The 133,157-nt window shown below is 41.4% G+C and overlaps 1 protein-coding gene across 1 annotated transcript; it reads left to right on the top strand.

Annotated features, from left to right (window-relative positions):
* Positions 1–12,010: 12,010 nt before the first annotated feature.
* Positions 12,011–62,932, top strand: zbbx (zinc finger, B-box domain containing). The gene is made up of 21 exons (XM_085796667.1): positions 12,011–12,145; positions 13,603–13,748; positions 14,269–14,382; positions 21,641–21,743; positions 23,041–23,092; positions 23,633–23,748; positions 26,690–26,785; positions 34,654–34,854; positions 36,861–37,086; positions 38,538–38,697; positions 42,458–42,552; positions 46,116–46,237; positions 46,425–46,480; positions 47,691–47,866; positions 48,612–49,484; positions 51,463–51,692; positions 53,714–53,882; positions 56,860–57,024; positions 58,987–59,280; positions 59,459–59,537; positions 62,618–62,932. The coding sequence occupies exons 2-21, from the start codon at positions 13,684–13,686 to the stop codon at positions 62,694–62,696; spliced, it is 3,471 nt and encodes a 1,156-aa protein (XP_085652793.1). The 5' UTR covers positions 12,011–12,145; positions 13,603–13,683; the 3' UTR covers positions 62,697–62,932.
* The last annotated feature ends 70,225 nt before the right edge of the window (positions 62,933–133,157 follow it).

Raw genomic sequence — 133,157 nt, forward strand, 5'->3', positions numbered from 1 at the left:
ACGTCTGTGTTGAGATGAAAGAGCATGAAAGTATATTTAGACAACAATGATACCAATAATGTGAAATTTGAGTTGTTAACAATCCCTTGAGAAGACGGGACTCTTGTTCAGGAATATTATATAACAATATATTTCTGTCATCCAGTACAGTCATTCAATGCTCATAAAGTAGACTACACACTTGGCATTATGATTTTAAATTAAAATTAGACAATGATACATTTGATAAAGATGTTTGTATACAGGCATTTCCTGGCTTCCCTCCAAATCCTATTTTCGTTTGTTTTTAAAAAGTTCCACTTTAGCTGTCTCATCAGCAGTCAGTCTGTTAAACAAACTGCACAAGCTTAATAGTCTAATGCCATTTGTGATGATTCTGTTGTGTTTAAATGTTTTGAATTGCCTTCCAACCTTGAGGAAACAATGAGCTGAACTAATCACATAAACAAAGTGCCTATTAATAAAGCAAGCAATGAGACAATTCACTCATGTATCGATGGGAAAAGTTCAGCCACAGATACAAACTGATTACTCAGCGCTCAGCTGTGAAATTCTACATTTAGACAAAGCACGACTGATTTGAATACATCTGATGGGGAAAGGCCACTAACCCCAAAGCGCTGAATCCTTATCTCCAATCTTCCAGAAGAAATGTTGAGCACAGTGCAGAGGGACTGGCAACCGGCCACGAGCTGTGGTCGTTTGTTTAACTCCTTATCTCACCAAAATGAAATAATATTTCCAGACTCACAACATGTGACTTGGAAACAAATTATATTTCTAACTGCTTTTTCAAAGATAGTCAAGAAACCTTAATTATTTTCTTTTACTTTTGTGCTTTAATTGAATCTTTTTTTTTTTATGTTTTAGTTTGACTACTCTACTACTTTAACTACTTTTACTATTATAACTTATATTTTACTATTATAACTGTTTTACAGTGACTACAGTGACATTTGGCAAATGTTTTCTATTTTTCTATTGTGTTTCATCCATTGTTGTTGTGTTTTAAATGTTAGAGCCAATGCAGCTGACAGGGACCATTCATTGAGAAACATGCATCTGCATATTTTTCTTAATTTGTGGATGTATTTGAAGTTTAAGCATGTCCACATTACCTCTCTGATTCCTGCCTGTCTTTCTCTCTGCCCCATTTTTGTTTTTCTCATAACAGGGGATTCAGGAGGATGTTGCCTGAATGAGTTTTTAATTGCGTGATGATTACTGCTGCACTTGGAAAGATGGAAGTAAGCAGACATTATATTTGCTCATGAGTGAGGGAGGGAGAAGGGAATTGTGAGAGAAAGTACATGTTCACATGTTATATAAAATAACCACAGCATAACAAATGACCATCATTCACATCAGGCTTATATGCTGTGTCCCCTTGAGAGGAACTATGTGTGTGTCGGTGAATGTATTCATTCATGCACTCTGCTTAATATCATAAATTTGAGCTGGACAGCTTTTAAAAGAGAAGAAACCAAAACACAAGATATAGATGAAAACCATCCATCAGCTCACTATAAAACCATGTCCAAGGAAGCATGACTGGGTTTTTTTTTCTGTGTACACTTTTGTATCTGTGCATGTGCGTGTGTGTGTGTGTGTGTAAACCTGGATTGAATCCGTGCGGGAGGACCATTTAACTTAGAGCAGGAAGATGCATGCAATCAGAATGCTAAGCAGCAGTTTTAAACAGTCTTAATATTGAGAAGGTGTAGGGCAATAAATTCACTTTGACACTGTGTGCTGCTTCCCTGGGCTACGGCTGCTGCTGATCAGCAGGTACACACACTTTGGTTGTAAATACCGATGCCCTCACTAGTCAAAACAGGTTTCTTTTCCACTTTATCTACCCTAGTCTAGCCAACTGTGGAGGCGAGAGGGGGGAGGAGAGGAAAAGAGGAAGATGAGGGGAAGTGAGGTGAGGACGGTTGTGGACTGAGAAAAAAGGACTCGGAAATGGAAAAAAAAGAAATGGAAAGAAACAAGTAAAGGAATAGACGATGAGAGAGGAAACAAGAGGGCAAAGATGAGAGGAACAGAGAGAAGATGAAAAGAAGAGAGGGCAGAATCTGTATATGATGGAAGGCGGAGGACGAGAGGTGACTGGCGGATGGAAATGGAGGAAATGGAGAGGTAAAGGAGACGTGAACGTGCAGAGGTTAGACTGAGAGGGGCAAAAGAGAAAATGTAGATAAACAACAGCAAAGATAAAGGGAGTGAGGTGAGGAGAGGATGAAAAGAGGCATCAAGATGAAGACAGAGCAGAGTGTATGAACAGAATAGTAAAAGTGATGATGAGAGCCACTTCATGTCCACCGTTTCCACAAGTTCACCAGCAAACGTGTCTTTATAGGACATAACAAGCTCCCTCATAGTGATATGTGCATATTTTATTTCATGTTTCGGGTTTAATATTATCTGAATGACCTCTACACCAATCAAACTTCCGTTGCTTATATGATATTTTTGCCAGGTTTCCCTCTTTAAAAGCCTCCTCCGTTCCACATTTTCAATTTGCGAGATTGACAAATTGACCCTAACAGCTTGGGATGATCAAAAATATACAATATTAAAAGCTGCAAAAAAGTTGACACTTAGACAGACTGGAAGATATAGCGTTTGATGTTAATGTCAGATCACTGAAGCAACCATGCAATATTAATCCTGGCAACTCTCTGAATGTAAAGTTAAGGAGCTGTGTGCATGTACAGAAGCTCTGGTATCCATACTGTATGCTGAGGACACACATACATTAGGCTGATACACTCTAACATCCAGCAATAAAGGTCCCATGCCATCCATAGGTATCATAAGGGAGAATATGTCATTAATATTCATATATTATTACTATTCTGGTACCATAGCTAGCTATTACAGAGTTCTCCTCAAGGCCACAGCGAGCTCTTCAAAGAAAATGGATTTGTGAGTATTTTAACATAATACAAAGCCCTGTTTAAAAAAAAAAAAAGCCAGCGATGTATATGTGTATGCACACTTGCATAGGCCACATTGTCTTTTCTGAATGCTAAAAACCCCTTTGACTGAGCCACTGTGGTGTGGAAATCCATCCAATGGCACATCTGAAACTGAGGAAATGCTCCAACAAATACACACACATGCACTGAAACTGCATGCTGCCGGCTGGTGGCTTAACTCCTTTCATTTGCTATAGGCTCCTCTCACACACCTCCTAGCACACTCGTGTGACAGTTTGGCCCCGTGGTCATATCCCCATGGCTGATATCCCCTAATAATCTCCCTCCCCTTTCCATTCAACCGCTAACTGGAAGCACGCGTGTGTCATGAAAGTATTATAGGCTGTGTGTGAGTGTGTGTGTAGAGATAAAGATAAGAGGGGAGAGCTTGTTGTGTGACGGAACATAAGACAAATCGCAAATACGCAGTATTCACAGATTTTTTGCCTGGATTTAAATTTTTTATGTGGCTGAAATATTGAAGCTCTCCACCTGCCTGCAGCGTGTATCTTCTCCAACCTTTCCTCACCTCCTGTTCTAGGTTTTTTAAATTCTGGACAAGCCTTCAGATCTCTCTCTTTTTATGTATCTCACTTTCTTTCTCTCTTATCACCTTTTTCCTGTACCCTTGCACTCCCCCATGTCCTCTTTCTCTCCCCCTTATCCTGTCGATCATTGCTGCCTTCCTCAGCTTAACTCGTCTCTCTCTTTACTGTGTCCCACTCTTTCTCCCTCACCCTCTGTCCGTCCTTTCAATCTTCTCTCTGGCCGCTGTTTGTTTCATTCTCTCTGTTTCCCCAAACTCACCATACACCCTCCCTCGCTCTTTTTCTCTCCCCAATGTCTGTGCATCTGTAGCCCTCTTTCTCTCTCTCTCTCTCGCTCACATTTTCTTTCTCTCTCTGTCTCTCTGCATCGCTCCCTCGCTCGCTGTCTGTTCTTCCATGAAATTAAAGCGCTCTAAGCTGCTGTTTAATCAGAGCCTGTTTGGGAAAGTGCTGCGATGACAGAAACTGCCCATCCTACGTGTCAATGTATGCATGCATGTACTTTATGTGTGTGTGTGTGTGTGTGTGTTTGTGACCACGATAATATATGATAGAGGAGGCATAATGATGCATATCCCTGAATTTCTTCATGTGTTTGCATATGTATGTGATGAGAGATACGAGTTGAGATGGCCATTAATCCACAAATAATCAGTAGGCTATTAGCAGGTGGTGTGGCCTGATACAGGGATGATTAACTAAAGATCAGGATTTGTTTATTGTTGGGGACTGGATAAATGAGCACAGATCAACAAAGCTAATTAAATACCACAAAACAGTAGTTAATGCCCCAGTGTGTGACATGACGGAGGTGGACAAACGGAAAGCATGTGAGCTTTCACTCAGTGTAACGCATTCTGTATCGAACCATAACCCTAATCTAACCCTTTTCATAACAAGTGTGATTTTGTTCAAAGGAATAGTTTGACATTGTTAGATAAGAGGATTGACATCATCCACTAATGTGAAGCTGGAGCCCGGAGGTGCTTATAGCTTAGCTTAGCATAGAGACTAAGCTACTCGTGGAAAATATTTGTGTGGGTGTCAAGTGCTAAAAAAATACAAAAAATAAAACTCAATTAATTGTATTTTCATTGTGTAATCTATGCAAAAACAGAAATGCAAAAATGAGTTTACCAATAGTCACCTGCTACAATTATTTCTTGGTGAACAACAAGCCAGAATGATGAGTTTTGTGTCACCCCCTGTTTTCAGTTTGTGTGCTAAACTTGTGTTTTGGAGTTTCCTTCCAGAAAAACTTACATGGACCCACCACAGAAAGATTACAGTAAAGTAATGCTAATACTAGCTGAGGTTGTACCTGTTCATCCTCAACCTTGGGCTGTGAGCTGTCTACTGGGACATATGAGGGTATTTTCAAGTTTTGTTTCTGTTACAGTAGTTGGAGATTCTCCATTTTCACAAGCCTCACACATTCAAGCTCTTGTCAGAGTTATGAAAACAAAGAAGTAAATAGTTTCAACTTCTATATCCATGTAAAGCAAACTGACTAGTGGATGCAAATAAAGAAAATTTAGGCTTTAGTTGCGTTAACATACTGTAGAGCTTGCAGATTCCCAAATTACACAGTTATACTGCACGCACGCGCACGCGCGCGCACACACACACACACACACACACACACACACACACACACACACACACACACAGAACCATGGAGACATAATAGGGACAGACATGATTGATTTGTGTGATTTCGTGAAATTCCAGACACGCTCGCCACACTGCTGCACTTTAGTTGGTAAATTTGCAATTTATAAATGTTTGTGGCAATTGAGCAGGAAACATGTCATTTGTGATTTATGGTACAAATCACAATGCCAGAAGTGTCTGAGCATTTCCCGAGCGCGGTGGCCACTCTGCTCCCCAAACTGTAAGTAGGAAATCATAGTGATGGCGGCCAGGCAGCAGCAGACATTCTTCAGGCCATAGCTCTGGCCACGCTGCTGCTGCAATCAACTGAGGACCTGAACGTACAACCTCTAGATGGCAGTAGAGGTACCTAATAGACTACCTTGATTGTGGGTGTGTGTGTGTGTGTGCAGGTGTGTATGTGTTCCTGCAGAAATCTGTTTATGTTTGTGTGTGAGAGAGGGAGAAGGTGAGCAAGAGTGATCAAGCGGAAAAAAAAAAATCCAGCAGTGAAAGGTATTGAAGTTTTATTTTACCTGTGCTCCTACGCACATTGTTTTACAGACATTGGAGGGGAAATTGTGTATTCTAAATCTTGTTCATGCCACCATTTGTCTCTATAATCCATGGCAGAACAATAGGCTGATGTGATCAAACAGTATCATCTTGTTCCCTGGTTATTAAACGTCATGTCTGACCCAGATTCCTGTGCAGCAGTTACTGTCACACTCACTACCTTTCCTAGAGTTGAACATAATAGAATGGTGGTAAAATAAAAAACGAATGACACATAATTTTATTTCGACAGAGGATTAACAAGGCAGTCCGTGTTGCTGTCAAACCTTCCCCCCCAAGCCAAAAATTAGCAATTCATCATTGTCCAGTGCTGGTTTGCTGTTGTCTGTGTCCTCCTGCTGCACAGTACACACTCATTGTCCACCTTCCTTGCATGCTGTCACTTTTTGACTGTTTCCATCCAAATGCTAAGTTTTTTCTCTCTCTCTCTGTCTCTGTCTCTCTGTCTCTCTCCCAGCATGTTGCTTTCATTTCACCACCACCCTACAGTATTTTATTGGTTTACTCTACCATGTGAACATCAGGGTCACCAGCAGCATCACAGCCTGCCATCAACCACTCATAAGTGCCACTCACTGTCAGATACTTATCTGAGCTTTGACTGATGCGTGTGGTCTCCATGTATTTACTTTGTGTGAGTGTCTGGGGGGTGTGTGACATAGAGCCATCAGCTTAAGCTATAGGCTATACCCCACATGATGAAGAGCTGCTCACATACGTCTCTCACTGCTCCTCCCCCTCTTCCACCTTCATTGCTCACGCTCATCCATCTCTCCACACTCACCTTCTCAATTTCTCACTTGGCCTTTGCGTCCAGCCCTCTGGCCCCTCTCCCCTCCACCAGAGCTCTCATTACCTCTCTGTCTCTTTCTCGCTGACATCCACTGACTGGCTGACCATCAGCTCCTGACACTGTCATATCCTCCACGCTCTGTCGCTCTCTTCTTTCTCTCACTTCTGGTGCAATTCTCTTTATTGCCTATACTTTCTCTCACTCCACTTTTAATTTCCCCATTTCCTCTACTGTTCCCTCCCCACTTTATTACTGTTTTTCCTCCCATTTTTCCTGCTGCATTGTGCTTTATCTGTGTTTTATTCTTTACTCTGCCACTCATATATCCAATGTCATTCCTATTTATGGCTTTAAGATATGCAGCACATTAGTTACTCTATCGCAAATGGCGTATATTGTTCCAAATTCATATTTCTGAAAGTCAGCATCCATCTCTCTCCCAGCATTCTCCTCTCATGTCTTGTTTTATTTCTTTATGGGTCCTTTTTATTGAGTTCAATTTGTTTCTCTTGTTTCTTCTACTGTACTAAAAAGCAGAAAATACACAAAAAACAACCTCCACGTGCACAGCAGCAGATGCATACAGTATATCAGAATACACGACAGCCAATCACACACCCTGTGTCAGCAGGAAGTCAGAAGAGAATCATTAAGAGAGAAGATATACTGTCCTCATCATTTCAAGGGTCTGGACACATATGTATTCCTGTCAATGAACCCTTCACACTGTGGCCTATAGTGGAGGCACTGATCCTTATCCTCTGCTCTTGCCTCTTGACCTCCTCATCATTTAGCTCACACCTTTTGGACTGGCGCTGAGTACTTTCTTTTTACAGTCAGGGCCTGAGAGGGAGTATTCAGTGATGAGAACCTCAGTGAGAAGGAATCTCATTATTTTTCAGAGGATGGGACCTGCTACCTCTATAAGTGAGAGTAAATTATGATTGCAGCCCTTGATATATCCAAAAATGGAAATGAAGAATATCTTTGATTGGGTCATTCTGATGGAAGTGGGCATTTAGTGCAGACCAAAAAAAAAAGAATAAATAAAAATCAGCTTAAGCGCAGACGCAGTTTGCAATAAAAAACAATGAGAAGGACACGAGTGCTGCTGGCCTTTCTTCTTTTTCTTTAGTGCAACTTTTGGCCATGCACCTCTTCAGTTTGTTCCTGAAAGTTTTTTGGAGAGTGCGTGTTTTTCTTTGTTTTGGATCCCTTCACTCCCACTGTAAATCTGTGGAGGTATCTGGTTTCAGCAACAAAATACCTGGTCCTGTGATTTGTGTTCAAGGCACCTCATCCTCCCTGTCTCTTTCCAGAATCCTTGTCTCTATCACTCTAGATAATCCACACACACATCCACCAGCTCTCTTAGAGTATATGCGGTATTTGGTTTTGTCTTAAAGCAGAAGTAAGCGGAATGTTTGTGTTAATATAAGTAAAAAAATAGTTAAATAGTTATATCTTCCGACGGCAATCGCTTACATAGAGTGTTTGGTCCGAAACACAGGTCTGTCAGTCACTCTGCTTTGCTGTAAGCCGAGGAGAAAACTTTCCTTGTATCCTACATCCTTTATCCAATGAGGAGAGAGAACGGCATAAAGGGGCGGTCCTCTCTGTGTGTGCAGCCAAGGGATGCGTGAGCATGTGGTGACATAGGGACGAGGGCGGGGACTGCTAACTCCATCGGCTGACAGAAAGTTAGCCAAAACGACTGGATCGCTTACTTCTGCTTTAATGTAATTCTGCATGCTAATCATTCCTTTTCACTTCCGCAGACTTTTTTTTTTACCAGCAGACTTCTTGACTTGTCATAGCAGGTGGAACTGTTAATGATGGCCCTGCTCCTTCCAAGTGTCACAGTATATGTGATCGTGTATGTGCTCTACTTGGACCCTGGAAGTGAACAGGATACTAAATGATTCCTCTGCCATTAATTCTGTGAGTGAGGGGTAAAGCGGGAGCTCGGGGGTTTGCACTGCCAGTCAAAGCAAGAAGGTTTGTGGGTTCATGGGTCCGCTGCTCATCTGCTCGTCTTTGTTACAATCTTTGGTTTCCCCCCAACAGTCCAAAGACACGCAGATCAGGTGAACAGGGGGATTAAAATAGCCTGTATGAATGCATTTGCCTGGTGTTAATCCTGTGATGGACAGGTGCCCTGCTTTCTCACCATTTCTGCATGCAGGGATAGTCTCCAGCCCCCTGTGACTCTGAATAGAAATAAGTAGGTGTAGGAAGTGGATATATGAAAGCTCCCAACCACCTTTTTTCAAGGTTATTTAACAATTTCTCCATTATTTTGTCAATAATACTCCCAGGATTATCTACAGCTCCCCTGTGCATGTATACCAGGAGTCGCAAAATATGGTGTTGATTCTGGCTGGCTGACGACTTTCCCTCTCCTTTCTTTCTTTTGGCCTGTTGCTGCCACTCTGTCATCACTAAAAGGTTTCCAACCATTGCCAAACAGTCAATATATATCCAGCATGAGGCCGCCGAGGAAGGTTTAACCCAGCAGATGACATTCAGTACAGCGCCATAATCATTGCCTCCTAATGAATTAAATAGCCCTGACATTTCATAGTGCAACGCTTGTCCTTTTCCCACAACTGCTCTGCTGTTGTACCCGTCCTTTCATGCATTCTGTCGCTCTCTTGTTCTTGTTCTTCCTCTTGCTTTTTCTTTTTCCATGTGCCTTCTGGCCTCTTGCTATGCTGCCCCCCCCCCCCCTCCCCAACCTTCATTTCTATATCCCTCGCTTCCACTCTTACTCCTTCTCTCTCTTCTTCTTACTCGTCCACTCATCGGCATGCTACTGCACGCCCTGCTGTCTGTGCAGGCAGAGCTGGGAGAGAGAGAGAGAGGACGAGAGTCACTGTTTAGCAGCGGAGACAGAATCCAGCTGGAGGGTCATGACCCTAAAATGACCATCCACACTCACACACACACCGGCACGTTCAATAAGTCATACACCCACACTTCTCTGATGGCAGGAGCAATAGGTCATATGCCAACAGTGTAGGAAGAGAGAGGGAGAGAGAGACAGACAAAGGGGAAGAGAGAGGAAGAGTTTTAAAGCAGTATTCAGGAATGAAATGGAGGTGTGTGTACGGTACTTGCAGTGCTATAATTGTCCTGTGGTTTAGAAGGGAGGATGGCCAAGGAAAGATAGAGGCATTGAAAAAAAGCAGTAAAGGTAGGGGCATGGCCTGCAGAGGAGCAGTACTTTAGCAATAGCCTAATGTCAGTATTTCTTTTGTCCTGGAATACAGATGAGGGCTGGATGAGCTGCACTGTTATTGGACAGGACAGACACCTGCACACTATCGCTTTTTGATATCCCTTTTCAGTCATATACAAAAGCATTATGCAAAAAATTCAACAAAGACATCATGATGATAATCAATAAAGTACTTTCTGTTAACTTAAAATGTCCACTTTTTTTTAAAGGAGAATTAGCATTTCCCATAGTAAAAAGATTTTTGTAAATATCTAGAGCACCAAAACAGTGTTTTTGTGTTTGATTCAGTTCCCAAAGGTGTCTTGGTGGGATGAGCTTTGTTGTGATTTAAATTAATTTATTTCTATTTTTAGGGGTAATTAATTTGAAACTTAGACATTTGTTTCTCAACTATCAAAGCCCTTTTATTAACGAAACACAAACGCACAAAGCTGGGAAGACTTGCGTTAAAACTGCATTACTAAAAAAAAATCAATGAAGTGTCATGTAAAACACTGCATAGAATTGATCTGGTGAATAATGCAGCTGAAAGGAGTTCAAATAGATATAGATTTGTTGTTGTGATTTTTTTTTTTTGGAACGGTCAAGGAAAGCATTCCCCACTGTTTCTTTTCATTGTGTTTGGAATGAATATTTTGTAATGACACAGACACTTGTTTGTGCTATAGCTGAAGTGCTGAATCTGATTTTTTTTTCACATTACAGCAATATCCAACTGTATAAAATGCAATGACAAATACAATGACATTTAAGTTTGACATGGTTGTCACTGTGGCTTGTCTTCTTTCTTTGATTGTCAGATAGGTAAGATTCCCCTTTGTTAACACTTACTTTTATGTAATAAACAGATACATGGTGACGGTAAACATCTCTCTCTCTCTCTCTCTCTCTCTCTCTCTCTCTCTCTCTCTCTCTCTGGTCTTATCAAATTCATTCCAGGCAATTTCCAGCACATTTATCTTATGGGGCTAATGGGAAATTATTTTACTTCTGATCTCTAGTGCTTGTCAACATGAAAGATCTAAACAACATCATCTTGGATGACAAGACTACTCTAAAGTCTGTTGAAAAAAACTAACTAACGAGGGTTCAAAGCTCTAATCAGAGCTATAAAATTTATCTTGATGCTGTGATGATTTTAATTAGAAGGGAATTCCCGCTGCCCATGATTACTGAGGCAATAGGGGACTTGGTGTCTTTGAATCCAATGTTTATTCCCTGAGCAAACAAAGGCCAACTATAATGTATTTTTTCAGAAGTTGAAGGAAAATGTTCATGACAACAAACCACAACGACCAAACAAAGGGCCTGTCCCAATATGCACAACTCCATCACACTTATACGCTGGGCACTTGGTGTGCATGTTCATGGACTTAGTGTAGCCTGTCTCCAAGACTAAAGTGCAGCACGCTTGATTTGCATTTTAGCCAAGTTACTGTAATACCGCATCGGAGCGGTATTTGGCTAATAAATCCCACAATGCACCAGGTGGTGAAGTCTGCCATCACCAGGAGCCACAAGCCATGTTTGGGAAATGCCACTGAATAAATTTCAATAAACTGAATTTTGACTTTCTATCTCATAATTATGACTTTTTAATCTCATATTTTTATATTATTTTATCTCATATTTTTCAATTTCAGTTTTGTTGTCTTTAGGCTATTACATCTGTTTTATGACCTGTTATCACATAATTATGAATTCTCTCAATTGATAATAGCCTGAATATTTTGCATCATGCTCTGTTTAACCCCATGTGTTTTTCTTTCTTTCTTTTTTTTTTACTTAGCATTTCAATCTTGTGCATACTTTTGGAGTGGATGAGACTGTGATTCAGCAGCAAACTGTTGCTGTGTGTGTGTGTGTGTGTGTGTGTGTGTGTGTGTGTGTGTCTGACTTGTAGTGTGCACAATGGCACTCAGATGACAGACTGCACTTGTCAAGTATGTACTTAACACATGCTTCCACACCATATGAAAATGTACGTTCCACCAGCAAAACGTCACCAAAGTGTGTGTGCGTAACCAAGCGCACTCAGCCAAGTGTGCGTAACCAAATGGGACGGGGCCTTGCAGTCTCCAGTCAACTCGCCCCCCAGCTGCGGGGCTATCGCGAGAGAGGACGTCGGTTGTCCTGGTAACGATAACCCAACAAACACACAGCTCCTCCATTGAGCTCAGGTACTGGAGCATGCTGTCGGAGAAGAAAACAACAACAAACAAACTCCAAAAACAAGTCGTGAATAATTGAAATATTCCGTGACTGAACAGGACAGTGACAGGTTGTTTCTCCCGTTGTTTCACCACAGACTGCCTGGTAAACTAACGAGAGTGGACGGAGAGTTTTAAAGGTGAGTAACAATAACCATTGTGCAAGTTTACGGTTATGTTGCCGTTATGTCAGTTAGCTTCACGGTTACTAGCTTCACACAGGTACTTCCTGTGTGTCGAATTTACTGTATAATTCCTGAAAGCTTTAGATAATCAGTATCTCGTCTAGTCTTTACATATTTGACTCATTCCTACAGTAAATGCTCTGTGAAAAAATGGCCTCTTGCATTCGTAAATGTTGGCTAATGTTAGCTTAATGTGCGCTTGGTGTTAGCTCACAATTTAAAGAGCGCAAGCAGAAAATTTAGGGTCGCACATATTATTAAAAATAATAACAAATATTCACATTTTCCTTTGTACTCACATGATCCTCACACACATTGATCTGCCACCTGTAATGACAGATACCATATTCTTTGAGTTTCCCCTTACATGTTTCACCAGTGTTGCAAAAAACAAAACAAAACAAACAGAATAACGTCAAATTTACTGGTTGCACACGCTTAAGTAGATGAAAAATGTACATGCACTGTCTCAAATTTTAGGGGCAAAATGTCCCCATTTAAGAACAGTCTGGAGCCCTGTTTAGCCAAAGAAGCCCACGTTTATTCTAGCTAAGGGACAAAAATTGACTAATCTGAGCTGAGTTACAGGTGTAAATAGGAACAAAATAATGTATAATCATTCAATGTTGTTAAAAAATGTCAAATAAAAAGTGTATCCCCCTCTCCAGAAGTCACAGTGTTGAAGCTGTAGCTTTGATGAGCTGCTGCTGTCAGAGAACTAAAAGCTGTACTATGCCACCATTTGTCTGTCATGTCTACACTACAATTTCAGGTCATGGCAGGGAAATCAAAGGTGTGATTAATTATAATGACAATAATCAAGACTGTCCTGCTCAGTTTTCCCTGGTTTTATACATAATGCTTAACTGATGAAGGTTCAATGGGCATTTAAATGCTCTTACTTACACCTGTAATATTCCTGTTGTGACAAATCATAGAAGGTCATACAAGCTGACTTTTCATTTAAATTCAGCTACACTGAGGCGGTCTGGTGGTCAAGAGGTTCATATGGACTTCTTTAGCATATATCAGGGACTATGAGGTTACCCATCTTAAGTTAAACTGAATGGGCGCTAATCACCTCCATGTAATGTCATTTCACTGAGTTGCTAGCAGGTGTGGCTGTCTTGCTATTATAACAATATATTATATCTGCCTTGCTGGCTAATTTCCGTAATTGGGTTTTACTGCTTTAAAGAGTTGCCAGAAATTTGTCAAACGCATAAGTCTGCCAGATACAATTTAAACACACAGGACTGCTTGTTTTAACTGCCTCTTTTACATTTGAGTAAATCTGTCCCTGCTATTTTGCTCATTTCATTGCAGCAGTATTCATTTATGGTGTCGTGTGATTTAGCATTGGCCCAGCATGATAGCCAGTTTTATGCCATTACTGTTGTTTTTTATTGCAGGAGAGACTCTTTGTAAAAAAAAAAAAAAAAAGCACAGCAAAGGACGCTGGAGGAATACCTGAGCCCTCAGAAAGAAGAAGCATGAATTTAAATGACTTTGTGGTGCTTCCTAACAACAAGGCTAAATCCATCAAGCTCAATGCCAGGTAAGATGAGATGAGATCAATGATGTGATTTAAGGCATTTGGTAGAAGCCCATTAGGGTTACTTGGTTGCCATACTATTTCCATCCTGTGCCTATTTAAATTCTGACTGTAGAGTGTATGGGCATTTTACAAGACAGAGTTGCAGGCGAAATAAACCCTGTGACCTGGAATGTGATGGTTCTCTGTGCATTGTATTTGTTATCTTCATAATGTCCAATGCAAAACTCAGTCCAATCTCCGACTGTAGTTTCTCATTTGCCAGCAGGTAATTGACTGAATTGATGCCTAGCTTGGTGGTGCCCTGATCCAGTGACTAATTGATTAAAGTATTGATCAGTCATGGCAACAGGGATCTACTAGTGCAGCAGATGAATTGAACATATTGATGAGAGCTTGGCTGTCCAATTCGATGGAGTAGGTCATTTGTATGATGGATTGTTGATTGATTGATTATATGTGTGTGTGTGTGTGTGTGTGTGTGTGTGTGTGTGTGTGTGTGTGTGTGTGTATGTTGCCATAGAAACTTGCAAGAACTGCAGATGGAGACGATATCCCTCGCCCAGGAGAGCAAAGAGATGGAGGAGAAACTCCAACAGCTGAAACGGAGCATGAGTAAAGAGAAGGAGGAGAGAGGGTGAGTATCAGTATCACAGGTAGTGAACCAGAAAAGGAGGAAACAGAAAAGGAGGGAGGTGAAGAGCAGGAGACAGGGCAAACTTGAGTGGGAAGGGGGGACTGGAAGTACGGCAGTGGAAAGCAGTAGAAGAAGGAGACAGGTTGAGAAAAAATATAGAAGAGGGGATTTAAAATGTGCGGGGTGGGCAGCAGCAGCTGTAACAACACAGAAGGGTGAAATTTGTATTCCTGAATCAAGTTTCACCTTACTGCACTGGTAATTTTACTGCTCCTTGTGTTGTCTGCACTCCATCATGTGGTGTTAGTTTGTTGTGGTTTGACTTGTGTGGGATTTTATTTAGTAAATCCAGCCAGTGCCAGGGCTCTAAGGGTGGATCTGCCCATCTGTCAGTCTATCTGGCTGTCCAGCTCTTGCACCCAGAGCATGATTTTTCAAGAATTACATGATTGATTCCCATGAAAGTGCACTTCCCCTAAACAACATACATAATATTTGATTTAGATGTGCTTATGTTAATATTTTACCATTATTGTGGCCATAGCGACTGTCAGTGTTAGACAGTCAGTGTCACTGTCTGCTTAGAAATTAGTAAATCAGTATTTTCCCACAGAAAATAGAGGAGTGAAAAGTGAAGGATTACAGAAGGTAAAGGGAAGGATTAGACAATTGAAAGAAAAAGAAAACCATTGTCTATACAGCAGACTTACTTTTTTGTTTTGTTTTGCAAGTTTTGCATTTACGCATTTATTGAAGTGACAGTGTGATACAGTAGAAACAGGAAAGTTGGTTAGAGAATGAGGAGATGACAAACAGCAGGTCATGGGGTGGATTTCGAACCCGACCACTGCAGGAAGGACTAAACCTGGTGGTGCACACTCTACCAGGTGAACCACCAAGGCATCCTGTACAGCAAACTCTCTATGCAGTCCAGACTGTCACAGCTAAACAGTGAGGGAACAGATCAGGTGACTAATGGAGAGATTGGATATTGTCAGAGGGACAGAGAAGGTGAGAAAAGAAAAAAACAGTAATAGATAGAGAGAGATGGAGGAGGAGAATAAATGACAGAGAGAGTGAGGTCAATGACTTCTCTACCTGTAAAGGTCAAAGTAAGGAAAAAAGGGAGCAGTCGGAGAATTGAAAAAGCCACTCATAGATAAAGTATGTAGTTGACTATTCTAAAGGTCAGTGGAGCCCTATAGACACTTGGTCTGCGCAACTTGTACTCTACATTACTCTTATTTTCCATTCACCGGAATCAGTGGCCAACAATGTCACCAAGGAAATGAAAGACAACAATAGTAAGACTTTTTAAACACAGGTAGACGACATAAGAATAGGCAACAGCAAAATGAAGGAGTAAAAATCAGTGAACTGTAGAGATGGAAAGCATTTAACAAATACAAAAACATGAAAGGTATTGACCAAAGAATTAATTTTTAGTTTTAATTTCCTTTTTTCCCAATCATAATCACTCTGCAAATTGCATGTGCACACTGTATTCTTCTTGACATTATTTTGTTCAGCTCATGTAATACAATCTTTTTAAACAGTCTTACATTTCTTTGTCATGTGCAGGATATTTAATGTCACAGCTCTTCGGAGTAATTGCAGGAAGACTTTCCACTGATACTTTGAAAGTTACAGTTCAGCCCAGGTATCTGTGCTGTTCCAAAGAGTTTGTCTTTGCAACAGATGAACTGTATGTTATATCGAAGATGCAGTTCAATAAGAAAATCACAAGCAGCCGACCTTCACTTGTCTGTGATCTGAAAAAAGGAAGACAAAAACAGTAGCAAGAGGTGCCTTTGTGACTTGATCTGATCTTGGAAATTACAATTTCTGTGAGATTTTGCATTTTGATCCGATGTAGATCCACATTTATAATGAAATAATGAATTAAGATGAAATACAAATTCGTTCCCATCTGAGGAGAATTCCTATTCAAGTAAGTCTCGGCTGAACTTGATGAGATCGTAGGAACACGCCATGATCACATTAGTTTGGAGGTAGCTTTATTTTCCTCTTTTAAAAGTCAGATCTGCACATAATGAACTGCTTCACTGTGCAAATTGATTATATGCATCTGCTGAAACTTTTCTGGTAGTCCCAAACATTTCATTCTATTTCCCCTCTATCACTGTTTTGTCAATGTTTTGTCTCTTATCCAGGGTGATGATCAACAGTGGGCAGAATGCAAAAAGGCATTTATTTTAGTGATAAACACTGTTACAGAGTTTTGCAGATAGATGTAGATGTATATAAGTGATGAACTGGCTGTCAGAAGACCACATCTGTTGAAACTGCACACACTGTGGGCTGCACACACGAGCACAGACACACACACAGAAACACATGCTTTCACATATTTGTATTGGCCCATTACTGTGTGTACAAGACTATTAAAATGGTAAAAATCATATATGCACATCTTCACATTAATTTAAAATGGTTTGGATAGCTTACTCTCCCCCTCTCTCTGTCTCTGTCTCTCTCTCTCTCACACACACACACACACAAACACTAGCATTTATTTTCTCTCCCTATTTCATTACAGAGTACGTACCTTCCATTATCCAACAAATTCAGATTGAGGGGCATCCCAGCCTGTGCGAGCAGGAAATTAATTTGCAGAATGAAAACAAACACTGGTTATTAATGTGATTGTTTTATTCTCCATTCCCAGTTCACCTCATTTCATCTCATTTCATCTCATTTCATTAATAACTCAGAGATGTGTTACCCAATGTGAAGTTATGGAGAACAGTGTAATAGGGCCGTATATCACAATATATGACCACATAACTCAGAGACAGCTTTAGGGAGAAGCAGAGTACATATATTACACACAGACTTCAAGACTTCAAGTAGTAACAGCCAGAAAAGGGTACACACACACACGCACACACATGCACACAAACACACATTTACAGGCAGCACAGCTAATTACAGTATTGGTGATTTAGAGCTGAGGTATGATGAGAGGAACTCTTTCCACATGAGGCATTTGTACTGTACTGGATCAAACTCACACATTACCACAAACAAACACACTGTAGATTACAGTATATTTGTGCGTTAATGTATCTGATGTTTTGGAGATAGGTGTGTGTGTATAGATATCCTTGTATATGAACACTTTGTTTCTCAGTGGAGGCCAATCCCTGATTAAGAAGCCATACATAAGCACTGGTTGAGGGCTGTCTTGTTCAGGCTGCCGCTGCACAGACGATAAGCACATAAACACAGCATTACCTGTCACACTGAAATACGCTCCACCAGCCCCAAGATATGACAACATATGTGCCGCTGCCGGTGTGTGTATTTTTGATACAAGACCTCCATAAATAATGGCATTTGTGTTTGCACAAGTTCCTTGAACACCTTGCAGGCTACAATGGGGACTGAAGTTTTTTTTTTTTTAGTAATACAGTATAATCTTTGACAAGCTTGAGAAATATGTTACTTTTGTGTGTGAGCCAGCTTGAGACAATATACCAGGAATTTGTGTACATGCACAAGGGAGTATAGGAGAAAGATTTAGCTGGCTCAGCTACAAAGTCCAAACAGATGAAATTGTGAATTCTGTGTGATGTGGAGGGGCGGAAAATGATGATGGCAAAAAATATATACAGTATTTTTAATTTTCAAAATCTTGCTTTGCTTTGTAGAAGAGAAAATTAGTTGACATTTCTTTTCAGATCAGCCATTGTTGATTAGTAACGCTCTGGTGATGTGTTTTCATGTGCAGTGGTGTCACTCATCAGTCTTGACTGAGCAGAGCTGTTGTCAAGGAGAGCGTACTGTGGTAGGGCATCACCTATTTTCACTTCTAGTGCGACTACTGGGTGCAGATGAAAATGGGAACATCATTCACAGCAAGTCCTTTGAATCAGTTGACATGGATCAGGTAATTGGTAAAGCTACTGCTTTTCAGGTTTCGTACACTGCCGTATTTTTAATCAGTTTTTGTTGTATATTTGCTGTCTGTTAGAAGAGGATGGAAGGTAGAGGAAAAGTTTGTAGGAGATGTGGTGAAGCTGAAACACACAAACTTGGACTGAAGAGGAGCAGTCAAGGAGTAAATTACATTATTGGATACTAAGAATAAAGAGATACACATGTTCTGTCAGGCTGTTACGATTGGACCTCACATTAATGTAGCTGCACTTCCGTCCTGTCTTTTATCTGAAAGCTGTGTGTAGCGATGCAGCAGTCCTTTAGATGTGTATCCCAGCTCAACATTTTGAATCAATTAATTAGTACACCTCTAATGAAATAGGGGAAACACTTTCTCATCAGTTTCCTTCTCATTGACATGGGAAGAAGCAGACAGGGCTAGGGGGTTTGGTGGTTAATCAGGTGTTCTGGTGTATAATGTAACCTGGATTTTCTCAAAGCTTTCTTAGTTACCTGTCTCCAGCTCATAGGAACATGCGACTGTTATCTTTGGAAAAACCTTCCTGTAGCTCTTCAAGCTGTAGTTATGCCTGCCCGTCTCTTAGATTGCAGAGCTCCCACAGTAGATGAATTGTTCATCTTTGTCTCAGAGTTGCGATGCGCTCGCACCCTCTAATGTACGCACCCAAAGAATAGGCGAACAAATTCAGTTTGCTGAGAGGAGGTGCGGTATAATCAGTTTGTGAAGTGTGCACAGGCGATAATAAAGCCAGACCGGCAGCTTGGGGCAAACGCAGTACATCATTCTCTGTTTTGGCCCGCTGAGCCACAGATTTAATGTAGCTTTGTCTTTAGGCCTACATGGCTTACAGACACTAGCTCTAGCCTTATCTCAAAATACAGTTGAGGTTCTCGTTTTCTTGCTTCCTTTGCTTTTTCTTTTATTTCTTTATTCCTATTTTTGTCTTTACTGCATGTGTAGTTGTCTGATTTATCTACAATTTCTTTTGGCTCCTTCTGGCACCTGTTTCAGTCTGTGATCTGACACTGACACAGCTTACAGTACTGGACTGAAATGTGTGTTTCTAAACCTGTTTTCCTTTTGGTAAGTTTCTTTCCTATTTGAACCACTTTTTGACCAGATAGGCAATTGAAAGATGACAATTATTTTGGCATTTCGACTTTAAAGTGTGTGTGCACATGTATGTGCAGGACACATATGTTGTTAGTTCTCGCTTTGGGTGACAGTGGTGATACAGTAGTTGTGTGGGTGATTGAGTGACTGTCCTTGTGTTTGTTTGCCAGGTTTCATTGCAGTATATCTGTGCATCATTCAGAAGTGTAAGCTTGCACTAAGCTGATGTGAAACATTGCTCATCGTGTTTCTCCTGCTCTGAATTTGATGAAGAATGACGAGGTGACATTTGGTGTTGTGATGTTTGTTTCCAATATGCAAGTTGCGACACGGAAGTTGTCATCTGCTATCCATCCACTAGGCAGTGAAAGGTGCATAGCAATGTGCAAAAGTAGTGTGTGAATATGTATGTGTGTCTGTTTTTTTTCTGTGTAACAGGTGTAGTCAGGGCATTGTGTGTTATTCTCACCGCACTCTCTCTCTCTCTCTCTCTCTCTCTCTCTCTCTCTCTCTCTCACACACACACACACACACACACACACACACACATATACACACACACATCTACACACACACATGCAGGGTTAACCTTTAATGTTCATTATAAGTGTTAGAAAAGAGCTGGTTGAACTGATTAAAGTTTTCAGTACTCATCCAGTGCTATAGGTTTTGATATAAATGTGTGTGTGTGTGTGTGTGTGTGCGTGTGTGCGTGTGTGCGTGTGTGCGTGTGTGCGTGTGTGCGTGTGTGCGTGTGTGCGTGTGTGCGTGTGTGCGTGTGTGTGTGTGTGTGTGTGTGTATTTCTGTGATTGTAAATAGGAGAAAGAACGAATATGGAGTTTTTCTGTATTTCTACGTTTCTAAACTTTAAGCCATTATTATTGTGAAGTGTTTGTTTACTCACTCGTATACAGTGTGTGTTGATTAGATAATGGGATCTTTGCTAATGCAAAGTCCACAGAGACGGACAAACAGACACACGCGCTTTATCTCTCCAGGTTGCTTGTCCTGAGGGGACACCCTGTCATCCTGCACCGACAGGGGTTTGCCTCAACTGTCTCCCCTAGCGACAGTCCAGTTGCCAAGGTGATGTCGCCAGGGTGATTACCTGACGCCCACCCTCAGTGTCAGCACAGCACAGCAATGGTGTCAGGGGTGTTGGCAACACTTGGCATCACATATACACACACATACCCAGATACGCAGAGACACACTCACATGCACACATAGCGTCTGACTTCCTGCGCCTTGACAGGCTGCCAGCTCAATCCAAAATAAACTTCTTTCAAAGACAGCCAGACATCACAATAGCATAAATAGCATAAATAATTCAACAACATGAGCATGAATAACTCCTGTCTAAATGAGGATTCCTCTCCACTTCTTCATTTTCTGCAACTGACAGGCACATCCTCCATGATTGTATGTGTACATGCACACATTTGCGTGCACATTTGCATTATGTTCTTGTATTTGATTCTGCATCTATGTCTCTATGTATTCATGTTTGAGTAGGTATAATTCCTGTAACCTCTCACGTTCTGTTGTGTGACGCTCAATAGACCTCCATTATCTACAGTATACAGTTTAAGTTGGCCCAAGTCTTGTGTGTGTGCAAGGGTGAGTCGCAAAGTGCTTTCCCCTGCTTAACAACACAAGCACCATGTTGTGATAGATGAAACTTACTGCTTTCATGGACGTAGGCTGAGTAAGTTAGGATTTAGTCATGACATACTGTTACACCTTTCTCGTGCTGATCATTTTTTCCTTCCATTGACATTCCTTCCTTCTCTACTGGGATCTGTTATTCAACCTTCACCTTATGGGAAATGCAGGATGCTTGCATCTTAGTTGTTGGTCATTCTTCCAAGTTTAATACAGTTTGAGAATGATTTTGTTCTGGTTTTCACAATGTTGACATGTAAAAACAATTGTGTCTCCTCCATCCACTATGCTTTATATGCTGTATAAACTATGGTATGTGAACGGTAAGGCTGAAACTTTTGGGAACTCGTCTCAGAAAATGACAAAAAAATGTCTATATTTGGATGTATGTCATGCATGAAATAGAAAAACAAGGACTGAAACAGATCTGAACACATTTTATTCTATTTTAGAAACTGTAACTGATAATGTAGATGAGTTTCACAGGGATTGTATTTCATAACTGTTGAATTTCAATTACCAAAGCAAAACACCGTCTCCTTTTGTCTGCTTAGGCATTCAGGAGGGATTAGATGGAAGGCTGGACAATGTGGCTCTTTAACCAGCAATGCTCTAACAAACAGCGCCAAGAAGAGCAAAGAGAACAGACTCCAAAAGGTACAAGAGAAATGCAGAAATTATCCGTGTATAATGTGTTCACTTTGCCTGTGTATATAAGCCAACAACTCTGTTTGTGTGGTCAATTAAAATCTGTTTATTTAGGATGATGGTTATATTTTTAACTTTGCTTATATACATGTGCGTAGGTGCTCATTACCACTTGACACTCACTTTCAGTAATTGTTCTCAAACCTTTTCCATACACTTTGAGAAGTTTTTTCTAAGAATTACCTGCAGTGTAATAGATATCACCAAATTCTTGTTTTGATGAAGGTTGTAGATAGAAAACCTAAACATACATCACTCCTTCAGGGCACTGTGTATTACTTGAGATAAGATTGCACTTTGCACCTCAACATATGGAAGAACCCTATGAAGCAAGTTTTTATAACTCCTTGCTGGCGGTAGTCACGGCCAGAGGCACTGTGATTTTGGGTTATTCATATGCTCATCTGTCCCATTCTTGTGAACGCAATATCTCAATAATGGCTTGAGGAAGTTTATTAAAAATCTGATTAGATTTTGGAGGTCAAAGGTGAAAGACAAGGTCACGATGAGCTCCCAAAAAATGGTGTTGGACTTGTAATTGCAATATCTTGGGAACTCTTCAGGAGAACTGCTTCAATATTCGGCACAAATGTCCATTTGCACTCAAGAATGAACTGATTAGATTTTGGTGGTTAATGGTCAAAGGTCAAGGTCCTAACAGAACACGTTTTTGGCCTCATGGATGTGATAACCTAAAAAATGCCTTGAGGGTTTTTTTTTTTTATATTCTTCATTCATTTGGACTAGATGAAGTGATTAGAGTCTTGTGAATGCAATATCACGAATGCCCCGGGGGGAATTTCTTTATATGCAGCAAAAATACTCACTTAGAGGCAAGGATGAACCGATTAGAATGTCAAATGGTGAAGGTCACTGTGACCTCACAAGAAACCTTTTTAGCCATAACTTCAGAGCTGTTATTCAGGAAGGGAAGTTATGACCAAACTTCGTGAAATTTGCCTCGCTGGCAGAGGCAAACACATGAAACTGTAAATCTATGTGTATTCATGTTTATTCACATGTATTCATGTTGTTTGTTTTTATATTAAAAAAGGAAATAATATGTAAAAAAAAAAAAAAAAGGGAAAATAATATATTAGTGGGGCCCACAAATCTTATGGGCCAAGTTTTCTCACACCTGTGTACACAAAAAACAGAAACAAAAAAAGCCAGTGCAAGAGTTTTTGAAATGTGAGAGCTTACACAGCTGCCACCACTGATTTGTTTCTGCCTGTCTCCTCAACAGCTGTCAGCAGGAAAGATGAAGATCCGAGTGCTAAAGGATGAATCGCTGTCAGGTCAGTTGCTTACAATCACAACCAAAGCTTAAACTGTGGGTTACCTGTACCAGATAGACTGCACGTAGATGGCTGTTCAGACACTGTTTGTCCTCGATGCACGACTGTGAAATCCTCCCCTCCACATTGAATTTCAAGTTCCTCTACAGAGCACCACGCTGAGAACTAGTAGCAGTTCAGTGTCTTGCCCACAATAACTTCAGTAGGTAAAACACAACTTAATCACAACCAGTAGCACACCCTGGTATTGCCTTCATGTACTCTATGGCAATAAGCCAGCATGTTTCAAAATGTGATCGTACTATGTAAAGAACAACAGTTAAAGCATTTATAGTTATTTGATATACATACATTTGATAACAGTGGATGGAAATCCCATCTTGAGCTGCAAACATGTTAAATGGTAATGCTTTTCCACAAAAAAAGAGTGCTGCATTGCTACTGCATTTTTTGAGACATTATGATGACATTCAAATGCCTTTGGATGCCAGATATATGAAATAAAATCCCCTTTAACCACAGTGCACTTGCTCTTTTTAGCCTTGCCTCAGCCACCGCCTCCACCTCCACCCGCTGGCATTGGTGTCCGGACAACAAGGAAAAACAGGCTCAGGGGAGCGATCTGTGGACAGTGTGAAGTCAAGACTGCCGGACTAGTATGCACACAAACACACATAGACACACACACAAACAACACTTCATGGCTGAAATTCTTATAACTAATGTTGATGCTTTTCATCTGACAAAGTAATACCGTACACCTCAGCTGGTGCGTTCTTTTGCCGTATTTTCATCAGCTCAACTCAAAGATAAAATGTTTGAAGGGTGTTTGTAAATCATACCTCACACTGGTACTTGCGTGCACACACACACACACACACACACAAGCATTTGCACACATCACAAGTCAAATAACTTAACTTACACTCATTAACTAAAATGCTGAGTCTTTTACTTTGTGTTTTTCTCTCTTTCTCTCCCTTTTTTTTTTCTTCCTGTCCATCACTGTCCATCTGTTCATCTGTTCCTCTGCCCTATGTCTCTTCCTATATTTCCTATTCTTTCTAAACTTCCTCCTGCATCAGCTGTTATCTCCCTTTCTCATCGAGGTGCCTGCTGTCTCCCATCCTACTTGCCTCTTTCTCTTTGCATTATGTGCTTATCTGTCCTTTTCTCTATCTCACACTTTAACACCTTGCTGTCGCCCTGCCTACCTCTCTCTTTTCCCTCCTGCCATATCCCTGCCTGCCGGCCTCTTTTTACACCCTGTCCATCATGTTTGCCTGTCTTTTTCTCTCCCCTCCCCATCTCTGTCTCTCTGTGGCTCTGCTGTCCAATCTGTTGGCCTATCCGTGTGTTTGTGTTTGCACTGATAACAGTTTAGCTGGATCCATCCATCGATACTTGAGACCTCTGAGGGCACCATTGTTTATTGTTTCTCACTCTTCATCCACTACTGCTCAGGAGGAGGGAAAGTGGCCTGCAACTGTATGTGCGAACAAGAGGGAGAGAGACAGAAATGAAAAGCCTGAGTGTGTGTGTGAAGTGAACTATGGCATACTGAGCTGAGTAATGCATGCTTGATGACCAGTCACTCCCACATCCCTGCCTTCTAAATCCTCAGCTACTCGTGTGTAATTCCTATCCTATGTCCAACTGCGAAGCCAGCAGAGTTTAGTGTTGAATAGCTGATGCTTCTGAGAGACAGCGAGACAGAGAAAAAGAGAAATGGGTGAGAGACAGAGATTGATAGATATAATGAAGGACAGGGAGGAACTGAACTGATTCAGCTGACAGCCACCGTTTTCTGCCACTTTGTTTTGGTATAAGTTATTTTAAGTGCAACACACACACTGTGTTAAAATCTAACATGGCAGTTTGCTTGGAAATGCATTTGATTATGATTATGCTGAATTGTCCAGTGGAGTGCCCAGGGCCCTTGGCCACATATTGATGGGTTTAATGCCTATAGTTGTTCCAGGCAAACACATAGCTTAAGTTTGCACGCAAATACACACAAACCCTCACACTCACACATTTTGGATAGCCCTTGTGCCCTGTAATGAATGACTGTCTCTGCCATTATGTCTAGAACTGCACTTAACACACAAGCACACACACACACACAAACACACAATCAAATACACATCTGGGCTTGTTTTAAACCATGACTCTATCAAGACCACGTGTGCACAACATGCACTGCAAGCCTAGCTTTGTGCGTTGTTTCAGAGTCATCCAGGCAAAAAAAAGGACCTCATTTCTGTGCCACAGGAGAGCTCAGTGATGTGCCGCTTGCAGTCTGATAGGGATGCCTAGTCCCAGGGGTTTGGCTGTAATTTATCCTCTGGCCTGGGAGGGGAAATGAGGCCCTGCTTTATGGGACCATTAAAAGGCAATGTTGCAGCTGTACACTTGCACCCACACACACACACACACACACACACACACACACACACACACATGCATATATACAGTATATGAGGAAACAAATTGACGCATTGTTACTAATGTGCTAATTCATAATAAACAACCAAAAGGGGAAGAAGATGAGATGGCATGGTTAAAAAAACAATTAATTGGTGAATCAGCTGGTAGAAATGCACACTGTAAGACTTCTGTTGATCCATTATAAAGTCATCGATGCATAAACAGGTGAATACAGAGAGAATGAGAAACAGAGAAAAGGATCGACAGGGAAAGTTCCAAGTCATTAGAAGCAGAAATATATCATAGTGCTGCTAAAATAGACAAATAGCATTTCTACTGTTACTTCAAAGAGCAGACTAAACTATCCTTTCTGAATTTGACATGGTTCTGATGATGAAACCATTTGCCATAACAAAAATAAACCTGCATGCCAAATGAAGGGAACCAAACAAATAAATGACTGTTTATTTACGGTTTGTTGTTTTTTGAATTTTTCAGACGCCTCGGCCCCCCCACCCCCACCCCCACCATCCCTTCCCTGTATCCTGCCTCTCATTTGCTATTTCCACTCCTCCTAGCGTTGCCTGTGTTCTCCGTCCGGCCGGTCCAGGCCTGTCTCCCCAACCTGCTGATGCAAGGACTTTAATATAACTGGATTCTCACAGAAAGAAATGATAATGACCTCCCTTAAGATGCATACACTCACTCGCTCACCCACACAACATACACACACGTATATGTGCACACTGGCACTCCTCTTGCTCTCTCTGACACACACTCAAACGCACACTCAAGATGCACATACACACTCCTTGCAGCATCCTGCCAGAGAATCCATTTCAATATTCATCCGTCCTGTCAAACTTGTTTGGCAAAGTTGAGGTTAGAGGAGAGGAAGTGATACCCAGCTTTAGGTTTAAATCTTTAACAAGTCCGACTAAAGGCTGTGCTTGTCAGTACAGGGAGTTACATGCCTGGGGGACACGCACAAAGAGTGGCATCCAGAAGACTACAACCACTTTACCAGAATGGGAATAATGGGATAATGGGACAGCCGCTCCTTTAATGTCCTACTCGACACATTACCACACAAATCATTACGTCTATAGTACGCATTCACACACACACGCACAGACACACACTAACAGTGTGCTCTCTGTTTTCTAGATCTGTGCTGAATGCTCAGAAAACTACTGCATCGGCTGCTTTGCTAGATTCCACCAGAAGGGGGCACTGAAGCTCCACAGAATGATCACCATTCAGGTGAGCACGGTCCCATGAGCATCAAGTCTATCTCCTCTCCTCTCTGTGTCTTTGTCACTCTGTCTGTTTCTCTCTGTCTGTCTTTCTCTTTCACAGATACTTTTAATAATATCTCTTCTGATCCCATTCTGCTTCACTCATTCTTTCTTTTGCATTCCTTGCATCCCTGACTACAGTATCTACTTATCTCAACCTTTCGTTCCCCCCCCCCTTCTCTGCTTCTGAAGCCCATCTCCCTTGTGTGCACGCACATGCATGCGCACACACACACGCACGCACACACACACACACACACACACACACACACACACACACACACACAATGAAAAAAAGGAAAGGCTACGCTGTAAATGAATGTCTTTCATTAGCAAATGCCTCGATCACAAAAGATGACACAAACACATACACATACATAGGACCCAATCACATACTAAGACCCAATCACACACTCACATTGAGACTGAGAACAGGCCTCAGGCAACAGTCCACCCAAGACCAGCACCAGCAGTCTTCAGTCAAAGATAAGACAGAGAGGCAAGGCAGCAGGTCAATGGAAGAGAGTTTAATTAAGCAAGCGCACTTGTGTTGGAGCCACAACATGGAAAATAAAGATTCTGCTCAGAATATATCCAGTAATCTAACTGTTCATACTGTTCACACTGGTAAAAGATCTGCAAAACTCCACAAAACCATTTATTTATGTAGAGAATATGTACACATGGACGTGCACTGATCTATTTGCTGAAAATGCACGCAGTAGTAAATAGAATCCAGAACACAAGCAGCTATAACACAAACACACACACACACACTCAAACAATGTGTTGTATTTATGAGGTGGGGCATTAAGCATATTGCACAGTTTTTTTCTCCACTTTTCAGTTTCCACATCAAAATCTAAACAAAGATCAGAACTTTCTTTACCAGCATCGCCAGTTCTGTTGTCTAGCTGACGTCACAAACTCTCCTTTACATTTTAATGAAAAGCTCTTGTATTTTCTATAAAGTTCTGGAGAAACAAGGTCTTGCGCAAAACACTTCTCCTCACCTCTCAAGCATAAATTACTTATGACTGTGGTGATCCGTGATGGTTCTGATCCCTGTTGGTCTATCACTGATCTCCACAATTTCACAAGTTGCACCTACTGACTGTGGTCTTGCGGGTGATTTGGGAAAAAGACACCTGGCCGTGTTCAACCACAGCCCTTCAGTAGCTCATGTGAAATGAGTCCCTCGGGGCCTGGAGTTATTTTCCCACTCCTTTGATTTTTATTCTTGCTTTGTTCTTACTATATCCAATAGGCATGTTTTCATTTTCTTTCACAGCCTTACCTCATGGCTATTACTGACTTGTGCTCATGTACAGTATGTGTGTGTATGTGTGTGTGTGTGTGTTGGTGTCTGTTTTGTATTGTTACTCCACAGGCATGGTACTCTTACTGTAGCTTATGTGTATCTTCTGTTTTCCTGCTAGCTATACTGTTTTTCTCCTCCCAGGATGTGTGTAATTTTGCCAGCTTATTTCCATGTTATTGTTTTCTCGGGTGCTATTATTGTCATCTAAGTACTCACAAAGAGATTGACTGTGCTATGATGTGTGCTTTGTGAGTGTGCATGGGTATGGTTGTGTGTGAATATACATCGTGTGATTTACCTGTCAAAAGTGTTCTTTGTATATTTCGGTGTGCAATCGAGGACGACTGTATGTGTGCCTATACATTTGTTTATGGGGCTTCAGAAGCTGTTGCTGTGTGCGCTTATGAATAGAACAGCAGACTTTAATTCAGCCCTTATTCAGTGTAGCTCAGATTGTGTAGACAGACAGCTCTTTGTGCAGTGTTGATGTCCATGAGCTACCTGGCTTCTGCCTGGGTCAACACACTTGTATGTAGTGGGTAGTCACCATGGTGGAACAAAGGTGTACACACTGACAGAGACATTACACACAGCTCTGTGGAAACAGCTCTGTGGAAACACAGAGCAACACTGTCTCTGTATACCTCTTCAGTGTCCATCTCTGCTTCTCTCCTCACTGCAGTACTCGATAATGCATGGGTGGAAGTTCACTCACAGTTTCAAACACACATTCATACTCTTATTCAATCACACACACAAAACTGTGTATTTTGGCAGGACAGAAAGACTGGGGATTATACACATGCAGCTGACGCAGGCATCTCTCTCTCTCTCTCTCTCTCTCTCTCTCTCTCTCTCCCTCCCTCCTATGCTAATCCTGTTTCATTTGCCTTGGAAAGAATGAGGGAGGGAGGGACAGAGAATGAGAGACGGAAAGACAAAAAGAATATTAATTTCATCTGTGCACTTTGTTGAGGCTTTCATCAGGGCCTCATCAGCCCATGTGTCCAGCCTCATACACATTCCCACAAATTTAAATGGGGTGTCATAGGCTGCCCCTAAACAATTGCTCAACCTGACATTATATACTTAATTAAACCATACTTTCTGTGTCATAAAATCTCACTTTCCCCACCCATCTCTTCTTCTCTCTCTCTCTCTCTCTCTCTCTCTCTCTCTCTCTCTCTCTCTCTTTCTGTCTTTCTGTCACACACACACACACTTATATACACATAAATCACTACAACTATAAAGAAACTATATTGTATACAATACAAACCATTTTTACACAGTCTCTTAATTGTGTACTCTATTTTTAGTACTTGAAACCACACAAGCTCTAAAACACTTAAATAATAGACAGTGGGTTGTGTGATTGGATTAACTTTGTATTGCTGTGGCACAAAGCCTGATAGCATGAGAAACAAAAAGCCTGTGCTACAGTACATCACATGCATACATGCTGTGGAGTCCCAAAGGGTAATGTTATTATTTCTTTCCACCAAAAAAGGCAAGTCAGAGGTGTTGGCTCAACTACTGAACTGCATCCCAGAGCTGGTAAAAGAGAAGTTGCTTCTCTAAGTTTTGGTGCTAAAACACTAGATCTTCCAAAAGAGAAACAGAATACAGTACAAAAACAAAGCACTGGTCAAACGATCAGGTCTTTTGTGATGGAGCTGTGACAGTCCCTCCAGTGTGACTGACTGTTTATATTTCATACCCACCCCTTGGATCCCATCTCCTCCATTAGGTCACGGCCTCAGCACACCGTCTCCCACAAGAGCTCCCCCCAAAGGTTTCTCCTGTCATGTATACCCCTCTTTGATCACACACATTTTTCTGTTTCTGCTATTAGTCTGAAACCTCCCACTCCCATATGAATGGACATTTAAGCGAGAATCAGTGACAAATATACTGCATATCCTGCAGCAAAGCTAAAAATAACAATGTCATAAAACACTGTGCACAGCAGCATACAGTAAACCACAGAAACTGCAAATGGCATTTTTTAAATATTGGGTCCCTGTCAAAAAACACTTTCCTGGTAAATGACCTTACACTGATGACCTTGTGCTTCTAATACAAAAAAGTGTTGAAAAGTAGACTGTTAACAAACTTTAAAGAAACTGTCAAAAAGCCAAGGATAGATGGAGGAAAAGCAAAGTCCAATTCCACTATAATATTCTACGTGACCACCTCTCAGAGTATAATTTGGTGCTGAGAAATGCCAGACAGGCTCAATTCTCTGAACTCATAAATAAGAACCAAAACAATCCTGTGGTCCTTTTACAACCATTGACAGCTTGATAAATCCCACTTCTATGTACATGTCCCAGTGATTTTTTTTGTGTAGCAAATTTTCAGCCAACTGCAGAGATAAGATAACAACAATAAGAATTCTTATTAATCAGGCAAGGTCATATAATATTTCAGATAACACTAAGTGCTTTCAATATGCTTTGCCCTAGTTTACTCTGGTGGATATGAAGGTGATTATTAAGGTGGTCTCTGTGTTAAAACCGCTCTGTGCCTGGTTGACTCCACACCTGCGTTGTTTTTTAAAACAGGTTTTAACATTCTTTCAGAGGACTGAAGTATTGCTAACCACTCCTTTTTTCATTGCACCATCCCTGATGCTTTATACTAACATGGCAACCACTTTTCAAAAAAGTAATTTAGATTCCTCTGTTTTTAGTGACTACCAGTCAATATCAAAGTAACCTTTCTAAAGAAAGATTTAAGAAAACACAGATTTTGAACATTTAAACTTTTAATAACAATGGATTTGGGGCTTTGAGTAAGGTTTTAGATCTCACCACAGCACTTCATTCACAGAGACTTTGTTGGCTAAAGTGGTAGATATGATATAAGAGTGATTAACACCTTATATAAGCTTTCAGCACTAGTTCTCACAGACAAGCTGGGGCAACTCGGTTCATCCCTCAGTAATGGTTCATATTTGACTGGGTTGAACTTTGTTTCCCTGGGTCACTTCTCAGAGAAAACAAATGTCTATCAGTTAAAGTCTTGATTTTTTATATTTTCTACTTTGGACTATCTGTCAGACATATTTTTTAGACATAGGAGGTTCCTCAGATCCTGTGCAGCTGGCCTTTTAGTTGCTCAGTTTTGAGGTGAGTACAAGGGTTTCAATGCAAAAAAAAGAAAGAAAAAAGACAACCTCAAGACATTTCTTTTTAGTCTGGTTTTAATTAAAGGTACTTTATTGCCACTGCTTCATTGATTATGATATTTCCCTTGTATTTATTGATTTATTTCTCTTTCTTATGGTAAATTCTATTTATTTTTTAGTGCATGTAAACATTAAGTTGCATTTGAACAGAGTGTCTTGAAAAACATTCAGTGGGTTGCAATAGGTTGCTTTGTGAAAAGTGACAGAAGTTGTTCAAAGACCCAAAAAATAGAAAGCTTGCGACACATATTCAACGCGATACCTACTCATACACCTCCACACACCTGCTGTTGCCTGAAGTTGAAAATTACAAACATATGTTGGACTCAGCTCCATTAGTAAGACGATTTCAAATGCTGGAAATGTCTGTTTTTGCCAGATTGTGTGTGTAGAAATGTATCTATCCATAATAGCATTATTACCTTGTGCAACTGTCCAAGACCAGATGCAGAATCCATCACAGGCAAAAACACATGTCTTTCGACCAGGTGACATAATACTTCTGTGAAGAAAAATGTTTCTTGTTGCCAAAATAAGCAATTTGAAAAAATTTAAACGTGGCATACATAATGCATATAAACAGGTGTAAAAGAGTTTCAGTAAGTGAAATTACCAAGGTCACCACAAAGATCCCTGCTCCTCCCTACTCAGTAGTTGTGTTCTGCGACATCTTATCAGACCATGTGAATTACTATAAATGCACCACAGAAACTCATAATAGCTGCCATTAAAACACTGAGTTAACCAAAGCCACACACTGCAAAATATTGTCCCACGGTGCTCGGTTAAAAGTAATATTCCCCTTCTTCCAAAAAAAACAAACCCCATAAATAAATGAACAAATGGGTAATGGAAAAAAATCACAAGAGTACACTTGGATGCAGATTCATCAGGTGGTTTGTCATTACAGTAGATGTTAGATAAGCTGACAGTGTTATCAGCCTACTGTGAGCTTTGAAAGACAAGCTGTCATCATCACAATGTGCTGTCCATTTCCCTCATGTGGAGTGGGGATGTGGACGAAGGAAGGTTGTCAACCCAGCTCTCTGTTTAAAGTTATGGATTTTTCAAAGCACAGTTGTGCAGAGACATGCATCACATACTGCAGGTGACAAAACCTTTCTAACTTTCACCATGTGTTGTTAAGACTATCACTAGCCCCAAGTTCAAATGATTTGAGTCAACATCTCACAAGCCATACAGGGACTGAAGACGTGCATTGGGACTAAGCAGATTAACCACCTGTGTTTTTTGTCCACATATACAAAAACAAAATCACAGACTGCACACCAACTTCATGGCAGCAGTATAGTAAGGAAAGCAAGCCTTTCATCTTTCCCACCGACACAGATTTTGTTGGTGCCTAAACGCTGTAAGCCAGCTCCCCACTGTTACTTATATCGCCCACTGACAAAGATGCTGATAGGCTTTGTTTGTGATAGGCTTTATATTTTGTCAGCTGCCCACCATCTTTTCTGCATGGCAACATGTCAATGTGGAGCAAAACTGCAGCTCAGACTCCCAATGAATTATATATAATGGGCACAGTTGTCCTCTGTTCTTGGATGTCTGAAAATTGGTTATTAAAAAATGAAAACACAGTGATAAGAAATAGATAGCAGTTCACCAACAGAAGAACCCACACATATGTGAAAGAGAAATAATCTCTTTTATTGAACTTTTGTGAAAGCCTCATTCCAGTCTCTGTTATAGTTGGTGAGTGGCAGCAGAGGTGGCAAGAATTTAAAACCCGCAATAAAATGCATCATGAAATGACCAAAATTATAGTGTAGCTTTTATAGCCTAGTTTGAACTCTGCATTTGTCTTTCTCGAGCTCATAACATCTCTTGTCTTACACATTTCTATAACCCCATGTTTCTTCCTTTTTCCTCATGAGAAGGATAGCAGTCAACAGATGGGTTAACCTTAGCGACCTTTGTCCTCAGTAATGATTTGTGGGAACAGAAAAATGAATTCAGCTTGAGAAACACAAGCAGTGTGCTTCCCGTTTTCTTCCTTGTCAATAATTATGGAGATATTACTGATCACACTCTATGTAAATTCACTTTTTCCAAGAAAAGCTTATTGGTGTATGGTTGGTGGGTTGTTGGATGGAGATGGACATAACATGTCACTGTGGTCATTTGATGTACATTATCAGTGTAATCCTGCACTGGCTGTTAGAACTTGATTATCTCTTGATCCCAAAGCAGACAGACAGTGAAAAGTGGGCTCACTGCAGGATAAAGGGGAATGGTCACAGACTTGGTAATTACCAGGCAATTGAATGATGAAGACTGCCAGCTGAAGTGGCATAGGGAAATGAGGAACCTTGATGAGGAGGAGAATGAAGGGAATCCTGAAAACAGGCAAACTCAGTAGCAGGTTGAGGAAACACAGGAAAATAACTGAAGTACAGGAGCGGACCATGAGAGTGACTGCCACAGACGTCGGCTGAACGATCTGGCAACGAGTGCATGGAGGCACAGTGTCAGCTGTGACACTGGCTCTTTGTGGTTTCATTTACATGAAATAAAGGTGCATACATTAACTCTACAAAATTGAGTTTATCATTGTGACTTTCAAGGTTATGCCAGCAATGTAGGGATAAGCACTTAAAATGATTAGGTTGTACCCTCTGAATAGGGATCATGGCAGCTATCTACAGTGGCCTCATTTCATTACCTTCCTGTCATCAGTATCAAGTGGGACTTCCTTGATTAGATACTTACTACCTTAATTTGTGGAAAAGTCATGACTGTGGCATTTTTGTAAAACAACAGTTCTGATGTTTTGTTGCTGTTTATCACATATTTAGACAATGAAGGGTTTGCCTCCCAACTGTTGTGGTTTTATTTTTCTTTAACAGAGTGCACAGCTTTTGCTTTCCAAAATTCAAACATACTGATGTTCCTGCTTGAAGGACAAAATAGACACTTGTAAAATAAACATTAAGCAGGGGATTGGCCGGTTCAATAGGGGCCTGATGTGTATGGTGAAAAATCCCAAAGAATAATTTAGCATCTCTTGGATTTAAAACAAAAATACTTTTAGAAGATTGCTTTATGGAGCAATCTCTAGCCTTTCTTATTTTATGCAGTATTGCTTTTTGTTTTTATGTAATTTATCATGCAGTATTATCTCTTGCTTTTTTACGCTGTAAGCAGATCATTTTGTTTTTTCTCTCATTTGCTCTTGATTCAGTTCATTCATTTCCCTACTCTTTTGTTTTGTGTATTTTGTACACAGTATTTCCTGTCTCTGTCACACAAAGTGCCAGCTGCAATGCTGATCTATCTCTTATCTCTTATTTTACAGACAGACTTAACGACACATGTGAGCACTCAAGATGTTGCCAGGTACTCTGCCAATGCCTTAGTGAGTGCTGATCCCAGGCCCAATTCCAAGCTCAATCCCAGTCACACCTCCACAGCCAGTGCAAGTACCAGGCAAGGAGATGAGAGTGCAGAAAAAGGAACAGAGGTTATGGCAAAACCTAAACACTCTGACACTGGCCAGGTAGGTGGCAACACTCACTGTTATACTTTCATGATCCTATATAGTAAGTTTGCAGTTTTGTTTACAAAAACATTATATATAGTACAGGAACTATATCTGAAAATGTGTAAAAAACAAAACAAAACAAGATAAAACACTGAACTGTGTGGTACTGAATTATGGAATTAGACCATTAAAGGGACAACGAGAAGTTTCTCCATCGGCAGAACCAAAAATTCCACGGCAATAAAAAAAGTCTCATATTAATGTGGATGAATCTATGTTACCAATACTTGTTAATGGATCCATTTTCGATAAATATATGGTTTTGTCTCTATCGTTATTTTGTTATTATTATTAGTGGTGGAAGTGCTGGGCGAGCCGACCAGCGTTTCCTTACTTTCGGTTTCGTGGTTCATGAGAATAACACCGCCGAATCGCCGTTTATAGTCGGAAATACGACAGTATATGATCGTCTTCGAACCTCTGACTTTCATTGTTGATGAATGAAAACACTCTTGGCAAGACGTCTGTCTTGCGCCAAGAATTTCACCGTGCGTGCGGAGGCTCATGGTAAATGTAGTATGAGAACAAAAAGGGAGAACCTCCGCGCTTCAGCTTGACGAACTTTAGTATGAGAACACTTCGCTTTCCAAAACTCCTCGTTGTCCCTTTAACTTTGACTCTTACTGTCCTCAGCTTGTGATAAGTGAAATCTGTCTATTGGCTCAGTCTTGTGTTGAACAGTACATGGGTTACATCAGCCCATATCAACTGATTTATAAATGAATGCAGTAAAAAGATTAGTTAGGTTTAGGTTTCCAAATCTGCTGTTTTTTTTGATACTATGAAATTCAGCTTTAAATTTGTGATAAATTATGAAAATTAATTATAGCTGTGCATTGTGATAAATGGATTAAACTTTAAACACCTATTTTCCCACTTTTTTTTTTTTTTTTTAAGAATCTAGTGCTTAATTTTCATCAACACTTACATCAACTATTCTTTAGCAAAAATGGGTCTAATTTTATCAAATGGCTATTGATCCCTTTGGAGTGATATTTCTCTCCATTTACCGTCCACTTGCTGTGACAATACAACAGAAACATGTCAAACAAGCCCGCACAGCGAGTGAGTTTTATCTCTGCACCCTGTGATTCAGTTGAAGAGACTTCAAACAAACCCTAATTGATGCTATATCCACAGGCCGTATCTACAGTTAGGCTTGTGAACTGCGTGTACCTTTGGACTAAAAAATGCCCCCCAACTGTCCAGGTCTGGCAAAAACAGTTAGATTGACATTTGAGACTTTTTACACTACAGAGCTCAGTTGACCTTATTCACACAGCAGTCATTTCAAACAGCTTGGGTCAAAAAGTACTGGGAAGATTGGTATCCTGAATATTTCAGATTTAAGATAGATATCTATCAAAAAAAAAATACTAACCTCATGAGTAATAAGAACAACTGTCTGGTGGCTTAACAGGGAAGATCATGTGTTTTATTTGTGAAAGAAAATGAACACACTGTGCAGCATACCATCCCACATTCTTGAGATTTGTTTTGTATAGATAAATGGGCACACAGTCAGCCCTGATATTGTTGTGTTTTAAGCAGACCATGTATACTTGTAATACTTACTTGTGATTAATGGTATTAAATCATACATTATTTGAAGAAAATAATATAATATAATAATATATAATAATAATAATAATATAATATTTTCTATTATTTGGAGGTCTGGTATGAAAATACATTTAAGCAATTTCTCCATCACTTTGTAAGGATGTATCAACAAGTATAGCTAAGGTTACAATACAAACAGAACATAAACGAGTCCAAAGTAAAGTATTGAAGCATAACGCATTAAATTGAATGTTAGTATAACAGGAAACATGGTTTTTGTGACCATTAATCAATTTATGGCGATGCTAACCTTGAGATGGCTGGGAAGCTCATTAGCCTTACATTGTATTTTCTCAATTACTTTCAGTCTAAAATCACGAGATATTCTTTTGTTGCAGGTGCTGGTTGGGAATCCTAGAAAGGAGAAAAACGTTGACGTGATTGATGAGGCATGGGATAGAGAGGATGAGGAGGGATTTCCTACTTCTCTTATTAGAGGAGAGTACAATGAGGAGGTGTCTGCAAGATCTTTCCAGGAAGCTCTTAGACAGTGGAGAGGAGAGACGAGCAACGGAGCAGGAAATCCCATTCGTGAAGATGCAATGTGGATACCTGTCCGTTCAGGTGAACTGCAGAGATATGGGTGCAAGCACACAAAACACACAAAACACACACAGGATAAAGGAGGGTGAAGAGGTGGATTTAGGTCATTACCAGGTAACAGACACCAGGAGAACCTGCCAACTAGAAAAGAAAACATGCAAACAGACTTAATCCCAGTGTTGGCAATCATTAGCAGTAATTTAAATTTAACAATTACTTGGCTGTGTACAGTATAATGAGGATAAGAGATCATATCTTTTTTCAATGTTACTTTTTCTCATTATTCTCTCTTTCTATCCTCTCAACTTCCCCTCTACTCTTCCTCTCTAGTTTATGGATGTGGTACTATGTTTTTTAGTCCCACATGCATAGAATATTGTAGATGTTCCAAGTGGTGCCAAGTCTAATACTTCATGTAGTGTACTAGTATGTGTTTAGTATACACTGTAACTAATTGAGGCTATCAAATGAATGAAAAATTAGACCATAGCGTCTCCCCTCACAAAATGCATGTATTTGCTGTATCTACACAGTACTTGAGTAAATGTTCTTTGCCTATTACATCCTCCTCTTATCTCTTTTTTCTCTCTCCTCCTTCTGTCCCATTTTCACCTACTCCTCAGCTTTCCTGCTCCCCCTCTCCTCTCCCTGTCCATGTGCTGATCTGTTAAGGCCTTATAGAAAAGTGCTTACCACTGCAGAAGGGTAATCCATGGCTGTTGCATATTGAGATAATGAGAGGAGTGTTAGGAGTGGCCCTACTCCACACCACAGCACTAATCGCCTCAGCTGTGTGTATGCGTATATGTACAAGCTCCACTGCGTCAGGCAATTTTTATGCCTTTTCACACATACTGTGTTTCTACATGTGCGCATGCGCCACAGTGTTTGTGTGTCCAGGTTTATGTGGGTGTATATTATTAGCACTATTATTCTAGGTTCTGTGTGTATGTGTCTAGGTGTTTGTGTTTTTTATTAGGCCTCCTATTTTCTCTGCTTTACTGCTTGGACAGACTCTGTTCCTCTCTCCCTTTGCTCTGCTCTGCAAATTGCTGCTAGCCCCTCCAGCCCTAATTATTTCTGTCAGGCCAAAGGCACCCAGGCCCAATTTAAAGCTGCCACTGTGGACTGCCAAAGTGTCTGCAGTACAATCCTAACATTTCTCTTTCTTACCGCCATCTTTCCTTTTCTCCCATGCACTCACTATGTTCCTTTTGTATTGTGTACATCCTTTCCTTATTCCCAGGGGGCTCTCTCCTGTCTGTTTGTGTTTTGGCACTCTTGGCGTTGTGACAAGGTGTTTTCTCACTTCTTGAGGGGAGGTGTTTTAAGAAAGGTGTTGAGAAGCTGGTGGATGATGTTTTCTGCTTCTCTTTCTACTGCTGTCTGACTCGTTCTTTCCTTTTGGCTATTTTTCCTTCTCTTGCCCTAACTTTACTTTTGTGCTATCTCCCCCATCCAAATTTCTCCAGTATCAGTGTCAGCTATGGCGACCCAGGCTGACCTCCCTGCGGACAGAGAAGCTGTGGGACAAGGATGCAGAGGGGGACAAAGGGGGGTTCCTGTCAGGGTGGAGTTCACAGAAAAGAGCCTCACCTACACGGACAGATTACTTCTCAAGAAGCACCGCAGGTACATAGACAGACAGACAACAAAGTTCATACACCACACACATACATATTTTTAAATATACAAAAGCCCCAGTCATGAGGTAGAGGCACTAAAGAGTCCAAGAGAATTTGTGCCACATGGTTATATTTTTGTACTGTAGAAATCTCAAGCAACTTAGTTCAGAAAGAGAATATATATGCAGCACACAAATCAGCCAGGAATTAGTGCCAAACCAAATAGCTTCACTGCCAAATACCCAGCCATTGTTAACAAGTTGAGGAATTTAGCAAAAGGTGACTTTTCATACATAAATTATGAATTGAGGGGACCACTGTGTTTGTAACTCAACTTTAAACCACTAAAATGCCACATACACACTGTGCTGCGGTGAAGTTTTGGGTGGGCTTGACAATTAGTTGCCATTGTAAAAAAAACAAAACAGAAACCATTTACTAATTAAACAGTTAGATCTATAAATACAGACACATTACAGCTATTGTTCTCACACTATCCTTGTATCTTTTGTACCTCTTTGTAAAAAAACAACAACCAAAAAGACAGACAAAATCATTTTGATTTTATTCCAACTGTCCTGTCTCATCGTTTAATTTTTGTTTTAATTTTGTCCTACATTTTTTAGACAATGCAACAATGTATGTTTCACTTTTTTTTGCAATCCTGTCTACATGTCCATGAACATCAGAATTGATACTTTAACACCAAACGGCAGTGACTTGTTGAGGTCACTACTTGTAACACTGCGTGGTGTTTTCACCTCAGTTTTGCCTTCTCACATCACCCACCTTCTCTTGCTACTTCAGTTGCTAGAAACACAAATACATTCACAGTTTTCACATCACACACACACTTGCCTCTCCCGTCTCTCTGTAGTCAGCCTACATAACCCACCAGTGTACAAAGCAGTCTCTCAGCACTTATTGTGCAGCGGAATGCCTGAGGGCCTTGCTTCAGCAGGTCCCATTATTACAGCCCTTTATTTAAGCAGCTCCTTTTGGGCTGAGTAGCCCACTGGAGAGCAGGCCAGAGGAGAGGAGAGCAGAGTGCAGTTTTGGGCCCGCTGACTGCCTGGGCTGGAATGTTCTAAGTCCCCAGCTGTAGCAGCCTTTAACTGTGGAATAGACCAGAGAGCCAATCTAGAGTGCAATAAGCCTGCAGCGGTGATGGTGGCAGAGCTTAATGGAGAGACAGAGAGACTGGCTGGCTGGCAGGAAAAAAAATAGTAAGAAGTTGAATTTTAACAAGACTCAATAATAATGGGAAAGAGAATGATTGAGGGAAGGTGCCTGGATGAGGAAGGAGTTTTAAAGAATTTGCCAAAAGTGCTCAGCTATATATTAGAGTTGTAAACTCCATCACCTTGTTAGATTTGTAGGAGGCCTGCAGGTTACAGAAAGCAAGCTTGTGACCAGGGGGGCATCAGTCAGGTTTCCTGACTTGGCTGGGCAGTGTGGGTGGGGGAAGTGAACGCTCTCCCTTCCATCAACTGCTCAAATGCCAGAGTCAAAATATCTGTGATCAAAGCACTGAACCCTGAAATAAAAGTCTGTGCAGGCACAGAGCTGAGATCTGAACTGGCCCCAGCCCTTTCCTATAGGACTTGATCTGACTGTGCTTGGTCTGTACTGTGGAATTTAAAACTCAGATTTGGCTTGGTGAGACTTTATATTTGAGCAATCTCTTATCTAAGGAAAAAGCACTTTAAGGTATAGGTCATCATCAAGGCATATACTGTATGCTTCATGCTTACTTTTAAACATTTAGAAATACCATATCAAAGTGAAATGCAGCCACCATGTTAGGCCAACACACAGTAAGCTACAGTGCCCTGCCTCCCTTATTGAACACAACTCCAGTGTGGTAAAACTGTTGGCTCTATGACTATGAAAAAATAAGAGAAAAGCCATGAGGTTATGAGCTTGCAAAATAGAAAAGTCTCTAGAGGAAATGTCATGATTGAGCGTATGTAAATGCAAGAATGCCTCTAAACAACTCCATCAACACAAATGGTTTATCTGTCAGCCTCTAGATTTTTAAATGGTCTCTCTGGAGTAATTGTAGATACCCACATTTACTTCTGATATTTTCATTTTTTTTCTGACTAACTGTCAATCTTGTCTTGAAGTAATAGTGAGGTCTAGCAGGTCTGAGGCAGGTCATTTCACCCATGCCATATACTGTAGTTACTTGGAGACAAAGTTTTACTGTAGCTTTGTTTGCAGATAGAAACATTAGTAGCTGCAATGCTTGTCACAATAATAAACCTCTGGCAGATACAGCAACCTTTTTTTTTACTTCACTGCAAATATGAGTATTTCTAGTCTTAAAAAAGCTTAAACCCAAATGAAGTGTTGTTTCCAAGGAAGATAAAGCTGCCTTGCTCAGAAAGCGTTTCTCATATATCACTTATTATTGTACTGTAGTACATCACCTCTCATTTGCTCAATACAGCAGGAAAATTTGCCTTAAAGTGGCATTTAGGTAGTTATTCTGTATCTTGCGTTTTGCCTTTTAGAGATACTTGTAAATAATTTGTCACTGCATTGATTGTTGTAGGAAAACTTTCCTCTAGGTCTTCCATACGGGGTGGAGGATAGTGTGGTATAGATCCAGAACTCCCTCCTTAAGGACTTTCTTCTCGTTTTATTTTTGCCACTGTAGGTGCTTATAACACACGATGAAGGTCTCTCAAACATTTTCTCTCAACATAAATCTAAATCATTCAAGATCATTTTTAATACAAATTCTTTATTAGGAATAATTCATGTATCTCCAAAAGGATGTGAAAATACCAGTCCAAAAGTTGCTTCTTTCCACTGTGCTCAGGCAAAAACCTAAATAAAAACAACCTATGTCTACTGCATGTAATGTTCTAGTTATGGAGAAAAAGTGTCGGAGGGATGGAGTGAACAGGTAATGAATGAATTAAATATGACCCTCTGATATTAAATAGACAGATATTAGACTGATATTAAATAGACAGAGACTATATAAACAGTTTGAGATTTGAGAGTAATAGACTTAGAGAAAAGTACACAAACTAAAACTAACTTCCCCCAGTCACCTGTTATTGGCAGATGAGAGCTGCTTTTGAATTCTCTCTCATTGGCCTTGCACTTTGAATAGAGATGGGTGTGAAGGACACAGGGTGGCTGTTTACGTGAGGCTACACTAGAAATATTAGACAAGAAAACAAAATCAGAAAGAATGAATGTATGCATGTATCCATCATTCTGTCCATCCATCCGTTCAGTCACCCAGTGTCCAAGACAAATGGGTAAAAGAAAGGGCACATATGACCAAAAAGAAGAAAATAAGACAATTGATATTAATGTATATTTTCTGCGGTCTGGTCCAGGGTCTGTGAGTTTACGTTTTATTTTTTATTTTATTATGCATTTTCTTACATATTAAAATATGCTCCACATACAATTGCTCCACATACCCCCATACACCACCACTCACAAGCACATGCACAAGCACTTTGACCCATGTAACTTGCCACGTTGTATTCGTCTCCTTATCTTCTTCTAACCCATGTGTTTTTTGCTTTTTGTTGTTTTTTTGCTTGTTTGTGTGTCTGTTTGTTTTCTCTTTTTTGTTTTCCTGCTTTAATGATGTGTGTGATTTTAAGTATGTATGCCACCACTGTAATGGGCAGTTGCAATTTCATTGTATTTTAATGCAGTGACAATAAAGGCCTCTTATCTTATCTTATCTTATCTTATCTTATCTTATCTTATGACTTTACTTCTATTTCTAGAACACCAGTTGAAATGTATGATCCTTCAATCGTCATTGGTCCAGACTTAAAATCACTGCAAAGCTCAAGCACTGAAGAGGACAGCTGTTTAACAGGTAATAAGCACATGCACACAGCCACACAGCCACACACACACACACACACACACACACACACACACACACACACACATATATACAGTATATACATGTGTTAATGTCCATGCCAAGCCTTGACGGGTCTTGCTATACACTATACAGTACCTTTCTGATACATATACCCAAGTTGGCACCCAGACCAAATAAAGAAACAGCAAAGGACCGAGTAGTTTGACAAATTACCTGCACACACACTTATATACAAACACACGATAGAAAAAGTAGAAAAAAAAAAAACTCTCCCTCTCGGTGGGTCTGACGTATCAGTGCCTGCCCATCCATCTGTGGCTGTGTGATGGGTAATCACTGACTGTGATTGCGTGGGCAGAGGGGCTGTTAGAGACGGCTCATGCCTGACAGGTTGCACTCAGCCTGGGTAAGGAATGTTGGCCAGTAGTTTGGAGCTCAGGGCATGGAGCTCATCAGTCAGGGCAGTGTCCTGGCTGTCTGGCCCCCAGCCGAGGCTGTCAGGAGACGGGTAGACCAGGGTTATCTCTTCCCTTCCAAACCTCTAGACCCCGGGACTGTCAACTGACTCTCATCTCATCAGTCAAGATTCATTCCAATCTCGACCTCGTTAGTATCTGCAAGTCCTTGCTTTACCCCATCCCTGTAACTAACTCTCTGAAATACTTGTTTCTTTCAGAATCTGTGAGGTCACGCTGGTTCTCTATGCTCTCCAAAGAAATGCTTAATATGTGACAAGACAACTTCAACAATTTTGACACAGTAAATTGGAGTTTTAAATAATATTTCAGAGTAACTGAAGTGTCCTTGCGGTTTTAAGAACTAAAGGTACATATTATAAATTAACATCTCTTGCAGCTCTCTACTGTGCCTGATCTAATAAATCAGAGATGCAGCAACAACAGCCTGAACATTAACGCTATTCCACTTGACACAGCTGGTGTCTCCTAAGTATTACAACTTTTACACATTGGCGGCTTTGCACTTTTATCACCTCTGGCTCTCTTTGTCCCAGCATCATTAATAATGGCTGCCATTCAACCATGGGTTGCACTTTTATAAATCCCATTTCAAACACACAAATCACTCAGTCTGCTCCTGAATTCTGGTTGATTCCTCCAACAAACTTTTAGCTTACCACTGTGACCCGGGACACGAAGATTTGTTCTGAGGAAGGACCTAATAACACAAAAGTGCACTTGAGGTGAATTCCCTGTTTGATGCTAGTCACAAAAAAACATGGAACATGAACTCAAGAATAACCTCTGGACACTTTATAGTGGCAGAAAGCTATTAGGACTGATTTGATCAGACCTTGGTTTATTTAGCTGAAGGCTAAAAGTTCAATCAGAGTCGTTTATTTCAGAGAATTGGGCCATTTGTTGCAAGTGGTTACATAGTTATATTTAGCTGGAAATGAACTTCTAATCAGGGACTCCCCTAAAGGAGGATGCCTCAGCCTTCCCTATCCATGACCCAGTTTTGTGTTACACAATTCTCATTAACTCAAGCTTAACCGGGACAGTTGACCATTCGTAGTAAGATACATTTTTGTCATACTTTATAGCAGAAGTGATCAAATATGTCTGGAACAAATGAAAAAAGTGAAAAAAAAGTGCGCACATACAGTATGTGTACACAATTGTGTGTAATATATTTGATATAAACTTTGTTTTGCATTGACTTACATCTCTCATCACATGCTTGAAGGCAAGTTGGAGAGTCAACAAATCATTCTTCCCAAACCTCTTTGTGGCCTTCTTAAACCATTAGCTTTAATACAGCTCTTAAATATCAGTATCACTATTTAATAAAACACAGTTATTCACATCATGACTTCCATGCCTTTGCTCACAACTTGATAATTAATACTCCATTGTTTCACTGATATGCAGATGTGAGGAAGACAGCATTGTCTTTGGGAAGCGTAGAGCTGTTCAGCAGCTGATAAACTATTCCCTCCACCTGTTCCAAACTTTTTCAGTGCATGCCAATTACAACAGGTTGCAGAGTTCCTCCTCCTCTTCTGTCTTTGAATATGAAAGAGTGGGCGATGTGTGTGTCCATTAATTATAAAAACTGTTTTCTGGCATCATGTCGGGAGCACTCCTTTGTTTTAAGCTCTCATTTTCCCGAGCTGTCAGACCCATGTGGTGATGTGATAGGGGGATTGTTAGTAAGAGAGGAGGAGGATAGAGAGGGGTGGGGGTGTCACAAACAGGTAACTTGCAGAGGTAAAGCAACAATAGAAAGGCACATACAGGAAAAAAAAGACCAATCAAGGAAAAGTCAACAGATGCATTATAACTGTTTGCTATTTCTAGCAAGACACTGTGCATAGATAGATAGATAGATAGATAGATAGATAGATAGATAGATAGATAGATAGATAGATAGATAGATAGATAGATAATATTTTAAATATTCCATATTTTTGTATGCCAAGGGAAGACTTTGTAATCCCACACATGAATCGCTGCATAAATATGCATATGACCTGAAACGATCCCATTTAACTGTCATGTGCGTCTGATATTTGCTTGTTATCAACACATAAAAATAGATAATCACATAGACATACAGTGCTGTAGATTACCACATCCATCTGCTGTCCTTTGAACAGCAGGGTGGTGTCCTCAGCGGTGAGAGCGCTGTTCACCCCCTGCTGTGTCGGCAACAGCTTTCAACTGAAACAAAATAATGAATAAATACAGACCCAAGTGTGCTGCTTTCTATGACCCCAGCCTCTGATTCCTCGAGGAGGAGGAGGAGGGGATCATTTTCCTGGCTGCTTTGAATATTCAGTTTCTAGGGAATGCCTTTTCTGTCACCGGCAGAAAAATGATGAAAGATATTGGAGACAATTTACTCAGCACAGCACAGAGTATAAGTATTATCCAGCTGTATGTGAAACTATGTGTGTATTAGGAGGACATATCTATATCAAACTGCAAAGTTGTCAGAGATCCCATCATGATGTTATCATACAGTATTTCAAAAGGGGATGAGACTGTGCAAAATAAAGGAAACCCTTGGTGTCTAAACACAGGTGATGGCTCTATAGACAGGAGTAGGAGAAACTGGAGATCCGGATGTGATGAGGAGTAATGGAAATCTTGACCTGACTGGATATGAAGACTGGAGGTGGATGGTGTCGGGGTGGGTGGGGGGTGTTGATTGAATTTCCCCTTAATTTATCTTTCATCAGAACTGTGTCCATCATTTTTCATTCAAGTCTGTCCGGGGTCACCTTCAGCAAATTCAGTGGATCAGTTGGTTAGATGCAAAAGTTGAGAGTTGACCTGAGGGTCAAGCTGAACACTGAGGTTGTTGGCATGGCCTGTGATTGATTCATGGCCAGTTCATCTGCTAAGTGATAAATGCTCCTGTCACTTCAAAAGTTAGATGATGTCAGGCTTTTTGGATCTCAAACTCCACTCACTGATGTCATCATTTAAGAACAAACTTGTATTATTAAAATGACTTTGTTTTCCGCTTCCTCACATTGCAACACATAGCATGACTCTCCTCCTTCTTCTCCCCTGCGTATATAGCTCAGGAGGAGGATTTTCGGCACTACTGTGCATCATTGTTTGCTGTTCCTGTCAGCAGTGATAGAACTGAGGCTCAGATTACTACACCTGCACCGTGCCTTGTCATAGAAGTCTTGGATGAGGTGAGAAGGACTAAAGCATTTTATTTTAACAGAAATGTTTTACGTACATGAACGTGCACAGGGAATCTTGACACGGAGGCACGGGGGGAGTAGACACAAACTTAACTCCTTGCTGACAAAATTATATTTTTCGTTTCCATCTCTCTTGCTCACGTGTTACAGCTCTGATCTGTTTTCTTCTCTACAGACAGACAGAGACATAAATGGAGTCTTTGTTGCTGAACACAGGACAAACAGAAAGTGAGTCTCAATTTAAAAAATATATATCTACTGTGACCTCACTAGATTCTTACCACTCTGACACTGCACAATTTTTAATGGCTACATCTGTCTTATCCGTCTCAAAAGACAGAGCAAGGTTTCTATCCACATATAAGGGAATTCTACAGAAGGTTTTTGAAAACAGTTTATTAAATAATTTAATATTTATTTATGATTTATTAAATAAGATTGACAGTATCTACATTTATTATCGATCAAATCTTGTTCAATGCGCTTTCAGCTTGCAGTCAAGAGAATACTCCACGGAGACGATCTGTGCCTCTGAGAAACAGGAGTGTTTGAACTGTATATAAACAACGTGAGCTCAAGGTGTGCTTGCGCTATACTAAAAGAATAACTGAATAGGGTTCTTCGATGTATCGCTTGCCCAGCATGTGTGCAGCAAAGATGATAGTGTTATACTGTAATTATTGGCATTCAAACTTTTATGATCCGTCTCAACAAATGAAACACATCGAGACTTGCTAATGGAAGGGAATTTTTAGTGATGCATGATCAACAGTCCTGATTTTGCAGTAGATTTCTATTGGGAGGGAATTTTGTTGTTTAAATCATGTTGCCTTTTGCCTGTGTTGCAAAACAAATTATATTAGTAGTTTGATTCAAAAATGTAATAGCATAAAAGTAATTTATGAAGATTTGCAAGTAGTGGGTAAACAATCAGAGGAACAGCTTGAACTTTATGTTCTTTTTTGAAATGGAGGAGAAGATGCTGTCAAACCTATTCATCTCTTGTCATATGTTAAAGCTTAGTGTTGTTAACATCTTCACAAAACAGAGAAAGGTTGATGGAAAATGGTGGTGGACAGTCAGTGGTTGGGAAAAAAAATTAGGGATGTCCTGACTGATTGACTTTCTTTCATTAAAAACACATGATTAGTATATTTGGAGTAATGCTCCTAGTCACCAATCACCTTCAAACTGATCAGGTGTGGTTAAGGGTCTGTGTCTGTTGTGTAGTGTGGTGTGAGACTAACATATGGCATCAGCGATATATGCAAAAATTGATCAAATCAACCAATCTCACTTATTGAAGGTCAGTGGAAAAACATGTGATCAGGGCATCCCTTGGAAAAACTTTTTCAGTATTAATCAATACCAGAAAGTTATGTATAGCCCTTAACAAGTGAACATGGACTCACTCACAAAGTCCTGTCTTACGCTGTCTTAGGATCTCCAGCAATGTGAAAGCACTGGCGCCCCAAACCAGTGGTGGGTCCTTAAGAGTCAACCTCTCCTCTCCAACTCAACGACGCAGACAATCCAGAGCGCCATCACAGTCTGAAACAGCCCAGAACCTCCGTCTGTCTAAGCCTCAGACTTCACAAGCAGAGAGCTCAATGAAATGTAAGTGATGAGTTGAAAGGCAATGCATTCTGTAGAGTTTTCTGTTGAGGGGCTGATGGAAAATGAACATTTTAAAGGTGTACTTTTTCAACATGTAGTTACTGAAAGAAATACATAATTTGAGTTTCAGTGAGTTTGAATTCAGCATCCAAATGATTTTTGGGATTTATTTTGCTTTGGTATTTTATGTACTCTTACACTTGTTTACACACATTACGATTCTATAAATGAGAAAAACTGGTAAAGAAAGTTTTAGGAATGTTCAGTATGAATGTTTTTTTTGCTGAAGTTATTCTGAACAATTTTCCATCAACTGACCTGCAAAATAAAGCAATTAATCACAATAAAACATTCAGTTATCTTTTGGCATTCTATTTTCTAAATGTATCTTCCGCAATCTGATATGTGGCTATGCAACCTCACTGTCAAAATTTACAGCAGAACATGAAACAGGATGAGGAGGGAGAGAGTGACAGGGTGGTGTTGCACTGCAGATGTAGCTGAACTCAGAATGATGTGACCTGTGCAGGTTTTAAAATATATAAAAAATAAATGGCTGGAAGAGATATTATATGTATCCAAAGATTAAAATAAGATATAACAGAAGGACTATGTTTATAATCCTATACTGGTGGAAAATGCCTGTGTCTGTATGTATTTGAGTGCTCTTTTCTTCAAATTATGAGTGACCACATGACTGCAAAAGATATATTTGTATATATTGTGTCTATTTTATTCTCCACAGCATCAGCCTCTCAAGGTGTACCATTAGCATCCCCTACTGCTGCTGAGCCTCGTTGGTCTTCAAAGACATCAATCAAGAAACCAATCTCAATGTCACAGAAGTCCAATCGTTCCCAGAGCGTCCACAAATCAAAACCTGACGACGGGTCACCACAACTTTCCCAAGTTGAGATCCCTAAATTCTCGTCCCCTCTCTCATTTCCACCTGATGTGTCTCCATTGGCTAGTACAAGATCATCAACCCCAAAAGAGCATCTCTCCCCCTCTCCCTCCATATCGCCCTCGCTTAGGTCTACGTTCACATTCACACCATCAGGCTCCACTGACTTAACCTTATTGCCCCAGGTTAACCAGTCAACCCCATTACAAAAAGGCCCAAACTCATCTCTGTTGCCAGAACAATTCCAATCTTCCAAGTTATTCCCAGGACCAATCTCATCACCAAAGCTTTTGCAATCACCACCAAGCAATCTGGAGTCCCCACAGCAATCCCAAGAGTCGTTGTGTGACCCAGAGTGTCTCTTATCTGTTAATCAATTGCAGCTGCCTCACTTTTCAAACCCAAACCCACAAACAAAAAGCCTGGGACCCAGTCCGTCACAAACAACCCCTGTGCCGTTCAGGGCACCTGTGAAAACCCCATCAAGATCATCTCTATTTTACGAGTCTACTCCAGATGTACATTCTAGCTATAAGTCAGCTGAGGATGCCCCTGTTTTAATGTCCTCTACCTCCATCTCTGGTGACCATGAATTAGCGACGTCCCATCAGGATACAGATGCATACATCCCATCGTCTTCACCACACCCCTTAAATGTCACCCACAGTCCTCATTTAGCTGTGGAAATGGCAGAGAAATTGAAGCTATCAGTAGGTAAGTGAATTGTGATAATGAGCTTTGTGTTTGTGTGAGTGTGTGTCTGTGTGTACTGATGTTGTTGAATGTGTGACAAGAGCACCAATTATTCTTGCATGCAATCTGGCTTCAGCTCTGCTATGGTTGCATCACCTTATTTGAGCCTCTCGAGTGCATGTTGAACCACAATGTGATGATGTTGTTTTGGACTACACTACAGATAGCAAAATGTGCATCTAATTGAGGGCAGTGACTACAACTGGAACATCAGATGCCACGCCTCCTCCCATCACTAGAGCATCCCACAAAGCTCCTGACTATTTACATAAATAACAACACATGCAATCAGAAAATCAGTCCTCCCACCTTCATATTCATGCCAGTGATACAGTTCTTCGCTCTTGAGACTCAGCTCTCTCCATGAAGAATTCCTTGTTATTCAAAAAGCATTTGCCAATTTGCACCTCATATAATTAACAACTCCAAGATCATGTTATTTGGAAAACACAGTCAAGAAAGAGTTGTGGTATAATTTCACCCTCTAGCAAAGTAGAACAAGGAAGACATTTCAAATGTGACATGCTCTAAAGAGGCATGCATTAGTTTTAAGCAAGTAATGGCTGTGGGCAATTTCTCTGCCCATAGACATACTTACTTTCCACTGCATTACTACAGCGCATAGTGTTTTGTAATACTATATTATTATTACTATAATATTGATTTAATTTTGCATTTAGAGACAGTATTATTAATTTGCACTTTCAGAGACCAAATCATTTCCAGGAAACAAGTTTAAAAAAATAAAGAAATGAATAAAACAGGGGAATAAAGAAAATAAATGTATTCATATCTACGGATGGGGAATCACACGTCTTTCCAGTAAAGCAACTCGTGATAGAAAACGTTGTCATGCTTCATTTTGCCTGAACACAATTCTCAATGGCCAGGCAGTTTATACGAATAAAGTGCTTGAGGATCTCAGCAGTAATGGCTTCCTTTTATTCCACCGGGCTGTCAAAGCCAATTTAGATTCAACCATAAAAAGTGTTATTTCTCCTTTTAATATCGATTAGAGTATTAAGTAAATACCTGACATAATGCTACAATAGACAGGAGGGTAATTACATTGTAAAGGAACACTCACACACACACACACACACACACACACACACACACACACGCACACGTTTTCTCTAGGATTTACTGATGTGAATCCATATAAGTCCTTGTCATACATGCAGGTGCACAGTCACGCACACATACATAGGCACACTTACACTTAATCATCTACTTACGCTAGAGTACTTAAGATATACATAACCTTTGTTTGCAATGTGTTTTTGCTGACTATGTTTGTGTGGGTCTCGGTGTGCATATGTGTGGATAGGATATGGTTTTCTGACAGCCCTTTTTCGAAAAGATCAGGGAATGTTTTAATGTCTTTTAAGAATTAGAAAATTGTGCTAACACACTTGATTTAAATGGAGAAACTTTCATTAAAGTTTGGTGACAGTTTAAATGAGCCTTTTCTTCACAGCTCTTTCTCCGTCTTACTTTTGATTCTCTCAGTCCTACTTTCTGACTTCACAACTCTAGCTGTCTTTCTCTGTTCGACAATCAGCACTTTCCCTCATCCTTCATTTTCCTTTCCTTTTTTCAGCTCTTTAACCACTCTGACACTGAATGCTGCTTTATCAGCTTATTAGAGCTTGATGCGTGTGGCAACGCCAAGGACACTCAGATCGCATTTTAGATGTTTCCTTGGATGTTTGAGATGAAAATGTTGCTCCAGTGGTTCAAAACACGATAAATCAAGGACAGTCGATGTTCTCTTACAGTTCACCTTCAAAGTTGATACAGCACTGTTTGAGTGATAGAAACACAATATTTTATTAGATTTTAGCCCAATATTTTGAAAAAATATTTTTACACCTTTAAATCATATTTCAAAGCACAGTTGTTGTCCTCTAAAGATATGTCTGTATTTTTCATGAAGACAGTGACGATGAAATGTCCAGCGATAGCCTGGGTCTGACTGCACATGAGGAGGTTTCTTCAGATGAAGAAACACAGACACATGGATGTTTAACAAGAGGGAGATCCAGAGAAGAGGCGCAAGATAATTCTGCCATATCTCATCGAGGAGATTCCTTTGTTCCCACAGATGCGGAAGGAGAAAAATATTTGTGGGCTGATGAGCCAGAACAGCTGTCTGAACCAACCATGGTAACATGTTTTCATATTCCCATACACTTCCTGCTTCTTTGAGGGGTAACATTGAGGTATGTAATAGCACTATTTTCTGGGGAGCACAAGTGTTAATTCAGGTTATTTTGCATTCATGGGGCTCAAATACAAGTATGTTTTTAAGTGGTTGTCAAGCTGACGGAAAGCCAGCAATATGAAAGATTTCAGTGTAAGCCAATATAGTAAATATTAACCTACTAAATCCGTCAGTACAACACCAACTTAAGCCTTGTGTAACAAGTGTACCTGGTTTTTGAAGAGGTACAATCACTAATATGACAGAATATTCTAGTTTTTATTGCATAAAATGGATTTTCTTGTATAATTATACAGGGGCTGCAGTAAGATCATTGGCTTGTTAAATTACAAATGATTCTTACAGTAGTCAAAAATGTTTGATAGCCAATAAATGAACAAAAGAATTAACAAAGAGATTATAATAGTTAGGTGCTGGAATAGTAAAATATCTTTTTGAAATATCTGAGTGCTGGGTAAAAAGAATAAATGGGCGAGTTTTAGAAGTTTTTAAAGAACCACATCATTACAATAGACATAATCACTCCATAGAATGAGAAGACTCCAGTGACATACAGTTAGAATTTCTTATTGTAGCTGACCTGATCTATTAGATAACATTTGTACCACACTAATTACTTTACATTATTCATCTATAGCTCAGAGACACCTAAGGCTGTGGTGTTAAAGGTGCACACCGTTGAGAGAATAAAAGAGAAACTGAGTGGATTAAAAAGACACTGTTTGAATGGTCCCAAATGACCTATGAGCCATTTAATGGTATGAATACTTTATACTGTGACAGAGGATTGGAAAAATAAGGGGGGTAGAGCTTTATTAAAAAGCTAGAGCAAAATGAGGTTCATGATTGTGAAGATGGTGGTTATCTCTGGCCCCTGGACCTAAATCAAACTGCTTCTAAAATGATTAGATGGTGATTTTTTTTTCCAGCTCTTAGACTTAGTCTTCTGTGTATTCTACTGTACTTTCTTTTCCCCTCTTTTATTCATCCACACTTTACGTATTTATTTTTGTCCCTATATTCTTCTGCTCTTCCATGTTTTTGTTTTACTCTGTGGTTCAGACAGCTAGTCAAACACTGCATCCTTTTTGTTATGTGGAGACACTGGTCTGCACAAACTCCATTTTTTTTTCTTGCTACACAATATCATTGCGTTCAGTCTCTTGGCATTTCATTGTTATGCCTCTCCTCTTTCTTACGCCCTGTCTTCCTCTTGTCATTCTCCATCCTTGCTCCTTCTCGCTCTTAACAACACTATTCCCACATGCCTTCCCTCCTATTTTCTCCGAGCCCATCTGCAGTGTGTCTTGCGATGCTATGGCTAGCATGCTAATGCATCAGATCTAATCTTAACCAAACAGAGCTTCCTCATTTTACCTTCGTCTCACAGGAAGCCACTTTGCGTGGGAAGAACTGCTAGCCCACCATGCCGTTGTGAGATGCTCTTACCAGCTCCAGGGGTTAATTAAAAATCAATTCATCAAGTGGAAACAAAGGAAACGGGGACAGAAGGGAATAATCTTCAGTGAAAGACACTGGCTTATTAATATGCATTTACGCAGTCGAAGATGAAAAAACACAAGTTTTAACACCCTTACCTGTCTTAATAAAAGTTAAATTGATATTGAATTTCATTTTGTCCTTTGAACTGATTTTGTTAGGACAGAAATGAAACTTGAGCCATGAGACCAAAATATTAATTCCTTATTCTCCTGTACTCTCCTCACTCTATTTCCATGTCCCTGCCCTCACACTACCCCCGAATACACCCTTCGTCCCATCCCCTCCTCATCCACTTCCATAATTTATTTCTGCTTCTTCCTTCTGTCCCCTCTCTCTTCCTCACACGATCTGGCTTTCTGCTTCACTCCTTCCACTTATTCCCTTTTATACCATTTAATCCCATCTTCCTTCCACCCCTCCGTCCCCTGTGTCCCTCCATCTGTTTCCATTTCCCCCCTAGGTGATGCACAACCAGAGTGCTGGGTCTGGATCAGAGCATTTCTGTGATCTGGATGGGTCTTCCCCTCTGGGTTTGGATTTGAATTCTGGTCACTCTGACACACCAGAACACACACACTCTGACCCACGGCGCACATGCCAAACGTCACCACATGACTCAGACCGAACAGGTAGATCAGAGTGTTTTAATGTGTACAACATGTATGTGATTTCTCATGATCCTATTATTTAGGGGGGGGGGGGTTCTTTAAAAATGTTCATAGTTTGCTATAAACTACATTAGAAAGTGCCATTGCTGTTTTTGTGCTTCAAGAGATTAGATTGTGAAGATTACCTCTGTGTCCAACTTTTGCCTGGAGATACTTTCCAATTTACGAGCGTTATTCATATCACAAAGGCCTCATAATAGGATTTAGAACAAATATGTAAAAACATAGAGCTTACAAGAGAGATGAAAATGAGTTTTAAACCCAGAGGAGTATTGGCTGTGTGGTGGAAAACGAGAGATGGGGGACAACACCGATAATTTACCGCCGGTGGGTCTAGGGGGAGATTTCCTGAGATTTCTTTTGATTTTGTCTTTGTGTGTGTGTACATGTGAGTATGTCTCACCCCACTTGTTTCTTTTAGCTAAATATTCAAACTTTTATTGAGTGCTTCATTTTCTGAAACTTAAAGGTAAACACAGACATACTCTGAGACCTAAATAGACCCCTATCCAAAAACTTGTGAATGTCCATGTTTCATCACAAGGACACACACATGCAACACAGTCTGTTGTTGTTTCTTTCCCATCTTAAAAGTGACGATAGCATTGCCTGCATACTTTGCCTGGCGCACAGTTGTTTTGACTTTGAGGCGAATGTTGACGGCACATATTTTCAGTTCAATGTCATATTTCTTTTATGGCAACCTATTGTACAGACAATTCTGGAAATATTATTTGCAATATATACAAAGCTCAGTGCAGTGCAACTTTGCGGGGAGTTTTTTGTGTAATTTTTTGTGTGTTATCTATCACTACCTCCCATAAGAAACTGCATAGACATTTAATTCCATGCTTTCCTCCCCTCCCCTCCCTCTTTTTCTCATTGCCTGGTCACCTTGAACTATACAGACTGCTGTAACAAAATACTTTTTGAAACTTCTGATAAGTGTCTCCAGTAGACCAAGATGTAACGAAAGCAAGGAAAGTACCCCCAAGGTAGCCTACATGATAAATTTCCGGTTTGTGACCAAAGCATAGACATCCAGAAATATTCTCTAACACTAGTGATTTGTAAATTGGCCATGTCTGTGAGGTGCTCAGACTGCTCAACAAATCCAGCCTGCCCCTCAAAATTGCACCTGAGTAAAAGTAATAATTTCGGGATCAAATCAGAAGCAATAACTTAGCTACATGCTGCTGATTACACCTTGTACTCTTACGGTAAAGATACTCTTTTGATTGAGCAAGGATTTCTAATTCATATTTTGTTTGCTCAAGTAAATTGCTTCCACCCAAAAACGATCCTATCAACCTCATCCTTCATCAGGTCTCAAAGCCCAGCTTCTCTCTTTTTCACTGTCAAGTCTGTGTTAAATGAATGAGGTGGACAGCGAGAGACTCCTACAAGGGCACCACTACTGTCCTCGCACCATGCAGCCAGCCGCTTGTCAAACCCCGCGCTGTCTCTGCCACCATCGTTAAAGCCCCAAAGTTAATGAGAGAGAAAGGTTAGAGAGGAGTGATATCACCTTGACAACACTCCGCATTCATTTATGTCGCTCCATTCCTCCATCTGTCTCCTCTATTTTCCTCTTCTTTTTTTCCAGCCAGGGCTGAGGTCCAACAGGTTTTATGTGTCTGCTGCTCTACCTCTGCACCTCTCTCTCCTTTTTGCACTTACTCTCTGTCATCTGGTCAGTCAGAAAATGAGGTTGTTAGTGTGCAGTTTCTGTCTCGTGTGCATCCTGTCAAAGAGGAAGACAGAGAAAGAAAGGAGACGGACAGACAGACAAACCTCCATAGAGGGTTAGATAGAGATACTGGCAGCTGCATGTAGACACAAAAACAGTAAGATGAAAAGCAGACAAATGAATGAGGAAACAGACAGAAAGATCGGTAGATGAATAGACAGCCACCCTGGAAGATAAAAGGCAAGATGAACAAAAGACAGACCAACACACTGACAGAATTCTAGTGGTATCTTTGTGTGCGTTTTAGGTAATTGTTGTTTCCCAAAACAGCTTTAACCCTCTTGGTTTGCTTTTTGGGAATTTAGACACTGACTGTCTGACTCTTGCTCTTTCCCTCTTTCATTTGCAGGTGATTTAGACTAGTTAGTAGATTCTCTAACCATTCAATATTATTAATTAATTGGCTAACCACTGGAGAGTAAGAAGAAAACAACAGTAATTGCAATGCAGCTACCAGGATTGGCAGGGCAGGCTTGTTTAGCAATATCGGTACAGTACAGATGCTGCCCCAGGATAGACAAATTGATTATTGTATCAAATATAATTGACAACATTCACTTACATTCATTTATATATTTATTAGCATTAAATAGCCAATAGATTCTGTTTAAAAGGGGAACCTCTTCACAGTCACAGGTTTCTATGCTCAGATTGAATTGATGTGCTTTCATTTTCTAAAACCTCTATGTAGAGGACTTGGAAATGTAACTCCATTTGTAACCATCACCAAGCTTTACTTAAAAAAAAAAAAAAAAAAAGATTAAAAATAAACCATGAAAATGAATATCCATATTCCATAATTTACACAGCAACTTTATTTTGTGTGCCGTGCCTATGCACTGTTGCAAAAAGTTATTGCATGTGTTGTATCTATACAATAACACACACGGTTGGAGTTAGATTGCAAAGCAAATGCATTGCTGTTTCCATTTGCTAGCTATACGTTCAACTGACAGCAGCATGACGCTGCATGATTAGTATCGTGGGGCTTTCTCTGGAATCTAGATTTTCCAAGTTGTTGTTTTTTTCGGGCATGTAAAGAGTGATAGAATAATATAATGTAACTGGGTAGGGACAGCTTCTAGGATAGACATTGATGGGATATGAAACAGTTCTCTGCAAATATTTGCAATGCTAATGTATACTGTATGGCTGTTTATTCTCTTCCATTATCTCTCACTCTTTCAGGGTCAGAGTCTGGTGGACCAAGCAGCAGCCTCAGTAACTTCACTGAGAAACACCTGGTTTTCAGTGTGATGGAGGACAACCACATGCAGCCAACTGGAATTCAAATTTGCTCAGCCACACCCACCAGGAGAGGAGAAACATCAGCAAATGAACTCAGAACATCTGGTATGTGTATGTGTATGTCCATGTGCATGTGCATGTGCATGTGCATGTGCATGTGCATGTGCATGTGCATGTGTATGTGCGTGTCCTCCCATGCACGCCTGTGTGTATTTGTGTCTTTGTGAACACTGTGCTCTGCCTCTTACGTATTCACTCTCATACACACAGAACTCCATTTCATACACAATTAATATACCTCATGTCTGCATATACTTTCTTGGCGCCGGGTATGCAGGTTTCTAAAAGAGATTATACTGTATCGCTCTCAAACACAAACAGACACACACGTCATATACGCACAGACTTTATGCAGGATTGGGAGTTGGTCCAGAATGTGTCCTCTCATCACTTCCCTCACTCCCAGAAACACTGCAGTAATCCGTTTATGCTGATATGCACACGATTGCATTTATACACACAGACACCTAAGAGACAAGAAGATGATCAGTATTATTCAGTGATACAGTGTAGCTAATACCCCCACTGCTAAGCAATTCCCTTCCTCTTTCCCTCCTTATTTTTTTCACCGTAAACAACTGTGTTTAAATGCAGCCATTCAGTTCCCCCACTCTTCTTTATGTACCGTCAAGCCATTTAGTCCTGCTGTTTTCTTCAAGAATCTGACCCAGTCTTTCCGACCACGGCCTCAAATTTTTGCCTTTTGTGGAATTCTTCATCCTATCGTTTTCCCTCGATTCAGTTGAATTCCTCACGCTAGAGTCAAATACTGTGAAAGCAGGTCCACACTTGTAAAGCCACTCAGGAGCTCAAAACCTTTTCAACATATTTAATTATAGTATCAGAAGGACACTTGAGTGCTCAACACGTTTTCAGTGTCTTTAATTCCACAAGGGAACCTAAGCACAGACGTTTCAGCAAGGTGTGGGCCTCATTGTGCCGTCTCGTCGCTGTGCCGCTCCAGTGTGCTGTCTGACAGCGTGCTGAAGTAGGCTTCTCACCAAGACATCTGTGCCTGGGTTCCCTGGTGCCATTAATGAATGTCTTGAAATAGCTGTTTGCTCCTGAGCATCTTTGTCAGTGGGAACTCCTTTTCAACAAACTTTTTCTTTTTTTTTTAACTTAATTTCAGCCAATGATGCTGAATAGCATGTGTGTTGCATTGACCACAGGTATATGATGATTTATTATCAGAAAGGCTTGAGTCTTGAGTATCAATCCACACAAATGAAGAAATCTGACCCTCCAAAGAACTGTGGAGAGGAGCATTGGTGACATCAGATTTAAATCTGTATCTCATTTTATACTGAATACGTTTTAAATCTAGTCAAGAAGCTCATCAGTAGCTGAAATCTTCATATATGTCATATCCACCTTGAAATGGAGATAAATTAAGTGTGTGTATGTGTGTGAGTGCGCATGTTAACAGCACCGTACTGCATGTGTCATTTCCTCATGCTGCTTAGTTTGACAGTGCAGGTGGTTGTGAAGCACTAAGTGGAGGTTCGGTGTCAGTTGAAAGACAGAGCCAGGCACCGATGGAGGGAGGGAGGGGTGAGAGGCAGGGAGACAATGGAAGATTGAAAGAATGAAAGACTTAACACTGGAGCTGAAACTGGTTAGACAGCACGCAGCATGAGGAATCAGTGTGCCGCACACGCACACATAGACACCCACACCATCATAGCTTCTCAATGGGGGCCTCAATGTAATTTACAGTGAGCAGGTGGGGATGGATGTTCAATCTGATTCAATTTGATGTGGCTCACAGTAGAGTGGGATGAGACACCACCCATTCCACTAACTGTTGTGATCATTTCTGTCTCTCACCTTCTTCCCCTGAATCCTGAGCTGAATAACACCCCCCTCCTCTCCCTCTCCCTCTTACTTTCACCTGTCTACATCTCCTCTTCTCAGTTTCTTGCACTCACACTTTCCGTAACTGTTTTAATATGATACACTTCACTCTAAGTCGTCTTTCTTTTAACTTGTTTAATTTTTACACAGGGTCAGACCGGTCCTGCACGTCTCATGCTCCGAGGCTAACCCCAAGGTCTTTCCCTGCATCAGTCTCTCCCTCCCTTTCTCAATGCCCATCTCGTCCTCCCTCCACCGGCCTGTCACATCCCACACTGGGCTCAGAAGTGGATCTAGCAGTTCGTCCATTGTGCCGTGCAGCCCAAGAGATCATGGAGATCTGTGGTATGGATCAGTCTGGCTGCGAGGACCCTGACCTGGACAGCGACACCGCTGCACTCGCACTCCACAGTCTCGATCGAGAACTCAGGCTCATGGCCGAAGGTATAGGATGCACACGCACAGTACAGTACATGTCATGCCTTCTGTGATCAACACAAACACCAAACAATGGTGTATTCAAGTCAGTCACAATAGGGTTTGATGACATTATTAGCTATTATGATGATGACGGTTGTGAAATAAGTCCATAAGCATAAGTCTCCTTTCATGTCTGCCTCAGAAACAGGGACGCTGGCTTCAGTATTTCATTTGGGAAATAGTGGAAGTGAAGATCAGCATGGGAATCAGTGTTTGACAAGGTGGGTAACACACACACACACTCTGCCCACTACCATCTAATAGTTGTAGTTGCTCAGGGCATAGAATAAACAAAACCTGTTCCTCAAAGGGAAACTCAAGCCCATATGTTCTTGTTACTGTGCCTGAAAATGTTAATATATCACATTCTGCCCAATTAGGACACTACAACTTATGAGTACTTGGTGCAGCTTGGGTAGTTGTTAAAATTTCCACCCATTTCATATCCTGAAAGGCTCAGGGACTTTTTTCCTAGTGGGAATCTGAGCGTAGCCTTGTGACTTCCTGTTTTCATACTGTCTTCTGTGTCTTTTCACTATGATCGGCATGTAATCCATTGCTTTCTTGTCCCATACACTTCCCTCCTCTCCTCAACCATTCAGTGGTCACGATGGGGGGTAATCCCTCTCTTTTTGTGCTCCGTCAATCCCTCTCTCTCTCGGATATGTGGGGTGTGTAATGGATCGTTAGCCAGCAGAACAACTTTAGCTTTGACAGCATGTTGGGTATTGGGCCTTAATGTGCTGCTTAATGTTCGTATGTGTGTGAGACAGCAGCAGCAGCAGCAGCAGCAGCGAGAGAGAGAGAGAGATAAAGAGAGAGAGTGTCAATGTGTTTTTCTCATATGTCAGAAACTGAGTGTGCGTGTCTGTACATTGTTGCTGTTTTATGTGTGTGCGTGTAATGGGCATAATCTGTGCTAGAGGCCTTGTGCTCAGCAGAGCACTGTGAATATCACATTGAGTCGTGTAATAACCAGATTATCACACACTACACAGAGGGCTCCAAAAACAGCTCCTTACATCCATTAAACATACACACACCGACGCAGACACACACATACAATGTATACGCACTTGGCTGCACTTAAACTGACTCATTTGTCATACCTGTGGAGGTTTTTTTTTTTTTGAATAGCCAACTCTAATAGTTACATATTCATCTTTCATTAAAGCCACTTTTCCTCACAACATGCTGTTTCTGATGACAGTGCCAATATTCAGTTTACAGAATATTAAAAAACATTGGGCTCCAGGGATAATAAGAATTTTTTGTGCAATGAATAGTATTGCACTGTTTTATAGAACCCACCTTAACAGAGAAATACAAATTTAGTTTTGAAATGGATCTTCCGCTCTCATACTATTGACCAAATGTTTTGCCGCCCGAGGTGAAGCCAAGAACAACAGTCTAACTTTTATGGACATTCAATATTTTTTTCCATTTCCTTTCTAAATGTAGTAGGTACAGTAAACACGTCAAGGATATAACTGGAAAATTGCTCCTTTAATATAGGTTCACTTTACCATCCTTATAGGACACTTCAGTTTTATCCTCCTAGCAGCCACCAGGTATACCCACAGAGGCACAACAGTTTTTACAAGATGGCTTTTAGGGTATGTTGAGTGGTGGCTGCAGTTTCATCGCAGAGTAGATGTATGATAATGGAGTTCTGTGGTCTCTGGTTTCCACCTTCATACAAAATAACAATCTAATCAAAAGAACTTGAGTGGGTTTACAATTCACTGCTGAAGAGAACCTATGAAATACACATTTATTTTGGTGAATATTATAGCAATAGGACATTCAGACTCTTAAAGCACACAAGAATGCTGTGGGTGTATGACCTAGCCTTATGTTTACCTCAAATCCAGACGACTATTCATCATTTATCTTTGGTTAGACTCAACTGCCTTCTGCTGCCTGCATGTGCTTTAGCATTGCCTCAGTTTACTGGCTGTCTTTGATCTAACCTTGAGTCAGTGCACAGTTGCGCAGCAGTATCACATTGATATTTGGAGAGTGGAACTGATTTTCTCATGTAGAGCCTACAAAGTACAGGATTTACAGTGACCTAACAAGAAGCTTTAAATAGGTACAAAAGTTAGACATCTGAGATTGGACATCATTACCTGAGAGATTAGTCCAGTAAACACAGACTAAGGCACATATTTGTGTTTTCTGTATATTCTGTGTTTACTGGATTAATATTGTAATAATTCAGCAGTATGCATTGGACTCATGCCTCAGCTGAACTTCATTTAAAGTCACACTTTATAATATGTTTGAAAACAGGATAAACATGCATTGTAATTTGTCCTTCTTTAGTATTTTGTCTAACTTCCTATAAAATCTGAATATCAGCCTGTTTACTTGTTATCAGTTAAACTCAAGGCAAGAAGTTTACAGACAGCACCATTTGAAGCATGATGGAAGTTGTGTTAGCAAGTACAAAAGCTGCATGGACTTCAAACCTTATTTACAATATCTCTTGCTATAGCAAATAATACAAACATTGGGCAAGTGAAGGTGACCTCAAAACAAAAACACCGGTCAGTTGTTGACTTCAGCTCAGAAAAGCAAAGCAAATAAAAGGCAGTGATGCTTCAGAGATGATATTGATCATTGAGGTAATGAGATACCAAAAGCTTTAACAAACATGACATTAAAAGAAGTATAAAAAGGAAACGTTTTGTAATAAAACCTGTGCCACCTGGGTCATGTGGGCTTAGATCACTTACTGCTCTGACACCAATGTCAGACCAGTTGGTGGAGTGACATTGATACGGCATCCATATTTATAGAATCCAAAGTTAATTTGGCCTTGTTGTAGTTGAATGCTAAGTGGAAGAAGCTTCGCCTAAATGCCTCAATGAAAAACTTTACTGGCATCGTTGGTGCTGTTAATTCTAGCTCCTTTCTATGCGAGTAGTTTCTTATTAACAACGTTTCTGTTTTCATCTTCCTATTAGAGGCAGAGAAATCGCACCCAAAAATCAAAGTATCTAACAACTTGGAATTGTAAATGAGTCCAGTGCAGGATTCAGTTTTGATAAAAGGCTGTTAAACCCCACCATGCATTGATGACCAGCGCTGTTGACACACCAACTGGGCTCTCAGCTGGTGCTGTGTCTGATACTGGTCACAAACGCTTCTTGAGCAAAATCGATGATGTCTGAATCTGAAAGTTGTTAGAATATTGTTTGTACATTTGTCCATTAATCACAGGCTGTTGTGTGAGCGCTGTGTAGGTCTGGAGGATGTTGTTGATGTCTTTGATTGTCGGCTTTGTGTCTCGCAGGGACAGAGTCAGCGAGGAACAAAAGGAAGAGGAGGAGGCTACACAGAGAGACCGGCAGAGCGTCCTCTTACTACACTGAGATACACAAACACATGCATATCACTGCACTCAAATATCCATATTTATGAGAGAGCAAAGCAAACAAAAAGACATAATGGATGTAATTTAAATTGTGTTCACGTGGTGTAAAGGCTGGTGCAGATGCCCTTTACCCTCACACTAAATCTCCATGGAACTCTTGTTGTGCAAATAGATGAAAATGAAATACTTTGGAAAACATTGCAGGAAAGTGATTAAACGCTGTTTTGGTTTGAATTATGATTTGTCTCTCTCTTTATATGTGTCCATGTTTTCTCTGCACTACATTTGCAGGACTCTTGTATATAGAAAGCAGCTGGGAGACACATGGATGGATAGATTAGCTGAAAGTACAAAACAAACCATGAGTCAGGCACAGCATTAGAGCGGGAGGGGAGGTGATGGGAAGACAAATGGTGACTTTGTTTTAATTCTCACCAGGAGTCTGCTTGGTTTCCTTTGACTGTGTGCTTCTAAGTGTGCGTGCAATTGTGTGTCTGTGGGCCGAGGGACAGACAATTTTACCCACTGGGGTTAGGGAGAACATTTTTGTCTGTTGTCATCAGTTTGTCTCTTAATAAGGTTAGGGTGGCACTGGATCAGGTCAGAATGTCTACACATAAACAGACACACACACACACACTCACACACACTGAGGAAGCTCCTGCAGGTGATAAATTATGTTTGTAAGGGAGGGAATAAGGAACCGTGCCAATGGCTGCTGCTGCTGCCATCTCTCCCTATGTGTGTGCAGGAGTTGGGGAAGATAAACACCAGGCACTGGAACTGGTTTGTTGTCTCTGTGGTGAATGTGTACATGCACTGCTAGTGTGTGTGAGTGCGTGTTTTTGTGTTTTTTCTCACTTCTGCTGTTTTGCATTACTCCCCACAGCCAGTCCTAATCTATCATAGCTGCCACTGTCCTCAGCTGAGTTAACAACCCACCATCCGCTACTTTATCTCCAGCCGATGTATGAGGATCGAACAAGGACAAACAAGTAGACACGGGAGAAAATCACACCTGGATTACACACTCGAATAAAAACACTAACTCTAAGAGGCGGAATGGATGTCAAAGATGCAAACTTTGTGATTGAATTGAAGATTACGGGCAATTTGTTCACTGCATGTGCTTGTGTGTGGGAATATGAGTATTTGTGCACGTGGCCCTCCTCTTTACTTCAGTCACTTTTGGAGGGATATAGGGGTATTTTATTTGTCCCGACGTTAATCGCCAGGAGCGGACAGCGAAAGCCCTGTAATCCAACAGCAATCACCACAAGACTGATTGATAGCATAGGGACAGAGAGAGAGAGAGAGTGAGAGAGAAAGCAGACATGGAGAGAGAGAGGTGAAAAGGTAGATCTTTGTTATTGTGTCCTTCACTTGAGTTTATCACTTACTGTTTAGTAGAGGAAAATAACAGAGACATAAATCTGATGGATATCGAACCACTGGGCTGGATTTAAACAACTCTGAGATCTGTGCACTCTCTCATTCTTTCTCTCTCTCTCTCACACACACACACACACACACACACACACACACACATGCATACACACAGCGAAAGGGAACAGGAAAAGAGGGCTGACCTTTGTTAGATTTGGACTTGCCTGTGATGTTGTTGATGCTGTCAGAAAGACAGTGAAACTGGAGGAGTTGACATTTAACTCCATTATATTAACTGACCCTTCTCTGGAACTGGGGTTCAGACTGGCTGTGTTGCAAAACAGCAGACAGACAAATATGCCATGTAATGAAAGTTTTTTTTCTTCCTCCATAGGGTCAAATTTAGAAAATGTTCTTTACTTTGTGAAGGTAGGAACCTTCCACCACTTTCATTTTAAACCATAACACACAAACATATCACATTATTAACATTGCACATGTAGTTGCAACAGTGTAGTTGCCATTATTCCATTCTCTGTCTCCACAAGAGTTGTCATATTAGTTATTTTGGTTTTCGTGGATTATGGCATTTTCTCTTGACAGCAAGTTGCACGGTGGAAACATTTTGTTTTGCTTCTGGCTCCATGTCCACTTGTTTTCTGATGAAAACCCATTCAATTTTCCTCACCCAGAATGCCCTGAATGGACTCCTTCCCTCACTGAGCCTCACAAGTCACCTACTGCGAGCCGTGAGGGACAGCAGCTGCATCCATGTGTGACTGTTGGAGTCCGCGAATAAACTGTGAAATTGGCAAAATAGAAAGGGATTGTTTTAGCTACTTGTTATTCCCTTATTAGCCTTTTTTTTCATGAACTCTCAAGGCAGTCGTCTGTCTGTATTTTACAGCAAACTTGTAGTCTTCTGTCTTTTATTTGTTACCCTGTCGCTGAAAAAATATGTTTTTCTGCTATTAAAATGGATTTGACAAATCGACTCTGTTCTGCCTGTATTATGCTCAGTGATTTCAAGGTGGTGGCCTGTGGTTTCAGTTAAATGTTGAAAAATGGCCTGTCTGAAGCTCCAAGTTGGTGTTAACGTTTTATGTAACCAAGACCATGATCTTCTTATTTACCTTTAAGATGTTATTGATGCTCTCACTGCCACAAATGAGAATCAAAACTGTGGCATCTTTGCAACACATCGAATAGATAAAACAAAACAACAACAAAAAACAATTAAAATGTTTTTATTTAACATAGTTTGTGTCTCCTGTTAGACATAGGCCCATAGACTGTTAAGGTTTGGTTGAGCTCTCAAATTCTAGATATTTTTTGACCAAATGTCACTTTGTTGCTCTTGGTTTCCCGAACTGAAAACACCTGCAGCTCCTTAAATAAAGTGGGAGGACCTTCGAAAGAAAGTTGAGTCCCGGAAAAAGGAAATATATGTTAACGCTCTTCTTCTTCTTCTTCTTCTTCTTTTTTTTTTTGGAGTAGCCTAAACATCACGTTGTTGGAAAGAAGTTCAGAGCAACATCAGCAGGCTATCGCCAGAGGGAACGACGTGACGTGCAGGTGAGTTGGTTGAGATGACCAGTAATGTTGTGCTGCTGCTCTGAGCTGGTTAAATAGGCTAGGCTACTGTATGTTTTTTGTGCCATGTTTTGTGTGTTTACTGGTTTCCGATGCTGATGAGTGAAATAAAACGGTGTTAGCTGCGTTTGTAAGATCACATCAAGAGACTGTGCACGTGAGCAAACGGCGTTTAGGTGGGAAGAGGCCCACAGTATTATGAGTTTCAACCAGAACGAATTCTGACTTGTTTCTCACGCCTGCCTCAATTCTGACTTTAAGCTTAAAGCAGTGACTTTATTACTCACTGTTTCTGACTGTTAATTAGAATACTGACTTTAATCTCAAAATTCTGACTGTTAAAAAGAATTCTGACTTTAAAATGAAAATTCTAACGTTGTTTATCAGAATTCCATTTTCACATGAGAGCCTAATACCTCAGAGTCTCTGACTTGCTTGTTTGGCTGTTGCTATGTGGCTGTCTGCCATTTAGAGAGGCGTTTTTTAATGCCTCATTCCATGATTCTGGTTGTGTGGAGGCATCTATTCCCGTCTACAGGTGGGGCTGTCATGAAACCAATGAAAATAAATTAAAATGTATTTTTTCTCTGTGAAGAACAGGGTGTGTGAGCAGTGTGTGAAACCTGAGGCAAATAAGCAGTTGTGGAAATGTTAATGAGGGTTATAAAATGCTCTATATTTGAGATTTTAATAAGAGGAAAACATGTTGGTGTTCTGAGATAAAAATGGCTAAGAATATTGAGTCTCACACATTATGATATGAGAATTTTCTATCTCCTGCCTTGTGTTCAGTCTAAGTATGTTTATGTATGGGTGCTGGGAATGCCTTCCAGCCCAGCCTGTCTCTGCTGCTCAACCACAGCGTGATTACCCTTGACCCCCCACAAAACACAGAAATTGTAGTGTACACCATCAGTCTCTTTATATTTCACCAAAACGCCTCTTCAAGTACATCGCCGTCGTATGAATGACTGGCCTCTTCCCTTCTGTGGTTGTCAGGTTGGAGGCACGTTTGCTGTAGAGATGCCATCTAATAATGTCCCATGTTGTCCATTGGAGCCTTGCTGCCTCATTACAGGAGAGGGCGAATGTGTTGTCTGTCACAGTGAAATATAAAAAAAAGCCTTATAGCTACTTAGTTTGTGCAGGCTGCTGTATGTGTGTACCCTATTATTCCCGGGCTGGGAATAGATGGAGCAGCGACGTGTATTACAGGTGTGGTGTGGGATGACTTTGCTGGCAAATGGAGAAACATAATAACGGGGAATCTTGTTTGTGCACGTATGGACTCGCATATCTGTCCATAAAAATGCAACACATGCATGAGCTTAGAGTTAAGATAGATAGATGGACTCAAGCCAAATGGTGTATTACCCCAAAGCCCAAAGGATTACATATTTCTGACTTTAATCAACACAAATCTCCGTTTCATGGACATACAGTATTATTATGTCTGGCTGACCACCTCCCTGCGGGTTGCTCACACGTAACAGCCCACCTGCCTTTAACTTAGTTGTGGATCAGTATTACTTTAAAGGTCATAGCCCCATCTGTACCTAAATAACCCCATAAGCTGGAGATGGAAGTACAGTATGCCCTGGACAGAAAGTTCAGACGGAGAAAGTTATAATGGAAGGGAGGAGAGAGGGAGATGAAGTGAGAAAATATAAAGAACAAAGAGGTTGAGGAGGTGGAGGATAGGAATTAAAGTAAGGTGAACGGAGGACATGAGAGAAATGGGGCAGTGCTAGTAAGTAGACTGCTATCTTCTTTGATAAAGAAATATATTCCACTCTTTCTCCCCCCCTTCCTTTACAGGTCCACACCTCTTTCCATCCTTCTGTCCATCACTTTTCACTACCTCTCCCTTTTCTTACAATTATCCCATCACTCTCGCTGCCACCATTTCTTCATAACTCCTCCTCTTCAGCTCTCCCCTCCGCTTTCTCCTTCACACACATCTTTGCCTTTCTTAATTTCATCTATTTTTTCCTTCATTTTCCCCTTTTCTCACATCTCCCTCCACTGCTGTCCTTTCATATTCCCACCTCTTTGTTCCTTTCTCCTTTAATCCTTCCATTCGTCCCCTCTCCCTCATGTTCGGCGGCAGGTCCCGGCGCCCTGGCTGAGCCACCGGGACCTACTGACAAATCGATACATCACTGTAATTGATTCTGTCGGGGCCTCAAAGTGTTTAATGAGGGCCCTCCTCCCTCTCCTCCCTCTCCTTCTCCTTCTCCTTTGCACGTGGGCTTTGGTGCAGTCCAGTTTAATGGTTAATGGAGCGAAGGCATCCATGTGCAGCGAAGTGCTGCAGGTGGTGCGTGAGGGAAGGGACAGGTGAGGCAGGTGAGGGGGTTTGGGGGGGAAGGGGAGAGAGTTTGGAACATTGCAGGTTTATCAGAGCAGTTCCCGGTGTGACGGGTCAGTCCAGCTGCTTAATTAGGACTGGTGAAGGCTAGATGTAAAATGTGTTGTGATGGGAGGAAAGAACCATGATGTGCCAAATAGGAAGTAGTGCCTGTGTGTGTGTGTGTGTGTGTGTGTGTGCTTTTAGTCATAAAGAGCATCTCTTAGAACATTTTGGTAACTTGTTGGTTGTAGCTTGACCAATTACAGCCCCTTCTGTTCTTTGACCCACTCCTGCAGTGGATAACCAGAAGCACACACAAATGGCCACAATTACATTAAGAGTGAATCAGCAGAGAGATTGCATTAACTAGAAAAGAAGAAGTAAGGACAGGGTAAAAAAAAAAAGAAAAAAAAAAGAAAAAGCGGAGGTAGTCAAGATTAAAGGACAGATCTGTTTTTCAGCTGAAAAAGCGTGAAAGGCCAGAGAGCAGAAGAGAGCAGAGGGAGAGATGGAGGGTGATGGAGTGTGTTTGTGAGCCGTAGCTTGTTTATTGCGCGTGTGTGTGTGTGTGCTGGGGATGGGGGAAATCTTATGGACAGTGAATCATTAATATCAGCAGCCTGTAAGACACTAATGAATAACATGGGAATATATCAGCTCATCGTTTGCTTCTCGCCTCTTACCTTCACTCTTCACACATTTCCCTCCCTCTCTCTCTCTCTCTCTCTCTCTCTCTCTCTCTCTCTCTCTGTGCACAAGATTTGTCTCTTCCGACTTTAATGAGAAACACCTGTTAGAGCTCTTCGTTAGTTATCCCTTGTTCAGGCCCCATTAGACTTCTAGTCCCTCTCCTCTGTATCCTCTGTACAGCTGCGTGTTTGTGCAGACCTCAATTATAAAAATACACCACTTTTGCAGACATCGTGTTCACCATGGTACTAGAAGTTTGATGCAGCTCAAGGTGGAATATGAAATTGAAAAATGTTGTTACATTTTGTCAGATTGGAGCATTAAAACTACAGCAAATTAGCAATTTAAAGTTCCTGTTTGCTCTTGAGTGACATCTAGATTAACTTTTTGCCTGTGCATTAACACTGGACTGAATGACTCTGACAACTGACTGAGATTTACTTGCGGTATCTCAAATCAACCTCTTCAGCTCTCTCATACTTGCGTATCCTGTAATTTTCACAATGAATTAAATTACCCAGGAGCACAGTCAACATTTCATTGTGTTCAGAGTTGAGAGGTAGGCTATGTGTGAACCCTGCGGCTTCAGAGTGAGAGCAACTCCAAATACCCAATATTACCTCTGTGACTGTGCTCTGGAGCTGTTTCAAGGCACCTTTGATGGAAATTAGTAACTAGGGCAGGTTAACAACTAATTATTCATATTTTTGAGTAATTAGCGGAGTTATGTAATTCGTTTTAATGAGTAGTTGATTACTTTTTTCAAGTCACATGCTTTACACTGCCTATGCATGAAATTCCATTGTAAGTTAGTGAGATGTGCAGAAAAAGAGGAGTGCGTGAACGAGTGTTATGTCCCATTTACATAGCTAAGGATCCTGCTCCTGAGCCAATGGGTTCATTAACTTCCTTATGGTGGTGGTGATGATGATGATGATGATGATGATGATGATGATGATGATGATGAATGTTGCCCTATATAACACATGAACACATGGAGCAGCAGCATAGTACTAAACTGCATCCACTTCTGTCTCTCTCTGTTATATTTCTACATTTCCCCGTTTTCATTTGCCGCCCTTGTCATTCACACACTCTTCACTCTTTTACTGCCTCTCTCATTATCTCCTCTTGTTCATGGCCTCTTTGAATATGTTCCATCATTTGACTCTTTATCAAGGCCTCTCTCCCATTGCTCTTTTAGTCTTTCTGACTCTTGCTCTCTCTTTTCTGTGTCTGTCCTCACACTCACAGACACACCTCTGTCTTAAATGTGTGTCTGAGATTGCCAATGAGGTGATTAATGGGTTGTTTGTTTGTCCGTGTGACTATGCCCATTCCCCTCGTCCTAATTAAAGATATTTCTGCTGATTTAGCTCAGCCCCACCCGTGTAGTGCTGTTTATACAGCTGATTCTTACAATACAGTTCTTGCTGAGGGCTGTTAAGCCGATGCTCAACAGTAGTTTGATGAATGTCTCTAAACTTAGTTTTTGATGGGGATGGGATGATTATTTTTGTGAAGTGTGGACATGCCCAGAATATTAACGAAGCTCTGTGTGTGTTTGTGTATAAAAATGCAAGCGTTTGCTATAGTTCACGTGAGTTGTTGTTTATTTCTGTTTGTTGTCCTAATTATCTCTCCCAGAAATGCTTGTGGTTTTTTCACATAGTTGGGTAATGATTTAGTTTTTCTACTCCACCTTGTTTTTGGTTGGTTTCAGGAAACTCGGCTGAAGTGGAGATGGTGCCAATGTGCCATACGCCACAACAAGCTGACATAAACGTGCATCACAGAGCCAGGGAATAATGCCAAAACTCCTGATATTTGTTAAGTCATCAATGGCCATTAGGGAGGAAATGTTCACTGGTTTCACACTAGACCCTGCTATTACTAACTAATTTGTATTTATGTAAATTGTGCATGCAAGTCATTGCATATAACTGCAATACCTTAGTGAGTAACTGAGAGAATAATAATTCATCAACTCAACTAATTATTATGATGATGTAATTCTATTGTTTAGAGTAGATATGTTGCAAGCAAAACCAGTAATTCCACTGGCCCCTTGTCCTTGTCTACAGTGAAAGAAAGCACTCAAACAAGCATTTAAAAGACAAGCTGTTGATGTTGCTATATCAAAACCTGCTCAAGACCTCACTGCAGCCCTTTTATATTACATAACAAAGGACATGATGCCATTTCAAAGCATTGAAAGGACCGTCTCTCTGAGACTGAAGGTCAGAGTCCCTCACTAAAAAGTGACAACCCTCTTCTCTGAGACTAAAACCTTGAATCAAGTTAAACAGCCAGTTTAAAGCTGATGTTGTCAAATGTTTGGCTGAAGGCACATGGTTTGCTGTAGCTACAGTATCAACCTCTGGACCAGTGAAAGCAGGGCTTAGCATTTCCTCACAACAGACTGGCACCAGTTGGCTCACAGCATCAGAGAGCTTTTTGGAAAACGCTGGAAGACCTTGTCTGCAGAACTACAGACAAACGCAACAAACATGATCAGGGCCTTTGAAGAGTTCTCAGGTCTGTGACTTTGGTTCTTTGGCCATAATTCAAAGTTTGCCATCTCAAATTCTGTAAAAACTTTGTAGCCACCAAGGCCTGGCTGGCATTATCAGCCAACAGCAGCCAGTGTGGGCACTGACTGACGACAGAAAGAACCTACACCTCCACTTCCAAGCCTTCACCTTTGCACTAGCACGGAAACCATGAAAACACCTCTTCCCGCATCCTCCAGACTTGCTCCATTTACAATGAAAGAAACCTTCCCTTCTGAACAAACTCCTCTCTCCACAGAAATATCCATCAGTAGTTGACAAAATTCCACAAAAGTACAACATAAATAAAGATCGAGTAAAAACTCAAAGCTTCCAGACTTTACTGCTACCAGTTGAAGTGCATTTTATGGAATATGCCACATAAAGCCACCCCTGAATAAGATGAGGGAGAAGGGTAATGAGAGATAACCTGAATAACAGATCCAGAGTAGGCAAATGGAGTTAGCCATAGTTCCACTGCATCAAAAAATAATGTTGTAAATAATCCAGACTATGCAGTAGTTGACAGCTGCATCTAGGAGGCCTTGATACTGGCATGTGCACAAGGTGGGAAAGAACCACAACGCGCCAGCAGCACCTTCAAAACCCCACAGTGATGCCAGCATCAGAGGGGGAAAGCCTGGCTGGCTCTACCTGTGTCTGCCGTCCATTGCAGCAGAATAGTGTTGGTGTGGTGCCATGCATCACAACTGCCTCACTGTGCCAGGGTTGCCAGGAGGCTACATCCCAGTAACCAGTGCATCATGAGAGAGGTTGTTCAGTGCCAATGGGCACATTGCCCCCGCCGTCACAGATCACCACTTAAACTACACAAAGTAAAGGGTCAAAAGCACCCTGTTTCTTTATGACGGAGAGAATAGATCAGTGCTGTTCATTGGATTTGTTGGTTGTACTGTACATGCATATTGCTTTATTTATAATGGTTGTACAGAGTTTGTTTAGTTTTTTAAAGTTTGATTTACGTATCGAGGTTGTGTTTATGTGAACCAGACCATGGAGACACTTCACTGGAAAAAAACAAAACAAGAGTAAAACCTCCAAACAACAGTACATAAACAAGTAAACTTGTCCTTAGTTACAAGCTCTCCTGGTCAGACTGCACCAGTGCTGTAAAACCCTTAACAGACTGGTTGTTGTTAAGACATCTTTTTAGTGTTGACCTCATGGCCCCAAGGTGTCATCTTTAATGTTCATGCACATTTTGGTGCAGTTTTAATTAGCAATGCAATCATTTAAATGTAAATGCAAACAAAGGGTACAGAGTGGTAAGTTTATTGGTAGTTTTCAGTATTAAACTTGTTGAAATGATTTCAGTGCATATCAATACTTTACAGTAATCCAGATATATCCACAATATAAAGGGAAGGTGTTGTAAATTTTGTTTATGCAGTATTTGCCTCATTCTCAATGCTCTTTACAAAAGCAGAAGCTGAAGTTTTCTTTTTTTTGCAGTCTGTCATAATGAAAAGCTCAGAAAGCTTCTTTCCGCATATCAAATCCACACACAGCAGACCCTTCTTTTTTCCCCCTCTCTAAACCCTTTAATTTTTTAAACCACTTACCCTGCGGCATAAGACTTTACCAGTATGTACTGGGTGAGAAGCAGGGTGCACAGTGGAAGAGATTGCAGTGTTTACAGTCCACCCCATTCCTGTTTTTGTACACAAAATTCTACAGTATTTAATTGAAATGAAAAGAACATTTTTAGACAAGCTTTTATGTGACGGTGACCTTTATGTTTTTGTCATAGTTTAGTAACAAAGCTTTTGATAATGCTCCTCTTTGCTGTGCAAATTTGTTCCTGCTGTTTGATGTGATCTCAGCACATCATGTTGTCTTGCTATATGGAGCATAATGCACAAGTATTTATCATACTTACATTCCAAAAGCATTTGTATGTTGTTGTGAGTCTATCAGCTTGAAATGTTGTAATGCAGTTCATACTTATTTAACTTAAAGCAGTATCCTGATAAATGATGATGACAATAGAGGGTTCCTAACATCACAACTTCTGTTTAGTGAAGCTGTAGTGTGCCATGTAGAGAATGCACTGAGGTGGAAAGTTAGTGTTTGGAGGTTTAGATGGTTACTGGGTGTGAAGTGAGTCTGACTTTGATACAACACTTGGACTGTGGTTTTGCATAATTGCCAGATACTTATGTTTTTGCCACAATATAGTCCAGGACTTTGTTCCTGTTTCGGTTGGGCATTCATGCTGACCTGAACCTCTGTTGCACAATAGGCTGAGACAATGCACAACAAGTCATAAATGCAACTGCATGTTAAACACATCCCTGTATTTCTAGCTGCCTGTTTTAATGCTATAAAAAGTAGAGTCACTGAAGTTGTCTAGTTTGACAGACACAACTGAAAAAGAACATACAGTATATAAATCAAGGAATAAATAACAATTTCTTCAAAAATTGATGTTTTCACATATACTGTACTTTAATTTTTTAGCTTGTATGGTCCGCGTTCACACAAATTTGTTTTCTCTCTGGTCCAAACCACCACCACTGACCGATCGTCATGTTTCCATGATGACTGACAGTAAAACGGTGCATGCAACGTCATATTTACATGAGTCCCGATCATAAAAATGAAACGCTGAGAGGTAACGCAAAATTTTAAGTATGCAGGTTATTTGTAGCGCTGGTCATTTTATTTTATATCGTTTGTATTTACCACTCTCTGCAAATAATAGATGAATGCATGGCTACCCAGCTAACCATGGGAGTCTTTTTTAGCTCAAACCTATACTGTAGTGGGAGTGGATCGAGATTTGGCTGCACTCTCATAACAAATGGACCGCACCAGAGCTCGACTGTAACCGCAGCCCGTCAGTTGCTGCTGATGGCAGCACAGAGCAGCTGTTTTAAGAGCGGTGAAAAAGAACTAAGACCCGGTGTGTAGCGTTAGTCAGAGCTAACAGAGCTTACTGGTAAACAGATTCCTATTTCCTGTATGGTATTGATTTGGTGCCTTTTCGGCAGTGTTGGAGATATCAGAATTGGAACAACTTTAATAAAAAGTTAATCTTTTTTTGGTTTTTCATTTCATGTCTGAATTTGGAAGCGTGCACACAAGCTACTACTGTATGTGCCTGTGTGGGACAACCCTGTGGAATATAGTACGTCTGTGTGTGCGCGTGTGTATACAACTGTTTGGTGCAGTGCTATGTTAAGGCTAAACACACTTAAGGCTAAGCAATCAGCGAGTAAAGTTTCCTCGCTGCTGTCATTAAAGCTCCACATAAAAGCTTAAGCTGCTTTTATCCTTCTAAGGAAGAAAGGGAGAATGTTAGCACATAATTAAGTTAGATGAAAGGAGGGGAATTAGAGGCTTCCTCCTCTTTAAACACAAACGACTTAATCAGAACCTTGGGCTAAATGAGAGACAGACGGCTACATGATCACGGGGAGGATAAACATCCCTCTCCTTACCTCCATCCTTTTTGCTGTCTCACTTTTCTTCATGTCTTCATTATCTCTCTAACCTGCTGTACATCTCCTACTGTCTGTCTGTCCGCCTCTCTGGATCCCGCTTTCTCTCCCCCTTTTGTCTAACCCCCCATTCAACCTGTGAACATCATCTCTTGTTCATTAAAAATTATGCACGAGCATCTTTTGCACAAGACTATCCCCTCTCTCCCGCCCCCTGCTCTCTTTCCCATTTGCAACTACTTTTTAAATTCCAACTCTTACTGTACACCACCTTCTCTCTCACCTTATTAGCCCCCCCCACCCCTCCTCCTTTTCCAACTCTGTCTGGAAAACACAAAGGCGAGGACCTTCAACACACCACCAGCCACATACAGAGTTTCAAGTGTTTGAACCCGCTGGGCCCTTATGTATGGGCCCGTATTGATTCAGAATTTGAAATCCACCATACCTGACATTGATCTGTTTCGTCACGAATGCCCGCAGCGGATGGCAGTTTATTTTTAAATGATCTTTATTGGTTTGAAGGGAGGGCCCTGATGCAAGCAGGTGCACCAGGGGAGGGAGATAAGGATTTCACTCTGAAATGAGATTCACCAGTGCATCAAAATTACACTAATCGATACTAACAAAATGATTAGATATCAGAGGATGATCTCATATTTTGCAGGGTGGGACCATCTGTAAAAATGGAGCATTTAACAGACGGTGGACTCCGGTTTTAATCAAATTTAAAGTATTGTTACTGGTACATTTGTAGAAGATGTACTGTATGTGTATGTGTCTGGGGGTATTTTCTTGCAGAGTTTACGATGTGAAAATTGATACCGCGGAGTAAGACTTGCTTTTCCCCTCTGTGTCCGCTCTTTGCACCAGGCTAAGCTAACAGGCTGCTGGCTGTGTTGGCTCGGTATTTCCCATGCAGTCATGAGAGTGGTATTGATCTTCACATCTAACTTGTAACCAAAAAAAAGAAGAAGAAAGAAAGAAGAGAACTATTCCATCCAAATAAATTACACATGACAGAAGTTTGTACTTTTTCACATTTTTTTCTTGCTATTTATTACTTTCCCAGTCCCCCCGTGATCCGATCAAGGGTGAGTATTGATTATAAGCTTTTGCCTCGGTACAACATTCACACATGGCTGCTCCATACTGTTATTTCCCCATTGCTTATTAATGTGGCCTACACACACGGCAGGCTTCTCTGCCACCAGTGTACTGTAAATATGTCTCTGGAAACACTTGCTGTGTTTAATTTAGATCCTAGCAGCATGAGGGGATGAGAAATAGAAATTCCAGGGTTAATACTGTTCGCCCATATGCGGGTCCCTCAGGCGGACATGAAGAGGAGGAAAGGAGCAGAGAGGATGGGAGGGATGGAACGACAAAGGTTAAGAGGAAGTTATAGAAAATGAAGTACAGGGGATTCTTCTGTATAGGGTTGGTAGTAAGACTGACAGATGGAGGATACAGCTATGATGGGGAGAAATAGCCTGAGATACAGTACAACCACTGATTTTTCTTTCTTTGTGACATTCAGATCCCATCCATTTGCACCGGGAATCGGCTCCCGTCCCATTTTTTCTGCTGTTGTTTCAGTGATTGCATCTAAGTAAGGTTCTGAGTAAGGCAGAGTGGGTGGGTAGCTCGGGTGTGTGTGTGTGATGACACACAGCTAAAAAACTGCCACCCATAAACTACAGAGAGGAAGAAGGAGACAGTTGTGTTCAAATTGAACTTGAATGTCACGTGTGGTTGTCCCGCTGAACAAGCATGCGTTTCGTCATGTGAGAACATATTTGTGTATGTTATTGTGTGCATGCTTTGTTTCTGCTCTGTGTGTGTGTGTGTGTGTGTGTATGAGGTGAAATCAAAGTCAAAACAACCAGAAAGACGCGCAGCGACGTGTGTGTGCACGCATGGTTACTTTGTTACGCGTGCGTGCGTTGTTACGCGCAGGTTGTATTTCACGCGTGACAAAAGCTGCGTACGTATGAAGCAGCGTGTGCACGTCTGTCAGTCACTGTTTGACAAATTATATTACGCGTTCACACACACGTGCGGTCGCAGATGTTGTTGCTGCGCAGCAGGAAGTTGATCTGCACTGTGCGCACCACTCCGCGTAACATGAACGTGTAGTAGAGATGCGCGGATAGGCAATTATTTCATCCGCAACCGCATCACAAAAGTCGTCATCCAGGGGGGACGGGCCGTATGAGTTTAACTTCTTCCGCGCGCTGCTGTCATGCAGTGCGCGCTGCTGTCATGCAGTGCCCCCCCCCCCGCCCCCACCCCCCTCTCTCTCTCTCTCTCTCTCTCTCTCTCTCTCTCTACCAAGACGGGAAAAGAGCGCTATGCGGAGATGTAGGCCTACTGAACGAGCCAAAAGCCGAAAATCTATTCCTGACGTCCGCGGTCGATATAAAGTGGATAGGTTTCATTCATCCATGTTATGACAGACAACACAAACAGCCAGTGATAATGAGTTGCGCCGCACCGACAGCTCAGCCAGCCAGGTGATGCACACAGCACAACACAGCGCAGCGACATGTGCAGGCTGCTGCAGCAGTGCACGTCAAAGGGACACCGCCGAAAATAAAATAAATAGACTACACATAGTTTTTGAATTGTTTTTGCGCATGTTTTCATCCATAAAATGACAAAAAATGAACACTAGCGGATTTCTTGATCACTATAACGAATTATTTAAACAGCATTTGTTTAGAAATGATTCCGTCCCAAGCCTTTTGATCCATATACTGTAAGCGGTTGATTAGGCTACTATATCCGTGATCACTATAAGCGGTTTCCACTGTATTGTCATTTCCATGAAGAAAGTGTTGACTGTTGTTGCCAATGCCCTCAGATCAGGAGTGCGTTCCTCACAAAATGAATAAGGTGTTGCCATCTCTCATGCACAGACAGTGGGCAATTACTGCAGTGCCTGATGAAAATTTGACTGTTTCAAAGAGTGCTGCTCGTTTTTCGTATGTGGGTAACAATATGTATATATTTTTCCTAATTGGTTCAACCGCCACCCGCCCGAATCTAATTAAAAGATATTTTTTCGTCATGTCACCCGCCCGACCCGCGGTTTATCCGCGGACTCCGCGGTTGTGTCCGCAAACCGCGCATCTCTAACGTGTAGTGTAGTTGGCCTTTTCATTTTAGTCAACCAGGGGAGGCAGCAGTGAGCCAGACTTTGCCTGCCGGACGAAAAGAAGAAGAAGAAGAAGAAGCAGAGGGAGGAGAAAAAGGAGAAGGAAAAGGAGAAAGGAAAAGACCCATGAGATAATTATATTATAGACAGGAGGAGGCTCAGTGATGTCATGTCTTTTTATGCTCCATGGTTGACACTGATTCTGCATTGATATTTCAATTTCAACCTTCCTAATGGCTCGACAGTTTTGTTACAGTATCTATATAATTATTAATAAAGTGTAAAAAAAAAAAAAAAAAAAAAAACTTCGGCCGGGAGTGTGTTGCAGCCTCTGTGCAGCTATTCAGGTGCACAAACCTAACGCACATCTCCAGCTGTCTTTTTTTTTTTTTTTAACAACTTAATTGACAACAAGAGTATACACAGGACTGAATACAGTTAGATGAAATAAGTGTATACAACATTAATACACAACCAAACAATCATAAATACGCCAGGGAATGACAGCAAGACAGAAAAAACATAAACTTAAATAAATATTTTGTAAAGCTTACAAAGATCATACGTTTTAACAGCTTTTTTATTCTCACAATCACAGAGGGAGGAGATATATTGACCAACATATGCATACAGTTCCAAGAAGTTTGGCTTCTTACCAGAAAATTTAGACTTATGTATATAAAATTTGGATAAAATAATTAACAAATTAATCATATAAAACTGAGAATTTAGTTTTTTATCATATTCAGTGTAGCCAAACAAAACATTTTTCCAGCATAAATTAAACTGGGGATAAATATGATCAACATCTCCGACTCCCAGCAGTTGTCAATAAACTGATTACGTGCGGGGGGCGTGGTTAACTTACAAATGTTTGTATTCATTTGTGTCTGCAGGCCATGTGTAAAAGCAAAGTAAAAGAAACGAACTCTTTCGTTTTTCCGTTTCAAAACCAAAAAAACAACGTTGTTTTTCTGTTATTCTGTTTTAAAACAAAAACAGAATAACGTGGGAAATTAAGTCTTTGACTTTTTTATTGTTTTGTTATTATATTTGGAAACTTCGCTCCACAGCGGCCAGGTCCCGGAGCAGCTCTCTCCACACCCCCCGCTTGCGTCCGCCCCCCCCCCACCCCCCACCCCCTGGCCGGAGCTCCGTGGTCCATATGCCATCCCTGCACCAGAGTTCCCCGGGTCACGCTGCTGATCCGACCCGCGGAGCAGGCAGCTCGCAGCGGCTTCCTTCTCCAGCGGATCGCTCCGTCCCGGAGCGGGGAGCGACGTCGCCGCAGCCGCCACTGCCGCTGTGAGCTGCCTGGTCAGCGGGGCGGAGCAGCAGCGTCACCCGGGGATGGCATATGGACCACGGTCCACAACGACTCAGACGCAAGGTGTGGAGAGAGTGGCTCCGGCCGGCCGCTGTGGCCAGCTGGGACACGGATTATTCTCTCTGTCTTCATTGAACAAATAAATCATGCAACAGCCTATATATCTGTATCTCGTATTGGATCGATTGCACCATCTACTGGATGAAAATAGAACACAGAACAAGTACACTACGCGTCACGTTACGCGTAGTGGTGCACACCGGGCAGATCAACTTCCGGCTGCGCAGCAATAGATTCTGCGGCCGCACACGCGCGTGAACGCGTAACAACATTAGTCAAACAGTGAAAGACAGACGTGCACAATCTGCTTCATACGAACACAGCTTCTTGTCACGCGTGACACAGTTTGCGCACGTCGTTTCCGCGTACGCGTGAGCGCCTGACAAAAATGTCCAATCAGCTTCACGCGAGCGTTAATGCGTGCGTTCGCTGAAAAACGCATGAATGTTACACATGGTCACTACGCGTAGTGTGATTACAGGCGTGCAGCAGTCATCACGCGTGAACGTGCGCGTGAACGTGCGCGTGAACGGGGGGCCATTATAATGGTACAGACACACCAACTCCGGCGGCGACGGATCCCGACGCAACGAATCGCCGAGCGCACCGGCGAGTGGGCGGTTCTGTGTGACGTGGTGCGGAGCTTGAGCTTCGCTCTGCCGTTTCCAACATGGCGGCCGGGTCACAAACGATCTCATTTTACAGTTAAACAACACACTAAAGTATGTTTCTGACAACATTTGAGGCGGGAAATGTGTAGTGCAGTAACAGAATCTGGATTCATATTTGATCAACACTGCCTAGTTTGATAGTTTGAACGAATTTTCTGAGCCGGCCGCATTGCGTTGGACGGACGTCATTTGCATAAAGTTCAATCTATCGAACTTTATGCAAATTCACATGCGGCGACGGGGCCGTCAACTCGACGTGCTGTGTCCATCATGCACCGCGCGGCCGGAGCTCCTGCTCTACATAGACAATGAATGGGATCCGTTGACTTGACGTCCGTTGCTGGAGTTGGGCCCAATTCCAATCTGACCCCTCACGGACTCACTGACTTAGAGGCGCGTTCACGGGAAGTCCGTGAGTGTGTGAGGGCTGTTCCATTGTCAGATCATCAAGTCAGTGAGTCAGTGAATGAGCCCTTACTGCCCCCTTACCGTAAGTCAGCACCGATGCTGACTTTGGGTAGGGGAATTACCCACAGTTCATAGCGTTGTTAAGTCAAACACATGGGATGCCGTCGGAACGCGAGTGTAAAAAAAGAAAAAAAAAAGAAAAAGAAAAGTAAATTAACACACGTGGACAGAGAGAGCTCCGCCGGTCTCTTTATTGTTAATGGACAGGAGCAACAACCAAAAAAAAGAAAGAAAGGGGAAAAAAGAAGCAGTTTACTGTCAGTATTAACGTGCAGTTTGTGATTATTGATGATGATTTGATCAGATCTGATCCAGGAACATTTTGTTTTGAGTCCGTCCCCCTCACACACCTTGTGAGTGTTGAAAGTAAGGTAAATTATCGGTCCAAGGGCGGAGTCAACAACATGTTGTTGTCAAGGTAACATGTCGTGAGAGTGTGTAAGTGCTGTTCCATTCATGTTTACAGCATCTGGACCCTCACAGACTCTCACACTCTGTCACTTAGAGCTGACGTCACTTTAGTCAGTGAGGGTTCAGGGCTTGAGTCTTTAGGGGGCGGATTGGAATTGGGGGTTGGTGTGTCTGTATCATAAGTCAATGAGGAAACTACATTACACGTCAGGCGTTGTCTGCTGCACAGGCGTCAGAGCACGCGGGTGTGACACGTCCAGTTGATAGGTGCGCACGTAATATGACACGATTGTACCGGCATAGTTTGTGTGTGTGTGTGTGTGTGTGTGTGTGTGTGTGTGTGTGTGTGTGTTCCAGTATGAAAGCCTGTTGTCCCACCAACTCCACTTCAGACCGGAGGGAAGCCATGAAACTGCTAATTAGCAGCACAGAGGGAAGCAGCCCCAGCGGCCAGTCAAATCTGCTTTTGAAACCAGTTCCCCCTGAGACGCCATGGAAACGGGGCGACTGAGTAACCAAGGCAATGAGATGTGATGTCATCTATTTTGGGGTACAACGTAATTGTAATTTTTATGTGAGATGAAAGAAAGATTGTTATTGTCACGTTTTTTTCTTTTTTTTTCTTCTTGTGCATTCAAATACCATCATGCTGCTCCTTGGTGCAACTCTCAGGTTTTGTGACAGTTCCTGGCTCCTCTCGTCCCCGCGGTCGTCTCATTTGGCCACTTGGTGTTTTCGGAGGGGAAATGTTGAGGAAGGAGCTCAGAGAAGGAGACAGGTTCACTTAGAGTGCATGTTGCAGATAAATTGTTTTTCTCTCCGTTAGACATGTTTTAAGTTTTTCCAGCATAGATAGCCGGAGACAAATTCGAACTATGGTTTCTGTACTTAAAAGTCCAGTCCTGCACTTAACTTTACTGTATAGGTACCAACAGCACTTTGCTTGCTTGCTGATATGCATAATGTTGCCTTTTGAATTCTTGATAGAATATTACATAGAGGTGAACTGAGGTGCAGCTGTTTTAATGCACGGTGATACATAGCGGTTCATACATAGCAAGTCCATCTCCCTCCATAGGGATTATTATACAGTATAATACAAAACAAACATAATTATTGAAGTGATTGACACTCAGTGATATACTGAGAATTAGTGTGGACATAGAGGACAGACAAAGAAAGGAAGCAAGATAACATTGCAGTGAAATAGATCGATGCAGTCCATCATTGGGAAGGAGGTCAGTCTTGTCATCTTAAATGAGTGTTCTCGTTTGTGTGTATCTGTGTTCATGGTCATGCATACCTGTGTGTGTGTGTGTGTGTGTGTGTGTGTGTGTGTGTGTGTGTGTGTGTGTGTGTGTGTGTGTGTGTGTGTGTGTGTGTGTGTGTGTGTGTGTGTGTGTGTGTGTGCACGTGCGCATTTGCATTAACCTGTGAGGAGTCGGGGAATGGATCATTTCTCAATGCAGGATTGGTCTTCGATTTGCACTCTATCTATTATTCATCCGCTCATCCATCTATCCCCCACCACAATTACAAAGGTCAAACTGTCCTCATATGTACTGTACACGTACACACACACACACACACACACACACATTCTTTCTTCCAAGCTCATCAATAAGCGTTAATGCATCGCTGAAGACTGTGTGTGTCCTAGAAGAGCACAGACAGCCATGCAGCATCTCTGCCATTATGCAGCATGCCATATTTCACCAAGCAGACGTTAACACCGCCTGAGTGGTGCTGAATCCTAACCTCTCTGAGTTCAAGTATCTTGAACTGCAGTGAGGCAAATGGGGTAGGATCAGTCCTTTTATCACATCAGACGACTGTTTATACTTTGAGCATCCGCGAGGAAGCCAGGGACCTCAAGAGTCTGTGTGATGCAAGTTCTGTCATCAAAGAATGTACGCATATTTGTTGTGTGTAAAAGAGCAACAACTGTACATGCAGCTTTTCTATCAGACTAGAACCGTATAAACAACTACAAGTCCCCAGTGTCCATGATGGTGTATAATTGAGGCCTAAGTAGGACCAGCATATCTTTTGTGTCCTGCTAATACTTCAAAAAGGTTCATATTTTAGAAAATGTTCTTATTTTCTTTCCTGCCGAGAGTAAAAGGGATATCAATAAAACATGCAACTGTTTCCACCTTCTATCACCCAAGGTAATCTACCTGATTCTCTATCCATAGGTGATGCCCAAACATGAGAGTGGTATCAATATTCACATCCAACTCTTGGCAGGCATGGGCATTTTCCAAAATGTCAAATTATTCACTTAATTCCACCAGGTTTTCCTTGTTGTGCTCAGCCTCTCCTGGGTGGAGAATTATGGAGGCTTCAGTCGAAATAATTAAATGGGGCCCTGATAGCATTTTAAGAGCAAACACACGAGGCTGATCCACCTACTCAGCGCGGAAACCCATTTGGAGTGAGAGCAAACTCAAGTCCATGGAAAATGCAAATGATAATGAGACGGATGACATGCATGGCAGCATGCGATAAGGAACATTTATTCTTTGAACAGGCTCAGCCCAGATTTCTTGGGGATATATTGCACTACATGGGGAAACACAGACTTCTGAATGAATCACTGGCATGGTGGGTAATTTTTTAACATTGAAAAACAGCCACTGGGTAATCTCAGTCATTACACCTGCTCCATAGTCGAGCCTCAGTCAACCAAATGTTGGTTGGACATGGACAGACATCGTTTACACAGCTCTGGTTATTGGAGGATTACACAGTTTTGGGCAGGAAATCCAAAGTGTGCAATCATTTAGAATGCACAAAGGACAACCCCAAGAAACTGATATATGTAGCCGGTCTTTCCTGACCAAAACAAAACCCTAATCTTCTTTTCATCTTCATTGTGACATCACCATGCATGATAAACACATTGCAAAAGGTTACCTGAAATGTGATGAGTAAGTTTTATTGCTTACTTATTTACAGGCACCATGCCTTCACACTCACTTCCTACTCGTATACCTCATACCTCGTGCCTGAAACGCCTCGTGTCGTGTGCAATGCAATTCCAACAAATCATAAACATCTCATTGTGATCATATAGCCACAAAACCGTGCCTTCAAAGCTATTCCCCCCTTATAATTAGCGGCAATCCTTTTATGATTTAATAGACGAACAACATATACAAGGAAAAAAAAATTACCAAACACATTGGTTACACTCTATACTCTGTTGGTCAAAGATTTGCATCTCATTAGTTGACATTAAACATGACTTATCATTTTGTGTGAGTAGCCTAATACAGTATAAGCCAATTAGCATGACAGCAGATTGCTCTGTAATATAACACAGTGTCTCTTGTCTTCCTGAATCTCAATCTGATTCTGATAATGCTCAAAAATATGGATTTATTAACGTGTGAGGACAAATTAACTAATGGCTTAAAACTAATGACTACTTTTTGACTTGAGAATTTGTAATCGTAGGTAGCCTCACTGTTCATGCCACAGAAAACTCTGTTTCTGTCTGTATTTTTTTTAGTGTAGTTTTAATATTTAGTTCTTAGATTATTGGAGGAATGATCTCTTTTATCTTAATGAGAGAGGAGAAATTAGCTGTCAAATGAGAAGGAAAGAAATCTGAAATCATTTACAGTATATGCAGTCCTGTTTGTTGCCACCTGTTGAAATTCATCTCAATACTCCAGTCTCTTTTAGATTTCATTTTGATTCCCACCAATTTATAAGAAAAATGTCTAGCTCTTGGGCTGCTAAAAGCTCTATTGTGTTTAACAGCTAGACACTAACAACAACTTCAAGTGTATAGTAGGTTTGTAAGTCATATTCTCTGTGTTTCTGTCACTAAATACTCTTTGATATTACATGGTAATGTCATCTTTTGTCAGCATTGGAATATTGATGAGAGGAACCTTAAGGCAAACTGAAATTAAAATATAAATGCATGTCTGTAACTTATGTGATCCAAACATACTGTATTTATTTATTCATTACGATAGAGTAAATAAATAAACTGTATGTACACTTGTTCAAGGCCGATTGATGGATATGAACACACTTTTTTTCTCTTCTTAGTTCAGAGGCCACAACGAGATCTAAATTAGATAGACAGGATGCATCTGATGAGTATTAAAATGTAGAATGCTGTAGCTGTAATGCTGGTCTCCCTGATACTGACGTGCGCTTTCAATTTTTTTGGTGGCTTAATCCTTATTTATCCCATCTCTTCTGCTTTAGCCACATCTCCCTTTTGATTATCAAAGTGGATTTGAGGTAAAAGCTCAAAGGGAATCACCAACATCTATGTGACCAGTCGGCTCTACACTAAGAACTCGTGCTCTGAGCAGTTGGCATCATGTGTGTGCAATGTGATGATCAAACAGCTGGGGGTTTTCTACCTAGCACTTGGGATCAGCAGTGGACACCTGGTTTGTTTAAAGGTGACTGCCCAGTGCAGGTGGTGTGTGTTAGATTGTGAAAGGAGAAAGAGACAATTTCATTTTCACATCAAGGACTTGTGTTTGCCTCTTGTGAACCAGTCTTTTACTTTGTTGTTCAAGGCATTATCACTTCTCAAAACTTCCAAGGTTTGTCGAGTTGTAGTCTATCCCCCTGTGCTTTTGTGTGAAGTGGCGGGGGTGTGCATTTTTAATGTGTTTTTTGTTTGTGTTTGTGTGTTTTTTTGCACACATACAAGCGTGTAACTAGTGTCTGTTTACATTTCATTATCTCCATGTTCTGAGTGTCTGAGTGGCAAACTGCTGTGTTAATAATCTCAAAACTGTGTCGTTTGTGAGACTGACGGAGGAATTTTATTTTCTTCCAAAAACCACAGCAGAAAAATTGGAAATTCACATTGTAATTTTGCTTTTGTTGGGATTTTTTTCAGTGATTCCTATTTCCTTGTCAGCGTGAGCAATCTCACAAAAAGAGACCACAGAATTGCAATCCATTATCTGCATCCTGTTTCTGCTCTAATTTTATTCTGGAAGTCTTGTGATTTGTATTTTTGAGTTGCAGTTAGCACGCTAGCTGTTTCTCAGCAGTGTCTGAACCTATGAATGTCAAAATATAAAATTTTTTTTTTTTTGTGGCGTGATCTGTACCGTGCTAATTCTGCATTGAGGTGGCTACCCGAGAGGAACTCTGTAGTATTTTCCTCCAGCCAATCATAATTGAATGTTGGTGTAATGGTGTCAGCACAATCAAATCAGTGGAAGTAAAAGTGCATTAACCTGAAAGCACACCGACTCAGGTGAAGCATAACACGGCGCAGGTCTCTGTATAACACCATTACCATCACTATATGCATCTGTCATAGTTAATGTAACCTGATCACCATCCTCATTGATAGCACTTGCTTCTACTGGACCATTCATGCTGTAACCTCAGCCATTTCCACAGTGCACTCAGTGTTGGTGTACTGGCCACGATTCAGGGCATCTGAACTACAGTCTCTCTGGTGCGCTGAAAATATTCTGAGCTCGGTTTGATGAGGGCTGTTAAGGGAGCGATGGTGATGGTAATCATTACACACTAAGTGGTGGTTCACATGTTTATCTTTGTTTATTCCCTTTCCTCTGGCATGACTTTTCTTATACCGTTTAAATATGCAGCTGTTAACTAAGGCTCTGCCCACAAATTGATCTGGCTGTTTGTGGCTGTTTTTTGCAGATTGGAAACATAATCGACCAACCACGAGTTATTTGAAACAAAATAACAAAAAAAGTTAACACTGTTGTGGCCACAACAGCCACAAAGTATATTAATATTCACCCATTACCGCTCTAGATGGAGCAGTTGTTAGTGGCAGAAATTGCCATTCCAGAGCTGAATTTACAGCATGAGCAGTTAACAGGAAATAATGCATGCATATAATCCAATGTAATGTTATCTAATTGATAAAAGTGTCACTGTTTACTGTTAAATTTCTGAACAGCTTATGACAATGCAGCTGCTAAATCATTTAGCTGGTGAAAAGGGAATGGATTTTATTGTGAAGCATCTACAAAAAAAAAGACATTTTCAGTGTTTTTCTGACAGTGGATAAACATAGTTTCATCATCAGACTACTTTTATGCCTCTTTGAATCACAAATTGTCCAATGTGTTTTATTTAAAAACCTTCCAGTTTTGGATGGGAAGGTATTTGAAAGTCAAAAACTTAATAAGTAAGTAATTCTAGTTTCTCTCATATGACGCTAAGGCAGCGTAATGGCAACTCAGTTTGTTAGAGTTTTTATAAGATGTGACACTTGTTATTACTGCAAATATGTTTTTAATGTGTCTAATTATCAGTTGATGGGCACATTGGTTACAGGATTGTCATTAGTTGTTGTTTTACAAGTAGTGCTTTGTGGGGTTTTTTTTTTTTTATAATGGAAAGCAGGTGCGACTAATCTAAATATATGTCAGACTACTACAAGGCGATGCATATACAAGTGATGATTGATGACCGCAGTTCCAAATCTGAGAGCAGGAAGTGGTGAGAGAGAATCACTCCTTGACATAGAAGACTACTTACCATTATATTATGTCCAGGCCACTGAACATAATTTCTGTCATTATTCGTCCTTCCTGTTGTAAAACTTCTAGCCTGGAAAATGTCTGAGCTTTCTGCCTGAATTCGTTTCCGATCCTGTTTGTCCCTGACCGGAGATGATTGCCTCTTGCTAACACTCTGTTCTGGAATGCTCTTTAATGTTCCGCTTGCATTCTTCCATCCTGTTCATCTGAATCTCTCCCAATCTGTTTTTATTTTCTACATCCAACCCACAGCCGCCAACGCTCCACTGAGTTTCCAAGTGCCAGGGAACAGCACCCCTCCTGCTAATGAATAGGCCTTCATGGGTGCGTGTTGTGCTAGGGACGGGCTGGATGGTTAGATGCATATGTTTCGCACAACAACTGTCTGATACACACACACACACACACATGCGCACAAATATGCACAGTTGGGATCCTTTTAGGAGGGACATCCTAACTAATGAAGGCTCTTTCTTTTAATGGCAAGTCAATGAGCCATCCAAGCCTTAGTCTGTGAGAGAATCATGAGTGTCTCTGTCTGTGTGTGTGTATGTTGCTGTCATTGAAAGTTATAGTAACAGACAGTCGCGTAGTGCTGACTGTAAGTACTATGAATGCAGTATTTATGGTGATTAATATACAGTATAGTACCATAAGGTCACAGTCCATCTATTCCACTAACCAAGCATCACTTTTCTTATGAGGGCCTAACACTGACAGGTTGTCATACACCTCGGCAATCAATTACTATATTATAATGATCGCTGTATGTGAAATAAAACTACAGCACCATAACAGGTTTAACACAATAAAGGCAAACGCAGATTACAGCCTAACTGAATGCTCGACTTCAGGACATTTATTGGATGGAGGAAGAGGCACCTTGAGGAACCCGTGTGATACATCTTCCTCTCTGTGGCAAAGACGGATCAGCGGGGCTCAGGGGGAAGCCTTGTCCATTTATCTGGTAATAGTCACTACGGTAGTTAATAAGGAACCTGGGCTCAGAGAGATTCACCCTGAGATAGCGAAGACTCCGGACATTGTTGGCCTTGTCCTCAAGTGCTGCATGGATGGTGCTGGTGGACTTTTTAGACATGTATAGCTGCTGTCCTGCTTGTGGAACAGTGATCAGTGTTTATTCAGTGTTTGATGAAGTGTCTGAACATACAGTTTTGGGTTGGGAGCCTTTTACTTCGTTTAAAACAGGCAACAGAGATCATTCTGCACTCTAGCCAGGACAGATGCATTTTTGGCAGATGCGTGGCTCTCTTTTCTGTAATAATCCATTAAGTGTAGCAAAAATAGAGCTTGGTAGTTGACAGAAAATTTGGTGATGTGTTTGAACTGTTTTCAAATGTAGTGAACCATAAAAACATCAGAGCAAAAGCCAAACAGCTATTGGGCTCTGTAGATTTTGTTGGAAACTTTAAACCCCTCTGACCAACTAGTCAAAAATATACCTGGTCATTGTAAAACTATAGAATCCTGTAGTCTTTAAATTGTTCTGACTAACCCAAATATATAGACCCATTAATCTACTTTGTCTTTGTCCCAGATCAGACACAGATGAGATGCGCTGGGAAAGAATCCTGAATCCAAGTAGTCTTCGTATCCCGTCGTCACAGAGTGAACCCTGCCCGTCAGCCTTAATCTGAGCTATAACGTACTGTGCCATTATCAGTCTGGATCACAGTTTGCGCTCTCGTCTCGACTGCCACGGCACACAATTACAACCCATTCAATTTACCCCGCAACCATGGAAAAGACTGAGAGAGCACTAATGATATCCCTGGACACACTAATTGACACTTTCAACTTTAACACAGAAATTAAAACCACTGAATTGGCAAACTGGATAAGAGACACAGCAGTCCTGAGTTCTGTATAGATTTCTTTTTCTTTTTGGCTGCAAAACCTTCAGAGAGCTCAGCTTCCCTGTCAGCTCAAATTAAAAACTGACCCAAATTTCTATTTTTGCTGAGTTGGCAGATGGGTTACACTGTTGGATGAAGTTAGTATTATGGTCTGTGGACTCATTCTTACTAGGATTCTAGAAGAGATGAGAGCAAAGGTGATCGACATGTCGAAATGTAGGTCACAGCCTTTCAGGTGAAGATGGTTGACTCAGTCAGAGGGACAGTATCAGTGGATAACACGAGATACTGAAGTCTGTCTTTCTGTATATAACATATTTCCTGTTGTTCTGTTTAATAATGGATCTCATAAAGATCTTTTCATGTAACACTTAGGGTTTGATAGACATGAGTAAACAAAAACGATTGCTGTTGTCTGATCCAGAAAACTCGTAGCTTGGAAATGTTGATTTGGCGGGACTTGGAAATCAGTGATCTGCACAAAGGAACCCTAACTCTGATGAACACATTTTGAGAGAACATCATCTTCATCCAAGCTGATGCATCTGGAAACTGCATTCTTATTGTTCCTTCTACCAATAACCAATTTAACAATATGATTTGGGTGGAAATGTAAGCGTTTCTGTAAATGATCCAACTGGCTAAGTAGAAAAACTCAAAAGAAAACTCAGATTTTATGAATGATGGCGGCTTAATTGGTATTTGGATATTCAATAATCCAACTCTAAAGAATTTATATGGAAAAAAAACAAGTCTGTCCATTTATCAGAACAGATTTCCTGTTAATCTCTAAATCCTTATCCTACTCACAGAGAAGAAATTATTCAGACACCTCTAACAGACCATAAAGTCTTTCTATTGATTTTGAATAATAGTCAAATAGAATAACTAAAAAGGACGCAAGCTTAAAAGAAGTTAAATAATTTGCTCTTACTTAATGACGCTCCGAATCCCATCATTAAAAATAAGATAACTTAGAAACTAAGAATGGCAAAAAGTGAAATGTCTTGTGGGAAATATTGTCTGCTTTAAAATTTGGGGTTCAGGAAACTATTAATGCAAACAAGTGCAAATATTAAAAGAGATAAGAAAAAGAAGAAAATCGTTTTTAGTGTAACGATTTCCTTATCTTCTGTGTTGCCTGGAAATCTGTCTGGGATCCAAAGAGCACAGTAACACACACTGCAACTAAAACCAGCAAAGCCAAAGGAGCTTTTATATGATTAAGGCCCAAGTGGATCGAAGAGAGGGGTACAGAACTGCACTCCACTCCACTTAACTTTAGAGAAACAAAGACAAAACAAAAGCAACACTTACCCTAAATGGCACAGCTGTTGACAATGAAAAAGAACCAGGCCAAAAAATTTGAGAGAATGGAAAACAAAAGTTTCAATTTCCCTGTAGCAAAGGTTTTCAAAGAGTAAGGTAAAACTATTGGCAGACTTTAAACCAACTTCAAAGGTTAGGGTGGAGCTGCTGGAGAGAAGATCATAGTAACTTATAAAGAGGAGAAATAAACCATAACCTCAACACTGACTATATTTTCCCGAGGCACCTGTCTACAATATACAACCTTCAAACTGGATGTAAAAGATGTGTGATATAGAGTAGTTACATTACCCCTTGACAAGGCACATGGTCTTCTCTATGACTTTTCCTCTCTGGTTCGGCCTAAAAGGTTATACTCCTGGTGGCAAAAGATGCAGCAATAAAATCATTTTCAAGTCACTCATGCTCAGCTCTTTATTGCTCATTTTCGCCATCTGGTCAAACCGGGAGCCAAACCAGACTTGATGGCAAAATACTGTAGTTTGTAACCCCAGAGGAAGGAATCATATAAAGACAGACATCTAGGCTATAGTTTTGTAGAACATTTGCCACATTTGCCTACAACAAACACACAAGGCCAAAAGTTCTCTGGCATGGTGCAGGATTTCTGGCATGGCACTGTTTTGGCGTGGGCCGTTTTATAATCCAAAATTAATAATTATGTCTCATACTGATTAACCTGCTGCTCCTTTTAACTGCATCTCTCTCTATATAGAGCTTAAAGACACACACTGTGGTCTTGCCCATAGCACTCTCTGATTGGTTAAACATCTCAAGTAAAAAGTGATGAGCCTGGGGCGATGTTTAGCTCAGTTGGTAGAGCACCCGCCCCAGGCTGTAGTCCTCGCTGCAGGTGGCCCTGGTTCGAGTCCCGCGTCGGACCTGTGTGTCATCCCCCCCGCCTCCCATTTCCTGTCACACTCTGAACTGTCCTATCTAATAAAGGCATGAAAAGCCAAAAATATACTTTAAAAAAAAGAAGTGATGAGCCTATCAAAAGTAAAGGCTGACTTCTTTTACAAGGAGGCTGAGAGAAGTCTGAGAGAGAATGAGGTGAATTTCAAAGGAAGGTCACGTTACTGTAATGTCACTCAAGTGTGAAGTCCAACCTGTATTAATGTTATTTTACTTGTCAGCGGCTCAACTGCTGATCAACAAATGAATGAGCGTTCACTATCACACTCAGTAGCTACGAGCTTCAGCGTTAGCTTACGCTATTAAAACATAAAAAAAACATTGAACACAACAACTTTGTGATCGTACAAAAGGAAAAACATGAAGTAACATGCTAATTGAAGCAATAGTTGTTGCCCTCTAAGCTTAGTTGTATGTGAAACGGAGTCATCTGTCCAACTCAAGACTGCTGCAATCAAAACAGCCAATTTACATGCTGTAAGACAGTGTGTGTGTGTGTGTGTGTGTGTGTGTGTGTGTGTGTGTGTGTGTGTGTGTGTGTGTGTGATGAATATTTGATGTTTAGAGCCTCACTACATGCTCCTCTCAGATCATGACATCATGTTGGGACCGGAGATAATTTCTGCATAATGCATGAGGTCAGTTGCTCATCAAATCCGATTGAAACCCTCGTCCTTGCTACTTTTTCTTTCTGCTTTTAGATGTTGCTCTTCTTTTTTCTTTGTTTTTGTTTTGTATTTTATTTACAGTGCCATATGAGGGCATTGTATCAAGTACGGAGTGATTTGAACAAGTTAGAACCAGTTGAGGAACAGAGAGGTGACAGTAGCGCTCATACAGAACATCCCAACCGGATGTTCAGCATTTTAGAAATATCAGAATTTCTCTATATAGGATGTTTATTATCAATGACGATCAGACAACACTGGAGAGATGAAGTGTATTCTGTCAATTAGCATATTAAAACATATACTGTCCTTGTTTTCTTGTCTCAGAGCAAGATAAAGTAGAGAAAATGTGAATGAAGTGTTTGGACCACTTTGTGATCTCTCATTGTGTAGTAGGTATAACACTGACACTGACAGACACACCAATCAGTCTTATGTTGAGCGTTTTGTTTAAAGAGGAACTTTATCTGTGTTTTCTCTCTGTCATAATAACCTAAAATGGTAGGTGAATCCAAACTAAAGCATCTTGGTAACATTATCATCGTCTAGCATTTCTTAGACTTAGACTAGAAAAAAAAACCTTGGAGAGTGGGCTGTATCATTTGAAAACAATTATGCATGTCAATGAGAGAAGGACCTTTCTCCCTTCTTGCAAAATGTGGAATTTTTTGGAGATGAAAGAATCATACTTCACTCATGTTTATGCCCAAGTCAGGTTCGTGCCCTCCCTCTACCGACCATCAATCGCACCGCTCTCAACCGTGAACTGCAAAAAAGTAAAAGAAAAATGAAATTAAGGGCAAAACTGTAAATTGCAAAGAGCCAAGTTAGGCCAAGACACCTAAATGCAAAATAGGAAGTGGCAGGGAATCTTAATGATTTGTGTGTTTGTATGTGTGTGGGGTGCAGACTGGCTGCACAGACCCCCAACAGTGAGGCAAACAGGAGTTTTTTTTAGAGTCTTTCTCCTTACTTCCTCTGCACATTGCACTCCCAACAACATGCAGGAATCAAACTGTGCAACAGTGTGAGAAGGAGGGAGGGAAAAAAGAGAGGAGAGAGAGAGAGAGAGGGGGAGAGAAAAAGAGTGAGAGACAGAGAGAGGGAGAGCATCAAACACTCTGTAATAACTGGCCCTAATTAAGACCAGAGGGAATAGGGGAGTTATTAGCTGTCATAAGCAAGTTTATCAGATCCAGGGGTGTGTGTGTGTGCGCCAGATTGTGTTTATGCATCCTTAACTGTGTGTGTGTGTGTGTGCATACATGCTTGTGAACTGTAACAGTTGAGCAGGAGCAGTAGTATTCCCTCCAAACACCCCAACTGTTATTAATATGTATGCAGCTGAGAGAGATACCCTCTCATCTCCAAGCTCATCAAAAAACACTCACAAACGCATTATTATCAATCCCCATTAAAACGCCACTCTACGCACACACACGCACACATATACACAGAGCCATCTATCAGCAAACAAATAATAAGTGTTTAATGCAGTCCCAGACACTTAAGTTCATTTCCATAAAGGGAAAGCTCTTTAACTTTGGTGACTTATTGTCGTGTTGTTTAATTTCTGACTCTCTGTGAGAAATTGTGTGGGTTTTATGTGTGCCAGGGCACATACACATACTGTACAGAGGAGTGGGATGCAATTAAGCACAATTTCTTGTGCACCGTATAGTGGAGCAGTTTTAAGGTGTTTGACCATTTCTGTTTTTATCTTACTTCTACTCTGCTTCTACATTTCAGAATATGTTTGATGTTTTTACTTATTCCTACATATGACCAGCCTAAAATGTGTTATAATTTGAACCAGGTACTGACTTGACTTGGCTGGATTGGATAATGAGGATTTGTCTATTTAAAATTCTGCCAACATCACCATTTACTGGAGATGTGCTTAGTTCTGATTTAGCTCAATTTTGGTCTCCACCACCAATTTCTGAGGGCAGTATGTGGATGTTTGTCTCATAGCTCAACTACTGTATGTTAACTTGGTCACTGCTAACTTTTTCTGTCTGCTGGTGGACAGTGGGCAAGTAGTGTGCAGTGTGGTTATCAGACCTGCTGCTGCTTGAAGTGAAGGTGATGAGAGTTGTAACCATATGATTCAGTAAAACCAAAACTATGAGCTGAATTACATGAAAGCTTCGCACATCAGAGTTTAGCAACCGCTCTCTCAGAGTTTGGCATGATGATAAAACAACCTTCACATTGTACATAGTCATTTAAGCCATTGTCTATGTAAAGAATAGAATACTTTCACTTATAGTGGAGTTTATCTACATAATGTGCACATTGCAAACGATCTGTATTGTTCTTCTTGCCTGCCAGACTCTTTGTGGGTGTGTGTGAATGTGACTTTGACATGTTTTTGTCCACACCGTTAGGATGTTAGACACATTTAGTCAGTAAAGTGGAGGAGTGAGCTTGAGTGGCAGGGAGGTTTTTCTGTAAACATATTTTAGCGAGAAAGACTGAGACAACATAATCTACACTTCCTCAATGTATACTATTGCTTGTCAATTCACTTCTGCTACATTTATAATGTAAGTGGGTTTTTGTGACTGCGCCTGTATTTATCTAAAATAAGTGTTTTGTAGAGTGCACACTCGCCATTTCGATGGCTTTGCAGTGGGTTTCTTTTCACAGCCTCTTCCATACAATTAAACATAAAAAGATGAGTTACCTCAAAGAGCACTCTGTTGTTGAAGTTAAAGTAAAGCATGTTGTTCCACTGCTGTTGTACTGCCATTAAAGTCCCGGTGGAAATAAAGGTAGTCACTATTGAAGTTCACCAGACCCACAAATAAACAATAATTGAGAGGGCAGGAGTCATGTCTACACCATATTGCTGTCAGCAGTGTTCACAGGTCACGTAAGCCAAGAAGAAAGATAAGAAGTACCTGAAACTGAGAATGTCTTCAGATGCACGCACACACACCCTCACACACACATACACATCTTTACTCCTCCTTTACCCCCTTTCTTTCATTTTCATGCAAATACGTAAACCAACGCACACGACTGTACCTGCTTCCCATGCTGTTTTCTTTCTTTGTCTTTGCTCTGTTTTTGCCTCTTTATCGTTCATTTTCTTCTCATTGGAACCAATTTCCCAGTATTGCTTTTCTTAATCCTCACAGGGGTTTTGAATGAGTTCACTAAGGCAGCACAATTATGCAAAAAAATTTGCCTACGCTGATAAATGGCTTACTCTTTTTTTTGTTTGTTTTGTTTTTTTTCTGCATCACACCGAAATGTATTCTAATGCTTCTACCCACCTCCATAAACTCATATTCTTCTATTTTCTGTTGCATATTTTCCTCTTTAATGCAGTTAATGTTTTTTTTTTAATCTCCAATTCTTCTTTTCACATTTCCAACCTTTCTTTTGTTTCCCTCAGCCTACGTTCACATCTTTTTTGTGTTTGTTCTCTATCTTTTCTCTCATCCATCCCCTCTGCTTCTCCCTTGACCATGCATTCCATTACAGTGCGGCCTCCATTGATTTGCTCTCTGGCTGAAGTGCTATTGATTACAATACATGCTCCACTGCTACTAAGCTTAGGCAGTACTGCTGAGCAAAAAAAATCGTACACACACACACACACACACACACACACACACACACACACACACACACCCAGTACCCAGCAATCTCTCAAACACACTCTGCTTCTCTACTCCTTTTCTTCTACTTTTTGCTTCCATCTCATATCCACTTCAAAACATTTGACATTACACCAGATCCCTTCTTTATCTTCCCCTCATCTCCATTGTGCACCTCGGTAGTCATCGGCATATTGATTGCCTCTGCACTACCGTAAGATCCATGTCTTCATGTGCAATTCCTCAGCCATTGTTTTGGAACTGATTGTTAGAAAGAGAGCGAGTGGGAAGTTCTTGACACCACGAGAGAAGTAGCAGCAGTTCTTACTGAGATTTCTTTCCTGTGTGTGTGTGTGTGTGTGTGTGTGGAGCAGAAAAAATATGTTGAGAACCTCTCATCTTGCGAGCCATGAATTTATGTATTTATGCTAACATGCTGAGCGCAAGTACTTTTTAATGAGAGGGAGAGAGAGAGTGATTGAGAGAGGACAGGGCCCGATGAGGCAGGAAATGTCCAAGACCCCGTGTCGCTGGAAGTGACGTATTCATGTGCTATGAATCAGTGGAGGGGGCTCGTCGATGTGGAAAACTGCTGACAGGCTCACTGCCACATGGACAAATCCATACATCTGTGCTTATAAGTGGTTTTAAACAACCCCCCCACTTTCTCTCACTCTTGCACCTTCTTTTCCCCCATTTCACCCCTGTTTGTTTTTATATGTTCACCTTTTTATTAGTTACTTATGGTTCCTTTCCTTCTGAAGTGATAAACCAAGGTGTAATGCAGTCTCTTTAATCATACCTGGGGTTTGCCTTACATACACATGAATGGTAATATTCTGCAGACAGAGGTTAGGATTTTTGTGGTTTGTCATATATGTAGATTGCCTTGTCTTGGCCGCAGCCCAGATGCTTACTGGCGCCACATCATAGCTTATTTTCCAATGTGGCACACAGCTCATCCATTATCACAAAGGCAGCCTGTCTAATTGGACGCTTGGGCCTGATTCATCCTCATGTCAGTGTCGAGATGTCACATGGGCAAGTGTTAATGAATTCTGTGTCCGCGTGTTTGTGTTTATAAATGTATTCAAAGTCAAAATGAAAGTACATCAACATGCATCCCTGAGACTGGACACTGACATTCATTCACTGACTTTCTTTTTGTGTGTGTTCATGTGTTTGCTTGTGTCTTAAGTGTGGACTGTGTGCAATCACTGCATATTTTATTTGAAAATACCTCGCCTCATATGTCCATCGTTGTTTTACTTCTCACCTGAGGTTTTTTTTTCCTGCTTCACCTTTTGTCTTGTCGGCCAATTAGTTTCTGCATGTGTAGTCTCTGTCAGACTGACGTACTACCAGTAAATCAAGCTTCCCAGCCACTCTCAATCACTGTGTCTGACCTTTAGTTCCAGACTTTTTGCCTGTTCCATGTCTGTTTTGTTTGCCACGCGGATTAGATTTTGTGAGTGATATTTTGCCTGTTCCTGACCTTGCCTTTCATTTGCTGTCTGCCCATTTTGGTTGCCATGCTGACCTATTTCCAGGGTATGACATTTGGCTTTCAAGTAAAGACTCTCACCCGATTCTCTCTGTCCTGCTCTTGAATCAACTCCTTGGTTTAGGATCATTACAGAGTGTTTTGAGTTAATTCCTGATGAACACTGTCATTGCACTCACATTAGCTGGTTAGCATCAGCTGATTCATTGAGTATATCAGATAATATCCACTCATCAGACTTTCATTTTTTGCTCAAATGGTGTGTGTATGTCTCCTACCTCATAAAACGACCTCCGTTAATGAAATACTTTGGCTCCCATTCGATTTGATCTGCAGAATATTAGGGGCAGACATCCAAGTTCACTATTGGCACATGAAATTCACTTCAGTACCTGAAAACTGATAATTATTATAATACAGTGAAGAGATGTTGAGTATTGAGGTAACTTATTCATTTGCACAAATGGGATCCTGAGCCCTCATAACAATAGGTGATCAATAACCAGTAAATGAGCTGCAACCTTTGATGTGACCAGCAATATGAAATCTATCACATAATACAGTGCAGTGCAGTGTGATTAATAACATGCAGTAATGGTATTTTCAGTGATCTAACTATAGACTGATAGACTTGGCTCATTTTCATATCTCAGCGAAGATGCTGGAAAGAAATGCTGCATTGAAGCTGTGAACCTACGGTGCAGCTATATCAGACATGAGGAGAGCAGGCGAGGATGTCGAAGCAGCGCATCAGGCTTTAGTGGATTTTTAACATCCGTATTACATAAGACGTCTGATATTAAGTGTCTAAACAGTGCAAAGGATGGAGCACAGGGGTTCACTGTTAGCAAAGGCTTCATGGCCCTGTGATTAATTCAGACCTGAGAGCTAAACTATTGCAACTTACATGGACAGAAATAGTAACTGTGAATGCGACAGGGGAAATAAAAAGTTACTCACAAGGTGAGACGGCACTGAAAGAAAGAAAGAAAGAAAGAAAGAAAGAAAGAAAGAAAGAAAGAAAGAATAATACCCAAACACTAAACGTGTCTGCCATTAAGCTTTAACTCACATTTCCACCAAACTAGGTCGCTGCAGGTAGATCATAGAGGACATTTTTCAATTTAGATGTTTATTTGCGCTGATAAAACTGAATGATGTTGCACATAAAGACAAATTACAAAATATATGCAGGTCAGATAGAAAACAATCAACCTTGAATGGAACTGGAAACAGAGGGAGGGAAAAAAATAGCGGTCACATAAAATAAAGATGACAACCGCAGACTCGACTGAATTGGATTACGGGAATTAAAAACACAGGCAGGTCACTCACTACAATGGCTGCCACTGGCTGTCTCTCGCAAATCTAATTGTGCCGTTTCACTGCTTTCATTTGTGCCAAATTTGCTTATGTTCAGACTTTTTTTCCCCCTTAAGTTTGGGCAGAAAACATTTGTGCCTTTCAGGCTGAATTATGGTGCCCATCAAAGCAGCACAGACCCTTGCTGCCCCTCACAGCATGCACACAGCCTATCACACACATAGGTACATGCCCCAATACACACCCACCCACCCAATGAAGACTCATGCACTCTCATATAACATACACACTTATCGCAAGGCAATCGATAGCTGTTGTGATGGATGTTGCATGCTGATGTACGTGCTGCCCTATGACCTGTAATTGAATGTGCAGGGTTCAGACACTTTATCGTGATAGGGCCATTTGCTCCACAGGTCATCGGCTGCTAAATGGTTGATAAGCCGGCACACGCCACGTCTGCTGCTCATATGTCTGCTGTCAAAGCAATGGGCTTTCCTGACTGATTTCCACCGAGTGTGAGAAAGCGAGAGTTTGTGCAGGAGGGTTTCCGACAGAGTGTGCTGGCACGCGCGCGGATGTCTGTGTATCTGTGTATCTGTGTGCGCGTGAAATCGATTCCTAATGCCTGTCTGCCTCAGTAATTTCTCATCTGAGAAGACTCTGATGGTTCTGGAAACAAACGAGTTGGAGTATCGCATCAGCATCACTATCAGCATCCTGGCCGGTCCATGAACCATTCAGCGGCCTCTAGGTTTTAACATCCAGCATCATCCCCAGGCTTCTTTGGGTTCTCTCAGGCAACAGCGGTTTTTAACTGTCTGAAGCTCTGTGACGTGTTTACTTGCACAGATGAAACTATAACACGCTGAAAACTTAACACATAAAAACTTACCAAACTTATATAAAGCTGTGCAATTAAATGTATTGAGTATGGGATATGATAGCTAAACAGAAATCACAGTGGAATTAAACTCATTAAAGTCCCGGTTTCATGTTTTCAGTCACATTCCCCGCTTTGGTTGAGGAATCCCTTTCAGGAAACTCAGAAAGCTGCTATAACTTTGGTAATTGGTAATGAGTTCCTGTGTTAGAGGCATTTCAAATACTCATTTCAAAAATCACTCAGCGGGAAGATCAGATTATACAAACAGTAGGTGCAATAAAAACAATAACTTGAAAGGGAAATTAGAAACCAAGGGAAGAAATTTATGGTCACAAACTGAGTTTCTCTTACATTTGTATCAGTGGTTGAACGTTGTGCCTTTTGATAATTGAAGTGGGCTTTATTGTCACCTTGTTCCCCAGAGGCATCTGATATTTCCACAGCTAATAGCCACGCATTCATAGTAATCTCAGACAATAGTGATGCGTTTAATAGTTCATTTCTTCAGTGTAAGTTGGTGGTAATTGTTATATGCTGATAATAATCGCTTGTCATTGAATAGCCATGGGAGAAGACGGCGCTCCACCATGCTGGCAGAAATGTTCAGTGCTGGTTTGTCAGCATGTCTACAGTATCAATACAATAACAACTTCTTCATGGATTGCTGTGAAATTTTCTGGAGACAAATTTTAATACTTTTTCTTTAGTTTTACTAGAAATGTTTTTATAGCTGCCATGAAATTCTTTAGACATTTATGTTCCCCTCCTGATCCTTTGACCTTTCTTTTAGCTCTCTTCATGGAGTCGAAATGAGTCCAGCAGTTTGTTTTATGTTCAAATTACTGCAAAACTATTGATATTTTCATTGATACTACTTAATGTGCTTGTCCTAATGAGAAATTATGATATGTTCCCCAGCATATGCTTATCTTGGGCTATACAGTACATCCCCATCTGATCAAATTCCAGCTGTTATTCTCTAGTATTGGCTAACATCTGTAAGAGTTTGTGTGTTCGCACCAGACGTGGAAGTAGGGACCAACAATCATAACTGTATGGGCCGTGAAACTGGGCATATACTTTGCCAGAAGAAGACAAGCTTGTGGCCCATATATTCTACAGCTTCCAGCATTGCTCTTGACTCTTGTTTTACTATTATGTGCACCACAACCACCCTGGACTGGATGGCAACACACTTTTACCTTTTTGCCCCTGCTGGCAAGCAGTTATCAGATAATAGGACACTGTACTGCTGCATCCTCATGTCATCTCGTCAATCTGCCAAGAACGTCATTAGTATTTAAGTAAATCACTCTTGTGGTTTCTGGCCTTCTCTCTCTTGGGTAGGTCTTTTTAATTGATGTGCATTCATAGACTAAAATGTATCTTCAGACATCACCAAATGGCATCATTTAATATATATAACTATCAATCAAATGTTCTCATTTGAATTTTTAATTTGGCAAGCTCCACTATACAGAAACGTCTTATGTATAGAACAGTAATAAGAGTTAATAATGAGCCTCCAATCACAGTCCCAGCATGAGATCTAATTTGTGAAATGTGCATTGAAGGTCAACACCCTCATGTATTCATGTTCCTTCAATCACATTGATTGCCTGTTTCAACTTGTCTGCGAGGCTGCCAGGCTTGGTTTTGGGGGATAATCTGATTGGTTCCATTGTGCCAGACAAGATAAATTAATCACAGAAAACTGATACTAAAGTTAATTTTTTAAAGTGGTCGCCTGTACAGATCTCGATTCTGTGGCTTTCTGTACCAGTGTTATAAAAAAGGAATTGCAGTTGGCATAATGTAAGGGAAACACTTTTTCAAAAGAAACACTGGCATAATTTTCGAGAGGGGGAAAAAAAAAAGTTTGAGATTTTGAGGAGCCCTAATGTGCTTGGCAGGAGAGGTAAACTTGAAGGAGACTCTATCCTTGATACATTATTCTGGAATTACATGAAATATCAGTCAAGCCTGGGTTTCAATGAGGTTATGTGTCCTTGGTTTTATATTTACAGGGGGAACAGCCAATAGCACGGAAGATCATATTAATCATGTCATGTTCTCCCCTTTGTGCGTGTGTGTGCGTTTGTTTGTGTTTGTGCATGTGTTAGTCTAAATGTTGCTCTGCCCTCCGTAGCAGCCCTATGTTGTGTTATATCAGGATCCACTCTCCGCACGCATACACACACACACACACACAGGATTTAGCAGGACATTTGGAGGAGAGTAAACAGAGAATATTTCATCAGCTGTGTGAGCTAGCAATATTTGGGCCTGCGGTAACAGCATTACACTCTATTTGTTTGAGGTAGTGTGTGCGTTTGTGTGTGTGCACGTGCCTCAGCAGTGTCAGAGCCTGTGGTGGTTTGGGATGGAAGCTCACCTGAGTTGGTTTGTTTGGTATAATAATCCTGCATAGAGCACCTCAGTTGTTAAAAATTACACAGTGGGTGCAGGAAAAATAGCTCTGTAGGAACATCTGCTGTCTATGAATGAGACCAGCTGGATAAATTCAGGTGAGAGCTCTGAAGTGTTATGGGACACACTCTTCAAATCCTGAGGAAAGTGACGTGTACATGAGGTAGATGAGACTGATGAAGACTTTGAGCTCTGAGGTAATGCTATGCAAAAAAGGAGTGAGAAGCAGCAAGTCCTACCAAGACTTCTACTGGCAAGAGATTCTGGGTCCTGTCAGCATGTGAAGGCTGACTGAATGTCCCTGAAAATGTCAAATGGTGTAACTACAAAAGAATGATAAATATCTATCCACCTACAGTGGATTCAAGTGTACATACTTTCTTCTGAAAACATTAAATTGTAATTCATTTTGCCAATACTGAGCAGGACCTAAAAACACCACTTTTAGGTCACTTTTTTTCTAAATAATGTGTGACTTACAAGTAGTATACCTGCCAAACTGTGGGCATCACATACAGTATATAATGTTCCCTAATTCACCACTGTATCACTGGTGACCGCACACTAGGAGACAGGTGAACCTACCTAATAGGGGACACCCCATTAAAAATGGACAGTTGGTGAGTTTAGCGGTAGTCTTAAGTGACATCTCTTGTGAGAAGCACCTCCTTGACTTCATCAGCTTCTCCACTGTCCCCTCCCTCTCCCTCATGTTACACCTTGTACTCTCCCTCGTTTCTGTGCGTAATTAGGTCCCCTGACACTTCCCTCACTGTCCAGCTATGAGACAGAGTGTGTGAGTATGTGTGAGTGCGTGTGTGTCCATGAGCATGTGACATTGATGAGGAATACATACTCCATTTATCATTTCACAGGTGTATGTCCCTGCTGAATTGGGAGTTTAAGTGTGTTTGTGTGTATGTGTGTGTACTTTAAGTACTATGAGAGAGATGGGAAAGAAACAGCTGAAGGACAGTAGTACATGTTCGTGGGAAAAAAAAGAAAAAAAATCATCCCCAAAAGGTTTAAACAGTTTCTTTCGCTCCAGTTTGTCACGTGTGGCTTCATCTCCAGCCTGCTGGGGGTGCTGTGACTCCAATAATCCTGATAACACCTGATTTATTATGGCAAAACACAAATGATATAGTGCAGAAATATCTCGGTTGAAGAATCTGTGTAAAAACCTCTCTCCAGAAGAAGAGGTTGCAGGACAGCAAACACTTCTCCTCTGAGGGCAGTTCGGCAGATTGACTGCACTTTCATCTGACAGCCACTTCTGAAATTCAATCCAAGACAATGTCTTTCTTGTTTGGTTTCCAAAAATATGTCCCCCACTGAGTGCACTCTCACCACTTACGTGCTACTGATGATCTCATCTTGTCTTAACATTAAAAAATCTTTAATAGAGAAAAAATTGTCAGAATGACACAATGTCATTGCCACCTCGTTTGAGGCGCCAACAATGACACTCATCAAAGTGGTTAATTTAAGGATCAAGTGCTTCCTCAATGCACAAGTGATGTCCTCCAGTTTAGGTTGTGCTTTTAAAGTTGACAGTAGTTTAGACTTCAGATTGCACAGAATTGATCTTGACTCCTGTCCAGTGCTCTCACAATGGGCAGACATATCTTAGTTTTTTATTCCAGCATATCAGCTTCAAAAATTATTAGTTTATAACATTTTTTAACTTCTAGCTCTGTTACAATTGAACACTCAGTACAAATGAGGTAATTTGTCTTACGCCTGAGGCAAAGAGCACAAAAGGTAATCGGGCATAAAGGATGTCTTGGTGTCAGACCTGGACTGACCTGCTTCCCCTCATCAGGATCAAGCCTGAGGAAGTTGCTATGCGTCCATCTTTGCTCATGTTTTTAGCCTGTGAATGCAAATCACCACTTCAACTTTGAATGGTGAATCTAATGGAGAGAGAAGAGTCCTGCGTCCTGCCTCGAGGCAGGCAGATCCAGTGTGACACTGTTGATTTGACTCGCCCCACCTGACATGATGTCAGCCCCAGAGCACACAAAAAGTATTCCTTTTGTGCGAGGCCACTGCTGACACAGAGGTACCCCATAAGATGAGATATAGGTCTGGGAGCAGAGTTTTACAGCTTCCTATAACCACCAAGAAGTTCTGCTTCACCAACAAGGAGGGACACGGCTGCAGAATCATGAGAAGCTGACAGAGCTAAATAAATAATGATTAAAAAGAAACCCTTGTCTCTGTCCAGCAATGCATCTTCCTCATCATCATCAATAGTGGAAGTGAGAAACAGTGGACCTTGACTGTTAGCAGCAGAAATGATCAAGCAGTTGCGAGAGGGAGATGAGTCTAACAGCGTTTCAAGGTGAAAGGCTCACAGGGTTTTTTTTTGTTGTTGTCTCTCTACTGAAGAAAAGTGAAGTGTCGGATTAGCAGAGCCCACACAGAAACCTGCACTCGACTTGTTAAAATGGTCTCATCCTGATTGACTGAGTATGCAAATGGTAATTTTCATTCTTTCTGGAGGTTCAAAGTTGAGTGCTCAAGACTTAACGTCTCTGTAAGAGAGCAAAGCCTGTGTAAAATGCTGTACAACATAAATTGCCTCTTGGAGATATGAGACTTTCACTGATGAGGGGAAAAAGTAGGGACAAAGGGGAAGGAAAAACAAGAAGAGGGAGAAATCACTTAACAGTATTCTGATACCCCCATATTATCCCTTGTGGCCCATGGGGGAGAACCTTTGTGATTGCTCCATTGCTCTTTTAAATCCCCTCGATTACTGTGTCTGCATTTCAAATGCTGCTCTACAAAGTACACTACTACTGCAAGCCCTAAAGCCTCAGGGCTGGAACTATTGCACACTAACTAGGGATTATAGGCTTGTATTTGCCATTTTCACCTTGTTATTGGTCTTTGGTGCATTAGCTGCATTTCCCATGTAACAGAGCTCTCCGACTGTACAGAACTGAGCAGAAATATCTCTATGCACGGTGACGCATTGGGCAGCCTGCTGAATTATTGATTGGTTCCCATGGATGATGATGATGATGAGACTTTGTAGTGTGCTGGGTTAGCTCTGGGGCAGGAGCTTTGATTAAGAAGAATATCCCTCTTCTCCTGCTGAGAGAGAAACAGAGACAGAGGGAGGCAGAGACGGGAACAGGCGAAACACATTCATCAGTGGACAACAACTCTCCAAAACATTGAGAGGGAGAGAGAGTGAGGGAGAAAAAGGGGAGAAACGACAGATAGTAAAGGGGGAGAGAGGCATCTAGAGGATGCATAAAAACTGTGAATAAGGATGATAAAAGAATAAAGAGGAAGAGAAGAAAGGAGAAAACACAAAGCATACAAATGGAAAAACCCCACTGTCAAGACAGTAAATGTTTTACAGTCCTTGGGAAAGTACTCTGGGCGTTCAGCCCAGCACAGCCTGGGCTGACTAGAGGAGGGTTAAGTCAATTGTTTTGCAGAAGTAACCTCACTAGGTTGATGCAGCAACACTATACTGTATAATGCTGGTCAGTTTTTTCATACAGTAGGCTATCTCTCTATCTCTGCTGTACAACTCCTAACTGAATTGCAACACTTTTTCTGGTCTCAGAAATCCTAACATCAGCTTTGGTTCACCAGACATTTCTTTTAAGAAACATTTTTGAGGAAATATTCAGATACAGTAAATATGGTGTTTCTCAATACTCTCTGTTATTATCCATGTTTTTTTCTTTAAAGAGGCCTCAGTGTCTTAAAACTAAGAATAAGATGAGTAACAGATATGATGGAATCTCCAGATTCTTTTTATTAAACCTTGAATGACTCATTGATTAATCTGTTGCATCTCCTCTGACCTTTTTAATTTAAAAGCTTCCCATCTCCACAAGTACAATTCAGCAGGTGCATAACTCAGCATTTCATTTCACTAGATTTAGCTGTGAGTTCAATCCATCCCCTAATAAAATTTAAAACACAATGAAAGCATCATTAACTCCTTGTCCTTTTTCCTTTTCCCTGTCTTTCCTCATGCTCTCCTTCTCCGCAGCTTCACACCCTTTCTTTTTGTCTCACTTGTCTCTTTCTCTCATCTTCACACTCTCTTTTACCTCAAGTTGTTTTAAAGACACTGGGGGTTTCTGTCTAAATTAGAGCCAGTCAATAGAGAGAGTGTGCCCTGAGGCAAGAAAAAGCTGCTGCTGTGCTAATACATCTTAGCACTGATTATAGAGAGCAAGTAGATGTGTGTATGCGATTGCGTGTCTGTGTGCTGTATGCGCGAGTATGCAATGAGACTGGTTGCATGTGCCGCTGTGAGCGCAAATGTACAATTTTGATGGCCAGAGGCTTAAATTTCATCTCAGCGCTGTGTGGGACTAACTGAAAAGCAGGTGGAGTCGGGTGATACAATTACATCAGCTATACTGTAGTCATCGTCTTTAAATGAAGAAAGAACAGTTTGAACAGACACAGTCCTAAAGCAAATATACATAATATGGGTTAAGGTATAAAAATGGCCTGCAGTTCCCAAGGAGGGCTGGTGACGGTCGCACACATGCACAGTAATGGTATAAAATGTTCGGCTGCACGACTTACTGCACAGCTCTTTGAAAGAGTTTACACCCTTTGTGGTGTTAAACTAGGAAGACAAATGCAGACAAGAGGAAAGAAAAAAAGAAACAAAAGAAGAAAAAAATGGAATATTGAATATAGAACAAGTCCTCCGACCAAAACATCTTAGTTGTTTTTTAATCCTCTGATACATCCCATAGAAACATCTCTTGAAATGACAAAGCAGCCTACCTACAGTGACGGGCATACCTGTACATATTGTCATGGCCACCATAATAAACATGTCATTGTGCTGACAGCGTGCTGCTGCTCGTGGCTTCATTAGATGTAGTTATATAAAACAACACTCAGGATCAAGATTAATGGTGCGTTCCAGGCAGGCTTTTTAACCCGTAAGTCACGACTTCAAGTCACCAGTTACGAGTTTGTAGCGTTCCATGCAAGTTACGAGTTACTAACTGGGAACTGGGAGTAGATCGATCTAGTACGAATTCACAGGTGGGAAGTTACGAGTTTGACTGTACGTTCAAACGAGTAACCATAGGAACAGGTCGGAAAAACACGAGTTACGGGTTGCCTGGAACGCACCATAAGGGGACTCAAGACTATTGCTGTGTTCGAAATCACCTCCTATCACGGATGTAGTGCACTAGTGTGTTCGCCATTTTATAGTGTTGTTCGAATTCTCCGCGATTAATTTCATCCACTATGTAGTGGATGACAAAACACCCACAATGCACCGCGAAATTGAGTGAACAAGCGATGTACACTACTTTCTACTCCCGTATCCCACAATGCAATGCGGTCGTGTTTTGCCAGAGAAGAAGAGGAAGCTAATTAGCATGTTAGCTACGATTTATTTAGGCAATTTACCAAAAAAACTCCTCAGACGTATTTGCCTTTGCTCCGTTTGCCTCGCCCGAGGAGCAGGAGTTGGGCAGCAGCATCCCAACAATAACAGGCAGCATTAAATCAATCTAATTAAGAAACTGTAGTAGAATATGTATTAAATACGATCTGACGAGCTAAGCTAATAGCCACAGAGCCGTTAACGGCTCACGGTCGGGACACACAACAGTAGTTTACCAAACCAAACTTCTGATATTTCAACAGTTTATTGTCCGAGTAACACAACCACACAGAATCACATCCTAAAATGTTCCCGCAAGGGTCTGGTTTTATTATTTTATTTTTATGTGTCCGGTTTGTTTCATACATCCATGGTTTGTTTACATGATTCTCGGTGCGTCTGCTTCCGTCACAGCAGTAGGCTAACACCTGGCGCATCAGCTGACGCAACCACGTCCAGAAAATGACCGTCTAGTGTCCGAATTCTCCTCCCGTCATTCCCTACATCATGTACGATGTAGTCCACTATATCATATACATGATGTAGTGGATAGGGAGTGAGTGAGTGAGTGGATGATTTCGAACACAGCCTATGATTTGGGTTCAAATAAGTAAGAGCTTTGTTGTCATGGTGACTATAACAATGACATAGTTAACTATCTTGAAGCTCCTAGATAAAACTGCTTAAATGTCATGTTTCATATGGGAAATTGAACACCACTTTCCTCTTTTCTCCTACTTGCATGGGTGCAGATCCCAGGGGAGACGGGGGGGACATGTCCCCCCCAATTTCTGAAAAACATGAAATGTCCCCCCCAATAAAAATACCCTAAATTATTCAAAATTTAACAAATGTATTTTCAGACTTCACATTCTTCACATTTTAGATTCACATCTAAAAAGAAATTATTGAAATGGTGGAACAAATAACCAGAGCAGAAATTTCTGGTCTCCTTCACTACGATGCAAATGAATGAGTAGTTTCTCACACAGACACTGATGACATCAGCAGGCTTTAAATTAAAAAAAAACGACACCCTCAATCTTAAGATTCATATCAATTAATCATGCATAAAGTAGTCCCATACACTGGGAGAAAAGGAAGATGGTGAGAAGAATTGAGGATCTGGGAAGGTCAGTGGGAGGCAAAAGATAAGGAGGTGAGTAGATATTATATGTCCGAGACCTTTAAAATTATAATTTACTAATATAACAGCAGTGATACCGCTGTTGGCTGTTTAGGACAAATAAACAAGAAAGGTATAAGCACAATAAATTTACTTTTTAAATGATATGGTGAGCCTCTACCAAGTTGTGATTTATGGTGGCATGTTATGAGCTGCATACGGGCAAAAAAAAAAAAATCACTTTTGTGTCCCCCCCAATCCTGACATCGTATCTGCACCCCTGCCTACTTGTAATGTAAAATTGTGCAAAACAGTGCAGGTGGACGGAGGTTAAGGTGAAAGAAGAAAAACTGGTTCTGTCAACAAGTGAAGAGAGTGAGATGATCATGCAGGTATTCTCCTGAGCTCAGACCACAGGCATCATGAATAAACCACTACCCTCTGACTTCCTGGTCCTAACAACTAATACAGACAAAAAAAATCCACAAATGAGAAACACAGCCACCCTGGGGCTGGTGGATATCTCAGAAGACGGTGACATCTGTGCTTGTAATCTTCAACAAAATCAATATTTCAGCTGTCCCTTAGAGCTATTGGTCCTCATGTCAGTCATGTTTTTTGTCAGTTCCCTTCTGTTTCTGTAACACTTTGAATATTGTGTTATACTGTATGTACGTGTTTAAATAGATTCCTGTGACACACACACACACACACACACACACACACACACACACACACACACACACACACACACACACACACACACACACACACACACACACACACACACACACAGTAAAGCTGACTCACATAAAACCCAAACCCTCACCTACTGTAAATGCCACCTCTAAAATATGACGTTGCTGTTAGTGTGTGTGTGTGTGTGTGTGTGTGCGGTTTTCCAAGTCTTGTCAGTTTGCAGATGTAATCCACATGGTAGCCTATAATGTGTGTGTGTGTGCGCAGGCATGTAAGTCATGATGAATGGTAGCTTACATGGGACTTTGATTAACTGCCACTGAGGTCAGATTGCCGTGGTCAGCCAAAAGGCCAGAAGCTGCACAAGCTGTCAGGAAGCACGACAAGTGCACACACACGCACACACAAAGAGAGCGCTCATTTTTCTTTTCTGCAGGATCTCCCTTATTTGTCTATACAAGCCTATATGTGTGTGGGCATAACGCATAACGATTGCATTAGTTATAGATCACACCCGTCCTTGCATTAAAGAGTAAATAACATCTCTGAAAAATGACTGGGCTCGTCCACCAGTTTGGTGATTACTCTCTCTCTCTCTCTCTCTCTCCCTCACTCACACCTGTTGGTCTTCTTGCAGCATTTCCTCTGTTTCTTTCAATTAAAAAAAAAAAAAAACTCTTGCCAGATATGAGCTTTGTTGCAAATGTACTGTATGTCCATGTCACTGAAGTGATGAGAAAAATCTGGATTTGTATGAGAACAGCTTTGTGAACAAATTCACTTGTGTTTTGTTCACACTCACTGTTCTGGAAGTAAGACTTCAATTCCAAAAGTTCAGTTTATGTAGAGAGATATAAAGATATAAAGGTCAAATGTCCCTACATGCACTTTATGAATGGATCATTTTGTTTTCAGTTGTGTTGGCAAAGAGAAAAGAAGAGAAAAAAACTGCCAGAATGGAAACTATCTTATTGTAAGGCCACGGCAGGCAGAGTGAGAGCCAGGAGCATGAAATGAAGGAAGTGAGATTAAAAACGGTAACCTCTATCTCTCTGCACTTATCTCTTCACTCAGTCCATTTCATTCTTTTCTTTCAACTCTCCCTCTCTCTTACTCCTGATGGCTGAGCCCCCTGCCTGCATAATAAGGACGGAAAGTGTTCCTCTTTATGGCCCATTTACAGGCAGGACAGTAACTTATATTTCACATCTGAGTAATCCCCACTGATTCATCATCGTGCCCGTCTTATCAAGCTGGTAGAACATGAATTCACATTAAGAAATAAGTTGCAGGACATACTGAGATGAATGTGTGGGAGAAAATCAAACTGTTTTATTTTTTTTCTTAGTGTTGAAAATCAGGCTGTGATTTGAATGGCAGCACTTTGAGCTGTGCCGCAAATACAAGGACGCCAGGCTGAAGATTTGTGACAGCGCAGCGCTCGTCTTATTGTGTTTTGTAGGTAAATAAACAGAGATATGTATAAAATATTCATTTAGACACAAATGCTTGGATACACATTGAAAATCCAGTCGAATAATTGGGCAAAGACACTAACAAACTTTAAAACCTCAGCTGTGTGCAATAATGTGCTGCCTGTTCGTTCTCAAACTCCTCACCCTGATTTAAAGCTCAAGCTAAACTCAACACAAGTCCTAACCCAACAGTCTTAAAAGGCAGTCAGGGCTCACAAAATGTTCTCGCTTTGGTGTATTTTAATCATCTTTTTATGCTCGTGAAAACATCTTGTCTTTGTAACACACACACACACACGCACACACGTGCACACAGTGCTCTCTTACAGGCCCTGTTGTTTTTCTCCTCATCGCTCTGTCTCCACTTGCATTTTCTCATCTCACTCTATCTACTTTACGATACCCTTTCTATCAAACTCTGTCACTTTCTTCCTCTCTCCGTCAGTTTCCATCCGCTCTCATTCCTTCGCTTCTTTCTTATCTGGCTCTTCACAGCTGTCTGCGGTGTCATTCACACTTTACTGACGACTGTGCTGTAGCTCGGCCTGTCTCCCTCACTGTCGCTCTCCCCGGTGTCTCTCTGCTTTAACTGTTTGCTCTCGCTCTCTCTGTCGCTCCCACTCTCCTCCTATCCATCAGCCTAACATACTTCCCTCAGGGCCAGCATTTTCTATCCCGTTATTCTTTGCCGTAGGTCTTCGTTTGGGTCACCTTCCATTGGTGAGCTCCTATAAATGACCCATGTAAACTTGCCTTCATTCACCTATTTGTGTTCATGTGAATGCAAATCATATACCATGTACATCTGCCTGTGTGATACTTCATGACACTTTAAACCTTTAAACATTTCATCACATGTGCAGAGGATGTGTACAGGTGGTTCATGGTCCCAGTAGTCCACAAGGACTGTGCTGTTGGCGCACTGGCTAAGTCACCTGCTTGGATTTACATTGTGTGTTTGGCAGATTTCCCAGCATGCCCTCCTCTGTGGCTTATATAACACATGATTTAATTTGTTATGAGTTGGGACCTGGCACTTTCTCTAAGCCTCTCAAAAACACTGTAAAATGCAAAACAGACCAATATTTAATGTAATCTGTTTGACCATTTTTAAAATGTCCCATTGATATTACCATTAGTAGATCAGTACCTGTCTGATGGCCCTTTGATCATCTCTGCATTGAACCTGCAGCTGGTGTTGGAATTAAAGTGTGGATCTTATTCCACACTATGGTGTAATCACTGTGGTAATAATAGCATTAACTAGCAGTGACATTATCATCATTTTGTTGATAATTTGGGTTTGAACTGAAGCCACAGTGATGATGAACATCAGATAAGAAAATAGTCCAGGAGTGTTAGACAATGGAGGGAAATGTTAAAGCAGATATCAGTGGAATGTTTTTGTTAATATAAGTCCTAAATAGTCCTATTTTCCGTCAGCAATCACTTACATGAAGTATTTCAGCCTAAACACGAGTCTCTCCGTCACTCTGCTCTGCTGTAACCCGAGGAGAAAATTTTCCTTGTGGGATACAAGTGTTATCCAATGAGGGGAGAGAACGGCATGAAGGGCTGTGTGTGCAGCCAAGGGATGCGCGTGAATGTGGTGACGTAGCACGAGGACCAATTGATGCCTGACAAGGGCGGGGGCTGCTAACTCATGGTGCGTTCAAGGAAACTCGTACTTTGTGTTTTTCCTTCCTGTGAAGTCATACCAGTTCGATCTGGTACGAGTTCACGGGTCGGAAGTTACGAGTGGCCGTTATAGGGAACTTTCACAGACAACAGGACGGTAAAAACACGAGCTACGGGTTACCTGGAACGCTACCAAGTCGTAGTTGTGACTTGAAGCTGTAACTTACGGTTTCAAAAGCCTGCCTTGAACACAGCATTAGCCGAAACGGCCGTGCCGCTGTTATCTGCTTTAAGTTTGAAAGTTAAGTGTTTCAAAATTGGTGCAAGTCATTTGCAAGATCTGCTACCAACAAGTTCCTACTGCTAGCTTTCTCTCTGAATAACAGAGATGTAATTTTTTGCTCTATTGCTTAAAGCAGAAGTAAGCGATCCGGTCGTTTTGGCTAACTTCTTGTCAGCCGATGGAGTTATCAGTCCCCGCCCTCGTCCCTACGTCACCACATTCACGCGCATCCCTTGGCTGCACACACAGCCCTTCATGCCGTTCTCTCTCCTCATTGGATAAAGGTTGTAGGATACAAGGAAGTATACAAGACGTTTTCTCCTCGGCTTACAGCAGAGCAGAGTGACTGACAGACCCGTGTTTTGGACCAAACACTCTATGTAAGTGATTGCTGTCGGAAGATATAACTATTTAAGACTTATATTAACACAAACATTCCGCTTACTTCTGCTTTAAGGTCTGTTATATCTTATCTTTCTTTCTAAAACACTTCGTAATGTTTTTAAGAATGAGCAACTGTGAGATTTATTTTAATAGTATGTACACTATTTTTTACTGGCTTGCTGCTAAATATACTGTATCATTGATTCACTGATATGATGTGTATTTCATGTATCTGTCGGTTTAACAGAAATTCATTTATCTTCCATGTTCCTGTAGTCACTGTTGCAAAGTGAGTCTGTCATATCTTATGATGTGATTTTGAATTTTTTTTTTGAACCGTGAAGTTGCTGTTTATGCTCTGTTCTTAGAGCACCATTGTGATTGTTCTTTTCATGTCTTGCTCGGTGAATGAATATGAAGCTCAGATTTTAATCAAAGAAATGATTTGTGCCATCTATCAAAATGATCGCAACTTTTTTTTCCTATGTAAATAGAGAGGACACCTGTGAGCAGCTGTTTTTCCTGAGCAGAACATAATCTCAAAACAAACTCTGTTCATACATGAAAACACAAGGCAGCACACACACAAACACAACAGCTTGATAAAATATTGAATTGATTTTCATGGACTTTATTACTTAGCCCTGCTGCCATAGATAATACAGTGGCAGTAAACAAGTAATTAAAAGGAATTAAGTATATTAATGATCTATTTATGATGTGGTTCAGCACAGTGGGTTATTTCCTTCCCTCTTGTCTTGCTGTGTAAATAATCTATATTGTTCAGTTTAGCACACTGTGTGATGGAAACCTTCATTACTCAACCAATGTGTACACACACGTCACTAAATAACAATTACTTTAAATACACATTATGGTCCTGCCATGATGATGCCATAAGTTAGCGGGATTTATTCTCCTATTACCATGTGCAGTTATGTACATTCCGCATGAGGCCGAATGGTAATGTTGGGCTTACTACATTGTGATGGATGGATGCTGACACTTTAATATGCAGATCAAACAAATGTGTCAACATATGTGAGGCAACATTTTAAAAGGTAGATGTGAGAACATGTCGTCACCTTTATGTGTATCAATGTGCTTGTGTGCCGCCCAGATCCTGTCTCCATGTGATTGACTGGTGAGGTGTCCAGGATGTGCCCCGCCCTTGGTCCTATCAGCTGGGACCGGCTCCAGACCCTCTGTGACCCTGTGCCTGTAGGTAATGTTTAGATACTAGATAACTTGGGTGGACATCTGTTTAAAGGGATAGTTCAACATATTGGCAAATTGGCCCATTGTCATAGCCCCTCTAGTCTTAGGAGTAGGTTTGTTACCTTTAATTGTCGGTGCAAGCTATTTTTATAACGTCGGAGCTACGCTACAGAGGCTAATGGGATTTCTTGGTTTCCCTTATCAAACTTATCAAATACACAATCCCACAACTCAAAAACGCTCTCGTGGACAAGTTGTGAGCTGCACATTCACCACGCTATGAGATAATAACAGAACGTTACGAGACAGAGTTATTTTCGAGGTAAATTCATGCAAAACCGCTGATGCGCGTTCCTGTCGGGGGCAGTTTTTCGGCAAGCGGTCTCTGCATTTGCATCCAAAACAAGTCTGTCTCGTAACATAGCGTGGTGAATGTGCAGGTCACAACTTGTCCACGAGAGCGTTTTGGAGTTGTTGGATTGTGTATTTGATGAGTTTGATTAGGGAAACCAAGAAATCCCATGAGCCTCCGTAGCGTAGCTCTGAGCAGCTCCCGGCTCTGCTCCGCCGTTCTAAAAATATCTCGCACCGACAATTAAAGGTAACGAACCTACTCCTAAAACTGTATGGATTATGGCAATTTGCCAAAATGTTGAACTATCCCTTTAAAATAGTTGTATTCAGATGTGGATTATCATTTTCATTGATACAGGGTTGTAACTGTATGATGCACATGACAAAAATGTTCTGTATTCACTGGCAGAAGTGGTGGACTAGGTTGCAAATTGAGGCACATGCTGCAGTGTCATTCAGCAAGAGAAGTGAAAAAGTCTCTCAGTCGTTCACAGCCACACACGCACCCAAACACATGTGCAATTATTTGCCTGACCACAGTCACTCTTTGGTTTGAGCTGTGGTCCAGTCAGATGTGATTAGTATGTGTCGGCTGTTCAGTTGCTTTTGCGCAAACCCCAGTTCACCAATCAGCAGGCTTCCTCCTGAATGTTAATGTGACGTTTTGGCACCGGGGAGAACAAAGGTGAGAGAATCACGTCCGCTCAGGTAATCCTGTTAGCGTCAAAAAGGCTCAGCTTTTATTTAAAAGTTAAAAAGGAGACAGGAGGGAGGAAGACAGAGAGACAGACAGACTGACATCCTCAGTAAGTGCAAAGAAAGAGAGACGGGCTGGTAGTTAGGCGCTTCGTTAGAGAGGCATACAGACTGATAGACAGAGAGTCACAGACTGAGCTAGGGAAAGAAAATGAGTGGAATAATAAAACCTTCAGCAGACAGATAGTAATTAGTGTGTGAGAGTGAGGAGATAGGTGAGAAAAACAAATGCGCATTAGGAACTGTAAAGAAGATAGAGACAGAATGTGATCAGTCACTGGACTACATCAGTGCTATTCAACTATGTTGGTCAGGAGGACATATTTCCTTATGGTCCAGAGCATCAGACATTTCTCTGAGCTTCCTTGAGCTTTCAAAAGTAGCCCAACCATTAATGATTTCCAATGCAACACAAGCTGCAATATTAACCAAATTAAATGCATAGTTTCTAACAACATATCTTTGAATGTTTAGTCCTCTGCCGTTGTTGCTAAAAGTGAGGTATGCGTTTGTTTGTGTGTGTGTGTGTGTGTGTGTGTGTGTACTTCAGTGTGTGGCAGAGCTGCCCCTACCCATCATATACACAGGCCCTGAAAGATGGAGACATGCAGCATAATCAATCCCACAGCTATTTAATACCAGGTTTCACTCCCCGTCCCTACACACACAGCACAAATTCTAGTTGAAAGTTTGAGACATTTGGACAGCAGATGCTGCTGTGGGACTGGAGGACTTGTTTACCAGGAACACTGCTGCACTATTACAGCCTCGCTGCAGTTTAGAGGGTTTATTGTTGCAAAAATGTATTTGTAATTAAAAAATTGATCGGCCGGCTGGTTGGGCATGATTGACGGGCCGCAGTTGGACCGCGGGCCACTGTTTGAATAGGCCTGGATTACATCTATTGCTCAGCTCAGTGAGATCTAATTCATGTTTCTAACATCAGCTACATTAATTAGAAGCAATATCTGAGCTATTGTGCCCTTCCCCAGTGTCATTCAGCCTTCATTACAACCACTTTGATACTGAAATGAAACAGCCTTCAGTCAGATTGTAGCCATTACACCACAGAGGCTTGCTGCTATTCAGCCAGAATTACACAGTCACGTTCCTTTTGGGTTTAGCTCACTCTGCCTAGATGGGTGATTTGTGATTTTGAGTGTATGGGTGTGTGTGTTGTGTTTGTGTTTGTGTGCATGGGCATGTGTGCATGGGTATGTGCATATGCGAAAGTGCATGCAAATGTATATTTATGCACTAGTGCTTGCATATAGATTTGATTATGTGGTCAGTGTATAATTTTATGTGTATGTTAAAGACAATAAACAAGGCATTAAAAGAATTACGGTAAATGATAGCCATTTAAAGCAGACAGGAAGAAGCCTCAGGCTGTGACAAATTAAAACACATCTAATAGAGTGGCTAAGACACACAAGAACGAGAAGAAGCTCACAATCCCCATGCACATTTCTACTTATTGACAGTTGCAAGGGGATAAACACAGATTAATACAGTTGTTTCTGAGGAACTCACACACACATACACAGCCTCTGCCTCACTGAGCCAGACAGTTGAAGGTGATAGACAAGTTTACAGAGAACTAGAGAAACAATCCTAATCTAAGCATCTCATAACACCATCTTGTGTGTATCCACTGAGTGGACATGTACACACACAGTCCTGGCTGGACACCAGCTGTACCGTACGCTCTCAAAGTCAATCAATGTGAGGTACTTGTGAAAGTGCCTGAACACACTGGGGTGGCTGTAGGCAGAACTGTGGGTAGCATCACATAAGTGCATTTTTATACTCTCTATTTTTAATTATATTCCTTTAACTTGCTCATATAGTACAACATTGCCGTTAAGGCTTGTATCTAACATATCCTGCAAACCCCTGGTTCACATTTTGCTGCATGTTTACACTCATTTAAAACGGTAAAGGATATAACGCAGCATCTGGGCTTTTATGTAATAGTGGCTATAATAGCTCCACTAAGTGATTCCAAATTCTGGATAGTGAAACAAGACACGGGATCAACAGCAATTTAGTCAGGGCTTTTGTTTTATGGTTATTCATCATAATAGAAAGAAATGTGTGCAGCGCACTGAGACTAATATGCAGTTCTTTTGAATTGGAGTCATAACACTCTGGCTTAGTGCAACTGCTGCATGTGAATAATTTATAGATGCTGGAATTTCCACCCGTGTTATAAAATGCTGCATGGTGGTAAAAGAGAAGGCATTTAAATTTGACATAGGCAGTTTGAATTTGATTGGAAACTCTTCCGCTTTAATTGTATGAGTATCAAAAATAGCTCTGCTAATTTCATAATTGATGAAAGATGTTTGCATGTTTGCATCATTCTCACTGCTCAATATGTTGAGGGCCTCCACAGACACACACACTTATTACACACGTCTCCCTTCACAATCTGTACCAGTGAGTGACGCCGCTAATCCACTTTTCTTAACACACTACCTCCCGTCCTCCTCCACTTCTTTGCCTTTTATCCTCCTTTTCACTTTACTAACATCTCCACTGCACCAATCTCCTATTCATAAAGACCAAATTTAATTTCAGTATCACAGCATGAACCTTCTACCTTAAGTGCTTAAGCCGAACATTGATCCTTGAGATATGTCTTTTTTTTCCTAAAAGGAAGAAATCTGTTTCCAGTGCAGATAACTTGTTGTTTTATACTTTCTAGAAAATGCACATGGTAACCAATATAAGCAATATTTACATTATTAAATATGTATGGCCTTGCAGTAATATACAGTAAATTGTGTGCATCCTTCAAGGATATGTGCTGCGGCAAAACCATATTGGTTACCCACCCGACACACAACGACACAAAGACACGCACTCAATCCTCTCATCTAGCCTTGTCACACCGCTCACTAACCTATATTCACGCACCCAACTGAGAAGAGTGGCTCGCTTAAAATTTACAACCCCATGCATCTTAAGCTTGTATGTTTATTGCCTGAAATGGCAGGATGAAATCAAATTCATTACAAGGCCCTACATCATTCTGAGCTGCTTGCCAAGGGCTTTATGCTGCAGTTGGCTCCACTTCCAAGCAAGCAGGAAGTAACGTGGTGAATGTGTGTGTGTTTGTGTGTGTTTGCTTATCATGTTAATTTTGAGGCCTCCATATAATACAAGTGTCAGACGAGGGCTGTTAGCAGGGGTTTGTAAATATTTTCAGCCTGGGACTTTGAATTTCGTCTCTCTCTGTGGAGCCCATGCAGCCTCATTAAAACATATTGCTTTTTTTTTTTTTTTGCCTGTTTCCCATTTTGGATCTAGACCTGCAGCAGCAGCAGCAGCAGCAGCAGCAGCAGCAGCAGCAGCAGCAGCAGCAGCAGCCAGGTCTCTCTGATACCGGCCTAATGTGTATCACTGTTATGAGTTATGAGATGCAGTGCAGTTTAGGATTAAATTCACCGTGTTATCTTTTTTTTTTTTTATACATGATGCAGCCTCCCGCCTGTGACGAGGAGCTCTCCCTAAACCACGGCCAGAGAAAAAAAAAATCGCTGGATATCGAGCTCTCGCTTTCTCTTCCTCCCTTCTGCCTCGTCTCAGTCCATATCGCCCATCATTCAATGCTCTCGCCTCCCTTTCTTAAATCTGCACCTCCTCTCTCTCCTCCTCTCCTCCCTCTCCATTATGGATCATCTCTTCCCGGTTCTTTCTCTCTCTGCTCCAGCCTCGAACTGTGTAGAATGGGATTACAGCTCCTGACAGATTTGCTGAGAAGCTCCTCTTCCCTTCCTTCTCTCTCTACCTTTCTCTGATCCATCTCGTGAACATCCTCCTCCCCGTCTTTCTCCTCTCACAACACACCTTTCTTATGCCTTTCCCTCTTCTTTCCTGTCAGCCCGCTCTTCATACTTCTCTCTCTCTTTTTTCTATACCTCCCTTCCTTCTTCCCGACTTCTGCAAGAGAGTGACAAGATATTGCATTTCTCCTCTCAGCAGTCCGAGCTTGAAGAGGGTGTCATGTTTAAGGAGAGGAGTACCTGACATCACACATCAAACCTTTGTAACATTTCAATGGGCTTCCTATTTCTCTCCACCACATCTTGTCAGACATCAGCCTATTATTGACAGATTGTGGATTAGAGGAGGTGGGGGGGTTGAAGGTGGGGAGGTGGGGGGGGGGGACTCAGGGGTTTCGGCAGATTGCTGCTATCTGTGTTTGCCGCTATCTACGGGACAGAGCGCTATGGGAGAAATGCTTGAGGAGGCAATAGGATTTTCTCTGCTTGGTTGACTGTGTACTGTATAAGCGATGTCAGGTTGTTGTACAGTGCAGACGTGACAATACGCGCAGGCAGAGGGGTGGGACTAAAACAAAAAACAAGAGGAGGAGAGATGGAAAGAAGAGTAAGAGCTTTCTCTCCAAAATACAGATTGTTAAGCGAACTACTGAACTACAATATCATCTCATACTAAGTTCAATGCGTTCACTTGCTCTTGAGCTTTCATTCATATAACATGGTCTTAATTGGTGGGTTAAGTTTTCTTGGTTGCCATGGAAACACACAGTATAGCTTTTACACAAAGTACTATTCATGCCATAGCTGTGCTTCACCACCACAGACAGTGCATTCCTCTAAATGTCACAAACTGGTGTTAAGATTATACTTAATGAGATTAATTTGGACATAATAGCCGGCATCAAGTGTTTTTTATTCAAAAGTGCATGCGCGCAACACATTTACTGTGATATAGTAACTGTCAAGTGCAACAGTACTTCTACTTTAGTTGGATTTTTCTTACTGTTTCCATGGCTGGAGTTGTAACTGTGCTCAGATGTCCCCACATGGCTCCAGTGTATCAATATTACATTTACCTCAACTGCAACTTTAAAGACAAGCTCTGCAGCTTGTTTCTGCTCCTAATCCAGCCACACTTATATTCATACCAGAGTCACACTGTGATGACCAAGATTGTGACAAATGTAATGTTGTAGCCTACTTTCTTTGACCTTTTATACTTGTTTTGACCTTCCCTTCATCCTTTCTTCCTCGACTTCCCTTTTTCTCTCTCCCCCAACAATATGTCCCCCCACTCCTCACTCCCAGTCAAACTGTTTACCAAGCGTCCACTCTGTCATCTGCAATATGACTGATGCTGCACTGGTGCCATTCCTCTCTACAGTGTCACCACTCTGCATTCAAAATTCAATCATTTAGTGAAACTGCAGTCGCACACCATCCCTCATCTCCACCATTCTGGCGCTGTCTGAAAAGCACCATTGGCATGGCCTGCTGATGCCCTACCTAGATATTAAACAGTTTGGAAACTTGAAGCATTTTAACTCTGATGTGTTTTGATGGCTTTCACTGGCCTCTTGGGGATGATAGGAGTCACTGACCTATTTTGGGAAGTAGTAGGGGGAAGGTTTCTGCTGAGCCAAACTCCGGCTGAACTAAGCTGAGCTGTGACACCTGAGACTGGACATTTATTACCTCCTGGGCCGCTGAATGTAAAGTGATATGAATAGATCACGATTTGCATTATTTCCAAATGGATTTAGCCGGTGGCAGGTTTACATTAGACGGAGATGCAAGGTTCAGAATTTACAGTGAGGGTGAGTGGGAGTGATGTCATTATGGATGGCCATGCCATCTCGTATTTTGTCAGAGAAAACCATCAGTGTCATTAAAATTACTACGCAGCTTCATGTGAGTCCACTAAAATACTCCAAAGTCTTTGCCAATTTGTATATCAGCAACAGTAATTTGAAGAGTCATGTTTCCCTTTATGAATCCAAGTTTAAATACTGCTTGCTTAACATTTTCTAGTTAAAGGCAGGGGAGGAGATGTCTTTTTTTGAGCATTTTTTACTGTATTGCTTGAAATGCTTTTCACATTCTGATTGCAACCAATTAATTAAATTATTTTTCGCAAAAATGAAGAAAGTCAGTCACCTGTGGAACAGACAATTCTGGAAAAAACGCCATCTAATCATTTTGAGGGCCACAAATAAATTCATTGGATCGTGATGCGTCTATCAAACTGCCTTCTGTCCATCTGTCCCCCCTCTGCGTATACCCCTCTTCGTGCACCGATTGCGTGTGCTCGGAGAAAAAACAATGCCAGAGCCAGAGCTTATGCTAAATTCAGCAACGTTGTGGCAGAAAAGGACAATCATTGCATGCTCCTGTGCTCTGGAGGCGTTGCCTCAGAGAGAAGTCTAAAGAAAGGGGTTTAGACTTTTGAATTGTGTGTTTTCAAAATCAGCTGGAACAGTTTTTTTTCTTTTAAAGCAAAGGATTGAAAGGAAAGTCCAGAGAGACAGGAGGAGGATGAATGAATGAATGAATGAATGAATGAATGAATGAATACTTTATTTCAAACATGTGAATAACATATTACACTTGAAGCACTTGTAACCCAGGTTACTAGGCCCTTATCCTAGTCCAGCTATCAGTTAATTGATTAGATCAATAAATTAATAAATGATAAATAAATAGATGTGACAAATAAATAAATAGAGTTTGATTTAAAATAATCTTACATAAAATAAATAAATAGGATTTATGATTAAAATCATAAATATGTCAATAAATAGATTTAAAAGATTAATATACACACGTTTATTTACATCTGTTTTAAAAAGAATGTTTTGTTTATTTCAAGTGTGGCGAATGTGCCTTTCTGGAAGTGTAAAAGATTCAGGTGACATGAGGAGTTCACGTGATGTGAAGCGGAGTAACCAATCAGACGCCGTCAGGGTGTACGTGCAGGCGTGTTGTTGTTTTTTCTCTCTCTCTCTGCCGGACCGTCGTCGAGGTGGCTGCATGCTAAGCTTCGGCTGCAGATATTACCGTTTTGTGAAAGAAAGTCAGATATTCCAAGTCTGAGTTAAGTTTTATCGTCGGCGCAGAGAGCGAAGCCTTTTCTTTTGCCGTGGGTTGGAAGCGGACCGTGTGTTTTGTGACGGAGACGGAGGAGAACGTGAGTGTTTATTAGCAGCTACGGCGCTAGCTCCGGTCATTAGCCACATGTATTTCGCTAAATTATATTTTTGAGGTTACACGTTACTGAACTCCCATGTCCCTGTCTCTTAAAAAAAGCGGAACCTGGACAGACGAGCCGTGTATTCTTCCTTGTGCCCGGAGTGTGTGTGTGTATGTGAAGTTTGAGCCTCTGGTGAGTAGCCTGAACTTAATTGATAAAAGTCCGGTGAACAAAGCTGAAATGTGCATCTGCTAATGTTAATATGGATTAGTGAGGCATTAAATTCATGTGTATAGTGTTTAAAAAATAGTTTTATATATCTGTGTTGTGTACATTACCCCCCGCTCGGTGTATTTTCTCTGAGAGTGAGCGGCGGTATAGAAAAAAGAGGAAAAGAGAGGAGATGAATGTAAAGGAGTATTCCGCCATTTTGGCGCATGTTTATGTTTATATTGTGTTCGGTTCATTTTAAAAGCACAGTAAAAAGTGGTTAAAACAATTATTAAGAAACAATGTTATAATATACATGTATAAATATGTGTTTATATGCATTTATTTACATTTAGAAGTATATTTTATTTACATGAATATATAGTAACCCTTTCTTTTGGCCTTTATAGGCCGGGTCTTTTTCTTTGGTATGGATTCCTGGGTTTGAGATCTGCACAACTACTTCTTCTGCTGAGGATTTCCTCCTGTTCTGTAAGGTAGAAGGGACCTCAGTGGTCGTGGCGAGCTACCCAAAACAGAGACTGTGATTTATTCAGAGACTGAATTTATTGGAAACTGTGGTCGATATCTCATGTGTGTGTTGACACTGTAAAACATTTTTTTTTCTTTTATTCATTTTATTTATTTTATTTCTTTATTCAAAAACAATAAAACACACTTAAAACTTACCTGATGGTTGTGTCAATTCTTTACTCTGTCACTCAATGCATATTGCCAATACCCCTTTCTCCTAGAGCGATCTAGACTTCTGATTTACTAGTCCACGAGGTAATTAATGCACTGATAAAATATCTGTATCTCCTAGTTTTAAAAAATCAACCATTAGAGCTAAGGCAGGTTACAGAAACTTGGCGAGCTAGCCAGGAGAAAGTGGAGTATTATTGAGTGACACGAGTAAAAGAGCAACAATATAGTACAATGGATATAGTGAAAGATGAAAAGATAAATGTTCGTAACTCAGTTATTGTTATTGGGTTAACTCAAACTGAAGTAGATGAGGAGCTTGAGAGCCACCTGAAATGCTATGGGTCTATTAGCAGAGTACTAGTCATTGATGATCCAAAATCAGAGTATCATCTCTGCTCCATTGTGGAATTTTCAAATAGCTCTGCAATGCACACATTTAGACCTATATTGCCAAAAGAGTATCAGAGCTCAGCTAATGCAAATGTTACCTTTAAGGTGCTCTCCTTAGATAGTGTTTACACCAGCACTGCTAGCAGCAGCGCCACCAAGGGGTACCTTGAGGAACTGCAAGCCATAGCTGATAAAAGTGGGAAGTCATTTGAAAGTGTACTTCAAGAGGAACTGATGAAGATGAGTGCAGGTAAAGTTGTGAACCTCCCCGCGACACTGCACCAGTCAAAGACTCTCAGTTGAACACATCTGATGCAACTGTTCAGGGGATTGAAAATATTAAAGCGCCATCACAGGTCGTGCAACAGCCCTCTCTCCTGCTTGGATCTGTCTCACCTGAGATAGTCAGGAACTTTACCATCTGTGTTCCCACCATCTCCTTCACCCAGTCGTGATCAGCGTTGGATTGAAGAGGTGATGCCCGAGCAGCATCAACACCAGCTCTGCGAAGGCTCGAGGCCGCTGCTCCGAGTCCACATGTAACGTCTTTACCTATCAGTGTGAATGATCAGTTGCAGAAGCCTGCTGTGTTGACAGCCGCTCCATCGCCTAGCATGGCTGCTAACTTGAACAATCAACACCCAGCGTCCCAGTCCATCAAAGCCAGTGGTAATGGTGACAGTGCTGCAGTGACACATTCAGTACTTACCATGAGTGATGTTAATCCTCCTGCTGTACAACGGGTCGTTGTTGAACATGTCATGCGAGCTAATGAAGCTATGTCTCCCATGCACTCTTCATTTCGCCTCAGACCTTTCTCTGGGAAGTTTCCTCGTCCAAACAGTGAACTTGACTTTGACACCTGGAGAGCAAATGTTGATTTATTCTTGACAGATCCCTCCATGTCTGACCTGCACAGAACACGCAATGATCTTGGACAGCTTATTGCCTCCAGCTACTGAATGTTATCAAGCATGTCAGCCCTCAAGCTTTGCCATCAGTGGTATCTTCAGCTACTTGATTCAGTCTATGGCTCTGTAGAGGATGGAGATGAGCTGTTGGCTAAGCTTATGGGGACGCTGCAGAACAACGACGAGAAGCCGTCTGACTATCTGAAACCGCTTGCAAGTTGCTCTGAGTGCTGTGGTCAGACGAGGTGGTATCGCCGAGAGTGAACGAAACCGCTACCTCCTGAAGCAGTTCTGTCGTGGCCTGCTGGAATGATGGCTTGATCGCTGATCTCCAGCTGGAGCGGAAAACAAATGCACCGCCCTCGTTTGCTGAAATGGTGCTTCTGATTAGAACGGAGTAAGACAGACAGGCAAGTAAACATAACCGCATGAAAAAACACCTTGGACTACACAAACCAAGTCCTGCTGTCCCAAAGTTCAGAGCTGCATCATCAACAGTTAGCTGCATACAGTTGTGCTACACCTGAGAAAAAGAAGTAACAGATACTGACGTCTTAAAGAAACTGCTCAACGAAATACAAGCCCAGGTTGCTGTCATGCAGACTACAACTCCACGTAAAGCCAAATGTCAGCTGTCCTGACACAACTGAAATTAGCACATTGAAAAGACAAATTACTGACATTCAAGCACAAGTAGCAGATATGAGGAAAGCAACTCAGGAAGCAAAGAGCGACCACCTAGAAGCAACAGAGATTAAAGCATTGAAACATCAGCTTGCCTTTCTTCAAGCACAGGTGAGCCCACCCCAAGTTCAGAGTCACCAGATACCATCGCCTGCATTCTCAAGAGACCTTCTCCATGACAGCTCGACACCAGCCACCCAACAAGAGAGTGAGCGGACAGTCCAGTTCTGGGCCAACAGCAAACAATAGGCCCCGTCCATGGTACTGTTTCCGCTGCGGTGGAGACGCTCACCTGGCAGTCCACTGTGAGAGTGAACCCAACCCCCTCCTCGTTGAGGAAAAAGAGACAGCTGCTTAGAGAAAAACAACGGCAATGGGAATCAGCAAAATGGCAGCCCTAGCATCCAGCAGTTAAACTACTAGAAGCCCCTGTTGCAGGGCAAACAGGGACTAAAAGATCAAACCATACGCCCTAGAAAAACAAAGCAAGTGGCTAGCAAGTGTGGTAATGCTAACACCACCTCCACCATACCTGCCGCCCAAGCTGGTTGGAAACAAAATGCACTGCTCAAGTCACTATTGAAGGCCACAAAGTTAACTGCCTGCTAGATACGGGATCTCAGGTGGACCCACTATCCCGCTGTCCTTTTTCCAGACTCACCTGTCCCATCATTCCTTGAAATCCTTGGACGACCTTTTTGGATGTAGAGCTGCAAGTAGAGGGAGCCAATGGAGAGGCCGAGCCTTACCTCGGGTACGTAGAACTCAACCTGTTGTTTCCAGAGGAGTTTTATGGGGAAAAGAGACTGAAGTCCCTACGCTGGTGTTTGGTTTGTTCCTGATGTGAGCAGTGTGCCTCAAATCCTCATTGGCACCAACTCATTAGACGTCCTCTATTCCAGCTATGTTGAAAGGCATGATTGTCGCCCTCAGTCATTCCTTCCTGGCTACAGAGTGGTTTTGAAAATCATGGAAGTAACGGAAAAAGCAGGCAAGTACTGGAGCTCTTGGCTGATCAAGGCGCGGAGTAACACCCCTGAAATGGTGCCAGCGGGCAGCACGGTCGTTGTGGAGGGGCAGGTCCACCTCAGTGGTGTTCACCAGGATAAGTGGGCAGTTGTAGAGGCTGCGTCTGCGTCGTCCCTTCCTGGCGGACTGTTGGTTGCTAGCTCCCTGTGCACCTTACCTGTCAAGCGCCCCTGCTCAATGTCAATCCTGCTGAGGAATGAGACCCAACATGACGTCACCATCCCCCCGAGAACAGTGCTGGCTGAGATTCACGCCATTCAGCAAGTGATGGGAAAGGAGCCCTCTGCCGATTCAACTCCTGAAACCAACAAAATTGAGTTTGATTTTGGGGATTCCCCGTTACCACCGGAGTGGAAAGAGCGAATCACAAGGCTGCTCCATAGCATGCCTGAGGTTTTTTCTCAGCACGACATGGACTTTGGTCATACCAACAAAGTAAAGCATCACATCAAGCTGAGCGACAACACTCCTTTCAAGCACCGACCCAGACCCATCCATCCACACGATGTAGATGCAGTTAAGAAACATCTTCAAGAGCTGCTAGATTCTGGTGTCATACGTGAGTCCGAGTCCCCCTTCGCATCTCCCATTGTTGTCGTGCGGAAGAAAAATGGCTCTGTGAGGCTGTGCATTCGGACTTCCCGGGAAATCTCAATTCACAGACCGATAAGAGAACTGCATATCGCTCTACCGAAACTTAGAAGAAGTGTTCTCACGTCTTTTTACTGGCTACCATGAGTGGTTTTCAGTCCTCGATGTTAAAAGTCGGGCTATTACCGAAGATCGAGAAATGGAAGAGACTTGGAATAGAAACAGAAGACGGCGTTCCGTGGTGTCCCATCGGATTCTGGAATCTTAATAGAAGTGCCCCAGGGGGATTTACCAACGCACCAAGTACCGTTTCAGCGCTTATTGATGTGAGGAGGTGTGTAGGGCGATCTCAACCGCAAAGGATAACGCGACTGGTTTTCATTCTCAAGCGCGATGACCTGCTACATCATCTTCTCTGGAATACCTATGGAAGTGCAACACGAGTCAAAGATTACTACAGGTCCTCGACCGACTTAAAGAAGTATGCGTTTGAAATTGTCATCAAGAAAAATGTAAGTTTTTCCAAACCTCCGTAGAAGTATCTTGGTCATATCGTTCTCCCCAGCACGGCCGTTTTGAGACGGAGTGCCGCAGAAGAGTTGAAGCCTTAAAAGACCTGGCCAGTACCGCCGTGAGAAAACCACACACGTCAAACAAGCTGCGCCTCACTTTCTGGTTTTTTTTCTGGGTAACTACAGACTGGTTTGTGAAGAACTACTCCAAGATCACGCCGCAAACCTCTAAATGACCTTTAACCTCTGTGATACCCCACCTCTCAGGAAAAACACATCCAAGGAAAAGATAAAACCTCACCATGTTACACTTTCCATCCGAAGGAATCCTTTGGGAAGAGGTGGACCGCCGGAAGTGTCAAGAGAGCGGTTTGAGGAGATTCATTGAAAAGGCGCTCACCACCACGCGCAAGCAGTGGCGCCTGTCTTGGGATTTAGCAGACCCCGAAAACTCGCCATTAACGTCCTTGCATTACCGATTCGACGCAAGCTGACGGGGGGGGACCGGGCGTCGGGTGCTCGGTGCGGCTCTTGTATCAAGACGCACAAGAAAGGGGAGCGGTGGGGGGGGGAGGGTGTGGAGATGAGGAGGCTGTCCGCTTTTCCCGCAAGCAGAGGATTGAACGTAAGAGTGAAGGCAAAATACCCTTGCTCACAAATTGGACTTCCTCGCGCTATAAGTGGGCTGTCAATCGCTTAAAGTTTAGACTGAGATTTACTGGCGTACGTGGTAGCCTGAATTCCACTGTCGTTCAGGCCGACAGTAAAATCCCTTTAACTTACATTCTGACATCCGCTGAAGGTTGGGACTCCCACGAGTTTATAGGTGGTTATCCAGCTCTATCGACCTACAACTTCACAGCTCCAGTATAGATCAGAGAACCTCAACAATCAGGCTGTCAGACGGACATTTCTCGTCGAACCACGATTTAATGGAGAGCTCCCGTGAAGACGCTGAGTGTGTGTCGAGGAAAGAAGCGTGATAAGGATCCAAGCAGTTCACTCTACATTTACAATGAAGGATTCAATGGAGACAGATCCCAAGTTGGTGTTCACCCGAGATGCAGTGAAAGGCCATATGTGAGAGGGCAATGATATTTGAAGGTGGATCTTCAAAACAAAAAATTCCAACATGTTCCATCAGTCGCAACTAGGTCGAGACTCTCGCCGGGTCCCACACGCTGAGAACAGGTCTACGATGCTCTGCCCAGTTGGTTTCATCCACCAGGAATTGGAGGATCATGCGACTCCCTGTGTATTGGTCTCTTGGAATTGAAGAGGAGATGAGACAGCACAAGCAACAGCGGGCCTGACCCCTGAAGTCTCAAGAGATGGTCATTGAGCACAAGGTCAGTTTGTAGTACATGCCCTCACCACACCTTGAGACAAGAAAGCTTCCATGAACATTTGTTTTTGTGTGCGCTCGCGAGAATGGAAGCGTCTTGACGTTGAGAGGTGGACGGAGTGTTGGTACAGAGGAACGTCGACAGAGTAACATGGACGATGTCATCCACTCAAGCTTGTTCTACCAACTGAACTCAGAGCCACAGCACTGAAGAGGCCTACATTATGATCTAGGCCATATAGGAATAGAGCGGAACCCTCGACGCATCGTGGAGGTCACGATTACTATTGGCCTAGATAATGTCCGCATATGTAAGCGAGGAAGATCAAGAGGTGGTAGATTTGATGTGGCGTGCCGACAGACCTCTCCAAATGCGACAGAAGAGCAGACTCCTCTGCGTGTAATCCATCAAGGGCCAGCAGGCCCCTTGGAGCTGGTTCTGCATGGTATTTTCTACTAATCGGAGAGTGGAGGCTCAGAGATTAGGATCGGAGCAACACAAAAGGATATATCTGGTACTAGGACAGACCATTTCACGAAAGTAGCGCAGACGGCAGTCGCGAATACAACCAACTCTAAACCAGAGAAGTCGCAAACAGTGGTGGCTAAGTGCTTATATGGGACAACTTCCTGTTGCATTTCTGATGGATATTCCTCCGTATAAAGCTTCTGAGTTGTCGACTTCAGGGCCGAGGATTTGAGAATCGTCCTCGTGCACCATCAAAGAACTGTGCTCCATAACGCTGGAGCATTTCCAAAAGGTCAGTATCTAAACCCCTGTGATCCACCTTAGCCCCGGGGGAATCCAGTGTATAGATCTTTCAATAGGACCCTCCTCCAGATGATTGGGCATCTCATCGAAAAACAAAGACAAGTCGTGCTGGCTGAGAATTTGTCAAGCCTCTTGAGGACAACTTTGCCTATAACTGCCACGCGGAATGACGTGACCGGATTCAAGGTCCCTACGAAACTAATGTGCGGCAGGCAACACCCGACATTCCGGTTGATTTGTTGTTGGGCGTTTTCGGTCCTCCCCTCCAGCTGTGCAATCCCGAAGTTCGACATTCCCAAGTATGTTCATGACTTAAAGGGCCGCCTAGGAGGAAATCTACACCGAGTTGCCACGGCAAAATGCCTCAAAGCCACGAAGCTGCAAGCGCAACAAACAACTGTTTTGACAAGAGAGTCAGTCGAGTCCACTCTTGAGGCATGAGACTCGAGTCCATTCTAGTGAGGAACGTTCGGATCAGAAGGGAAACACAAGTTGGCCGACAAATGGGAACCAGAGACATTCACACTAGTGGTCAGACGTTGCCTGGTTGACCCTACCTTTGTACTCCTGATCAAACCAGAGGGAAAATATTGACCACTAGTTCGCACCTTACAAAACAACCGTGACCTCTTGCTGCCGAGTGGGTTTTCTTAACCTTGTGGCAGTGCCCGAGCAACCTCCGAAGCAGATACACTATCAGCAAACCTAGAAACAAGGATACCAGTTTGAGACAATGGAAAGCCGCATCCTATTCTGATGTGGCTGATGGACAACTCAGAGTCAAGAAGAAAGTGAGTCCAACAACTTAAACATCCCCTGAGATACATTGACCTCTTACTTTCATTGAAACCAGACTTGTGACCCGGGCCAGAGACAGTACCTGCACAGGGCGGGAAAAACATAGACATCCTTGGTGCGAGAGACAAAAATACGCGACCCACCTGCGTCTTCAGCAGTTTTGGGCATTCCTGCACCTTGTTGAAGAAACCTGGAAGAAAAGGACAGAGACATTAATCATAAAATGCTGGAAAATCAATACAGTAGGAAGTAGACGTGACGGTAGCATGAACCGATGAAAGAGGTGACAGTACAGTTGGTGGATGCCTGTTGGAGATCGCATTATCCCATCGCGAGTCTTCAGAAGAAAACCTCTCAGCTATTAGCGTGCGGAAATGAGACACCTCAAATGATCCCCACAGCTTGATCTGGATGCAACAGCGGAAGCCTCAGCATTATGTTGAGACGCCGGAGGGCCGAAGGTCCAGCTAAAACGGGCACAGGAGAAACTGATCCCGCACGACCCGAAAGTGAGCAAGAAGGCTCTGTAGGGATGTCGGAAGGACTCACAGAGACGCCCAAGGCCCCCCCTTGACATTTCCATACAGGAGGCAATTAGACGACCCTTTGACCTGTTCAGCCGAGCATGTCGTAGTCCTCCCCTCAGAAACCAAAATATTATGGATGAAAGCACACCTGTTTTCCTCAGATCCTTGTCATTCGATTATGACAGCAGCAAGGATGACGGATGGCTCTGGTTTCAATAAAATCATGTGAGGAATGGTTCATTGGAGCAGAACCAATGGGAACCTGCTATGCTGGGGTATATCTGGAAAGAGGAACCATATCTCCATGTCATCGTGTGATAGAGTGAGGGTGACACACGTTGGCGTATTCCCAGGACGTTCCCAGAGGCGTATGTAGAACAACCTCGTGACAGCGTCTAACAGTATGGTCAACAGTCCGATCGGAAAATGCCCTATGGCTGTGTCTGCGATAGTCCAAGTCACAGCGTCTTCACTAGCGCTCAACCTGTGCTTTTATGCCCGAAGATGCTAGTCTCCGAGAACCCTGGCGTATGCAGAAACCATCCCTCCTAATGGTTAACACCAACGGGCCAACTCACTAGTCAATGTGAGGGTGTAAATGGGGACACTAATCACCTTAATAGAGACAGTGGAGGGTGAAACCCAGGTTACTTAGCCCTTATCCTAAGTCCAGCTATCAGTTACAAATTGATTAGATTCATTACAATTAATAACATGAATAAATATAATAGATGTGAACACAAATAAATAAAAAATAGAGTTTTGATTTAAAATAATCTTACATAAATAAATAAATAAATAGGATTTATGATTTAAAATCCATAAATATGTCAATAAATAGATTTAACAAGATTCAAATATACACACGTTTTTTTACAATCCTGTTATTTAAAAAAGAAATGTTATTGGTTTATTTCAAGTGTGGCGTATGTGCCTTTCCTGGAAGTGTAAAAGATTCAGTTAACATGAGGAGACTTTCACTGTGATGGAAAGCGGATTACCCAATCAAAACAGTCCGGTCAGGGTTGGATAGCGTTATGCAGAAGCGTGTTTGTTGTTTTTTGTTTTCTCTCTCCTCAGTCTCTGTCGCAGTATACCATCGTCAGTCGAAGGTGGCTGCATGCTTCAAGCTTAGTCGGCTGCATGAGATATTACCTCGGTTATTGTGAAAGAAAAGTTCATATATTATACACCGCGTCTGACAGTTAAGTTTTTAATCGTCGGCTAGCAGAGCAGCGAAGCCTTTTTCTTTTGCGCAGTGAGGGTTGGAGAAGGCGGACAGGGTGGTATGTGTGACTGGAGACGGAGGATCAACGTGCGGAGTTTTATGAGAGCAGCTCTAGCGCTAGCTCTCCGGGTCATTAGCCACATGTATTCGGTCGCTAAATTATAATTGTTTGAGGTTACACCGTTCGAACTGAGAAACTCGCTCTCACACGCTCGCCCCATGTCCCTGTGAGATTTTTATCCGTGTCTCGTTTAAAAGTATAAAAAGTCGGAACCGTGAGGCGAGCAGAACGAGACCGTGTATTTCTTCCCTTGTGCCCGGAGTGTGTGTGGCTGTATGATGAAGTTTAGAGCCTACTGGTAGAGTAGCCCTGAACATAATTGATCAAAAGTCCGGTGAACAAAGCTGAAAATGTTCATCTGGCTAATGTTAATATAGGATTAGTGAAGGGGCATTATATTCTTGTGTATTAGTGCATTACGAACACTCGAAATAGTTTTTAATATATCTGTGTCGTGTGTACATTACCCACACCGCCGTCGGTGTAATTTTCTCTCTGAGAGCATGTGGTAGCGTAGGCGGTAGACTGAGTGAAGACAGAAAAGAGGAAAAGAATGAGGAGATGGAAATGTAAAATGAGTATTCCGCCATTAGTTGGCGGCATGTTTATGTTTTTTATAATGTGTTCGTGCGTAATGAGAGTTGGTTCATTCATTAAAGAGCACATTTAAAGAAGTGGTTACAACTAATTATTTCAAAGAATACAATGATTATTAATTCTAAATGTATAAATATGTGTTTATTATTTAAGCATATTATATTATCAGTTACAGAAGTATAGTGTTTTATTTACTACTGATAATATCGTAGCATACCCCCTTCTTTTGGGCCTTTACATAGTGCCGGGGACTTTTTCTTTGGTATGGATGTCCCTGGGTTTGAGGTTCTGCACACATTGACTTCTTCTGCTGAAGTGATTTTCCTCCTGTTACTGTAAGGATAGAACAGGGGACCTCAGTTGGTCCGTAGGCGAGCTAACTCCAGAGAACAGAGACTGTGATACGTATTCTTAAGAGACTGAATTTATTGGAAACATGGTGGTCGAATATACTCATGTGTGTGTTGACCATGACTGTAAAAAATTTTTTTTTCTTTTATTCATTTTATTTATGTTACTTTCTTTTAGTTCAAAACAAGTAGATACTACTTAAAACTTACCTTATGGGTTGTGTCAATTCTTTACTCT

The sequence above is a fragment of the Trachurus japonicus genome, chromosome 13 (assembly GCF_045865225.1).
Source record: "Trachurus japonicus isolate A0001 chromosome 13, Traja_1.0".
Taxonomy (NCBI): domain Eukaryota; kingdom Metazoa; phylum Chordata; class Actinopteri; order Carangiformes; family Carangidae; genus Trachurus; species Trachurus japonicus.

Excerpts from the sequence above, each read along its gene's own strand:
- zbbx (XM_085796667.1), top strand. The coding sequence starts at position 13,684 with ATGAATTTAAATGACTTTGTGGTGCTTCCTAACAACAAGGCTAAATCC. Across the intron at positions 14,383-21,640 it reads AAAGAGAAGGAGGAGAGAGG|GCATTCAGGAGGGATTAGAT; the intron begins GTGAGTATCAGT and ends TTGTCTGCTTAG. Across the intron at positions 51,693-53,713 it reads AGCTGTCTGAACCAACCATG|GTGATGCACAACCAGAGTGC; the intron begins GTAACATGTTTT and ends TTTCCCCCCTAG.